Genomic DNA, 121,896 nt, shown 5'->3' with positions numbered 1-121,896 from the left:
TTCAGACGGGCCTGGACATGCACTGGCTTCAGCAGCGGAACACGTCTGGCACTGCGGGATTTGATTCCCTGCCGTTGTAGTGTGTTACTGATGGTGACCTTTGTTACTTTGGTCCCAGCTCTCTGCAGGTCATTCACCAGGTCCCCCCGTGTGGTTCTGGGATCTTTGCTCACCGTTCTCATTATCATTTTGACCCCACGGGATGAGATCTTGCGTGGAGCCCCAGATCGAGGGAGATTATCAGTGGTCTTGTATGTCTTCCATTTTCTGATGATTGCTCCCACAGTTGATTTTTTCACACCAAGCTGCTTGCCTATTTTAGATTCACTCTTCCCAGTCTGGTGCAGGTCTACAATACTTTTCCTGGTGTCCTTCGAAAGCTCTTTGGTCTTGGCCATGGCGGAGTTTGGAGTCTGACTGTTTGAGGCTGTGGACAGGTGTCTTTTATACAGATGATGAGTTCAAACAGGTGCCATTCATACAGGTAACGAGTGGGGGACAGAAAAGCTTCTTACAGAAGACGTTACAGGTCTGTGAGAGCCAGAGATTTTCCTTGTTTGAGGTGACCAAATACTTATTTTCCACCCTAATTTACGAATAAATTCTTTACAAATCCTACCATGTGGATTCATGGATTTTTTTTTCACATTCTGTCTCTCACAGTTGAAGTGTACCTCTGGTGCAAATTACTGACCTCTGTCATCATTTTAAGTGGGGGAACTTGCACAATCGGTGGCTGACTAAATACTTTTTTGCCCCACTGTACTTTTCTAGTTCTAGTTTTGATTAGCTGACAGCCTAAACACTTTTTACAGCATGCAACACTCACACGCACACTCTCTCTCACACATTCCTGAGCTCCACACCTATTTATAGTTTTGTGTTAACCTACCTTTGAATAAAGTACATTTGTTTTAGGGAAATCTCTTGCCAGATTCTTACAAGATTCATGGTAGAACATTATACTGCAGGATTGTATATTAATAAAATGCTTTTATTACTTAAAATTGTATTCAGAATATTATTCAGGCCGCATTGCTTTTACTTGTAATAGACGCTTAATTATTTTTAGGCTTATTGGGTTTGACTATGTGGTTCAACCAAAACTCCCAATGTGGTCCTAACACCAGCTGTGACACATCCAACCACAAGAGAGCAGCATTTCACAGCACTTCAACATACTTCTCATATTCATGGCTGATGTTAATGTATATCGTGTCTTCCTGAGTGATCGTTTAAACATGACTGCATTTAAACTGGTTTAACTCTACATAAAAAGGAGAAAATGTGAGTTTTGGTAGGTCAGAAAAATATGTGTTCATTTTCTTCTTTCTAATGGGAAGTATGTGGGAAATATTTCCTTAGCATCACATAAGCCTGTAACGGATACAGCCTACTAGCTTCCTTGGTGCTAAACTTCCACCCTGACAATAACCACTGAAGCAAAGCCGGTTGCTTATTTGTTTTTTGCCAAAGAAAATGGCTTCAGGATGAACTCCCTTGTATCTCTGATGCGTTTGTCACATAGATTTTATATCAGTGTGACTAAGTAAACAAATTTCCCTTGGGGTAAGCTGCCCAACACTGGATAGATCCTGTTATCTCCTCTTTGGATACGTGCGTAAAAGCGCGTCAGTGGACCTCTCCACCCGCCCCCTCGTGCGCTCACGTTTCTTTTAACATGGTCTTGCGGTCTCGAGATTCTCAACATCCCACTAAAGTGCACATCATTGAGGCATATCTGCATCAGCGCTGCCTGCAGTCACACAGTGTCGTCACGCACTCAGCTTTCTGCACAAGAACAAGTGCGGGGAAACTGAGGCAACAAAGTCAACTCCAGTTTCTTTGGTCGACGTGGTGAGAAGGACGACCGACAGTTGCAGCTTCTCTGCTTTTACTGACGAATACCTGAAGTGCACCAGCAGGAAACGCAGAGCATGAAGAAAGCTCAAAATTCGGGTACAGGTGAGTCACGAAAAAGCATCCTTTGAAATATCACGTGCACTAAACTCTTCAAAAAGTAATTACAAGAGTGATTTTTGTGTGTAATTAATGGCACAGACTGGGAAAAAAAAGATTTATTATATACTTTTAAAGTTTTGCATATTGTAATACTGCAGTCAAGTACTTAAACGTACATTTCTGATATATCTTAGATAATTGTAGCTTTTTTTGTAGGTCTTACATCTTAAATTCTATAAATCCAGGTTATCTTTTTTATAGTTCTTCAACTACTTAAACTCTGACTTGGGATTTACCACATCTGTTGTTCTGGTCCAATCTGTTTTGTGGCTGAGGTAGCAGCACTCACGGGAGCACCTCAGGGTCTCCTGGCCTTTACAGTCTGATGTGCATCATCTGTCCTTCCCAGTCTGACCTTCTGAATGGATGGAATGGACCCTTCAGGCTGAGCTGCCTTCCTGGACTCGCTGCTGTCTGTGTGTCTGCGTTAACAATCATTTCTGACGTTTGCTTGCGCATGATGTCAGACTAAATGGTTTTGTGTAGCCTATATGTGGGACCCTGCCTTGTAAGTGCATGGCACAACATAGTGTGTGCGTGTTATACAACATGTCTCTGGCCTTGCTCAAGCCCCATCTGTGTGTTCACTCTCCTTTAACATTGGGAACTCAGGATGGGCTCTGGGGGGGAAAATAACATGCTCTAGATTAAACACGAAAATATGTGGCACAAGCTGATGCTGTTGGGGCTTGTGTTGAAAACAGGAGACAAGGTCCACACTGTAAGTGCTTGGACACTTAACGCTTCAGGCTCTGAAAATAAGAAAACTGAAATAAAACAATAGCCAGAACTTTATTTCTGTCTATGTGTTTACATTGATAAGGAAAGAAATGCATTGAGGAGTCTTCCAACTTCACAGGGCTCAATAATAAATTAGTGCTTGACTGTTTAGGGAATAAAGTTGTGGGAAAAGTGCATATGGATCTATTCATGGCTACACCTGCACTGACACAGTATTACTATACAATCACATTCAGTGATTACTGTGACTGTGTTATATTTAACAGCTTGTGGTTCCACTAGCTTAGTATATGGTGAGACTACTGAAGAAATAAACAGTGTCCAGTGTTTTTTCAAACACTTACCAGAGAAAGCAGCCTAGGAGGATTATCACTGCTGAGTGAATAACGCAAACATTTTCTCTCAAAGGTCTCTGTACACTTTGATCATTAGAGTGTCTAGTCTGCTCTCCCTCCAGAAGAAAGAAAACCCATAAGACCTGGCAGCCGCACTCACCCCTTTTTAGCTCAAAGCTTGTAACTCCAGCGTTTTTTTTTCACGCAGCATCATGACCTTAAGGTGTCAGATTTTCTCCCAGGCTAGAGCATTCATGGCTGAACTGAGAGAGAACCCAATTAGTAGTATTGAAAATGCATTTCCCCTAATAAATATGCTTTAACGGGAAGTTTTTTGGTCTTTCTCATTTTGCATATCTTTTTTGCAAAGTTTTAGTTGAAGTGTAACATTACTGGGAGTGCAGATGTGTGAAGTTGTGCGGATGTATTCTGGAGTGTAGCTATGATCTGGTGCATTAGTTCAAACAGCCTAAGATAACAGACCATTGATGTGTAAAATCTTTCATTTTTCGTAATTACTTTAAACATACCTTCAAAGCTAAGGTTAAAAAGTCCCACTGAATATGCCTGAAAAATGTCAATGCTTTCAGAAAGAGCAACTTTTGGGAAGTGTCGGAAGGTTCTCTCATTTTCCTGGTACCTGATGCTGAATTTTATACTCTTAAGTGGGACCGTTGTGTTGTTCCTGGTCAGGTCACATATAAGATTATGTTATGTTGTTCTGATTTATTAAAGTCCGGTAAGACTAACAGTCTGTTGGGCTTGTTGAACTGGAGGTGCACATGTTGTTCTGTAGTTTCATGTAATGTAAACCTCAATGAACAGTGAGATCCAGCGGAGTCAAAGAAGCACTGTTGTCTTTTTTCTCTTGCTCTTCCTACGCATGAGAGATCCCAGTCAGCTGTGATATATATTGTCATGCTTTTTGAAAACAGCCTAAGCTTGAGTGGACTTTTTTTTTAATGGTGGATTTTTGCTGAGGGCTGGTTGTGTGTATTTGCTCGACTTGAATAGAAGATTTCACAGAAAAATGCAATGAAGCAGGAGATGTCGACTTGTGGACGAAATACAGGACACTGAAAAATGTGCAGCTGATAATTAATTTCACATTGCACACATGTTTTTATAGGAATTTTGTTTTGTCTCTCAAAATCTCTACTGCAGTGCTTTGAAGTTGATATATCAAAGGACACTGCAATGGGCACAGCTTTATTTTGAGTACACAGTCCTACCTTTTCTTATATTATAAGGAAATGGCAAATTATTAATGAGTCAACTTCTCTGCAGTGCACCAGCCCAATGATGGCCAGGATTTAGCCTGCTGGATTACATGTAGTGGGAGGCATGGCCCACTCACTACAATATACAGTAGAGTGAGCTGATTTTTGTTAGTACATGCTATACTTCTCATGTGAGTATTTGTATACCAGCAGTCAGACGTTTAGCAAATGTTTATTAAATGTAACTGTCATGTTAAAATGTTATTTTCCTTAAAAATTTTGTACATAATACAATTTAAGACAGAAGTACTGTCATTGATCAGAATACCTTTCTGTAAATATAATTGGCCTCTATTAAGTCAGTACAGACAAACAGTTATTAATATAACGTTTTGTTTTTTATTTGTCAGCAACCTAAAACTATTGATAAAGAATGGGGAACGTCAATCTATCCATGAGAACAGGTTGGATTTTGGACATTAAGACTGGATCTAAAGATTAATGAGCTTTAACAGCACAGTTAACATAAAAATAATAATGCGAAAGCATTTTAAACAGACATTATTAACACATTTACATTTAAATACACATTAACTGCACGGCCTAATCGTTTCTGGCGATGAAAGACCCTGGAATGTACTTCTTACCTTTTTTGTTCACTAGCGATCTCTTGGTGTTAAATATATTATCTCTCCCTGCTGGTAATGCAGCTTCTGCATGTGTGTCCATTTCATGCTTTGGAAAAGCAAAGCGTGAAATCTAAACATGTCACTTGCACATGGTAACAATAGATTTTCAACATCACGGTCTTTACCCACTGTTATGGTGATTGTACCACTAGCTAGCTGCTCGCTCCCTTTAGCTTATAGATATTGCTCAGAAGTTAGCACTATTGAGTCTAACTGATTTCTTTAAAAACCCATCACACTTTAAATTCCACATCATGCAGCCTCCCACTAAACCACACCAGTAGGTCCCCTAGAGAAAGAGCAGATGAGGGAAGTCAATGCAGCTCTTTATTTCTTCCTAACAATGGCTCTTTAGTGACAGCTAAGCTAGATTCCCTTCAGTCTGAGTCACATATTGGCCTGGACTGCATTCACTACTTCTCCCTGTGATAATAAGGCCGCCTTTGGAGACTTTGGTATTCATCGGTATGCGTCTGTTTAATTCACTACCTTAGAGTCAGGCTGCCAAGTTTTCCAGTTCATATAATCCTTATCACTTTAAATCCCCTGCTTTAGCGTTTGACTGCTTTTATCAGTCTTCTTTCATGACTGCCATGTACAAAAGCTCAGTTTTATCCCTTAGTGGCGCTCTGAGATAGAAGTTACTCAGCCAAGGTTTTACTCACTGAAAGGTCTGGACTTTTTCCTTCAGATATTAGCCTAAAGCGTTCCCACCTACTGCAGAAAATGTCATTTGATTTTGCTCCGTCTCTTGAGGTTTTACATCTCACTTCGTCCCTGTTAATATCTGTAAGTCACATCTGAATAAAGTTGCTGATGAATAACCTGATATACCCTTGCATATACCCTTGTGCTTAAGTGTACACGCATGGACACAGACGCACACATGCAAGTATGACATCATTTGCCACTGTGTCAGAGTTTGGCTATAAATAGAGAAGGCGGACGATGACGTTTCAGCTTAACAAACCCCCCCGTGAATAACATAAGGATGAAAACAGGCCATGTCACTGCTGCTTATCATGATGAGCAGCCAGCCAGTCATGAAAAATGTTGCTGCATGTTCATTAAAGAAACACCTGATGTTACAAGCAGATGTCATTAGTTAAAGCATGGGATGATCATAATGAGGGCATCCACTGTCCCGTTACATGGTTATTATTAGTGTCTTACAGGGACATTTTTTTTACAGTGAGAAAATGTTTCCTCTGAGGTATCAGACAAAATTCCAATGATATAAGGTATCCGTGTCAAAATATTAGCCTGACCCCTTTCACAAAGTAAAAAGACAGAAAGGCATGAATGATGAGTTGTGGAGGATGATCAGTGACCACTTACAATCATCCATTTTTGGCCAGTATCTTTATTTACATCAAACTGAGATGCAGTTTCCATGAACATAAAGTTGAAATCATGTCAGCTCACTTATTGAGCTGCAGAATAACAGAATGCAGTTGCAGTTGGCCAACAAGCAGCTGCTCACAGTCCAGTCCGGTGCTTAATGGTGCTTTTATTTATTGTGGTCCTGGTCTTTGGAACAAGCTGCCTACAGACCTGAGATCAATTATAACTGTGGATATATATTTAAAAACAGACTCAAAACCTTTTTATTCACCCAGGCTTACACAATAGGTCCCATTCTTTTGTTTTATTTTGTTGCGTTCACTGCTTTATGGCGTGGTAACCTACACATGTTTTTATGTTTTTAATCTTCTTGAGTTTATTTGATTTGAGGCTTTTCTGTGTGATGTTTGTATTTTCTTCGCTTCTCTGCATGGCTTCCATTGAGTTACTTCAGCTTCCTTCCATTGTCTAAATGCATCCATTGGATTAAACTAATTGGTGTGGCCGATTAATGGTATGCCACAGCTGTGAATGACTGTCTGTCTAATGTTGTATTGCCCTGCAACACACTGACAACCTGTCCAGAGTGTACCCCACTTCTTTCCCTATGACAGCTACAATAGGCTCCAGCTAGCCTTTGACCCTCAATTGGGTAAGCTGAGGAAAACGGATGGACAATAAATTCTACCTTTATTATGTGAAAATGATAACATAATAATTTGCTCAAGATCGTCATTCTCATGAAGATCTTGTATCACTTCTTGCTACTGTAGCTGCCATTACTACAATTATAGGTATTATTTGTGACTGTTGTGATTATGTACTTAAATAAAATGAAATTCCAGCACAGATTGTTAAATGTGTTTAAAAACAGCAACTCCATTACGTCTTTCTCCCACTGCAGACCACTTGTGAATTTTTTTTTGGCCCACTCATATCTGGGTCACAGTAATTTAATAATAACTGAAGTCACTCTTATCCAAAAGTCGCACTGTAACAGTATCTACCTCTAAAATCCAGCATGACTTGGGGTCTGTTAAAAATCTCACTAATCTTTTTTTTTTTCTCATCTCTTTAGAAAAGTCAGAAAAATGTTAATGAATTCTCTTTAACCTCGGATCTGTGCAACACACAGCTTATGTAATTGAAACTCTGTCTTCTTGCATTTATTTGGGACGTACTTCTTTGCCAATCTCCACATGAACACCGCAGAGCTCATGTGTCAGGCACTCGCTCTGTGTGCATCTGTGTGCATGTGCCTATGTGTATCTTTGCCTGTGTGTGATGAGTATGTGCGTGTGCTGTCTGGGTCCGAGTTGTGGATTTAGACATCAGGAGCTTGGCATGCTGATTACAGAGGTCTGAAGCCACAGGGAACCACAGGAACTCTCCTCTCTTTCTCCCTCCTTTTTCTTTCCAGCATTATCCCTCCATCAGTTCAGGCTAATTTGTAGAGATGGAGGTGAAAGCAGGAGGCCTGGGGCTTATGTGGCAGGATTCTGTGCCTTATGATAATCAGCCAAATCGCATAGCTTTGCTCCTCTCATCCGTGCTGTCTAAGCTTACCTTAGTCATTTACCTAATGCGCAGTTAACCACTGTGGACTGTAAGTTTATAATGCACAATGAGGTATATTACACACTGTAGCAAATGTAGCATTGCTGACAGACTGTTATTGTTAGAGCCTAACAAATCTCATATGGATTTGGGACGTCAGTATTTCAGGCTGTTTTTATTCTGGCTTCTGTGATAATCAGAACTCAAAATGAGCTTTTTAGAAAACAAGAAGTCCTGCACGGTTAATAACGATGCACAGCGGCTTCGGCTACTGTCTGCAGCATCTACTTAGTGTCCAAATATTTATCAGTTGCTGCAACAGACGCCTTATTTCCTGCAAGGGATCAAGAACTTTTAGGATATCCCATTTTATGCAGACTGCTGCCAGCCCACTATCACATCTAATGATTACCTTATGGTGAATAGGAAATAGCCAGCAGTGTTACCACAACCACGCTGGGATGGACAGACATGCAGACTGCACTACTAGCACTTTTACAGCCTCCGACAGTCCAAATGACCTGAGAATGGGATTTAAATTGTCAGAGAACTGGGAGAGAGGAGCCTGTGTGAGTTATAGCTTAAAGGAATGGGCTTTCCTGTGAACTGGATTTGGCTGGATGGACTGTGTGAGCGTGTTTCACTCTGCGTAAGTGTGTGTCATGGATTGGTTCACTTTCTGGTTCTCACAGAGGATTGCTTGAGTGCATCTCAACAAGGATGTACCAGCTGCTGAGTCAGCATCAGTAATTACTTCAGCTATGTGTTTTGTACTGCTAATATTATGAGCTGTGAAACATCTTCTCGGGCGGAGCCTTAACTGTCTTGAGATATTGGATGGCTTGCTTTGAAATTATTTACAGACCTCGGAGATACTCAAGGGATGAATCCCACTAAATCTTGGAACCCCCTTGAACTTGTATTTAGCGTCACCACAAGTTCTGTTCAGGTTCATAAACACGCTAACATGCTTCAGTAAGCTGGTGATCATGGTAGACATTATACCTGCAGCACTGCTATATTTAATCACAGCCTCACCGTGCCGCTGGTGTGACTGCAAGCTGCTCTTACTTCCAGGCGGTGAGTGGTTTATGCCACGGCTGTTCCACTTTGTTGCCTTCAGTGGCCTCTAATGCATCTACAAACACTTTTCAGGTCAATCTGTTGCCTTTTCCTTCCTATAATCTCACCAATACAGAGGGTTGCGGTTTAAATAACAGGAAATACTTAGCAATACGACATGATTAATAGCGACTTTGCTGACTTACGGCATCGTCATTAGATCGGGAACTGCGCCGTTTCTCTTCTGTTTGTTCTTGTGTTGTTTCTATAGTTTCCATTGCTGTTCATTCTGTGATTGTGTCGTTCGCACAATGAGCAGTGGGAGCTTGTTGAAAAAGCGGAACCATCTTAAACTCCCAATTTAACACACAGAGCTGTGCACACTCACAAGAGTGCAGGCCATGTGGCTAGCCATAGTGGTTCTCATATCAGTAACACATCTGAGATTTATTTGTTTTTATCACTTTAGGTCATATTTGTTGTGTTAAATTAATTTACATCCAAGTCAATTATGACCTGTTTATTCTTCTTGCGTTTTTTTAATATGATGAAAAGCATGCATAAAAACATGTAACGACTCCATCATGATTGGATTATTACCACAAAATAAACTCAAATTTTGTTCTTTACCCACAGGAGCTCTAAACATTGTGACTTGCATGTTTTAAAAAGGTGGTTTACAGTTTCTCGTGGCTGATTTCTTAACATGGAATAAGACTGAGAAATGGAGCCCGTAGGTGTTTGTATTGCAGATTCGGTCGTGGTTTGAGACCTCTAGTTGCTGCTATATTTTTTCTCATGTTTTCAGTCTTTCGCACTAACATTTTGTAAATCTTTCTTTTGAACAACCCCAAATGTCGAAGTGGCTACATGGAAATCTCAAAGGGGGTTTCCCCACAGAGATTTATATGGTTCATATAAATGAAATGTTTACAATACTTAGACAGTCGTTTATTCTTTTTACTGAATCCAGCCTGACTTGATTCACTTAAGCCAACAGATCAGCAGTTCAAAATCTGCATGATGATGAATGGGAAGCAGGCTGGGTTGTTCAGCTTCCATACATAGCTGACATGTATTATTTCAAACATATCTGATGCATTGAATAGAAAAAAAACTTCACCCAGTAGATTGTCTGCAGGGCCGTGCAGCTGGGCCGGGAGTCTACGATCTAAAAACCTGGGATAAGATCTTCTCTCGTTCTTTCTTTTTCTAATTCCCAGATTGCTGTAACGATGAGCTCTCACGGTCTAAAAGTGTCTGAATAGCTCCTGGGCTTTTTGTGATTTAGTGACTTAGAAGGTGGATTGTTATTTTTAGTTCAGTACTGTAGCGTCGGAGTTCTTTTCTGTTTACAAAAATGCATTTCCCGAGGTTTGTGTGAGCACATGGGCCCAGTTCTAAATTTGGCTTGTGTAGATGAGTGATGTGAAGTGTTGTGTCTTCCCTGTACATGCCCCAGGTTGTGTGTGTAGGCTGGAGCAGCAGAAGCAGCAGGGGACGTAAATGAGGAGGACAGTGCCTTTCTCTCTCTCTGTGTGTGTGTCTCACTGTGTATGTGTGTGGTGCACATGCAGCAGGGGGAAGATGAGTGCTGCGTAGCTCTGTGGTGAGGTCATCAGACTGTGGCTAACAGCACCACATCACTTTTTGTTATTACTGTTTTTTTTAGCTCTCCACCATCTCCTGAGTGCAGATGGGATTCTTGAATACTGAACATTTGGAGAAAAGAGAGGATTTGAGCGAGCTGTGCACGTGTGTGTGTATGTGTGTGCAGTTAGGCATGTCACTGTCTCTGTTATTACATATGAATATATGTGTTTGCACTGCAGCGTGAATGCGCAGCATAAATTGCAATGTGTTTCTGTATGTCTGCCTGTGTTTTGACAGGTGCTTGTCTGTTTACTTGAAGCCAGATTTATTCTTACGTGTAAATGAGGTGTAACAGCAGAGATTTATTTCTTTAACCTGGAATCCATACTTATAAAGTTTGCTCTGGCTAAAGTGCACTTTCTCTTAAATGTAGCAGAATTCATGGTCACATGAAGATCACAAACATGATGACTGGTTATTGTGGGCTGAGTTTGTTTTCTCCTACATGACTCTAAAGACACCAAACAAGTTCAAGACAGACTCAGTTAGCCAATCAGAAGCCAATCTCCCCTGGAAGGCTCGTCCGTGCGAACATCATCACTCTCACAAGTAAATTAACAATGTAAATAGGATAATTTGGCCTTTTAATAATCATCACATGTAAAGTAAATATGTGACATCTAAAGGTAATAATTCACTTTAGTTTGTAGCACAAGTGTCAGCAGGAACATTCATAATGGCTTTCTTGTTCTGTCCCTGTTAACCATGCCATTGTTACACTGACCAACCGCGCACAATGCCAAGACCCTGAAAGTCAAGCAGCCAAATGAAATCCAACCATCATTCATTTCATTTTAAACTGTTCTCCCCCATCTCCCAGTAAAAATATCTTCCCATGAAAGCACAATGTTTGTAGATTTTCTTTTTACAACTCTTGCATTGCAGCGGCTGTAAAACTAGCTGAAAATAAACACTCAACTACAAATCAGTTTTAATTTGCCAAGTTTAGTTTTGTCTGTAGAGTGTGCAGTCTGAGTGTAGATCCATCTAAAAGGTGTTTTTCACTCCTGAAGACACAAGAAGCTTTCAGCTCTCACCTTTTCTCCTCTCTTTCCCCTCAATTTGCCTCTTTCACCGCTTCCCATGCTCGCTCCTCCTCTTCTCATTTCATCTTTTATCTTCTACTCGCTGTTTCTTTCTCCTTCATTGTGCACCGCTGCCCTGCAGGCATCCCTTTAGTGTTGGCTTACATGCTGGTGAGCTTTTTTGCCCGACTGTTATATAACTAAATTTAGCATGTTTGAGTCACGTTTTGCCCATAGGTCGGGCTATGCAGTGACGGCTTACATTAATGTGCACCCCAAGGCTCTCCATCCACTCTTAGTCAATGTGTGATAACCTTGCGTTCATCTGGACAGGGTGGGTGGGGGTTGAGCTTGTCGCACATGAGTGAACGAGCGCACGTGCCTTTCTGTCTCATGACCATCTGCCTTATAGTGTTTGTGTATTTATGTCAATGAAATGACTTAAATTCATAACAGAGGCACATACAGATAATAGAGGCTGATTATGTCTGTGTGTGTGTGTGTGTGTGTGTGTGTGTGTGTGTGTGTGTGTGTGTGTGTGTGTGTGTGTGTGTGTGTGTGTGTGATAGGAGGTTATCTCTCCAGCAGGTGATGGAGAGGTGTTGAAAGGTATGAATGAGGGAGGCCTCTGTCTCCCAAACTGTCTGATTTATGTCTTTTACAAGCTCAAAGAAACAAATTTCCCATAAACTACGCACAAATTTTGTTTTGCAGCACCCAAAATAAAGTCTTTTGGTCTGTCACATACATCTAAAATGTTTGGGTTTTGCTATACAAAAGAGATTCTTTCTAGGACCAAGGCCAGTTTACTATGTATAGTTAAACAGAAGCCATATGCAAGAGAAACGAGGCCATAAATGTCATGTTTATTCACTGGGAACATGAATTCTCTCAAAACTAACACAGTTAAACCCCTTTTTATGAGCTGTTTGAAGCTAATAATGTCCCTCTTTAAACTTGTAATTTACATTCAAGCAGAAAAAGAACATTTAAATAAATAAAGCTGAAAGGTCAGTGTCACTTTAAATAAAGATCCAAAGCACTGCTGCGAGTAATCTTCCAGCAACACTTCCCCAAACTAGGTTATGTGAGATAATTAGGAAAAGAAATGGTAATTAAACTCATAAATAAAATGATAAAATATCTAAAATGTTATTTTGGGGTTTTTTTATCTTTGTTTTCACTTTCATATTAAATAAGTAAACTAAGTCATGGAATGTCTATTTATCCTTAAGTTATAATAATCTTTACTATCCCTAGCTCCTGCATCCACATCATCGGCGCCATTTAAAGGATGTTTCCATGTAAATGTGCACATTCCTGTGTACTAATAGATACCTGCACACACAAATCAGAGAAGAAGAGTGAGACATATATAACAGGGAGAGAGTGCAAGAAACATGATTCTGGAGCATAACTTGTCTCCATCCAAAAATAAAAGAAAACAAAAGTAGCTCTTAATGTCAAACGTGGCATTTTAACACATTTTGCAGCATCAAAAACTACATTTCTGTTGTGTTATATGTGAGTGAGTCAACAAATGCACAAGCACATGTTGTGTGTTTGGTGTGTGTGTGTGTGTGTGTGTGTGTGTGTGTGTGTGTGTGTGTGTGTGTGTGTGTGTGTGTGTGTGTGGGGCGGCGGGGGGGGTTCTGACCTTGTGATTAACTGCAGCTTTGTAAGTCTGGAAAATCATCGTGGGGCAGAAAGAGCCAGTGGCCAAAACAGACATATCTCTATTTTTAAACGCACACTTTTGTCACAACATCGACTTCCTGCTTGCCATATGGATTCAACGCCAGGACGCTCACTCACAATTTGTCTGTGTTTTTATTCCGATTTGGGGTTTAAAAGGTCTCCTCCATCAGAATTTTATCGTCATCTAAACTCACCAGACGGGTGGAATTCAGAGCTGCGGTAATTGTTCTCAGCCCTTGAAAAAATGGCTGATCTGAGGCAGACTTTCCAAGGTAAAAACATTGCAATTTATAAATGCATATGGATGTTTAGAAATATAAATGGAAATCTTAATTACAACCAACTTATGAGACATAAGATTTTACCAGAATCTTCGGTCAGGTGTTTGTATTTAAAGCCCTTTGTGCGCTATAATCCATGTGTTTTTATTTTTAAAATAGTTATTTTGTTTTATTAACCTTGTTAATGATATATAAAATGATTGTTTTTATTCTAGGTATTATTAAAACTCTAATTATTGCAATTAGCCACAGAGCCTCCCTGGAGCTAAAGCTACTTAAATCCTCACATCGCACCTACACTTGAATATCCCTAATCTGTTTCTTCTGCTCTGCTTCTCCTCACTTCCCTTTTGCAGATGTCAAATGATGGCCCCCGGGACTACAGAAGAGTGGAAGCTGTGTATTTTTTTGTATGTTAGTGGCGCTTCCTGTTTTAGTCAGGATGATCCACCCCTCTACCATTTGTGTTCATTTCATGTGGAAAAGCGTGTTGAAAAATGTGAAATAATGGGAATAATCTTTCCCTTACTAGCCCTGAAATTTGAAACACAGACAAAGCAAAACAAACATTTGGTTACAAAAGACTGAAGATGAAAGTGCTCTGGTAAAAGTGCACTCCAAATAGAGAAAATCTTCTCATCATTACAGGAAATACAGTACTGTGCAACGGCGCCAGACAAAAGGAGCCAGACCTGGCTGTAATTTTTTTTAAAGTTGTCTTCTGCAATAATTCTCAAGGTTTTATGAATGTTTTTCTTTGGACATTGGCTGCTTTTTCACTCACTTTCAGTCCATTCTTTGACCATTTTAATGTGTTTTGTTAGTTCAGCCACTTAACGCTCACCTAAAAATCATCTAAGCATAAAAAGGCATCTAACTCAAGAGATGAACCGGTGTTATATTTATGCATAACCCATTTTAATTACATCTTTAGGCACTTTCTTACTATACTGATTGTCACTGTACTTCTTTTGTTTCTTGCTATATTGTTATTTGTTATATTTGTTGTAATGACCTGGCAGGACCTGAGAAATATATCTGACTCATCAGAAATGAGGGTGACTGTCCAGAAGTAAACATGGTGAAGGCTCTGTCATGGTTTGGGTTCTGCGTTGAGATCTTGTCAAAATTGATGGACTGAAAACATTTGGATCTACCATGCAGTACCATCAGGAAAGCTTGGGACTGAAAGCAGCTTCATTTGTTAGCATTACAGTGATCCCAAACTCACTGCCAATGCAGTGAATACATACCTGAATAGAAAAACACACAATGGAACTCTTTCAGTCGTGAACTTGTGTTCCAAGACCCAAGAGCTCAACATCGTCGCGGCAGTGTACGATCATCTTGACAAAGTACAGAGCAAAAGGCAGCCAACATCCAAAGAAGAGCTCTGAATGCCCTTCAAGAAGCCCGAAGAACTATTCCTGAAGACTGTTTAAAGAAATTACAACAAATCCTGTCTAAGAGAGTTCAGGCTGTGTTTGAAGAATGGAGGTGGTCATACCAAATATTGAATTTCAAGCTCATTACAATTGTATAAACTCTCTCTTTGCCTTGCATACTTTCCATTATGTTTGCACATGTTTCAGTAAATCGCTGCACGTATTTCCCATTTTCCTAACAAAATATAAAGAGAAGAAGAGCGGCTCAAGACTTTTGGACAGTAATCCTTACAGGTTATTTGACCACTTTGTCCAAGGTCTGAATAAAGAGAGATGTTGTCTATCCGCTTGTTTTCATGTATTTTTTTGTGGGTGATACAAAGACTGTTTTAGGTTTATGCTTTCTGCTGACGTTAGCTTTGCAATTTAAAGAAGGGATGTTCCTTCTAAGAAAGAGGAAGTGAGTCGTTCCATGTTAGTCTATTACTCCTCATTCTTTCCCAGACACAAAAACAAAGATGGATGCGTATGAGTTTGTTTTGCCAAGAGAGCAGCTCCCTAAGTGGCCCTTGACCTTGTTGAGCAGCAAGCAGAGGGTCAGGCATGATGTGTGAAGTATGTGTGCATGCTGCTCTGGAGCACCAGTGATTTCTGCTGCTAAATCTGGTTTTGGTTTCACAGAACAATTATGCTTTCAGACTGTGAAAAATGTTGTCATTTCCTAAATGCTGAGCTGAAAGACACAGACACAGAGGTCAACAAGCTTGTTGGTGGAGATCTTGTAATGACGATTATTAGCAAGTTGCAAAGAAGCCTCATTGAGAGGCTCCTCATTCATGAGTGCCAGGACTGAAGTGTTTTTAGATTAGGTTGGATGAGAAATCTCTTTAATCCACTTAGAGACTCATCTGTGGTTTGAAATGTTGGCCTTGGTGAATGTAGGGTTTGTATATCCTGATAGCATAATTAGTATAGCAATGATGACATGGAAACATGTAGTGTGTGTTCTTGGAGTAGTTCAGGGAGTCCTTGTGGACTGTTAAGAGTATTTCTCTTGAAATAAGCGAGTTTATTTTCACATGAGGACCTATGGCCAAGTGGGCTGAAGTTCTATTTGAAAGAGATAATACAGCCTCAGTGTCACGGGAGCAGGCGAGATAAAGAGAAAGGAGGACTCGTTTCGGTATCATGGGGATAATATAAAACACTGGAAAAAGAAAAGTGGAGGGAGAAAAAAGGCGACAGTGAAAAAGTGTCCGCTTATGATAAAAGTCTGTGAAATATGTGTGTAGGAGAGAAAATCAAGAAAGAGAGAAAGAAAAGAAAGCAAGAAAGAGGGACTCCATATGACTCGCACATGGCTGTGGTTGTCTGTTCTGTTCACTTGTTATTCTGACAGACTGAAGACATTAAAACTTGGAGGAAGTAAGAGCAAGGGAGACGGAGGGAGGAAGAGGAGGGAGGAGAGAGGGAGGGTTGGAAGAGGGGGACAGGGTGACTAAGTCAGGAGAAAGGGGAAGTCTTCAAGCAGAAAAAAGAGAGGGAAGGAAAGAGAGGAGAGAAAAGCGAGAGGGTTGCATGTGGCTATCTGAGGTAGCCATTGAGTTATGGAGCGAGACAGAATAGCTGGTAAGTTCAACATTTTGTTCAGCGTAGCTTCTTTTCTTTTGGTTAGACTTCAGATGGAAGCAGCTTCTTAGCAGTACGGCAGCATTCAGCTATAGCCACCCCACTTGCGTTTGCATTGCTTGATCTGTTGCGGTGGGAGCCGCTGCCCTGTGTCTGTGTGTGTTTGTGTGTCTGTGTGTGTTTGTGTGTGCGCGTCCGTCTAGAGGTCAACTTTAACCTTCTGATCTACGTCTCATAGATGTTGCATGAGCTACAAACCTTCAACTTTTCTTCTTTGTTTATCATTGATTGAACGCACAGCCACAGGTACAGTAGGCTGTAAAGTGCTCAGACTATTTCTATCAGCTCTCGCACACAAAGAGCCAGTGAGTAAATCTCATGTGATGAGCTGTCAAATATGACTTCCCAGAAAGAGAAATCTTCCAGTTGCTGCTGAACTGAAGCTACCAGCTTTGGGTACAGTTGATCCACATACACAGCCCATCAGTAGATAGACAGAGCTGAGTCTCCTTGCTGTCATCACAGCATTTTAAGCTGCACAGCCTAGTTGTCAGATTAGTTCTAGCTGGCACATGCAGTTTATTTTAAATTGAGGGGGATAGGAAGCAGAGCTAATATTCCTGCTAATACGATTTAGCTCTGGAAAGAAAACTCTTTCAACTTTCTTGCATCTGCTGCTACTTAGTTCTCTTCTATTCTATACTCTTTTTAAATGTATAGATTTGCTAAATCTCTAATCTGACTTATTGAGCTTTTTTTAAATAATTAAATCCTGGCATCAAGATGAGCAACAGTCTCTTTAAATCAGGTGTTTGAGCTCAGTGAGTGGCATTATGCATAGACACACATGGCACACCTATCTTTGTTTCCACTTGATGGCACTGTTGCAGTGTCATTTTATCTCCTGCACTGTAGTCACCATTTCTCTCAGTTTGTGAAATTTCCCTTGTGGATGATTCATATTTTACAGCTGAAGTGATTCTTATGGAGGTTGATGAATTTAGTAAAGACTGTCACAATAACTGGGAGGCGGTCACGGGTGGTGTTTTCGAGATATGTGACAGAGCATTGTTTTGCCAACAAGAAAGCATTGTAGTTAGATATGACTTCACCCTGGTCCATGCAAGACTTCCTCTTATTTAAGGAAGTCTTGCATGGCTGTTTCCTGGTTTTCCGTCTGTGCTGTATGGTTTAGTTTGGACCTGTTGTCTTGACAGCTGCCCCAGCCCTTACACCACCCATCGCTGATCCTCTCAGCCTCTGTTTTGTAAATGGTAAGAGCTAAGACTGTGATTGCTTAAAAGTGCAAAAATAATTCTTGTGTGCATTTGTAACACAACCATCTTGTTCCTTTTCTTCATCTGTTTGGGATTGAAGTAATATGTTCAACATGAGATGTCATCTACCATGGCTGTCCTGTATGGTGAACACATTGACTTGTTAGAATTACTTTGAAAATACAACTAAAGGAAAATAAATCAAAGCCTACGACTTGACATAAGAGATGTGTCAAGTTGCTTTATGTGTTAGCATTTAAACTGGAAGGAAATAGCCATCATGACTGTTGCGATTACATTAATTGCAGTATTTTGTGGCCTGTTTAGAATCAAATGACAATAATTCAGTAGATGTAAAAAGGATATTAAATAGGACGGTTAAAGCCCTCTTTGATAGTTTTAAAAAGACAAGTTGATACACTTCCTTTGGGAAATAAGGCAAATAAACATCTCCTCACATTTGTTAAGATCAAGAAGTTTCATCAAGTTCTTGTCTCGACACGTCTTAGTATGATGCATTATATAAACTCTAAACACAAAGTTAGTCTGGTCAGGTTTTGTTAACACAGTGATGACCCAGCAAATTCATCCAAAGCTCAGACTGTGCAATGCTCAGTAGAGTCCAAGCTGCATCTTAGACTCTGCAGGCCTCAGTTAGCATGTTAAATGTTAAAGTTCATGACAGTACAGTTAGAAAAAGACCGAACAAGTATGACTTGTTTGGAAGGGTTCCCAGGAGAAAGCCTCTTTTCACTAAGAAGATCAGGAAAGCACAGCTTGGGGTTTGGAAAGTTGCTACTGAACAAACCACACTACTTGTGTTCTTCTGAGAAGTGGAGATGTCTGGCCACAGTGCACAGCCCCATGTTTGGTAAAAACCAAACATAGCATATCAGCACAAACACCTCATACCAATTGTCAAGCACAGTGGTGGAAGAGCGATGATTTGAGCTTGTTTTGCAGCCACGGGATCAGGGTGCCTTACAGTCAGTGAGTTGACCATAAGACCACATCGGTCCGACAGATAAAGCTTGGGTCATACAACAGGCCAATGATCCCAAGCACAAATCTACAACAGAATGGCTGAAAAAGTATTGAAAAATTGAGGTGTTGCTATGGCCCTGTCAAATTCCAGACATCAGCGTGATAGAAATGCTGTGGTGGGACCTGAAGAGAGCTGTGCATAAATAAATACTTGAAACTTCAATGAACTGAAGGAACACTGTAAAGAAGAGCGGGCCAGAGTTCTTCCACAATGATGTAAGAGATTGATAAAGTTGTACAGAAAAGGATTACTTCAACTTATATCTGCTAAACGAGCTTCTACAGGCTACTGAATCATAGGATGTGCTTTTTCCCTCTGTTTTCAAAAGACTGTATCTATCATTAAAAATGCAGTCCACTTTCTTTGCAACTTTTTGGTTTATGTGAATACGATGTTTGCTTTTCTCCTCGAAGTTATTATATTCTAAAAATGCATCTTAGATGTCTAATTATGTTTGTGGCTATTTATATTCGTAAACATCAGCATGCAATGTTTAGCATTATTTTTTAATTTTAGCCTTCAGATGAATCTGAGCACACAGTCTGCAACTTCTGTCTTTAATTAACTGTTCACTCTTTTAGCACATGCATATGGGGTTGTAGAAGTGCTGTTGTGGTGTATCCACTCTGAGAGCTGTATACCCTCACCCTAAAAGACACGTGCACATAACCTCACCCACATCCACAAATACACATGAACCCAGAGTTGAAGGAAATCAAGGAAATCACTCAGCTCACCATGTTCCATAAAAAAGGTGTACAGGACATCCTCTACGAGTGAACGCCTCGCAGTTCTCCTCCCGCTGCTCTCCCAGTATCTCACCTCATATTGTTTCTTTTATTATTACTTAGTAATGATAAATGAGGGAGCCATGAAAACAGTGCATAGAGTAAAGGAAACTGATAGGGAAGCCCCACCTTCACTCCTCCTGAGAGAGGATTTCTGACAGGTGATGTTACTCAACATGATGGAAACATGGGTTATTATAAGGGTGAGAAAACAGAGATAAACAAACTCCTCTGAAAAGTTCATTCGGGTGCGAACAACTGTACAATAGTGGTAAAGTGTCAAAATATGAACAAAGCGATAGCTGTGTATGGGGAACTTGTGGGAACATTTCATGGACAAAATACTCAGGCTTGCTTTTCATCCCTCATAATGTATGTCTCACCCAAAAACTTAGGAGGCCAATTACTTACACAGGGACTAGCATCCAAGTCTGCAGACCACGACAGCCTCCTGCCACTATAAATTGTCCACGCAAATTTTAAGCCAATTTATCTTACTACGATGGAGACAACATGAATCATTTTATATTCTCACTAGTTTTTCCAGTGAACAGTCATAGTTAAAGCAAGGCCTTATGTGCCAGTGCTACCCTAGGTGACTGCAAAATGTGCAACTTTGATCCAGGCCTAATGTCAAATCTATATAGAAAACAAAGTGATTAAATTATGTCTTTTTCCTAAGAGTATCTGTGATTTTGCTATGTTAGAAATGCTCTACATCTCCAACACTTCAAAGTAAAAATTGTATTTGTGTTCTTTGAGGCATTGATTATAATATAAATGTGCAATTAAATGCAATGTCTCTGGAAAATCCCATCAAGGTGATCTCAGCGTGAATCATTAAATCCCATTCAAACCCCGCTCGTGAAAACATTAAACTGCTCTGGGAATAACGCATTGCTTAAAGGGTTGAACACTCGCGCACAGGTAAAAGACACAAAGCAAACAGTTCTGGTGTCTTTCACTGCCAAAGAGACAGGACGCTGAATGATTCGGGCTCGGTTTATTACAGAGCTCTTTCAGGGACACGGACCCGCAGACACTCACAAACAAACCTGCGCCTGCAGTTACAGTCAGTTTACACAAAGGCACATTTTCATGTAATGTTACTCACAGATTTGTCACTCCAGATGTCACTCTGGATTTTTGAGCTCATGCTGTTGCCCTGCCTGGATTGTGTATCCATGTTTGGATAAATACACACAAGCTTAAATGAGGTGTGTGTTTCACAAGCCGTGTGTCCTTTAGTGCAACTGCTACAGAATCATGTTGCATATTGTCCACAGTGCAGCACAAAATCTACAGTCAGCATACAGAGAGAGCCCACACACACACACACACACACACACACACACTAATATACACTATAAAGACCTGAACACACAGCTTAATCATTACTTTGCTCTGTCCTTTATTAAGGTGGACTTAAAGCTCAACACGTGAAAATAAATGTTAATATTTTACTATTGGATTTGGAATACACTGCATGTGCTGTGCTCTGTTTTTTGTCCTGAGACACCTTCACAGCAGTTGTATGAAGTAATGACACTGCACCACAAACACACAGTGTTATTCTGTGTTACTGTTGACCTCTCGGGTGTTAGGGTTAGGGGCCACTGGGTGGGCTTGGCACCCAGTGCACCTTAAAATGAAGCTTTTCATTCAGATAGGATTCCGCGAATGCTTCTTAAAAGCTGTAAATGTGCCACGCAACACTTAAGCCTCTTTGTCCATTCTTGTGGTGAAAGACGCCATTTAATTTGTGATACCTAATGTGTGACACTGAAGTGGGAAATACCAGCTTCCTGTGGTTTATTCTTTAGTTTTGGGTTTCCCTTCAATGCCAGTCGGGAATCATCTGCTACATTAATGCTTATGACCGCTACCATTAGTGTGGAAACTGTAAAACTAACCCAGGATCAGAGTGTATTTGCCACAATTCTCATTTGCAGTCATTCCTGTCTCCAAACAGGAAGTTGTGATAAGCTGCTCACTCATGACCAATCATCAATTATCGTGATAGCATCACTGCTGCATTGACTCCGCAGTAGATTCCCGCATAAGAAATCCAGTAGGACGTCCCACAGGGAGACAGTGGAAGTGGTTAAGTAAACGCATGGCTAACTTTGATATTTCACCACTTTGGGTTGTTTTGTCAGCACCTTTTCAACACGATTTCTCTATCGCTACAAAGATCAGTCACCAAATTGGTTAGAGCAGCCTCAAGGACGAGCAATGTAACCATATCTACCACATCAAAAAGCAGGCTTTTCATCAGTGCCACTGCCAGCAGAAGTGCAGTAGTGCTATATTACCTGTGTCCACGGAGCTTGAATTCCCATGTTTCTCCTGATAACACAGTCACACAAGGCGGGCTGGTGCACAAATCACTTGCTGATTGCCCTGAGGCGCCATTGTATATCCCTAATGTCAACTTTCTCCAGGAAGTCTCTCAGGTTTTCGTGTCACAGGAAAGCAGCTACTCCTGAAGTGACTGCACTCTAATTAACATGTCAGCCAGTTTTAGAGGTTGTTTACCCAAAACTGAAACCTCAAAGGCTCACTTTAACTGTAGTCCCGCTCTAGCTGTGCCAGAATGAAGGTATTCTTTATGAAGGTGATCATAACAGCCACAGTTGTAACAAAGATGTCTGATCTGAGTTTAATTTGGTTTTTGACATGCTGTCCACTTCGGCTCTCAGAGCTGTTCAGAGGCTGACTGAGGAAATCACACCTCAGGTTGGTTGGTTGGTTGGAAAGGGTCTCAGAGTGACGTCTGTTGTCTACATGAGTGTGCATGTATGAGTGTGTGGGGGGCAGGGGAAACACACGTACACAGGACATTTGGGAGAAGGGTGGGTGTGTAACTACAGGGAGGAGGAGAAGGGAGGAGGCTTGCCTTTTCTCTCTCTCTCTGAAGTCTGAATGCAGCAACATAGAGAAGTTGGTGGGAAGTCAGAGAGAAACAGCTGATACTTTAAGAGAAACTTGTGGGCTCCGACTTGTTTCACACTGATTCTATTTTTGAGTTTGTTCAAAAGCAACAAACTTTCTTTAGAAGTTGAAAGAAAAGGTTTCTGCCTGAAAAAATGTCTGATTCTGGAGTCAACCCACACTTGGAGGGAATTATTTCAGATTTTGAAGGTTTGTTATGTATTTTTCTGCATTTCTTTCACTCCATCTGTAAGACATTTTCATTGGCTAAAGGCTAAAATTGATCAATAGGTGGTGTTAATGTACATTGTGCTTTTCTTAGTTTCAAATATGTTTCTGTGGGCGGGGGCACTTGTGCATGTATTTAAAAAAACAAAACAAAAAAACATAGCGCTGGATGGATGCTAGCTTCCTGTACCTTTTGTCTGTTATTGATTATACTGAGGTTACAGCAATAACAGAAAGAAACGCAGTATTGAGACGACACAATACCATCACCGGAAAGCCTTCAGCTGTAAACACTGAAAGGGAGACAGTGAAAACCTCAGCAGTAAGAACTAACATCTGTCTAACCCCTCATAAAAAAACTCACAACTCTGTCTCTGTTTGTCAAGCCAGTGTGGAACTAGCACTGATTGCCTTTGTCCTCCTTTTCCTCTGCTATTCTGTCTTTCTTCCTTCCTCCTCACTTGTTTCTTTCCTGTTCCTCCTCCTGTCAGTTCCTACAGCTGCTGTTTGGCCTGATGCTTACCGTCAGACGTCATGGGCTGATGCTGACTTCTGTATCCTTGAGATTGACCAGATTATTGAAATTACACTTTTGTTTGGATTGTTTAAGTAAAGCAACTTCTACCCAGTAATCTGGTTTACAGTGATTTGATACAGCTTTGATGCAGTTAAGCTGTAGACGGGGATAATATCCATAGATTCAAAAAATATAAGGCGGTATAACTGTTTCATGCCTATTGTGTGTTGTGTCCCGGCACTCTTTCAGAGGTATTTACATATGAGCTTGTTTTGGTCACATTCAGCTAAGGATTTTTTTTCTTTAAAACACTTTTTCAATTATATAAGAAAAGTCTCATCCACTGAATTGAATGCACCGATGCAGAAATTAGACAGACACTGGCAGCAGATGCTTTGCATTGGGGCCTCTGTGGATTAGGCTTGTTAGGACGCATCCCATGGATGCTTGATCAGATTGGGATCTGTGGAGTTTGGAGGATGGGTCAAGCCTGGGTGTTTCTCGTTTCCCTTCTTGAGCCTTTTTTGCTGTTTCACAAGCTGCATTCTCTTGCTGAGACCACTGCCTCTGGAGAGTGTCATTACCGTGGCGGGGTGTGCTAGGTCTGTAACAGCTTTTAGATTGATGAAACGCCTCAAAGTAACATCCAGATGAATGTGTACTTTGCATTGGTGGTTTTAATGTTGTGGCCATTCAATGTGTTATTACACTGACTACATTTTCCATTCAGGGTAGAGAAAGCTGCACAGCAAACACTTGACTGAGTAAATCCCCATTTTACCCCACATCATTATGCTTTACAGTGCATTGCACTCCACTATATTTCACACTGAGGAGGAAATGGGTACCGAAACAAAAAGGCAATTTAATTGGTGAACACACTGAAGATGTAATAATTCCTCTTCGGATAGACCCAATAATGGAATATGGGTGACTGAAACCTCCATAGAAACTACACACTGAAATAATATTATGAATTTCTGAAAGGAAGAGAACGTATCTGTCTAACCTTAGGAACAAGTCCATATTTATATATTCACAGAGACGTTTGAACAGTGGGCCTCTCATGTTTCTTCCAGCCTAAACAGAGCCAAGACATTTAGGCACATTATCTGCTTACAGGTGCAACATTTTTGTCCCGCGTGACATGCATAGACAGAGAGGAAATTAACATCGAAATGAACAGAGTGTCTGTGTGTGGCACATTTTCCAAACTTGGCAGAGAGGCAAGTGTGTTATTAAGTTGGTATGAGTGGATTATGTGCATATATGCAACACATTCTTTACGGTTCTCTGTGGTCCTGTTCATTCTGAGGCAGACATATTACAGTGCAGGTGGTAAGTTATTGCTAATATGCCAGTTAGATAGAGCAGAGATTTCTTTAAGTATTGTATGCTTGGATTCTCTGACCTGCAAGGAATTCGATTCCAGCCCCGTGTTAGTGAATCTGCGTTTGCTGCTTGTGACATCATCACACCCAGAGGCTAGAGATACAGCTGACAGCGCTGGATCGTCACATCCTTTATCTGTTAGTTTAGTGGCAGATTCAGTGCACCTGCTTCGTTTAAAGAATTCTTTTTTTGCTGAGGCATCTTCTAATGTGTGTTGTGTGATTCAGCTTGCAAAAAGTTCTTCATTTGAACATCATCGTTTCTACTTTGAGGTCACTAAGCTCCAGTGAATCACATGTTTAATCTGCATTTTGTCAACCACTTTCTCTCCCCCTCACTCCCTTTATATCAGGACTTTAAGCCCAATCAGTTTGTTATCTGTCGGTAAGTGGAATGCAACAACTTTCTTTATACCTTCACTGATCACTGATGTAAATCGGTTTATTCATGTGGAATACAGTTAGCCAGTGGATGATCAAAGTACAAGAATAAGGATTTATCTCTCAGGTTACAGCCTTGAGAACCTAAAGCCAAGAACTGGGGTAGCCTTTCAACATCAGACTCCAATCAGTTTGGAAAGTGTGCGCATTAAAAAATCTAACAGGTGAAACTACCTCTTGGTTCTGATTAGAGCTCAGATCTTGGTTTTAAGCATCTGCTTCATCAACATTATGGCAAAAAATAAAAACTAAAAATGCAAATTTTGGTCATTTCTCCACACTCGCTTCTCCTCTAATGTCTTTCCACTTCACCACAACACCTATAACATTCCCAGAATTTCATTTTCCTCGGCCAGACCAGTGCAGACCAGTGCAGTAAATCTGACACACTGAGATGTACTGCTCCCGGGCACCATTAGCTAACCCAACACCGTCAGTGGGCAGCTGAAGGAAGTGTGTGTTTGACAGTTTAGCATTAAGGTTTTGTCTTACCCAGCAGAATAGCATAGTGTGAAATTCTATCGTTTATTGTTTGGCCTTGTCCTGTCAATTAAAGCCTTGGTCATGTTTTTCCTTGCCTGACCACATCGATATATATTCAGTGGCTACTGACATCAGATAAACTGCACTGTGCATAAAATGGTCTTAAATAACCAGTGTGTGACAGACAGCAACTGTCTTAATCACTTGACGTATGACTCTGAGGCTAGAATTACTGGACCCAGTTGTGAGTTCAAGGCTATGTAAAATGAAGTACGCCCTCTTATTAATCAAAATACTGATGTACTGTTTTGTTTATGTTGTTGTTGTTGTTTGCACTGCAATATATGCAGTATATATGCAATATACTTTTATATACATTTACCATCTAAAAGGACGTTACCACAATACTCAAATGAATGAAATGTTTGCAGGTGTGCTGTAAAACTACGCCTTTTATCTGACAGTCCTTTATTTGTAATTCTCCCAGTTTTGTCATCTTAGTTTAAAAAAACATAATTTTCTAATCTGCTCCTGTTTATGGTGTTCATTTGCTGTTAAAGCAGTTTGCTGTTAATGCAAACTAAGCACTTTACCCATCTGTTCCACATTAAATGCCTTACAGCAGTTCAGATGCATAATCCCTTCCCTTTCCCAGCGGACCTTTATTGGGCTACATACATAACAAGTGGTGAAGTTCATTAACAGGAACTGAACATCAATCAATTTAAAAATAAAAAAATAAAAATCAGTGTTTTTAATCACTGAAATAAGAACCAGTCATCTCTAAAACTTGCCAGCACCATATGCAATATATTTCATGTTGTAAGATTTTTGTCAATTATATTATTATATTTCCAGTCTTACGACCTTTGCAATCTTATTGCAGCAATGTAATAATGTGTCAGCTCATCCCTTAACAAATGATGTGCGCCTTTGACATACCAAATCAGTGTGGAAAGCCCTCACTCCCAGCTCATGCCAGTAATAGAAGTGCTTACAGTTTTGTTTTGGCTTCTCCCACTTTCTAGTGTTCTGCCTTTCCCTCCTTTCTTTTGTGTTTGTTTTCCGCCCTCAAAGCCCTGACTATCTCTTATTAGTCCATCTGCACTGAGATGATACCGAATGTTTGCGTTCATTTGTTGGGATGTCCTTGAGAGTAAGTGATGACACTGATGATAAAGAGACAGTGTGGCTAGGCACCTGGGCTGCATATAGGATAAATGACTGTGAACAGCTGCTTCTGTTTTTGTGTGTGTTTTGTTTTGGGTTTTTTTTATAGTGGTAGTCCTGAGATACATTGTCTGAGCTGCATTATCTTCCCACAGGAGATAGTGTGAGATACTGGAACACTGGGCAGTGATAGGTAGTGGAGGGACGTGGGGAGATGAGGCCTCTGGCTCCTGTTAATGAGTTTCCTCTGGGGTAGACTGGACCTCTCATTTCTTGCTCATAGTCTGGGAATGCTCTTTCGCAGGGAACTATGCTCTTTCATCCATCTGTCAGTCCTGCAGAAATACAATTTCTATTGCTATATGATCCTGTACTTAGGATATTCTTTCTTCCTCTTTTTTCTTTGGCTAAACAAGAAAACAGAACGAGGTATGACAGACTTTATGAATAAGAATATAAGAGTTGACTGATGAGTGAATGAAAAATGCCCCCGAATGCCCTTTTCCACTCTCTTTATTCCTAGAAAAAAAAAAGCAGAGAAAGATTAAAATACACTTGTGCTCTTAAATTATGTACACTTGGCTGCACGGCCTCTAAATACAAACAACCTGAGAGCAAAGCACTCAAACCCTTTGCTCCAGTCACGTGCCTGAAGGCATATAATCACAAAGCAGCCAAGACCAGAAATACTAATCTGCAATCACTTAACAGGTCACTGGAAAACATTTTGGTTCAGCTCTCTGATTTTGGTCAGACTTGTGAATATATCCCCCAGGTTTCGCTTCTCACACTTGCAACTTCTCCAAAGTTAAACAGAAGTCTACAGCAAGTGTCAAGAAAAGTTAAGAGTGTGCACGGGTGTCTGCAGTCCTGACTGCAGAGGAGGTTAAAAAGAATGCCTCACTGATTAGACTCATGCATGTATCACAGCCTCTTTGCTTCCTGTGAAATGTGCAGACTGATTTTGGCACACCGACTCATTTTCTGGTCAGAGTTGAAAGTAGCCATAACCTTGGACTCCCTCTTAGGAATCATCAAAAACAAGACAGCAGGCGTAAGAAGGGCATAGTTCGGTTGCAGTGTGGGTTTGGACACCATTTACAGATTGCATATTCAAGTAATAGACTGTAAAGTTGGATATTGAACTTCAGGCAATAAGAAACAGAATTGTGAGAAAGAATATTGTTAAAGTGTTTATTAGTAGTTGTTAATGATCTTTTGTCAACGTTTCAACTTTTCTTAGTAAAACAGATGTTTTCCACACATAGCACAGGCGTTGCACAGCTACATTATATTCAGTGACTTCAGGTTTTATCTGCCTAATGGCTAAGACAACATTTATAAAACCAGTCTTCTACATAGTAATAGTGCCAAGGATGAAAGGTAACTGTACCTCAAGGTCCAGATGAGTGGTGTACAGGGAGGTGCGGGGAGTTAAAGGGATTTGCAAGACAAATCACCACGAACTCCAAGATGTGAGATCAGATTTATTTATTCCCGCGGTGCATGGGAATTTCCTTGGTGTGTCCAACTAACACAAAAAGGAGAACAAGACATCGGCTTTGGCCTGAATTTTTCTTAGACAGCAAATTGTATCAAATGTCCACCATGCTGCTAGGAGGCATCTCATGGCAGTAAATCAGATTAGGGATGCTGGCTGATGTGCAGCTTTGATGTGATTGTGTTGAGTTCCGCAGAGTTTTGAGAGCAGTGAAGCTGCAGCTCTGTGTCCTCCCTGTGTAGTTGCTTAAAAATAAACATGTATACATTCCCTCAACACATACTTACATGTCTTTACAAGCATTTTGAACAAAACTCCAAATAGTTGCATAAAGACATAGGCACACTTGGGAACACCGCAAGCCACAAACAGATCAAATAATCAGCACTGTGCTTTGGATTGTAAGAAACTAGAGATGCTCTTAAAGGGTGTGCGTGAGTGGACTAGTCTTACTAGTATATCATTATGATGCCAGCTCCTGGCCACTGGCTTGGCACAGCAACTCTGAGAGTCAAATTCAAGTTGACTCTCAGCCAGCACAGTCTTACCAGGGGGTGATTCCATCCTTCAGTGTCTTCTTGGACAGTGCTGTTATTTTCTCACATCACAACTAACCTTGGGGAACTATGTGCCTTTATCTGTGTGTTGACTTTGCTCAAAAACAGGGAGTCTTGGGACTTTTTTTTGCCCAGATGCTTGGCAGTCGATGTTTGACTGATTGCGTGCGCTATAACATGCCGTGAAACGCTTCGAGTGACTCTGTGTGAAAGCCTAGAATTTTATATTGTAGCGTACCACACACGTAGCAAGCAAGGTCATGACAAAGAAAGGCATGGACTGGCTTAAACATGTCAGTCCATACGGCAGCGAAAAACTTGCTGCTGGTGATTGAGAATGAAATTAGATACAGTACACGGCTTAATTACTAGCGCATGCTGTTTCTCTCGAGTGCCACCAAAACTGTTCCTACAGCTTCTCCACCCTCAAACCCCAGGCGCTTTACTACTTGGGTGCTGTTCATAATGCCTTTAGAAAAAACAGTTAACTTTTTATATTTCTCACTTAATTGGTTTGACCTTTTTGATGACTTTTTTATGACTTTGTTCCTGCTACTTGTAAATGTCACCGTTTATAAGCGAAGGATGTACTTGATTTATTTAAGAAATTGTACCAGTAAATTAACGAGCTTTCAACCAGTTGTGTTCTGTTTTATGTGAAAAGTAACCAAGTATGTTTAGTACAAGTTAGAGATACTGCTTGCATGCATTTGTCAAGCAGAAGAGTGTTTTTCCTCTTTTTTACTTCATTAACAATTCCACACTTGTTACAATGACCTGTGATATGAATATAAATATAATTTAAACTATTTTGATGCCAGACAGCAGTAAAAGAGCAAACTGCTACTTGTGAATTGAAGCATTTCTACAGGAACAACAATAGCTTAGTTATGTTGTTCATACATTTCTGAAGATTGTTTTTGTACTTATGTACTACTATTTGCTTACTTTAATTACATATGTAGTGGGTAACACTTTTACCAATATAGACCAATACTTTTGTGTTATTTAACCTGTGTTTTAACTAGATTTTGTGTTGTTATTAATCAGCGCTTTAATTTTCTATAATATTTTATTGTGAATCCACCAACTTTTTGCTTTTTTTCTAGATCACTTGTAAAGCACTTTGTAACTGCTTGCGTGCACTTGAATGACTGTATGAATAAAACGCTGTCTTGGTCTCCTTCATGCAGCCCTGAAGAGGTCCTTTGAGGTAGAGGATGTTGACACTTCATCTCACTCTTCACCCGGCTCCCGCCGGACAACCAACTCACCTCACCGTAACGCCATGTCTCCCACCAGCACCTATTATCGTGACCTCGGTTCTGCCACCCCGGCCACTAACAACAACAACCTCAACTATACCCAGCCCCGCTCTATCATGGGTGGAGGAGGTTCCAAGACTCCGGAGCCTGTGTCCCGCCGTTCTGAACTCTCCATCGACATCTCTTCCTCCAGCAAGCAGGTCGATAATGTCACCAGCCCTGCTTCCGCACGCTTTGTGAGCAACAGCGCCCTGAAACGCCCAGAAGTCCTGGGGCACTCCAAGACGCCCGAGACAAGCCACAAGAGGGAGGTGACTTTTGCCAAGACGTCAACTGACTCCCCGGTCACACGCCGCAATGAGAGCAGCATGAACAACAACGGGACCAGCCGAGCCCCTGAGCAAAATCACACCCGCAAGTTTGAGCCCCCTAGTCCAGGGGATATCCGTAAACCTGATATCAGCATCACTAAACCACCTCCCGAGAACAATGGCCACCATCCAGCAGTGCACCACCCGCACCACCCCAACCCTCACCACAACACCATCGTCACCACTTTCCGCTGCTCCTCGCCTAACCATGGACGCAAATCCCCAAACCCTGACAGTAAGTCTGCTTTCACCATATATCAGTCCAACCCACGCTTATTCCACTCATATTTTTCCTTCTAGTCGTGCCCTGAAATTATGTCTGCTGAACTCTTTTTGAAAAAACACGTCTGAAACACAGTAACTTTATGGTATCTCCATGAGATTTGTTAGGTTATTTGTTAGCCTCTCATCTGCTACTTGTATCACGCACCCTTAAGGCTGTTGTTTCAGATGGATGCTGTTGGTTGTTGATTTGGAAAATTCTCTTTGACAAACTGCTCAGATTTGTTAACATGCTGTCTACTCATGCATTCTAACGTCTTTAGTAAAGTGGTGCTTTGGTGCATTGATATAGTTCACCAGCTTGTGTAATTGCTTTAGCATTGACTTACCATATTGATGTGGGAATATCATCAGTGGAAAAGAGATTAAAAGGATTATAAAAGACTGTCTTAAAGTCAAATGAAACCAATTACATTTTCTCATGTGATGAGAAACAGCAACTTTAAACTCCTGGCTGCGAGTTTACATTTGAAAATCCCCCAGTGAGAAATGTTGTCACATTTTCCAGATTGCATTTTATTTGATCTCTGGTGTTATTGGACTTCCATTTGGACTTTATTTTTTCCTGCTCCCTTCTGTACTCACACTGCACACTGCTCCATTCTGCACAAAGTGACCCAAGTATCAGATCTCTAACCAAGGAAAAAGCAGCAGTAAGAGCAGCTGGTTTGATTAATCTGATGTCTGCGTATCTGTCAGTAATACAAGGAAACTTATCTTTAGAGGCCTGTTTCTGGGTAGAAACAGTAGACTGGGCTGTCTGTGTTTGTGGTTATCCATGTCTCTCCTGAACAGCGCATTAGAGCCGGGGCAGTTTTGTGATACGATGAAAGCCTGACCTTTATAGTAATTATGGCAGCTAAATAGTATTTGTCTTAAGTACAAGGTAAGAAAGATGAAGTAAGACCATGAAATGATTTTATCCCACAGGACTGTGTTGTATTTCGAGCCGCTCGAAGCTCAAATGACTGATCGTGATACAGAATATAATTTTTGGTTATGTTTATGTTCAGGTAAATGTGGTATTTGACAAACTTCTTTATGTATTGGGTCTCTCTATGGTAGAGCATCACTTCCTGTTCATGTTACAACTCGCAGTTGTGTTTTTTGCGAAGCCAATTTAATTAAAAACCTATAGATAGTGTCTCAAAACATTTATTCTGTTCATCTAGACATAGTGTTTTCTGAAAACTCTACATCCAGCTACATGCCTTGTGCTATGCTATGTGCCTTGCACCAACTCAGTGTAGAGCAGCTACCTGAACGCTGCTCCCACAGAGCTCGATTGTCTTTTTAATATTTTTACTTCTTCAATGAGTACAATTCTAGACACAGTAGTTCCTCTGAAAAAGAAAGCCTTAAGTCATACTTCCCTGGTATAACTCTCAAATGCACACCTTAAAGCAGGTAACTCGAAAACTGGAGAGGAAATGGTGCCTCGCTAATTTAAAAGATCATAATTTGGCCCGGAAAGCCCTCTGTAAAGCTAGAACATCTTCACTGATTGAATGAAATACAAACAACCCTAGCTTTCTCTTCAGCACTGTAGCTGGGCTGGCAAAGGTCAGCTGGCAGTAGTTAAACCGTTACTAAAAAAGTCATCATTTGAACTGTCTTAGGTAATTATAGGCCAATCTCCAACATTCCTTTTATCTCAAAAATTCTTAAAAGAGTAGATATAAAGAAGGTAAATGATCATCTGCGGAGGAATGGTTTTAATTGAATAGTTTCCTTCAGGTTTCAGAGCATACATTTTATTGATATACACATTTGATACCCAACTTTATCTTTCCATAAAGTAAGATAACACACACCAATTAGTAAAACTGGAGGAACGTCTTAAAGACATGAAGACCTGGATGACCTCTAACTTTCTGCTTCTAAATTCAGATAAAACTGAGGTTTTTGAACTCATCCTTAAAAATCTTAAAATGCAGTTTCCAACCAGATTCTTAGTCTGGATGGCATTACACTGGACTCCAGTAACACTGTGAGGAACCTTGGAGTCATTTTTAACCAGGATGTGTCCTTCAATACACATATTAAACAAATATGTAAGACTGTTTTCTTCCATTTGCGCAATATCTCTAAAATTAGGAACATCCTGTCTCAGAGTGACACTGCAAAACTAGTTCATGCATTTATTACTTCTAGGCTGGACTACAGTAATTCGTTATTATCACGATCTCCTAAAAACTTCCTGAAAAGCCTCAAGTTAATCCAAACTGCTGCAGCAAGAGTCCTGACAGGGACTAGAAAGAGAGAACATATTTCTCCTGTTTTGGCTTCCCTTCATTGGCTTCCTGTTAAATCCAGAATTGAATTCAAAATCCTGCTCCTCACATACAAGGTCTTAAATAATCAGGCCCCATCTTATCTTAATGACCTTGTAGTACCATATCACCCTATTAGAGCACTTCGCTCTCAGACTGCAGGCTTACTTGTTGTTCCTAAAGTATTTAAGAAGCAGAATAGTAGGCAGAGCCTTCAGCTTTCAGGCCCCTCTTCTTTTGGACCAACTTCTAGTTTGGATTTGGGAGACAGACACTATCTCTACTTTTAAGATTAGGCTTAGAACAGTTTCTTCCTGTTAAAAGGGAGTTTTTCCTTCCCACTGTCACCAAAGTTCTTGCTCATAGGAGGTCATAAGATTCTTGGGGTTTTCTCTTTTTTTCTTTGTATTATTGTAGGTTCATTTCCTTACTATATAAAGTGTTTTGAGGCAACTGTTGTTATGATTTGACTGAATTGAATTGAATTAAATACCTTTGAGCTCTTTCAGCATAAGTGGCAGAAGTAAACATAAAGAATAAACCTTGTCTTCTGTACTTATGAGTAACTGATGATACTAAATTGGGCATGAGTGTGAAGGTCTGCTTCTCTGTATTAACACTGGGAGAGCCCAGCAACCTGTTCAGTGATGGATACAAATATGGATAAGGAATGTATGAATTGGTAGCTTTGTGTAGTTTTTGGTATAAAACTTAAACGTGACATTTTCTTTTTATTTCCTTGGAGTGTCGATTATTTGGATCTGCAAATTAATTTGCAAATGGCTTTTAAAGATCATCATTAGGATTAATTAGCAAAATGACTATAAATCTCTTTCACAGATTCAGGTGATGATTAAGTATTTTAATCACTGGGAGTAACCACTGTCATGTCACACTGTTTTCACAGTGTCATTTATTAAATTGTTATTATAGAAAAATTGGATTATGGCCACAGACTCTACAGCCATCTGCTTTATTTGTTAAGTTTTTGGCTGCACCTTTAGCCGCGAATGCCAATTAAATGGCCATTAGCTTGCATCATTCCAAAGCTAGTATAAAAATGCAAAACTCTGCTGTACTGGATATAAGCTGGATATATCAGCTTTTATCAACAATGCCAAGTATTTTGCAATTATCACTTGATGAAACATAATGTGTGTGTTTTCCTGCTGATTTTAGACATTTAATTTTATATTTACCTGGTATGAAATATTACACTAGTTTTACCATGAAAACTGCACTTTATCATCTGGCAGATTTTTTGTTGTTCAAAAGTGTCCCAGTGCGCCCATGTGCCTGTGCTGTAAGTATGTCACGTTGTACTTATAGTCTTTTTTTATTGCATATTACTATAAATCTCTTGACGGTGTGCTGAGAGTTTTAAACGGTTCTCTTCGAGATTATGTGAGCTGTAGCCACTTATTTGTCCACAGGGAGAGGCCCAAATAGGGGTCTAAATGAGGGGTGACCTGAATGGGCCCGCCCTCTTCGGCAGAAACGCAAAAGAGAACTGTGGCAAAAACACATCTGCAAAGTTATGCTTATAAATGCACTACTGTCACAGATTTGAAATTTCTGAAGTGTATCTGCCTCATAGATAACAGGGAAAGTTATTTGCAACACTTCAACTAATGATTATGATTTGATTATTTTTTCCATATTACTTTTTTAAAGTGTTTTGCCCTGATTTCCGGCCTATTCAGTTTTTCCAGAAAAATGACATTACACATCATATGAGTGCATATGCACACACGCACATGTGCGCACACACACACACACACACACACACACACACACACACACACACACACACACACACACACACATTCACACATAGTGTACGCTGTGCTTGCTTCCTTCCGTGTTCTCTCAGTGTGATTGTTTCCCCTGCAGCTGACCTCACAGCAGAGCGCTTCCTCTCACAGGGGTCATGTGATCTAAGTTAGTCAGCTTCCTCAACAATATCCCTCCGTACTTTGATGTGAGCATTAAGGGGAATGAAATACGCCAGGATGTTTAGGTAAAAGGTCAGCATGAAAAGAAATGTGCACGCACATCCACTGCTGTGTGACTTACAATCACTGGTAGATCAATGAATAGCACATACGTCATCTGAAGAGGGTTAAGTCAACAGAGGCCGCACAATTCTGTCAAATTTTATTATACTGCACCAAATCATAGCAACAGATGTCATCTCAGGCAACTGTACATACTAAGTTCATTATGGTGTTTTAGCTAGGGACGTGGACGGCTGTTCTACTCCCAACAGATGCACAAAGACTCAAATGCACATTTGGACTTGACATTAACACTTGTTGGAGTTTTCTTATATTTATCTGTAAGCCACTGTCTTCAGTTTATTCACCCTTTTAGTCTATTAGGTTCCATAAAAAGTTTAGTGTTAAAAAACTGTTTCATTACAGAATTCTAGTCAAAATTTTGCTGATAATAACCAAGGGGTTGAGCTGAACAGGGAGAGACGTGTTTAAATCTCAAACAAATTCAGAATTTTCTATCTTGTATAATGTGGTGAAATATTAAAAGACCTCAATATTGTCTCGGTTCAGCTGTGATAGATGGCAGCTTAAGTACTTGAAGCAGAAAGAAGCAGCTTTTTTAAGTAACAGCTTTAAACTGATCCAGCACATCTAAGAAATGTAACAACAAAGCTTCACTTCAGGCCAGAGGCATTCTGATGGGTATCTGGTCCACTCGTTATCTTGACAGTTAGGCCTGCTATTCACCAGTTCATTGCAGAAGGAGCCGTAATATCTCTGGACAGAAATGCTTGAACCACCTGTAGTCAGAATTTTTTTAGCACTTTTTTTCTGACACATTTTTCAACTTTAATACAATTTCTTCTTGCCGGAAAAGCCTTTATTTTAAGATCAAGCATGGACTTTTATAGTAACTCATTAGAGTGGCTGACCATAAATAGTGTCTTTATCTGTGGGATGATGGGACTGGTATAGGTTATCATTGGGAAAGGGTAACATCCAGTAACCTCATTTGCTCACTTCTTCAGTATTTTGTTGTGATAAGGGTAGAGAGGAAATTCAGAACATCAGAAAGTGTAAACTGTAACACACTAAAAATACAATTGCAAAGGAAACCAAGGCTATGGCTTTGAGAGTAAATGTGTATTTAATGGGTGTTACTGAGGAGTCGCTTCATGTAGTGCCATTGTGTCCTGTCTTCCTGTTGTGATGGTACGGAACAAAAGTGATATCCTCATTTCAGCTGGACAGAATATGTCTGCCTATTGCCTTAATTGATTCCTATTATTATTGACATTTCTGTTCATAATTAAAATGTGGTCACTGTGAAAGAAAGACCAAGTGAGGCCATTTGTCTTTAGTTTGGACTGACCTTCTAAAAGTGAGGAGGAGGCGTCCACAGAGGGTGGAGGGCGATTTGTCTCTGCTTGTCCAAAGGTCAAAAAAGGCCACACACGCACACACACATGCACACACAAACAAGCATGCTTTCTTAATCTCTCTTTTTGTGTGTATGCGTGTTTTTGTTGTCTCTCATCGACACACACACATGCAAACACGCAGCCTCCGGCAGAGGCACATGTGGGGTCAATCCTCTCCCAGTGTAATTACTCTGGACTGATCCCAGACCATTACTCAGAGTGACCCTTCGGCTAATTGCCAAGGAAAAAAATGAGAGCGGGGGCAGGCTTTACCTATGCGCTTGTGAGGAGGAGCTGTTCCTTAATGGGAATAAAATCCTACTTTAGTTTGTTGTTCTTTCATTAACGCGAGAATCATTTTGTTTGAATTGTTTGAAAATCCTCTCTTCTGTTGGATTATAATAATATTTTTTTAGATAGAAGTACATTTTTGCCAAATAATTCAAGATCCTTGATCATGATGATGAGAAATTTGTGGCTTAAAATGACGCTCTTGCGCTGAAGGGGAGACTCTTCGTGTCTGTGTCTTTGGCTGTGCTGCAAATTAATGAGCACTTTTGCTCATGTGAAGTCAGCGAGCCTCGAGTTTACATCTATTTTTTCAGTTCAAAAAACGCCCTGCAGTGACAGCAGTGACAAGCGTCAGTTCCTATTATCTTGTGCATGACTTTCACTGTCACTGTGCTTCCCCAACAAGCCAGCAGGAGGCAGTGTGTGATTAGTAAATCTTGAGTAACCCTATGTAAATAAATTATCTTTGAATCTGACAAAAACGAAATTCATGATATTTGGCAATCGTGTAAAGGAGGAAGAAGTCATTATGTCCATTAATGGAGAATTGATTGAAAGAGTTACTGAATTTTGCTTTTTGGGTGTCATAGTAGATGAAAATTTGATGTGGAAATCACATATCGAGTATATTAGAAAGAAGATGGTTAAAAACATTTATATTTTGGGAAATGTAAGAGATTTATTAGACTACAAAACAATGCGCATTTTATATTTTTCATTGTTTTTCTCATACTTTAGTTACTGTGTCGAAGTTTGGGGGAATACATATGAGAATACTATAAAACCTCTAAACTTATTACAGAAGAAAGTGATATGAATGATTCATAATATTAAATAAAGGGAACATACAAATAAATTATTTATAAAATCGAAATTGTTAATTAATATAATTAATTATGTTTAATGCTAAAAGTAATATTTTGCCTTTTAAGTTACAAAGAGTGTTTTTAATGTGTTCGGGGGGAGAAGACAGCAGAAGGAAATTTTCTTTTAAGCATCAGCTAGCTAGGACTACACAAAGATTAATGAGTCCAACGGTTAGGGGTATACGACTGTGGAACTCTCTTCATTATAATTTAAAGAATTGTATAAATTTACATTGTTTTAAAAAGTGTGACATGCTTAAAACGATAACTCAATATGAAGAATGTGAATGAAATTGGAGTTCATTGAAAAAGGATCCATTGTTTTTTGTTTTATTTATTTTCTTTTCTTATCTTTTCTCCTTGTTACTATGTGGAGTGGTATATTCTGATTGTAAATTTGTTGTTTGGTTTGAGTCAGGACCGGAGATAAATGTTAATGTTAGTTTGTTCCTTTATTTGTGGTGCCCACTTGCAATATAAGTTGGATTGTAGATAGGGGGCAGGGTTTAATAAGAATATTTTCTTCTTCCTGCTCCTTTTCACACATTGTTGCAGTGCTTTACTGACAGAAAGTGTGGTTGGTTTGTCTGAAAGAACTAACTGTGGAAACTGTTGTACCAAGTGTGAAATAAATAAATAAATAAATAAATAAATAAATAAATAAATAAATAAATAAATGAAATGAAAAATGAAATGAAATGAAATGAGTCTGGGTGGCAGGTAAAATAAAGCTGTGTTTCATGCTTTTTCAGACAGTTTAATTTTCATACAACTGCGCTTTCTCTCATGGCTGGAGCTTAATGAAGAAAAAAGCTCCAGGGTCAGAAATTTGAACCATGCTGGTGCAGAAAAGAGATGTCAGGCTTTTCCATTCATATGTTATGAATGTTTTTAATACACCAATATATCAGTGGGATAGACATTTTTTCAATAAACTGCTTTGCAGTTCTTTGAAGTGTGCAGACACTAAAAAGACTTGACATGAAATGTTTTCCTTATTTACAATGAACATCTTACACTGGAAGGTGGAGCTGAATAATGGGAAAGGGACAGCCCTTCTGCCTCAGATAAATAGTCCCACATACACACGCACACACACAGACCACAGACACACACAGTTCCCCTCTCACCCAGAAAAGGCTTTCGGAAGTTAAAGTTTACACTGAGCATCTGGGGGAAGTCAAGGGTTAAAGAAGTTTCCCACCACTGCAGAAAGACCTCTGTCCTGTTAAGTCATTATGCCAAATCCCCAAACTGCTGTAAACACCCCCTTCTCCATTCAGTTACCCCTGCATGCTGTGAACCCAAACATGTTCATATAGTTCTCCTTCACTTATATTTTAAAGCATATGTATACCCAAGCATTTACTACTTTGAATATACTAAACTCATCTGACTAGGAAATTAACTTTTGGCAAAACGTAAACAGCTCAGCTTTAGACTTTCACACACGCACACACATCACAAAGAAGCAGCGACCTTGCCGTAAGAGAAAAAGACAGATAGTAGGATATGGGCCATCAGAGCCTAATGAAGGAAGGCAAGATAGCATTTAGTCTGTTGACATTATCTTCATTTATCTGGCCTTCCGGCGTATGATTCTTCCTTGTTATTTATCTAGATATGGGGCTAGTGATTCATTTGTCTTGGAAAAGCTGATGAGAAAATCATACCTCTTATCTTGGTCATGAAATTAAAGAGGAGGTTAAAATGGAATATGGCATGCTATTATCAGCCATTGTTTTGTTTTTTCAGTAAAACTTTGATAAATTTAAAGAACTGATCTTCAGATATGTTCAGGTGGTGAAACTGAGCATCAAATCCACTATTATCATATCAAAAACATTTACAAACAAACCTAAAACGTGACCAGAATGACGATGAATTGCATAATTATGATAGTAAGCAGCATTACACGTATATAACTCCAATTCTAAAGTTGACAAAAACAGTTTTTTCCCACTTTTAAATCTGGTGAGCTCGTTTGGTTAACGCCTCTTGCTCACTCAAGCGTGTTTCATGGATCTGTGTGAGTCGGGGTAAAATACATTTCAGATATTGATTGTTTAGAGTCGTTTCAGTGCAGGAGAAAAGTTCATGTGTTTGTCTCCACATTTTCTACTAATGATGTTTTATCCACTTGTTGGCTGATAGGGGGCTGTTTTGTGCATGGACAGACAGATGGCCTTTTGCATCACAGACTTACCATCTGCTGAAACGAGTAAAGCGGAGGGACTGGTGTGTTAGTATGTCTGAAGTGAATGTGCGTGGAAAAGAACCCAAAAATAAAGATGAGATTGTGCAGTCTCGTCCCTCATTGTGCACCAACAACAGGTGATTATCTTAAACCACTTAAAGACAGCGCAGTTATAAAAAATGTGATCTTGCTGATGCTGAACTGTGCAGACTCTGCACATGTGAAATTTAAAAGTATAAAATTTCAGTGTCAGTAAATGACATTTCATAACAGAGAATGAAGTTTAGAAAAAAAACTGAAGTGCTACATAACTTTTTATATTAATAATCTTCATCGCCTCTTTTGCGCTCTTACCTTCACCCTGCTGATTAATGTGTTAGATTAGCTTTGTAAGCCTGATTCAGACATGCTGCGCTGCTGACTGATTGGTTTCTCAGTTCAGAAAGGGCAAGCATCATTACTGATGCTCAAGTCTTTACTTTCCAATAATCAGCACAGACTCTAAAAGCAGTGATCTGGATCTTTTGCTATAAATGGGATTTACAATGATAGTTTAGGGATTTAGATAATATGCCTGCAGCTTTGTGGTTTTTAGTGCAATTACCTTGTTTGAAGAACCCCGTCATCTGTTGAGAAAAGAAATGTACCAATTGAGCTTGAAGGAACTTTGGGTGAACTTTCACGTCCAGCCTCGATGGTGTGAAGGATTTGCTAATGGTACACAGCCAACTGTAGTCATCAGCATCACTCAGCGGCAGAGCGGGCAGATGAGGGTGGAAAACACAACTGCACAGAGAAATGACAAGTTTCCTCAGATTCATTCGTCTCTCATGCACCATCAAACTGAGGTTCAATGTTCAGTGGAAGCCTTATGTGGTATTTTTGTCCTGTCGACAAACGAATGCTGACACCAGTTACAGAAGAAGGATATTTATAATGTCAGAAGCTGAACTTCATTTTCCATCTCTATCTGCTTCCATGTCTGTGCACATCCCAGGTTTCTGTTTAGATTTAATTAGCATCATAACATAGTTAGATGTTTCACGAAGACATGCCGTGACCGCACAAACAGTTTAATCACAGAGCTCCTTCCGTCCTGTTTTCATTTTTAGAATTGAGTCATCCCCAATCCTGGCCCCCGCAGACCTAGCAGGGGGCTAGAGATTCCCCAGAAGGCCAGTTCTCTGTAGTTTTTCTGCTTGGTGGTCAGCAGGGAAGACTAGAGGACATTGTGAGAGATCACACACTGGCTTGTATGGACTAGAAGTTTAACTCCTGGTCTTTCACTTGTGAAAGTAAGAAAGAGGTGCAGAAGGAAAGGCGCTTTGAGGAGATATGACTTCTACTTGCAGCGAGATGTACAACAACCACAAGACAGAACCCCTGTGTGAGTATCTGTTCAGGCATTGTCTTTTTTGTATCTGTGGGAGAGCTTGGCTGTTTTGGACTATCTCCTTACAGAGGCAGAATAACTGTCTGGTTTCCATTAAGGACAATCATGGAAAAGGATGAACAATGAATCCTCCTCAGATGGGGATGCAGGGAAATTGGTGCAGGAAAAGAGTTTTTTTTTCAACATTTTTTCAATTCACAATTTTGCAAAGATCAGTGTTTTAATGTCTTATGAGACACCATTCTGCATTTCCTCCTTTCATTCCTATGAATTGGAAAAACATGTTGTTCTTACCAGAATGGTGATGTGGTTACATTTGAAAGAAAACATCGTTATAGAAGAATGAGTGGGATTTTTTTTTAAATATGGTAATTGAAAGTGGAAGAGGCTTCTACTTCTCTTTGTCTTTTTAACTCATCTCTGTATTAAGCAGTCCAGCTGGGAATGCTTTAGTGGCTTTTTAAGAGAAACAGTAAACCACAAGCAGACACATCTCTTTAAACAACTGCTCGGACCACAAAATCACTTTATCTTCAATGGTTTCATCATTGTTAAAAACAAAAAGAAAGAAAGAACGAAGCACATTCTTTTCTAGTTTGGTACAGTGAAAAGCTAATAAAATACAAGCATGAGCATACGTCATAGTAGCCTTGAGATAAATTGTCCAAGCTGCAGGCTGAAGAAAAAAACCTGGAGCAGTGAAATATTTTACTGTCAACATGTGAAGTAGCTGGAGATATATTTGCAGACTAATCCAGCAGAACTGTTAATATATGTTTGGCGATTTTAACCAGAAGTTGAGTCTTGCGAGAACACTTTTGGGTGTCCTCGCTCATCACACATGCTGTCTCCATTTGCACCACAGGAGAGCAGAGCAACCACAGCAAAAAAAACACAACAGGAAGTCTCCAGCAGACCCAGCTATCTTCCCCATAGATATCTAGGCCAAGACAGATGTTCTTCTTCTTTCCCCTTCTCTGTCTTGTTCCTTACTTTCCCAACCACCCCCACCCGCTACTTTTCCTGCTGCTATCTCTCTTCTCTGCCTCCTCTTTCCCTCCCGGCCTTCCTTCCCTTTGCTTTCTGCTCTCTCCTCAGCTCCCCAACCTCTCCTGGGGAGGATGTGTCACTGAGTCCGCTGAGTCATGGAAGCGACTCTTTTAATCAGCTCAGTATGTGCTCTGCCCTGATTGGGTAGCCTTCAGAAATCAGCTTTGGCCTTAAGGCAAAGCTCGTATTCCCCTCAGCCATCCCTACATATTAGCATTCGGTTACCACAGGTTTTAATGGCTTGATGTATTTGAGCTGAAATTAAAGTGAAAGAGGAAACTCTTTATTTATTTAGATTTACAGTGAAGCAGCGACACGTGGATCAGGCCACAGATAGCACTGTGTGGCTGAAGTAGAGGTGATTGTTGGGTTATTTTGGCCGTCTGAATCACTTATTTGTTGTGCAGATATGAGTCATAGCATTTTAGCATGGGATGCATACTACACTCTAAATATACATTGATAAGTAAGGAAATGTATCTATAATACACAAACACACATATTGCACCCCCGCCTGCTTTTTCTGAAATCCGTCTTTTAGGCTCTTTGCAGCACTAATAAAATGTCTCCTCTCCTTTGATGTTTGTTTCCTCCAAGAGGAAATGGGAACTTCAGACACTGGTGTGTCGCAAGGTCCATACTGACAACATTGTTTATTGTCTGGTGACAACTGAAGGGAAAATATCTTCTTTGATAAAACAGAAATTTGTCAGAAAGCGTGTCACCCGAAAAGGCATGTGGGACAGTGAAAACATTTATCTTTTTGGGTTTTTTTTCCTTATGTAGCAAAAGTTCATTAGATTTATATTCATAATTGAATCTGATGACAGCTGTGATACAAGCCCAGGACATAGCCTAAACTGAACCTTGGAACTGCTGCATATAGCTTAAAGTTGTTAGATGCTTTAGTCATATAGATCACAGGAGAATTAACCATAAATGATGTCTCACAAAGTTATGCTGGTGTTCTAGATACAGACATCAGATAACATGGTTGATCCGGTCCTGTGGTAAAGCTAATCTTTTATCATGGTCCGAGTGAAGGAAGTGAATGTAAACTTTCTGAGCAGTTGCTCAGTATTAAATCGATTTGCTGTTTCTATGTTTGAGATTTCTTAATAGGTGTATCTTAAAAACTCGTAGCTTGTATATGCAAACTGATAACAGCAGTGAATATGTTTGGGTACCTGATACCCACAACACACCATATTGCATGTTTGCTTTGGTTTCATATTCACAACAAAACCGCTGCCAAGAGTCAGATTCAGCTCCATTTTTGACAGGAAGGAAGTATTTCTGCTGAATGTTATGAAAACCTCTGTCAGACCTTCAGCCTGCATGCTGATGGAAAAAAAAGCAGAGCCAAGTCAACAAAGGAACAAATTAATCACGCTCTTCTTCCAGTAAGTTAAGATTAAATCCACTTTGTAGCAGAAATCTTTCTTTGTCTTTATTCATAAAAATCTGTTCTCAGAAAACAGCTCCTCGCACGCTGACTGCACTATTAGTATTTCTCAGTCGGAGGGATGGATTTGATCAATGTGAACCTCTATGTTGTTGGAGAGGAGGGACAGAGGAAGCAGGAGCACAAGGCCTACACATTTCCAAGGAACATTTGGGATTTGGAAATACTTTCTGCTGTTTCGCAGCCAATGCTTACTTCAGTGCAGCTTCACACAAGTACAGTCTAGTTCTTACACGACTATTTCATACACTGAGCGGTGCTGGGTTACCACAGCAAAATAAAAACAGCATGTGTAACAGGGGGAACATCCAGGACATACGTTTTCTGTTGGAAAACAAGTAGTTTGGCATCACTGGAAATAACCGTATTGGGTTTTTGGTTGCAGGTTAAAACGGCAAAGACTTCTCTTACGTCTACCAATTAAGAGTGTACCTAAAGCCCACTGAGGCAAAGCTAAAGCCCAGCTGGCTAAGCATAACAACTGAAAGGAGAAGAAAACAACTAAAGTTAATCATTCCTTGAGTCTTTATATCAACCGCCTTGGACCACAGGAAGCCACTATACCTGGTCAACACATAACCCTCCAAAACAACACTCACTAATTGTTTGGTAAGCTTTACTGGGGGTGGGGGCGTTCTTACAAACTATGAGCTTATTTCCTTGTTGCCAGTTTTTAGAGGGAAATCGAAGCTGAAAAGGGAACGGTGCATAAAACAAGTAGATCCTTTTACAGCATTTTTCGCAAAATATTCCTTTATGTAGTTTTATTTTTATAAACTCTGAAATGTTCTGAATTAGTCATGGTTTTGGTCATGAGTCAGCTACAGCTGGAGGGAGAGGATGCATGTTGGTGTGTGTGTGTGCTGCCTATTATTTCAGAAAGAGGCGCAATGAGGACTGAAGGAAAGACCAAATGCTGTTAGTGTGCACACACAGATAATCTGTTACACTTCTTGCTGTGAAGCAAAGCAGTTGGGGGTGGTAGAGAGCATATGGGCACACATAAGGACAGGGAAGTAGGTATTGCCTGTTGTATTGTGCAAACACACACTCTTCTTTTGTAATTTCCTTTTCCCATAAAGACATAAAACTTTATCTATAATAAATGTGGTTTAGGATAGCTCGCTATATCCACAATATTCCTCATTCACTTTCTTTGAATGAGGGGTGTGACTGCCGAATGCCTTCTTAGCCACTTGGGATGGCAGTCACATGACCACGTGTGGGCGTGGCCGGGAGGAGAAGCGGCAGCCTGGCCTCTACAGCTGAATCTGTGATTGAGAGGAAGAAAGAGAGGAGAGGAAAGGGTTGGGTGAGTTGTGGATTTTTATGTTTACCGTGTACTTTTCTGTTTCGCAGTAACAGTGGGGAATGGTTTTAGAAAAAGTATAAAAGGGGGCAGGCTGTAAGAGGGAGGGAAAGGGAAACAAAAGGGCGGTGTGTCGGTGTGTGGGGAGGGGGTAAATGTGTCCTCTGGGGCTGTTTGGTGTCAGAGTTAGTTTGCTAGGTGCTTCATGTGTGCTCAGAAAGTAAAGTTTTGAAGCTGGGAGTAGATTAGATGGGGGTTTTTTTGCAGGAGATCTGTACAGCTAGCCAAATTTAGTGTAAATACCTTAATTTTTCTCCCTTTCCCACTCTTCTTCTTCTTTCCTATTGTTCAACTATCGGGAAGAGTTTGGGGGGTCAGCATTGCTACTCTCCCCCCTCCTTACTTTCCCCCTCCTCCCACCCTCTCCCTTTCTTTCTTGCTTTCCCTCCCCATTGTGTCCTCAACTCTGAAGCATGGATGGGTAGTCAGCCTCGCATAAAGAGGCAGAGTGATTGACCAATCAGGGTAGCCCGTATTCCTCTTTAAGTTGCATGCCTCCAGGGTTCTCTGTAGTAAGGATCCCTTCTTTTAGCCTCAGCTCTCCTCACATCACAGTTTCAAGGCTCTGTTTGATCCAGTGCAGTGGATTAGCCAAGGACCGATGGACCTAAGCTGTTGTGATGTGATTTAATTTTGTCAATCCCTTGTGTCTTCTCTCCAGAGAGTTTGTTGCCAAGTTCAGCTAAAGTTGAAGAGTCAAACAGGTCATGTTGTGAGTTTGAGATTTGCCTTGAGACTTTCTCAGGGAAGGACTTATCTCTTCCTCTAACTCCTGTCAGTTGCTTCAAGCAGGAAGAAAATTGTGCAAGGATGTGATTAGTCACTTTAGCTGTGATCTCATACTTTTGGTGTCTCCGATGATCTTCTCTTACCCATTTTTTTAGTACAGTAGCTGAACAGTTGCTTTGTTGGATACGATGCCCTTGAATCCCACTCATCTCATAGCTAATGTAGCAGATAGATCTTTCCGTTCCATTTGCTCTCTTGTTGTGTTATTGGAAATGTTCTCGTTAACCAACACGAACCAGCTGCATTTCATCTTAATGTCTGATAAGTAAAGAGATGCATTCATCCTTGCGTATTGCGTCTGCATGAATAAATGCATGCATTTTGTGTTGCTACCCTGAAGTCACTGTAGCGCCACAATACCACCAGAACATTATTGAATTAGGAAATTAATTTAAATGTGTTTTTCCCCACAGCAGTCGTGCTGCTGTCACTGTTACAGCTTATCACACAATACATTTGATATTACTTACTCCTAATGCCTCACGTCTGATTTACATGAAGCATTATTACAAAATCCTTTGGTTAAAGTCAGTCATCCATTGTTTACATGCTACTAATCAGATTACTGTAGCTGGATAATAATAAGTAATTCAATCACAACAGATAAACGCTTCATTAGGATTGTTTGGGGCTAGCAGCCCAAAATAAATGAAGGGGGTTACTTCCCCTTCTGTAATTAAGTCTTGCATTATCGTGAGCTTTGGCAGATGGATCATTTTCAGAGACTTATTGTTGTTTTGCGAGCGCATAAAGACTTCAAACCTGATCCTTTAAAGGTATAAATCCACCCCTGTGGACACATAACCCACTGCTGGTGTCATTTTTGACATTCAACACACTTTTGGTGTTCTTGACCAAAGAATTTTCCCCGAAGGAAGAAGAGCTGAGTGGAGAGGAATAGTGTGAACTTGTTTTACTATTAAGAAACAGGCTGACAATATGTTTTCACACATTAGCGTGCACACCTTTTACCCACATGTTAAAAGCTTGCTTGTCTTTCTTGTTCGCCATTGTGAAGTTTTTATTCATTCTTGTCTTTGTCAGGTGGTGGTAGGAAATAAAAATGCACGAGTCATAAATGTCACATTTTGTTTAAAAATGGCTTGTTTATCTGCCCACAGCTGACATTTTCTGTCTGTACGTATGTCAGTGCCTGGAGGAAGTCAGACATGTCACGTCCTGTCAGAGGTGACAGTTTGAGGACCTGCCGACACTGGGTGGGTGGAGGGGGTTAGAGTGGATTATTATTTGTGGTGGTCTGCTCTACAGAACTGCACCAGTCTATAATATTATGCTCTGCTGTGGCATCTTGACTCTAAACTGGTAATAGAAAATGATACAATTTGGTCTATGGCTTGCACACAGATACCTCATGGTTCTTTAAATTAGAATCAGTTTTTAGCTTTGGCTCACTCTGAAGTCTTGACTTGTAGCTTGTCTATATAATTGCATTGAAAAGGGTCCGTTAATAGACCCGATTAGCTGGATGTTTTTCTGAACAGATAAAGGGTACAACAAAACTGTGTGCAGAAGAAGTGCAGAAGCCATTTGTGCACAGCGAGTTGCTTCTCATTTCCCCCAATTAAGTGCTGCCCATTGATATATGCAAACAAGCCAGCCCCTTTCCCACTTGATGCTTAGTGGTTGCTTGATTTATTCCTTTATGGTCTTTGTTTGTCCTTTGCCCTATCCTACTTCCCTTATTGCAGCTGTGGATGGTTCTGTGGTGAGACCCTCCTAGTTCCCCTTCCATGTTTCTCAGAAACGCCCGGGCTTCTGAGTTACAGCTGTGGTCTCTCAGTCTGCTGAGTGCTGCCCAGAACAGCGGGCTCTCACAGTGGTACACAGCACCACAGTGTCTGCCCTGCTGCGCTGGGCTTTGTATTCTCCTATTGTTTTTCAGCTTGTCACTGATATTGTTTCATTTGGCTCATGTTTCTTTTCCTTTTTTCTTTTCTTGACTCGTCCTTCACCTAAAGGGTCCTCCATTTACAGCTTTCTCTGGTCATCCACTCTCACTCTTTCAATCTTTGTGAGGTATTTTGTTAAAGGTCCTTAACAGACGTTTACGAGTGACAAGCATATCAACACCATCTGCTTTTGCTCCACACCGGGACAGCGGCTGCGTTCTCAGTGGGCTGTCATGTTACAAGACTGAAAGATGAAGTGGGCCAGTAGCCTTTTCCAGACCTTTTCTTGAGTTCTTATTTCAGTTTGTGTCAGCTCTTTCCTTGACTGACCTCACAAAATCACGCCATTTTACGGAGAAAGGAGAACCTTTAAAAGTGGATCTGTTAGGGGTTTCCCCCCCCAATTTTTTTCTACTCCTGGATCATTATTATGCCACTGAGACATTATACAGCAGCCGCTCAGACTTGCTTTTGAAACCTTCAGTTAATTAGAAGAAAGTGCAACAAAGTGTAGGCAAAAGAGCTAAAACAGCTTGTTTCAGTGTGAACTGAGGGGCTGCAAAAAGGCCCAGCAGATAAATAAAGATTATTTTGAAATAAGAATCATGCAAAGCTAGTCTACTAGAATGCAAAGGATAATAGGTCCCTTTTTAATCATTGTGTTCCTGTGGTTTGAACTTACAGATTGGGGGGGATTATGTTTGAGGGATTTCCTCTGTCAGGGATACACATGAGAGCCCAGTGAGAGGCTCCACTACCCTTCCAACTTTGAGCTGTCAGCCTCGCTCTGTCACTGCCTTCTGTAAACATGTCATCATGTTATCTCCATCAAACAGAACACAGGGAAGGATTAAGCTAGGGGCCTGTGCTGCTGTCAGCTTCACCAGGCAAAACCTGTCATAGGCTTTCATGAGGATTTAAGAAGGACTTGTGGATTGAGCGTTTACAATATGGATAAGATGATACAAACACCACTTGGAAATAGACCTTGACGGAAAAAGGAAATGTGAGCTAGTGCTGTGGAGAAGAATTCGTAGCATTCTCACACGATACGCAGTCATGTTATTTAGACTAGTCGACTTTATAGCTTTTGTGTGTTTAAACTTCAGACCTGTGTTTGGCGTATGTGATCATTATGACTGGAGTCCTTCACAAGAATTCGTTCATGCTTGTGTGATTTAGGTGATTCAGTTTTATCTCATTTCTTTGAAGACAATGTTGTACGCCCTTGTAGCAGGAGTTGATGCTAATATAGGCATATATTTGAAGTGTAAGTGCAATATTGTATGCTCTATTTGTTTTGTTTTTTTAATTGCGTTATTTTGTCTGTGTCACAGTTTCTATAGGATACTTTTGTCTGATATTGCAACTATTGGTGAAAATGGTTAAAAAAACAGCAGCTTTGAGTAGAACTGGGTTTTAATGCAATTTTGCCTGAAGATGAAAATCTTTTTAAATTCTTTAACTGATATTTGGCATAGAAACATTCCATTAAATTATTAGAGGATGCTAAATTGTGCGTATATTAACCCCACACTTCTATTACTGTGTACTCTTGTGGCTTCCTTCTTCTCTCTGGTCTATCTATTGAACTCTAGACAGCAGCTGGCATAAAATTTAACGATCTCTTCCTCTCGAGAGCGAGACGCCACCTCTGGAAATGTAATTTCTGGTTTAAGAAGAGAGGAAGGGATGAGGACAGCAACAGAAAAACACAAACACACACACATGGGAAAGGAAAGGATCAGGGGATTTGACTCATGGGAACCATGACTTTTAAAAACATAACAGAGCATTCAGAAAGCAGATGATGTTAAAAAGCTGTGTGAGTGCGACAACAAACCTGATCTTCCTTTTACCCAGGGTTCACTTCCCCTCAGGAGGGACTGGAGAGGTTTTGAACACAGGAAGAAAAAGGAGAATCTCAAACTGTAATGCACATTTACCCTCATTATTAAGATTAATTGAATGAAAGTGGACTTATCAGTGATTTAAGTATAAGAGCTAATCAAGATTTCCCAGAGAATTTTTCTTTTTTTGTCAACAGACATTAAACGCTTCACTTAGAGTAAAGAATCTGACTCTTTAACAAGTAACTTTCAGGGAGGTAATCAAGATCTGAAAATGTAAAGTTCAGTAGATTTTTAAAAACTCAAGTGAGTCCAAGACATAAACCAAGTCTTGTGTTTGTATTTTATTATAACAGAGATGCTGCTTATTAACATTGCTGCATGTAAACAAAAATTCAACCAATGCAATATATGTAGGAATTCTAGCCACGAGTAATTTGCAGACCATGTCCTTGGTTATTTTGGCATTCTGATGAGCCTCAGTGCAACAAAGTTAAATACTCTCTGACTGCTTCGGAGGATACTAGCAAAAAGTTTTTCATAATTCTGTCCTTCCTTTCTATGAGGCTAGAAACTTTTGTAGCTTCATGCACTTTAAACCATTTATCTGATGAACTGTTTGAATCCAGAAAAAAAGAAAGTTATGTCCAGCTGTAAAATCCTCAAATACTGGGTTAAGCAGCATATTGCTTTTGCCAGGGCCCAGGTTTGAGTGCATCTTGACCATTTGCTGCTCTCTCCCCAACCCCCACTCTTTGTTTTCCTGTCTACTCTACTGTCGTCTCAAAAATAAAGGCTAAAAAGCCTCACAGTAAGTCTTTAGGGGGGTGCTGTAAAATCCTCAAAATGCACAAATTTCAAAGTGTCAGTCATCGACCACAGCGTTTAAACAGTTTGGCTCATTTGCGCTAATTAAATGCTGAACACGCACTGATTCATTTTACTCATTTCTTCTATCTCTCCTTCACCTCCTGCTTCCTTTTCCCTCTGCAGCATTGTCAGGGTCTTGGCTGTAGTCGAACAATAACAGAGAAAAACTTTCATGTAATTTAAAGCAGGGCTGAAAAGTGGTGATGTGGCGTCCGCGGATCGATGGAAACTGAATTTCTTTGGTTTGAGGAGGCTTTTCGAGAAGACAATAAAGGCTTTGTTTCTTGGGAAGGCATGTTCAAGTTTCACTTGGTGAATATTAAATGTAGAGTTGGATATGATATGCCTGATGGGATTTTAATGAAGGGCTTGGGAGGGAGTGTTGAGTTATGTGTGAATGTGGAATGGGAAGGGGATTCTCTGTTACAGCCAAACAGAGTATTATATCTGACGGAAGAGTAATACTGTGTGTTAGTTTTCCAGGAAGGTTATATTACAATGCAGTGGGTTTGGTGTCCAGGATTGCACTTTTTGATCTGTCAGCTGTATGCAAGTTTTGAAATCTCAAAGTGGTCTATCTTTCTACTCTTATGATATAAGAATTGCTGCCTGAAAGCCGTTCTGTGTTTTTGTCTACAAAAAACTGCTGGTGTTGAAGATAAACGGCAATCATTTCTGTTCTGTGAGTCGTGGATGTTGAGCTCTCCTCACTTTCACTCCCTCCGCAGTCCTCTGAGGACATTACCTGATGGAGATTAAAATGTCTTTAATCTGCCCCCTGACTGGTACAAAGTCTGAGTAATGCCCATATGGGGCCATGTAAGAATAGGGCAGATAACTTTCCAGTTAATTACCAGTGAGCGAGGGGTTGTCACGCGTCCTTGATAATGCACCTTCACCTAAACCACCCAGCTAGGGCAAACTATCAGCAGCCGTGTGCTACATGTGTCAAAGGGCAACTGCGTGAAATTCAACAACTTGGTTCTCCCAGAATAGTTCATATTTTTGTATGACATAAATTTAAGTCAGAGACAGTTTATTGCAGGCTTTGTGAAAGCTTTTTCATATAGTAGATGCAGATAATTATCTATTTTAAACTGAGATGTTCTGTAGCACTGTCACCTAAATCTAAGAGGTTTTCAGATTTCACTGTCCTGATCGTAGCGATCAAAGTTTGCAAGCTGTCTCTGTAATTGCATGGGCTTCCTCCATGTCCTGCACCAGCTCATAGACATGCACGTTAAGTCAGTCATTGACTCTAACTTGGTTGTCGATTTAAGGCAAAAGAAGTCTATGGACCAAAGCACTTTAGGAATGTATGGTTAAATAGGACTTGTCGTTTCAGGCTGGAAAAGCACGATCTACATGTCAGTCCATTTCTATTACATTAGGTATCAAATGGGATCGCTATGGAAAATGATAAGAAATAATAGTTCATTAAACAATAGTCGGTTTATTCAGTGGTACATTTCTATAAGATAAGGCCTAAATATCCTTTGCAGTATCTGCATGTACAAAACTCTGTAAGGCTAAAATATCCCCGATGACGTGTCTAACAACCTCGGGATTACTTTCACAGACTTGACAAGGTTAAATTCAGAGAAATGGAGGATACTGTACAAGTGCTAAGTGATATTTCTTGTGGCAAATTAATTGATCCTCATGAGTACAGTTTGCTGGTGTATGCCTTTAAGCTGTACAAACCGTTTCAGTGCGGATGTAAATGCTGTGGTTTGTCTGCTGTGAGGCCCTCTGTGACAAACAGGAAATCTTTTAGAAAACGTGCACAACTGAAACTCATTTTAATAGAGCAATTATTTTGTAGCATGCAACTCCTATTAAATAAAGACACATTTCGCCATTAAGACAACATAAAATATGTTTGTGTGGAAAACTGTGTTGACTTCTAAAGAGCAAGAACAAAACAGCAAGATGCCATCTTGAGTGCAAATGAACGTCAGCTTCCCATAAAGTGCCCTCATTTGAAAATAACTAACAAGAGATTGGAGTAATCTCTTTGATGGGATCTATCCATTCATGCAGGGAAAAGGCTTGAACTCCTCTCCATTCATTAAACAGAGCTCTGAAATCAGTTAATCCCAAAGTGCTGCTTTTTCATATTACGAGGCAAAACATCCTCTGTCTAGTGGGGTTTTTTCTTCTTCTTTTGTCCTCTTCAAAGTGATCTTAAGACAGAATATTTTTGCAGATTAATAAAGCTGTTTTCATTTGAAGTAAGATTCAAGGGCGGTAAAATAAATGTAGTGTGCTTTATCGGTATAGGTGCTCGCTGAGGCTCCTTGATGCATCGTTGTAGTCCACTGCACTTTGCCATCAATTGCTTGCATCTCACAGTTTGATATGTTGTTCCATTATGATGACTCTGCTGAGTCTCTCTCATGTAGAAGCAGTCTTTATTCAACGGCTGTGGCAGCCAAATCATGATCTGAGTCACAGCCTTTGTTTCTGTTCATTTATGAATGAGGTTTGGCGATTAATATGTTCTGCCACTAGCAAGCGTTATTGGTGCTTTTCTTGTGGAACTTTACAACATTATAATCAAGATCTGATGAAAAAATGGTTTTAGCAGAATTGGCTCTTATGTACGTGAAGACCACAAATAATTCTTAGTAAAGTAGATGCCCGCTAGTGGTCAGTTAATGTATAGCTCAGCGATTAATTATATTAATCAATTAGCTGTGGGTTAGCTCAGAGATTAAAAATGAAAGTTCTTGGTTCTCCTTGGAAAAGGAGAAGTGACTTTAAAAACAGTTTCAGTATGCTTGACAGCAGAGAGCTTTCAGGCACTTTCCTGGTATTGATACTTGTTCTCCTTTTTCCCTACGTGTATCACACATTTGTCTGTTTTTGCAGGATTTCAGTAGCCTGGCTTGTTTGCCCCACCTAGCTGGTGGCTGTCCATTATTAGAAAGCAGACTTATAACGTAGTAGGTGGTCTGGGGCTGGCATGGTCAGGGTGACCAGAAGGCAGTTTGGCAAATGCTCTGGATATCGTCATTAAAGCGATCTTTCATTCTGTCATTCAAGAAGCTACTGTTGCATTCACGTTTGATGTCATTGTGCATAGTTAGCCAAACAACAATTTGTAAACCTGTACAAATATTCTGAAACACAGGCTAAAGAAATACCAATCCAAAAACCTTATTGTATCATGTCCAACAGACAGCAGTTATGTGTTGGGTTTCCTGAGGACAGCTGTGCTGCTCGAAATGATCACACTGTGCAGTATTGCCAGGAGGTTTACATCACAGCATGGGTTAAACTCCTGAATTGTTGTGGTGGATGGATTTTCCCCCCATCGAATTGAAAAAGAAATAGCATTTTAATTTCAGTTGAGTGATTTCTCAAGAGAAATGCATTGTTTAGTGATCACTTATTGCCTGATGATTGATTTGTTGAATTTTATCAAGCCACATGAGTAGTTCGTCCACTAAACATTTGGCCATCAGAGTCTGAAAGTCAGAGGTCTGATGGATACCACAGAGACTGCTGAAGGTGCAATAACCTTACTCGTGGTCCAAAATTGTGGCTCTTTGTCTCGCTCAGAGAAGAAGCGGTCATTGATTTCAGACGTACTCAGTATTATGCAAGTGTGTAGAAGGTTGAAATTATGTTATGTTAGTAGACATTCAGTTCAGTTCAGGTTTATGTATATCGCACAAGCTCACACAAGCTTCTCAGGGTGCTTTGTATTATAAATTGAAGCACCCATCTTTGAGACAGAACCAGTGATGGTCAAATGCTCCCCAATGAGCAAGAACTTGGAGACGGTGGGGTGGAAGAACTCAGTTTTAACAGGAAGAAACCTGCAGCAGGCTCAGGAAGGGGCAGCCGTCTGCTACACCGGTTAGTTGGTTGCTAAGTGGAGGAACGTAGAAAAAAAGATGACACAGAGACACCATGAACAGGAAACAACACAAACTATGGGACAATGTAGACAGATGGTAATGACATGCATTAGTGACGCATGAATGCGCAGGGAGTCGACAAAAGTGAGTGGAGAATGGGACGTCCCCCAGCAGCCTGAGCCTATAGCAGCATAACTAAAGTTATGGTGGTTAAGGGCCAACCCTAACTGTAAGGTTTAACCAAAAGGAAAGTTGTCAAGGTAGTCTGATAGCACTGCAGCCATTCCTGTTTGAAAACTCTTATTTAACTTCCTACCTTCTCGTCATGCATGTAGTTTACCTACTTTTTGTGTTATATCTATTAAAATAACTGGGTATCGGTGAACATGTGTGCACTGTTTTTCTAATCTTGGCTAAGGGAAGCATGCATGACTTGTAAAGTAGAAAAGTCTGTGGTTTTCAGGCTTGTGCTGACTAATGGTGTCCACTTGAGAGTGGACACCCACAATCTTGTGAGTCTTTGACTTTCAGCCTCTGTGGGTAAATCTCTCTTTTCTATGCCTGTAAACAACCAGCATGGTATCAATATAAAAACAAAACGCTCACAAAAAATGTTTTTGTCTTACCCATACCCAGGAAGAGAGAAACTCTGAGCAGGGAGCAGTATCAGAAAGTTCATTGTCATAACTGCTTCATTTATATTTATAGCGTTAAAAGGCATGATGCTGCAGAAAGCACTTTATGGACAAGCTGTTGTTTTAGCGTGCCTCATATAAAGATAAATCCAGGATGGCTGTAACAGATTCAGTTTCAGGTACACGTCTGTGGTTTGTAGTGTCTTTGACTGCAGACCTCACGCAGGCATCGGCACACGCTGTCACAGTACAGGAAATGATATCTCCTCCTACCATAGGAGTGAGTCTTGCTGTTGATGCAAGCACATACTAGTACAGTTAGTAGGGTTGAACTGTTTTTTTTATTTTGCCTGTTGCAGCAGTGCTTTGGCACACAGCCTTCGCCTTCAATTGATCCGCCTTAAAGTGAGGTAAGCTGTGATTTATATTTGGTCGCTTCTTCCACCGAGGTCTGTTTCTTTTGTCTTCCTTATTAGTTTATCTTTACTGCAAAACACAGCTGCATTGTTTGACTGTGGCTCCAACTTCCACATCATTATTTTTTGAAAAAGTCAACAGCTTTTGTGCAATGGGTTGCTAGCGTGAGGTGGTTGCTGGAAAGTTTCTTGTTCTTCTATAATGTCTCATTTACACAGTAACTTGTAAAAGGGGGTTGGTGCTATGAATTTTGAGTCTGGTATCCTGTTTCACACAGGAAGTCAGCCTCTCAGATGAGTATCGTGTATGATTTGCACTCCTAACTTGGTGTTCACTGCAGTTAATAAGGTTTCACTTGAATTTATGTTGCTTGTTCAAATGTACTAAATTTAAACGTTAACTTCATAAACTAATGTGCTCAAACATCAAGCTTTGGGGATAAACACCAACAAAATACACTAATTTGTCCCCCTCTTTGTGTCCCTTAGGGTCAGAGGTCAATCTGAGCCATAGCAACATGTCTGAAGCCACCAAGCCCCAACCTCAAGCTAAGGGGGAGAAGACCCCGATCAGCGACACCAGCTATGTGGGCATCGATGCCATCCTGGAGCAAATGAGGAGGAAGGCCATGAAACAAGGCTTTGAGTTCAATGTCATGGTTGTGGGTGAGTAAGACACACAACATTACCCAGTGAAAACCTGTGCTGTTGACTCTAACCCTGTCTTGTCAAATTAAATGGCCAGAGGGGCCGATGGCGCGATATGGCAGCCTCGCTTCTGTCAGTCTGCCCCAGGGCAGCTGTGGCTACAACTGTAGCTGCCTCCACCAGTGTATGAATGTGAGAGTGAATGAATAGTGGTATTGTAAAGCGCTTTGGGTGCCTTGAAAAGCGCTATATAAATCCAATCCATTATTATTATTATTATTATTATTATTATTATTAAATGGAGAAGCGGGGGATGCTAAAGATGCTAAATTATGGCATATAAAAAAGATAATTACAGTGAGTAAAGGTGGTCGCTTTCGTACAAATCTGTGGAATGATGTAAAGGCCTAATTCTAAATGTTTTCCTCCCATCTAGTCTGACCTCACATTTTAATGTTTATTATGCCTTCATGTTAGATTTGAATATAACTATGTAACCAGTTTAAACTAGCACAGATGTGTCCAAGAAGGCTTGAAGCTGTAATTGCTCCCAAATGTGGTGTGTTTGCAACAGATATTGTCCCAGTCCTGATTTCAGCAGAGCAAAAAAAAGGGGGGGGAATCACATGGGAGTCATTTAAAACTTTTCAGTTTGTGCAGCAACAACTCAAAATGCAGAACAAAGCAACGAAAGAAGAGTTGTGGTTCAAGTAACACATGAGTCAGCATTTAACTGAGACGCAACACACATCAGGAGCACACATATCGCCAGTTAAAAGAGGACATGCTTGGTTTGCTTGCTGTCGATTCAGAAAATCGCTTTTTATATCTATTACGAGGCTGCCGTAAAGAGCAAAGGCAGGACGAACCGTGCGTGTTTGATAGTGTGGTTCTACTTCCCTTGTTCTGGTAACAGTCAGCTAACGTGGCGACTTCCTCAACAAGCTCTCTTTTTGAGTGTCCACAGTTTATCAGACAAACACTCTCACTTGAGAGGATAAACTTAGGCTGTCAGGCTGAGTAATTGCTATAATGATGGCGATTACTCTGACAAGCTGAAGCACACACTCTGTGTGAGACTTCACGTCCTCAGAAAGCAGCTACGCACCTCCAGTTAAGCCTCACCATCAAAGTGTCAGTACATCTATCCAATCCTGCACCTGTGTGCATACATGCATACAAGAGACACAGACCTATGCTAATGTTGCTTATAAACAAAGGAATGTTATCAAGCTACATAACAATCAGAGATTTTATCTGTTTTGTTTGTTGGTACTGGCCTGTTGGAAGTAACTGTAAAACTCTGATTTGAGGCTCTTCGGGGCTATGTTTAGTACGGTGGCATGTCAGTGCCGCTTCATGGAAATGGATCATAGCATGGCAAATGAGGGCTGCTGCATAGTTACTGTTTATTGCATTGAGTGTGAAGTGAGAGTGTCAGATTTATATTGAGAGCATGATGGTGGAACATGACTCACCGAACGTTTATTTTCTGAGTAAACACAAAAAGCTCCCGAGTGAAACAGCAGCGTGTTTCAATCTCTGTGAGATTTGCATCCCTGCTTACACATTTGTGTTGTTGCAGGAAAACTGCAGATTTCTACCCAACATTGACATGTTTGCTTGCAGTGCCCCAAATGCATCAAGGATAACTGAAAATTAACTGATAAAGTCTATCGCTGTTAAATAACGCTCACTAGGAAAAGAAAAGGCAAGTTTCAACCGGCACGAGGCGTCTTGATTGCCAAAGGGAGCTTTAAAGTACATCACTATAGCAACGTGTCAAGTTCCTCGGGCAATGTGTTAGCAAACACCTAGCACATGATTGGCATCTACTTCTTACTTTCCGTTCAGTGCTGGCCTGCCGTTGGGTTCTGACTGTTTTGACAGCAGGGTGTGCATCATTTTGGTGATAATTGTGAGACTGTCTTCAGCTCTTGCTCAAGGCCATGAAACACAGTAGGAATCTGGCTACCGTGTGTAGTCAGATTACTACTGTTTTGTTGTTGTTTTTTTCTGTAGTTAGATTTGTTAGATTTCTTTTAGTTAACGTTAAGAGATAATCTATTCCCATTCTAATAAAGTTCCTGCTGGCTAACAGATTTGCTATTTGAGTGGTTAGTTGAAATGTAAAAGGTTAACTGGTGTTGGTCTTGTCCCTTGTGGTCTTGTGGTATTCAGAGAATGCATTTGACCCTAATTTCTCCCCTCAGCTACCTAGTCCTGGCCAATGTGTCTAAGTGTGTATGTCAGTAGAAGAAGGAAAGAAAATGTGACCATGTGCTTGTGGGTTAATGCATACAGCAGAGCAGACTGCATGTGAAGTGTGTGCTAAAGAGGCAGTGTGTTTATGTAAGGTGAGAGAGAGGTGGTAAAGGCCACCAAGAGGGGTCACAAAGGGACTGGCAGCTTGGCGACTCTCCATATGCCCTATCAGATACCCACAGAGTCTACATTTAGGATAGGAAATGTGGGACATGGCACACAGAGTGGGTCTGTGTGCAGTGACCCGTTAATCCGGTTACTCCTAATGTTTCAAAATGATGCTAGTATCAAATCAAGATTTTCGCTTCCACCTTGTATTATTTTCGTCCAGTCAAAGGAAACCAACTCGTTGTTGTTTCAGCACAAGCACGCATTTGTTTAGTCGATGTTTCCATTGGCTAAACAAGCAATGAATAGCATCACAGTATCGCTGTAAGTCACCTTTAACTTCATAGACTCGCCATGTTGGCATCCTCTGTCCACAAGTTCGACATATTTAATATCTGACAATCGTGCGTGTCATGGTTTTAAATAATGATGTTGTCAGGCATACAGCTAATGCTTAAGCCAGTCAGAGTAAAGTTGAGCTACAGGAAAGGGAGCTACAGCAACTGTGAATTATGCAAATCTACCTCAGTCTTTAGAGTAAAAATGTAGAAGTGGAAATGAGCAGATTGACTAAATTTTAAATTCATTTGGAAGTCAAAAAAAGAAACGTAGCCGAACGACTCTGGATACCATACTATGCAGGTGCACATTTTTTGAGGCTTTTAGATGTCGGAGTATAACTCTTGTACTGATTAATAAATACTAAATGTAATGTATTGACAAGTATGATAAGTATACACTGTGGAAGGGGAAATTGCATTTTTATTCATGGTATCAACAGCAGTGGACCTTTTTTAATTAAGTAAGAGAAATGACACTATAATATTGTATAATAAGTATATATGCACTTTCTACTTAGTTTCCACCCACCCCATCTCACTAAGACCATATTCAGTAGAATTATATAATACTGTGGAGACACAACGTAAGAGGATTCAGCCCCTAGTGGGTGATGTCTGCATCTCTGTGTGTGGTCTGTACAATACTGTGGCGTCCAAAGGTGGCTCTTCTGGGGGCTATAACGAGGCTCCCAATGCAACTACACACCCACCACACAACCCATGCAGAAGAGCGTAAGGTCCTGTTATAAGATGTAGTTTTCCCCACTCTGAGGTTTTAAAAAAGAGAAGCTGAATTGTGCTTTTGTCTTCAGAGGGATTTCCCTTCTGACCGCCTAAGATGGTTGTTTTCCTACTTTTACTAAATGTTGCATGTTCGTCTGTTCGTTTTTCGGATCAGGGCAAAGCGGCCTGGGAAAGTCCACTCTGATGAACACGCTGTTCAAATCCAAGGTGAGCCGTAAGTCTGTGCAGCCCAACGTGGAGGAGAGGATCCCCAAGACAGTCGAGATCAAGTCCGTCAGTCACGGTATGCCGTGTTTTGTAGCCTACCACCTGATGCAGCACATATTGCATTAATAATATGAAATATGGGCTTTCTGTCTAATCTGTCATTATAAATATATAAACGGTACATCGTTCTGGCAAAAGTGAAGTGTCCTAAATTACACGAATCACTTTTTCTTTCTGTAGATGTTGAAGAGAAAGGTGTTAGGATGAAGCTAACAGTTATTGACACTCCTGGCTTTGGGGATCAAATCAACAATGAAAACTGGTGAGCCCAGACTTGATCTACCTGCCTACAATCACTTCCTGTACTTATTCAATTTGTCTCAAAGCTGAAACTCAATTTCTTTCTGTTTTTGTTTTTTTTAAACACTTTTTCCATTTTATTTTGTTTAATCAAGACGGTGGATTTCATGTTATTATTTTATAATTTAAGTGTTGAGGAAATGTGATTCAGTTTTTGTGTAAGTAAAATATGCATGATTTAATTAGAAGTTATAATGTCTTAAGTGTCTTTAGCATTACAGGAACATTTGCCTCCCTGGAGGCAATGCTGCATGTTATAATATCGCTATATCACCGAAAAGGAAAAAAAAATCCGTAGTTTTTTCTTTACAAATTTCTTTGGAGCTTATAAGTTAATGTTGCAGAACAAAAGGAGTCACTGTAGCAGAGTAACTGTTTACAAGAGGTTTTGAGGTAATAGTTTCTTTCCTTAATTTTCTTTGTTACAGCTGGCAACCCATCATGAAGTTCATCAATGACCAGTATGAATCCTACCTGCAAGAGGAAATCAACATTAACAGGAAGAAAAGGATCCCAGACTCCAGGGTGCACTGCTGCATATACTTCATACCTCCCACTGGCCACTGGTAAGAGCCTGTATTAAAATGATACAAGCTCCTACTCCTTTTTTCTCACCACAACTACAGAGGGTCTTCAGGGGACCTCCCCCGACCTATTGTCTCTTTCTAGCTCTTTAACCACATCGCTTTCCTGGTCTTTTTCATCTCACTCTCTAATGACCACATGTGGAACTCGTTCTCTCCTCAAAGACACGTAAGAGTCACTCGAAGGGTCACATTTCACAAAGAAACTGAACTCTGCAACTTCCGCTGTATTCCTTTCATTCTGAGCCGTCTCTCTCTTAAATATCTCTCGGCTTTATCATCTGTGACTGAATAGAGAGATGTGATATCGAGCAGTTGACGGAAACTTGATGATGAAATCCAGTGCGACAGTGGTCGGAGACGAGCGTGTTTCACTGAGCCGCCAAATGTGCAAAAGACGTGGTTGGAGGCTAAAGCAGAAACAAAATGGTGTGAATGATTCTAACATACCAAAGTGTGGACCAAAAGAGTGCAGGTGTCTCATTTAGCAACTAATGCTAGTGTCCTTGTGTTACCTGAGGAGCAAGAAAGATACTGTCTCTTGAGTGTGTGTGATTGATAAAGCCACCTTGGCTTTAAAATATTGTACATATGTGAATTAAAACACTCAAAGCTTTAATGCGCACCAACTGTAAACACCCATTAACTGGCTTTCTTACCGCAGATCCAACCCAGTCGCATATTTCTGTGCACCAATAACTCAACAGTTGTCCACTTAAATGTTTTTCAAGGATCGAGGGATGACATGTGCGAGCCCCACAGTTTGACAGACCCCCTCATCATCTGCTCATGTCACCACAGCTGTTGCTTCAGCGAGTGTGTGTTCGTGTGTACCCTTGTTCTTGTAAAGCAGGGCGCAGGGAGTGGACTCAAGTGGGCAGTGGGCATGCTGAAACTTGCACGGGTGCGCATATGTGGATACCCTGAATGTGTTTGTGGATAATTGTGCTTACAGCTGCAGAGTTCAGTCCACCCTCTTCTATTGTGACTGTGCATTGCTTCTCTTAGTGCCTAAATCCTCCAGCGTCATCTTTGTAATCATAGTATTGCTGCAGGTCAGATACTGCTCATAAGCAGAGGTGCCCGCTTTGCAAAAATTCACACCTTTTTTCTTAATCAAAAGTTATAAACATCTGTCAGGAAGTGATCTTCCTTACAGCTATCCAGAGAGTTGTATGCAAGAATAAAGGAGACATCTGCTGGGGCTACCGTTGGGGTATGGCACGTGGTAGAGAGTTCCTGTTTGGTAGTTTCATACGTACATATAAGGATACTTACAAACCTACGGCAGATCTTTGCAGTTGTTTTTTTTTTTTTTTTAACTTAGTAGAAGTGATTCACAAATAAAATAAGAACATAAGTCCCTGAAAGAATCACAAAACTCTTACCCTATTATGCTCTGCTTGCTTATTTTCTCATTTTAAATTCTCACAGTAATGTTAGCTGAAGGTTTTTTAAATGAGGCCTGTTACCAATTACCCAGACACAATGCCAAAGGCTTCTGGATGCCTGCGCCATGTGACCAAGAATGACAGGAAGCAAAATGACGACAGATTGAGCTTTCATAAGCCTCTATCGTTGGAGATGTGCATTTCGGTTGCTACTGTGGTTTCGGATCGAAGAGCAGCGCTCAGTGAAGCAAGACACAGCCTTGGCATCAAAGAAGCCATTTCCGATAATGGCAGCATCAGGCACATTATTTTCATGTTGTCACGAGAAAACAAAGACTCCACTTTGGCTCTCGTCAACTCCGAGCTGGTTTTCTGACCCGTTGCTGAAATGGTGGGAGGGGAGTGCTGCTCGCAGTGTGGTTGGTTGTTTTCTCCTCATTTCATTTGACCACCGAGCTAACCATTCTCAGTTCATTTAAACGTCACTGCTATGTTCTTCGACTTGCTAGACAGAAGGATTTATTCATGCATGCACAGACATACAGTTGTACGTCTGTGCATGCATCCATGTTTAATTTATAAAGACTGTCCATGCTGCATATGTTGCGGTAAGAGTGCATGTGTACATCTGAAAGTGTGCATGTATGCTCTGTCATGCATGTGATGCTGCACACATGTACATATAGCCCCAGTTTATTTATGCACTGACACACATGGATCGTGAGCCACAGTTTTTCTTTTTTTGGAGGGGGGGATATCCTTCCTGTCTGCGTATTTATTTCACGTGACATTTTGCCCCCTGAGCATTTGATGCCTCGCTTATTCTGCATCGCTCCTCTCTCTTTACCTCTGCTGCTCTGTTTCTCTTGTCCTGTCTCTGTGCTCTGTGTAGCACAAGCTCATCCCATTTTGATGGTGACATGTCTGTCAGTTGCTCTGGAGAACTTGCCTGGCATCCTTCCTCCCTCCAGCTGCCTCTGGGTCTTTGAACCAGGCTGGCTGAGGTTAATTGGAGGGCAGAGCAGACAGCATGAAAGGAAACTGTGTGCAGGAGCAACTGGAGGCAACATGGAACAACAGTGTGCACACTGACGGTCCTAATCATTGCTACGCTAGGCACGATTACAGGCTGCTAAAGGAGAAACGTAAACAACTTTAATCAAACACACTGTTAAGATGTGAAAGATTCACAAAGCCAGTGAGGAGGAATGCTTTTATCTAAACTGGCTTTGAGTTAGGCGAAAGCAGGATATTAAGGACAAATGGGGAAAATGGTGAACCTGTCAAAATGAGAAAGCCCCTCTGTGTGTTACAGCGACATGGTTTCAGGGCGAACAGAAAGACTGCAGTGGACCATGACTGCTCTCTAGTGGTTGTTCTCTTTCCTTACAGTCATGTCAGTTCTTAAATATAACTTCCAGTTGCCTGTTTGGAGCAGTGAAGTACATGTAATTAACCACGTTTGCTATTTTTGGTGCAGTCAACTACTGAAAAGAAACAGTTTGAGTCTTCCCCCCCGTTCTTCTCTTTTACTGCAAGCCAGGCATTGGTCAGTGCTCACACTGGAGAACATCATCAGGCGCAAGCTCCTGGAATTATTGATTATTTCATATTATTAGCAAACATTTGGAATATTTTATTTAGGTACCTGCCTAACTGATTGATCCTGTATGTGGCGATTCCTGTATACAATATCTAAAACCTAAACTGACGTTCCTGCACTTTTAATTAAATTATTATTACTATTCACTTAAAAATGAAACAAGGTGTTTACATCTTGGTGTCTTTTTATCTGTAGTATAAATTGCTTTGTCCTTCCATAGTGTAAGACCTCTTAATTTAGAACCTCCTTGCGCATTTATGTGTAAAATATGAATTATTTTACTTAAAGTAAAATTGAATTTTGTTGTCTTTTTCATCTTCCAGTCTTAGGCCTCTGGATGTGGAGTTTATGAGGCATCTCAGTAAGGTGGTCAACATCGTTCCTGTCATTGCCAAGGCCGACACTCTCACCCTGGAGGAGAGGGACTCCTTTAAAAAGACGGTGAGAGAAGTGTGTTTGCATGCATTGCTGGGTCTTGGTAACTGCATCGTGTTAGCTGTGTGCGAGACCTGGCTTGCAGTAGCCTGTAGGAGCGCTTCAGAGTGTGCTTAAGATAAATAAATGCAGTGCGTTGGTAGATCGGACGACAGAGTGTGTTCATGAACACAGGTGTGTTCATGAACACAGGTGTGTTCAGTAACCAGTAATAATCATTAATCACTGGTGTATAGAAGCTGCCAGGCTTAACCACAAACTGAAGCCATCTGTGCAAACTCACACTCCATCCATCCTGGGAAATACTCTATTATCTCTGTGAACTGTGAACATTTTAAGCTCTTATTAATTACAGATATTTAAGAACTGTTTATCTAAGCAACAATCCAAGAGATTTAAGCCCACTTTCCAGCTAAGCAGACAGGCTCTTCGTTTGGCTACCACTGAATTATGGGGTGAGCATACAATACAGCCAAGCTCAAAGAGGTCTCCACTGTGCAATAAAACATGACTAGAATTAAATGAGTTCAAAATTAGCATTTTAGTAAACCCTGAATATTCATCAGTTTCTCTAAATAATCTGAGATAATTTGCCCGTTTTTGATACGTGAGTTTATTTTTTCATTGTTAAGTCCCATACTGTTTTTTTTTAACGCCGCAGAGCTTTTATACATGCAGTTACGGTTCCCAAACTAAACAACATAATGAATTTTATGATCTCCTGGCTTTTCCTCTATTTCAGCAACATGATGGGCATTTTTTATTTTTGGCAAATGGCAAGAAATCTTTATTGTCACTGAAGTTTTTTAAGCACATTTTAGCAAATGCATCCAGGCTAACCACTGTAAATCTGTGCAGGCTTTCATCCACAGAGTGTAATTTGGGGGTATATTTGGCTTTACAGTCAACACTTTGACTTGTAAACCTGACAATCTGTAGCCTCACACCGCTCACCTTCTTATCATGGCTTTCCCTGCTAAACAGATTCCTGCTTCACCTGGGTTGAGTCCCTACGTGATGCTGAATCTCTTCCTCGCTGCGTTTCTCTGCTGGATTATTTTCACTCCACAGGAGGCAGACAGCCACCTGCCTTCCTCCATCTTTTTCTCTGTGTCACATCCCTTGTTTTAAGAATGCAGACTTCCCAAAAGCTTTATTCATTTTAGAGAGGTGGAAGCACAATGGGTGTCTCGGCTACCAGTCTCCCCTCTATCCCAGTAACACAGTCCAATAAGTACAAAGCAGAGTCTGCTTTCTGGTTTCTGTGCCAGGCCCTGGCAGAGAGTCGAAGCCTCGGGGCTTGTAGCTGGATTGTTTTGGTTGGCTGCACATGCTCTGTTTGACCCTGAAGATTATTGACTAAAAGCTTCTCGTGCCAGTTTTTTTTTTTCCCTCCCATTATCCCCGCAGCAACTTAACATGCAACCAGAACAAGCTGAATTTTTTTTGTTTTGTTTTTTATTAAATGTTGGGTCTCGGTGTGTTCAACTATGAATGTGTGTTCACATAACCACCGCTGATGTGGCTTTTTTGTAGGATTTCACTTGGTTCGCATCCTTTAATGTAACCCTGAGAAAGCTTCTAAGGATGCACAATAAAAATGTTTGATCAAGGACCAAGTGGAAATTGTCAGAGTAGTAATTGTGGGAGTGAACAGTCATTCATTAAAAGGACATTTCTCTCAGAAACTTTCCTGCGCCCGTGCCCGAGTTTTAGTCGTTTTAAAAGCATGCTGAAATTGAGGGGTGGAGATTTTATGAGCTGTACCTCTGTCTGGATGTCAGACTTCTCAAGAAAGTCTGTTGTTAACCAGCGTGTCCCTGCCCCTTTCTGTCACGGGTATCAACAGCTAGCTTATATTCTGTTATACTGGTTTGACAAAATGCTCCAGGACACAGTCAAGTGAGTTTGTGCACAACTGCCACAGTCTCACTCTCCGTTTGTACATTTTTATCTGCGTAGACTGAAGCATCTTCATTTATATATTATGTGCCGGTGTGACTTTTTTGCATTTTTTGTCATCTTAACTTTATTGTTTTTGTGTGTCATTCTTTACTTGTGTATAGATTAGGGAAGAGCTGCGAGCCAATGGGATCGATGTTTATCCTCAGAAAGAGTTTGATGAGGATGCAGAGGACAGGATGATCAATGACAAAATCAGGGTAAGTTGATACTGCTTTGTTCATTCACTTCGAATTTTAACAGCAAACCTAAAGAATAGCATCCTGTGGCTACAGCATGGATGTAATGTAAGCCTTTGTTAGATGCAACTTTTTTGATCTCCGGTATGTGTTTCTTTGGAAAATCCATGATAACTGGGGAAATTGCAACAAGTCAAACATGACCTGAAAATGAATCGGTGCAAACACTTCAGCGTTTTCTCTTCATGTTTGCATGTGTGCACTCAACAGGAGATGACCCCTTTTGCTGTGGTGGGCAGCGACCAGGAGTACCAGGTGAACGGAAAGAGGATTCTGGGAAGGAAAACAAAGTGGGGCACCATAGAGGGTAATACACACTTGCAAATAAAACACCACAGCTGGTTAGTTTCCCTGCCAGATAATAGAAAATGAATAACAAGGTAGAACAATGTGATCATTTATTTACTGTCTCGATGTAGATCGGCCATGTCGACATGTAGCTGTCACTGCCAGTGCCACTAATTGCTCCAGCAAAGCAGTTAAAAAAATACTTGGCTTGGCCTAATAATGTTATAATGTCCATCTGGTCAAACGTTAAAACGGCCCATTTCCTGTACTCATGACTGGGTCGCACCTGTCCAGACGACAGTGCCAAAGCCATCTGACTTCACCCAATAAATAATACAGCAGCATGCATGCTACAGTTACTAACTACAGTTGAGTTGTCTCACCTTGCTCATGCTGGTATTTGTGGTGGCAAAATGACCAGCAAAACCAGCAGACTGATTTTGGTGAACTTTCAGCATGTGGAAAGTTAGAGACTGCTGCTTGAAAACGTGGCCAGCTAGTTTAACCATCTGCTGTTTGAATCCTTGTTTATATAAGTTTCTCTGAGTCTGTAACTTGGGAGACGTAGGAGACAGGAGGAAAAGATTTGCAGACACTTTCTATGTCCTTTGAGATTACAGGAAGAAACATAAAACACACGCACACTGTCTCACAGACACACTTGCATGCAATAACTTCTGTGATGTGCTTTACATTTGTTGGCCGGTGCTGCACGCTCACAGTGCCAAAGAGGTTCTTAGCAAGTAACTGTACTTGCATTACTCACAATTGTGCAAGTGTGTGTGTAGAGATGGAGAAAGAGCGAGGACATCTCTCTGGACACGTAGCAAAAAGACAAAAAGCCAACGGAAGGATAGCTCAGCAGGGACCTATCACTGTTTAATAGTGTCTCCTGCTAAGGACACCCTTCAGCACAGTCCTTGCAGAGCATCTAGTTCATTTGCTGTCCTATAAATGCATTGTAATGTATAAATCATTCACCAAAAAAAACCCTCAAGCTATTTAATATCATGTAAATGATAAATGTAAATGACTCAGACTATGTTTGTTTTGTGATTCAGTGTAGCTGGGGAAACGCCCAGTGTTCACTATGAAATATGACCTTGAAATACTGTGTCTGAAACACAACAAATGTTCAGATAAACAAGAGCATTTCAATCACACAAGTATCTAAACAGTATGGTAGCATGCAAGACTTGGCGTGACGCTTCGAGCAGAAAACACTGGGATAAAAATAAAAAAATGATTTCAAAGATAAGGATTCAAATGCAAATAAACAAAATGCAGTGATTTGTAAACCTGTATTTTATTCAATAGCACATAGAAAACATATCAAATGTTTAAACTGAGAGACTCATGCTCATTTTGAATGTGATGGTAGCAACTGAAGAAAAAAGTATGGACGGAGCAACAAAAGGCTGGAAAAGTAAGTTGTACTAAGAGGAAACAGCTGGAGGAACATTTTAGATTAACTGAGATCAACTGGCATCGGGTCAGTAACATGACTGGGTATAAAAAATGGATGGATGGGTTCAACCTGCAAAAAGCTGTCTATACATTGTAGAATCATTTCAGAACAGTGGATATAAATTATTAATGAATAATAATTGCAATGACTTTGAATATTTAAAATCACTTAAAATGGACTGAGGCAAAGTGGGAAACCGTTCGGTGGTCAGACGGATCAAAAGTTGAAATTATTTTTTGAAAACACCATGTGCTCCAGACTAAAACAGAGGGCCCATCTGGCTTGTTCATCAGCTCTCAGTTCAAAAGCCTGCATCTCTGATGGTGTCGGGGTGCATTAGTGGCTGTGGAATTGGCAGCTTGCACATCATGAATGGCATCATCAGTGCTGCAAAGTAAATACAGGGTCTAGAGCAACATACGCTTCACTGAGATGACCTCTTTTTCAGGGAAGACCTTGGATATTTCAGCAAGACGATGCTAAATCACATACTGGATCTATTGTAAGCACTGGTTCTGTAGTAGAAGAGTCTGGGTGCTGAACTAGCCTGCCTGTAATCCAGACCTTTCACCAAAACATCATAAAGCAAAAATATGACAAAGACAACCCAAGACTGTTGAGCAGCTATAATCATTTATCAGACTAAAATGGGACAACATTCCTCCCCCAAAAGTCCAGCAGCTGCTCTTCTCAGCTCCCAGATGTTTACAGCTGTAAACACAGCACTTCCTCATCTTTTATGAAACATTTTGCCATCAAATTCAAACTGACCTGAGTTTGGACCTTGGTGGTACATTTTCTTAGTTTAAACATTAAATGTTTTATGATAAATACAATATAGGTTTATGAAATTGCAATCATTGCATTCTGTTTTTAATGTACATGTCGCACGGTATCCCAATACTTTCAGGTTTGACTTTGTACTTCTAGTGTATAAACCTGCTTTATATTCAGAGGTGCATGCAGACTTTTCTTCCTCCTCAAAACATGGTACTTTGGACTTTTAACCTTTCAATTTTACATTCTGAAGATGTCCAGTCTACTCATACGAAAGCTTACAAATGAATTCTGTAGAACCGCAAGGTGAGGGAGATAGAGTACAAGAATTTCAGGACAAATGCAGTCTTGTCTGGCTAAGAGAACAGTGGCTCAGTTCTGGTTAAGCCAAGTAGTAAGAGAGCGGGAACAGGGAAAAGAAAGGGAGAGAAAGCTCCCGGACATGCCGGCACCATCATCATAAATTAAGCCTCAGAGGAGGACTAAGTCTCTATACTATCACAAGCACTGAAAATACTGTTTATTTTCAGGGGCTGTGTTGGTAACGGGTATATTAGACATACATATCGATTGATATAACAGCTCCTCACTGCTAGTTGAGGAGTAGAGCGTCTAGACACCAGCAGTTCAGCTCGTTACAAGTTGGTATCTTGTTCCCTTGATGCCGTTAATCAGCGCTCACAGGCCCAGCAGTTATTCCACTCTCCCACTTTCAAAGAGAATTAAATTTCCTGCCCTGGATTTCAAAGCTTTACTTAAGTAGTAGCCTCCTTTACTTCATTTTCACTAGACATAATCTATAATTCAAACATGTTAGGCCTACTAAAGGCACCACAAGCTTGTCATAGGGAATTTGTTAAAACGTCTTACTTAAAGTTCTCCAATACAGTGAAAAGCTCTGATGTGTTAAATTGCTGGAAAGTGGAGGAGGGAGTTATCATGGCTTAAGAAAATTGCTGTAGATGTCATGTTAGAGGACGCCCTTCAACTGGATTGTGAACGGCACTGCCATCTTGTGACCTTTTTAAGGAATTGCAAGAAAGCAGGATTGGAAAGGATTTGGGATTGTTTTGTGAATTTAGTCTCAGCGATTTGCTCTTTCTCTCTTTGCAGTTGAGAACATTGCACACTGTGAGTTTGCTTATCTCCGAGATCTCCTAATCAGGTGAGCATCCATCACACTTCTACATTTATTTTAATGTTTTTGTTTTTTAGGGGTATAGTGTGATTTGAATAAAAACCCAGCTACAGGTTCACCATTTTGCTAAATCAGAGCTCACTCTGTCTTTTAGATGTGCTGAAATGAATTGGAGACAGGAGTGATTCTATAAAGCTTCAATTTCCGACTGAAATCAATACCAATGAAATTCCTTTTGATGTTTTGAGTGCTTCCCTAGACAGTGGTAGAGCAGGCATTTCTACTCAGGTTCTTCCAATGAATCTGTGCATTTAAGCTTGTTAGTGTAGGACTGACTCCTCGCACACAGTATGCAAATACATGCGATTGTTTCCACAACACATGGCCATAAATATAGAGTGATACCTGTTGTAGGCATTTCCTGTTAAGCTTGCTTTGCGGTATTTTCTCATTAGATGTAATACTCTCTTCTTCGTCTTGTTTTCAGGACACATATGCAGAACATCAAAGACATCACATGCAGCATCCACTATGAGACATATCGTGTTCGCCGGTTAAATGAATCCAACATCCTTTTCACCTCTAACCCGCCTGACCATCCTGCTGTTCAGCCAAAGGAGCAGCCCGCCACCCCGCAGCCAAACGGAGTCGCTGCTCAGCACGAAGCCTTGTCCCACGAGATGTAGAGGGTCTAATGTGGAGCCAAATTGCCAATTTATGATATCAGGACACAGCTTGGCACAAAGCGTACACTCTCTTGCATATATTCTGTTTACAAAAACAAGCCCAGATGTACACAAACACACACACACACGCATTCATGCTGTGAAGATCATTTTTATTACCAAGAAGGACTACCTAACTACATCTTTTAATTTATCAGGAAGTTACAAGAAACAGAGCGGAGAGTAAATTCCTACATTTTTCCATCCATGGAGCTGTTTTCTCATCTTTTTACATCATTACAGTTGAAAGCAAAATCACATCCTCGCTGTGGGCCACAATATCATACAGTGATCTATTTCTTTCTTACTTTCTTTTAGTTCGTTTTCCCGTCATGATAACTGTCAAGTCCAATCTACATTCAGGATTGTTTACAGAAATCCACAGAAGTCATCCACACACACAGATAATCGAAATTATGGGTCGACAGAAGTGTTGGCGAGCCAAGGCTGCACGGATGAGGAGAAATGTCATGTTGCAGAGTACAGTAGAGCTTTTGAGATGCCAGTAGATTAGCTCTAAACTACACCTAACTTAGTGCCACTGACCCAGTAAGACTTGTGTTGTGGTGTATAGTATTGTATAGTCGCTAGGGTTAAGTAGGGATATGTAGGTTAGGCTTATAGTGTTACAGAGAAAGTAAAGATATTGTTGACACCTCCGCATTGTAGAATTAAACAGACAAGCGGTAGCAGTGTGGAGTAGCTTTTGGAAACAACGAGTCTTGTAATTTTCCAGTGTTTTTAGGATGTTTTTTAAAACCCTCCCCCCTTTTTTTGCCAAACAATATTGTCTCTTTCCATATAATGCCAATGTTGTGTAATACAGTCATTTTGCATTGCTCTTTTACTGTTGTATTTTAATTGCTAATGTTCTAATTTTATTGTGTAAGATGGGGGTGCAACTGTTATCCCATGCAGCCGTTTTGTCCTTTTTTTTTCTGACCAAATAAAAGTCCATTTTCTTTTCTAAAGAGAAGCACATACAGTATACAGTATAGATCTGATTTTATCAATAGGTATTTATGTGTGTGTTTAATGTAATCACTTTAATTCATCGTTGATTCCAGCTGTTGGCTTCCGGTTTGTTGCAGGTCTTAACCAGTGATGATAATTTAGATTTAGAATATGTTTGGGTTTTTTGTATCATGCAGTATTTTGTACGCTGTTTGTGAGACTTTACCGTACCTGGCAACCAGTAACTTTCCAAGAATTGATCATTTTGTACATTGAATTTTATTATTTACAATCAGTCATGCCAACAAATAATGGGAAGACGGTGACTTTTACATTGCAAGCTTACATCATTTCATCAGAGGCAGATGTCCCTCGCAGTTGTGGCAGAACAATTTGTACCTAAAAGCCTGAAATGATACCTCTAAATGTTGCCTGTCATATCATATGATATACATCACGTGATTATATTCTTTGGGGGGGAAAAGTATTTTTAAAAGCTCGTGGGATATTTTATAGAGACTACATCTAAATATACCATTCTAATTTCCAAAAGAGAGTCAACAGTATAATTGAAGTCAAAGATATTTTCATTACTTAAGAGTAAAGAAAAGAAAAACAAAACTATTGTTTATCAAGAGAAAGTTATTGGGTTACACTGTTTACCGTTGTATAGTTCTTGTGTAATTTGTCATGGTATTATAGATCAAGGTTTATCTTTGATATGCTATCTCAAAGAATAAAGATTGATATTTTTATTGTTTAATAGTTGTTTATTTTTTTTCTCCAAAATGTACAAATGAAGAAGGGTAGAGGTCATTTTTTACTTTGCTTTTCAAAAATGAAATGAATGGCCCAGTCCTCACAGTGTTTACACTCCTCACAGCATGCTAGTATCTCATCACTTACCGCCTACGGTTAAAAGGATAATCATTTCAAAAATTCTAATTTCAGTTTACCGTATTTCCCGGACTACAAAGCGCACCTGAATATTAGCCGCACAAGCTAAAATCAGGGGAAAATCCTGTTTTGTACATACATTAGCCGCACCTGACTAAAAGCCGCAGGGTTCAAAGCTTGTGCAAAAAGTAGCGGCTTATAGCCCGACAATTACGGTACTCCTTTTTTCATATTTAAGACTACACCTCATATACCTGGTTTTTGAAGGCAGATCTTTTTCCCCCCAATCAGTTAAATGAAAGTCAAACGTTAATTGAGCAAAACTTATTTTGGGTACAGCCGTTTAATTCAGTTCAGTTTTATTTATTTATATGGTGCATAATCCCCATTCATAATTATAGAAAGAAATCCCAACAATCAGGTGATCCCGTAAGAGCAAGAACTTGGCGACAGTGGGAAGGAAAAACTCCCATTTAGGAAGGCAGGAACAGACCTCCAGAGTCAGGGTGGGGCAGCAATCTGAAGCGATCGTTGAGTGAAGATGAAACACTCAGGGCATCATGAGAAGCCCCCAGCAGCCAAGGCCTAATGGTGTGTAACAAAGTGAGGACTCGGGGTAATCCGATCGAGCCATAACTTTAAGCTTTATCAGAATTGAAAGTTTTGAGCCTAATCTTAAAAGTAGAGAGGGTGTCTGTCTCCTGAATCCAAACTGGGAACTGGTTCCACAGAAGAGGAGCCTGAAAGCTGCTTCTCATTTTACTTTTAAATCCCCTCAGGAAGCACAAGTAAGCCAGCAGTCTGAGAGCGAAGTGCTCTATTGGGGTGATATGGTACGATGAGATTTTTAGGATAAGATGGAGCCTCATAAGTCAAGTCCTAATATGTGAGCAGAAGGATTTTGAATTCAATTCTGAATTTAACAGGGAGCCAAGAGAAGAAGAGGGGAGACGCCAGTATAGGAGAAATATGCACTTTCTTTGTAATCCCTATCAATAACACGTTGTTAACTCAAGATCAACCAGGCTACTTTGAGCTGATAGAACCAAGGCAAGCAGTAGAGCATCTCTAAACCTTTGAAGCAGATGGGCTTCGGTAGCAGACCACCCTGGGTAACATTTCTGTCAGCTAAGAACTGGAAACTAAAGCTGCATTTCACATGGGCCCATCAAAATTGGACATAAGGAGATGGAAAAAGTTTGCTTGGTCTCATGAGTCTTGATTTCTGCTACGACACTGATGGTAGGGTCAGAATTTGACATAAGCAACATGAAAGCATGAATCCAGCCTATCTTGTATCAGTGGTTCGGGGTTGTGGTGGTGTAATGGTGTGGGAGGTATTTTCTTAGTACACTTTAGACCTTTAGGGCAAAATGATGAGCATTGTCTAAAGCCACAGCCTGAGTTTTGTTGCTAATCATCCCTTTGCAACCACAGTGTATCCATCTTTTGATGGCTGCTTCCAGCAGGATAAGACACCACATCACAAAGCTCAAGCCATCTTAAACTGGTTTTGAACATGATAACGAGTTCACTGTACTCAAATGGCCTCCACAGTCACCAGACCTCAATCCAGCTTTGGGATGTGTTGGGACAAGAGATTTATATTATGGATGTGCAGCCAAATCTGCAGTAACCACGAGGTGATGTCACATGACTATGAATCAAAATCTCTGAAGAATATTTCTGGCACCTTGTTGACCCTGCGGCAGTTCTGAAGTCAGAGTTAAATATATCACTAACTATATTGTTATATTGTTGTACTGTTGTTACTGTTTTTCACTTATCAAACTGTGCAAAGCAAGAATAAAAAAATCAAAAAACTCTATTTAAATTGAAGAAATGACACTGAGTGTTGTTAATGAAGTAATCTCTAAATGACTAACTTTTTTCTGGTGGATATAAAGCACACCAGGTCGCACATATGCTTTCTGAGCCGAGTCAGTCATTGCGATGTTATGATAAAGGTACTGACAAAAAGAAATAATTTCCTTTTCTGAGTGCAGTTCCTAATAGCCTTCAATCATGTAATATACTGACCATCAAGCACCGCATTCACAAAACAAATCCAACTGAGAGGAAATATGTCTTTGCAGCGGCATCACACCATGCCCACATAGCACCGGTTTAATAGGGCTTTTCATTTACACCTCCTTTCACACTTTCTCAACTATTCTGTCGATTGTAACGTGTTGACACCGTTGCTTGTCGAAGGTCATTGTCATCCTTTCACACGTTGCAGCTCCTGCTGGTGCTTTTGCAGCCGTCTCTTGTGTTAGATTCAGTCCTCGGTTTGAAAGTCCTCTTTGCCGAGGACGACGCCGCTCTGGTGACAAATGACAAATGTGAAGGTGAGAGACAATGAAATTTGCAGAAAGATCAGTATCTACTGAAAACTCGCGTAACTTTGACACCTCTGTCTAAACAGTTTCCCTGGCAGCCACCCAGAGCCATGAAGGTGAGTGATAATGACATCTCTGACACTGCTATGACAGTGCCAGATTCACTGGCTAGCAGAGGCAGACCAATTTATTGGTGCATGTAAACTGACATCTGTACTTTCTCACTGCTGCCGTTCGTCTCCTACAGTTAGCCGTTCCAATGGAAATCGTACATCAGAGCAATAAAGTGGGCAAGAGGTGGCCTTTCACAGACTGCCTAAAACTAAACTTTCAGAATCACTAAGCAGCAGTTACTAAGCAAGTGTAAAGCAGAGTGTTTACATTTAATGACACCAGAGCAGATTTGCTGTGAAGCCAAGCTGGTTATTTTATGTCACAGAAATAGACTGTCTAAGCCAAAGATATAAACAACTTGGCAATGCCAAGTGCCTTGCTAGAAGCATCTGCACTTTAACAAGCTGATATGTTTCACCACATGGCCTTCATCAGGATTAAGAAACCAGCATGAAAACATAACACACAGAGCAATATATGTTAATGGAAAGGAACCAATCATTTCACTGTGCTGATGATACTTTAGGATATATACATTCAATTTTGGGATATTTTTATGAGATATATCTTACATGTTCTGTGTGCCTATAATAAATATTATGAAATCAAAGTAGGTTTTTATCACTGTTTTGTGTTTTGATCTCAAATTCACCAGCATAAACAAGCAAAAAAAGGCCTGTCTCTGCTCTTTTGGGAGTGGAAATTATCAATATCCAATGAGGTCCATGATACATATTTTATATTGTATAGTGCAAACACATTACCAAAGTGCTGCTGCTGCACACAGCTGTTTTTCTCCTTTGTGGCTATTGATAGGTGCAGTTCTCCAGCAATGTTTGTATGACAGCCTTGGAGACAGGAGGACAGCTGCCCTCCTCTCCCACTGCATTACTGCAGGAGTGCCGCTAGCAGGCAAACCCAACGTTAGCACGGTTAGCTGTTGGCACTAATGACAAGAGAAACTGAATGTTGCTAATGCAGTTTGGTGCAGGTGGATTAAAACTTTTGCCAACTTCTTTTCAAAATATGAGTAAGATGACGAAAACATGGTGTTAATAATGACCGAAACACTGTTGTGGCCTGGTTGGTTCGGAGGTTGAGAGGAAGAGTGGCAGGATGTGGGAGGAGAGGGAGGAATTTCATCTGAAGTCTTGTCACTGAAAAAAAGAAAAAAGGGAGTTTCTGCATCAGGTATGTTTTTATTTATTTCTCTTTTCCATCTTAAGTTTTGCCAACCATCTAATTTATACATTTGCGCCATTGTATGTGCAACAGACATAAATAAAAGTAGACTTCTGCTGTACTGTTTGTGATTAGACTATTTCATACACTGATATAAGGATCATTTGAACCAAAATACATAAGCTTTGTACAAAACAGAAATATATATATTTATCTGTGTCATTTCAATTATGCTAACTGGCTGCACGAGGGTTATCCAGCGACCTAGCTTTGTGAAATGCTGTGCCTGCCTAGGGTCTGAAATTAGGTAGTAGCAAATGTTGTTGTTATGAGAGTCACTTTTCTTATGCATGGTCCTGGTAAAAATAAAGAATAAAACTAAACTGAGAGATTAGTGAATGGATAGGTAAGTCAACTCACTTTTACACATCCAGCTTACAAGGTTGTTTTGTTTTTGTTTCTGTATCCATGGGGAATTTATAAAACCTGACTTTGCTCTACTTATTTGTATTGTATTATACTATTATATAAAATGCTTAGCTGAGGATATCCTTATTGCTCCCTGTTACTTGCCGGTCTGCATTTCTCATTTAATGTATAAATGTATATTATGATTTTGAATAAGTATTGGTAAATGGACTGATTCTTATATAGCACTTTTCTACTCTCCTGGAGTATTCAAAGTGCTCTATACAACATGCCACATTCATCCAATCACACAAGTACTGTTTCTACCTAACATGTAGACTGGAGCCAGGGATCGAACCACTAACCTTACGATCAGTAGATGACCTGCTCTACCTTCTGAGCTACAGCCACCCCATAACTGCAATATACTAACCATATTTACTGAATCTATACTGAAATGTATAGATTCTGGACTGCCCTCGTGCCTTCATCTGTTCGTTTGTTATCTGGTGTCAGGAGCTTACCACAGTCTTTACTGAATGGCAGCTCAGGATGTTTCTGATCATCTGAACAAACAAAGCTCATTGCTGGCACTGATTGCTGGAAACGTCCTGCTCAGCACTTCAGAAAGACTTCTGACTCATCATCATCATCATCATCATCACCGCCATCGCTCATCACAGGCTTTGTTTCCTAACAAATAAGTCACAAGAACAGCAGAGACAGCCCCTGGGGCTGCTTTATGTTTCTGAGTATTTTCCGCGGATAGCTGATGCAACACATATTGAGTTACATTGTGTTTTTGCAGACAACCAATGCTCAGTTCAGGCAACGAGCCAACGTGTAGTGTCACATTGTAAAGCTGTGGGAGGCCTGAATTAATTAGGCTTTCGACAACACTAGCTACACGGCATCGTTTGAAGCCGTTTGATCAACCAAAGCAGATCTGATGTGTGTTTAAATTTGACAGCAAGTGATGGTGAAATATGTTTTCCTGCTTTCTCTCAGTCAGCGAGCGGCCCATCTGCAGGTGGCCGGCTGGGCTTGTGCCTCACTGATGAAGTGTCGGCTGGATTGACGGCGGTGATGGGGCAGCTGGAGTTTGACAAGGTATGAATGTGTGCCTTTTTTTTCAGTGAGGCTGGATAATAATTGAGAGCTCTTTCAGAGGGATGAAAAAAAAAAAAGGCTTCACTGTAACTCTGAACTGATTAATTCTGATAAAGCAAATGGCAGCCAGACTCCCCTCCATCACAGTGCTTTAGAAATATAGAAACTCCCACCAACTCTAAGAGCAGGTACATAATGTGTCTCAGCTGGATCATATCACCTAATATATCACTGCACTTCATCCACAGCCATACTGCTCTAATGCGGCACATCACTAGTGCCCGTTGGTAGGAACACAGACAGGTGGGTTACGTTGCATGTTGATCATTTAACAACAAAGATAAGACACCGTTCCGCCTTTTCCACACGACAGGATATACTTTTGTGTGTAAACAAATACTAAATAACAAAGAAGAGTCAAAGCCAGATTTAGAGAAGGAACAGAGAGAAGAAAAGCAGGGTTCAAAAACACAGGCTTCCTTGTTCCTTCACTGGCTCCGTCGTTACCAGGCAGAGTTCTTCCAGCCAGACAGCCAATGAGCCACCGGTCTAGCCAGACAACCAGCACGCCAACCACATAGACTTCCACTCAGCCAGTTTACCATCTGCCTGGTAAGTTTGTCATTGAGCGAGCCAACGCCCGTCTGCACTGGTGAGGCACTAGTGGCTACTTTGCTTGCTTGTCTCAGTCCCAAAATCTCACACACACACACACACACACACACACACACACACACACACACACACACACACTCTTTCCTCAGCCAGTCTCCTTCACAGCTACTTATACACACACACACATGCACACACACAACAGGAGAGAACTCTCTTATTTCTGCCTGTTCCTCAGTCCTCAGCCGCAAAACACCCAAAACAAAAGGCTGCTACCCGTTGCCCAGCTCCCACATCCCCTGCTTCGCTCCGCAGCGCCTTCAGAGTAATCGATGCAAGGTAATTTGCCGGTAATTAATTCGCTGTTCGTTTGCATTTATTAAAGCTGTGCATGCTGACAGTTGTTTTGCGTGGCATCCAGCTCACCCCGGGCTAATCAGCACCTTTAGATTCGGCAAACTTATTTACACCAAAACAAATACGTGTACACAGACCAGCGCTCTCTGTAATCCTCTGCCCGGTTTACCCTTGAGCCCTGCTGGACATGAAGCATAGTACCCCTGTTTATTGTTGATGTATGCAAATGTGCCACATCCATCTGTTTGTTTAATTTAGATTTTTCTTGTTTCCAGCCATGTTCCCGCCCCTCCTACTCCACCTCTCCCTCCCCTCACCCCCCATCCACACCTTCTATGTCTCCTGCTCCTCCTCCTCCAACCCCTCCTCGCTGTCTCCTTCATACTGCTCAGACATCAGAGTGCTCATCTGCTTAGATCGCAGCCAGCTCTGACGTGGTCAGGACGGAGGGGAGTGTCCACTGTCCCGTCCCGGTCCGTATGCAAATTGGTCGTGTTTTGATTTAAAGACAGCTGCACATTTCATTAAAGTCACCAGTGTAGATGAGACAAGAAAAAGTATACCTCTCCAGGGATGCAAAGGTTGTTTAGCTGGAGTCAGTGTTGTGGGAGCTGCTGTTTAGTGCTGCAGTGGGGAACAAATAGAGGAGACGAAAGGGCTGCCCAGGGACTGCTTTGGGGTTTAATGGGGCTGACTGACTGGCACATAATTTAAAGCTCACACTGATGCAGAATGTGAATGAATGCACACTGCATGATAACCAAAGCAATTGACAATGAAATATAGACCAGCCTTCAAGGTACTTTGGCATGCCAAGTCAGTTGTATTTCCACCAACCGCTGCCAGGCTGCTGCGAGAAAACAGTAAACCCGGTGTCTGTGTAATAAAATGGCTTGTCGTGTGGCCATCCCTCCACTCTGTGGCAGATAGACTGTTCCCTGTGGACTGGGTGACAGACAAAACGTTGCTTCCCCAGAACATTTTCAGCTTTTCAGAGAAATAAGTTGTTGCTGTGACAGAAGTCACCTAGACCTACAGTTATAGTTCTTCAGTTTGGTCTTACAATGATTGCAACAAACCTACAGTTGCATGAATAATTACCTGAATCCTTGTTACTGTTAGTCTGAATGGATAAATTCCTAAACGGCATCTTTCCCCTGCTTTATTCTCCTTTTGCTATTACTAGTTGAGGGTGATAGTTGTCCAAGAGATGAAAGAGGGGTGATGTATAGGCAGGTGGGCATGCTGTAGGGTTAAACAGTGCAAGCAGGAACGCTGGGGGAGGATCTGCTGGCATCGAGCCAACTCTGGTTGAATTCAAAGACATGGGGAGGAATTGAGAGGAGAAAGCGTTGGTTGCTCTGCATAAACCATCAGAAACAATAGAGGAAGAGAGCAAGTGGTTCTGGTTTTCTTGACAGGGCTGATTATATTTATGCAGGAATGGAAGTGCGGTTGCGGGGGAAAGGCATTAAAAGGGGTAGTAAGATGTGGGCAGGTGCATGGAGCGCTATTATAGGTGGCCCCACTGCAAAGCCAAGGACATATACCCAAGAGGAGCTGATTGAATGCCATGCCAATAAAAGGAGGCAGTTTCATGCACCATTGACCGAGTTGGCATCCTCGCAGTCTCACTGTAATGAAACCCCCTTCGAGGTCAAGATAATATGAATCACATTGTGTTGGTCTGTAGCTCGTACTGCTCAGAGAGAAAATGAAAGCCCAAACCTGTTTTGTTTTTTTTCTTCTTCTTGTGTTGCTCTTAGAGTATGTTGCATACGTCTAATGTTTTCATTGTATGTCAAAATAAGAAGAAAATTAGATTGTTTGTTTGACAGAAATGAAAAGATCAAATTCTGAGTCACAATAGGTGGGGAACATAATCAGATTTGAGCCCACGGTGCGCCTACAGCCAGAGAGATTGTCCTTTCATTTTCTCTGTAGGCAGAGCAGCGTGTCCCCGAGCAGACTAATAGAATGCTTGTCTTGTGTCTTCTCAGCCATGAACTTTTCTCTGTCACAATTACATTCAGTCTGGAAGCATTTGTGCCTTGCAGCCAAATACAGTATATTAACTAAAATGAAGCAGTCAGATGCTTTTGTTGATCTCAATGAGAAGTCATTGGAGAAGTCTAGTTCTCAGCAAAAAAACCTCTATTTGTTTAGATATAGTTTAAGGACAAGAAAGACAAAACTTTAAAAGATAAAAAAAAATATTTATATGTAGTTTTACATAAATATAGTGAGCTGATAAAACAGTGAAGTGATTTAGCCTTGGTTAAGAGAATACTTAACTGGAGCCAGCTACCATAGGGCGAGAGGCTGCTTGCACCCTGGGCAGGTCGCACCCGGACAACCATTCATGCTCACATTTACATCTACAGGCATTTTAGAATCACCAATTAAGCTAATCCCTCTAGCTGCATGTCTTTGGGAGGTTCATACCCAGGACCTTCTTGCTATAAGGTATCAGTGCTAACCACTGTGGCACTGTGTTTTCCCTTTTTCTAGTATATTGAAAGCATATTGGTTTCAGTAGCTACAGTAATCTACATCAATAGGTCAATTTACAGCATGGACACCTGGAGTTGTAGATGCACAGGAAAAGACAGAGAGAGGAAAACATGGAGGAGCCAACATACTGTCCAGAAGACATTGTAGGTAAGGGGCTGTTGCACTGTGCAGCACCAAAAAAACCCAAACCCAAACTAAACAAAAACTGAATTAGTAATGTTTAAAGCAAAGATTGTATATAAAAGATGGATATAACCAAGAGGATGTCATCCTGGTTTATGAAGCCTGGTGTTAAAGCTAGCACTTTGGCAGTGTGCCATTGCCCAGAAGGTGGAGTTGGTGACACACACACACACACACACACCCCACCGGTCCCTAGCAAAAAGTGGTTAGTGAGTGGTTGTTTGAGGTTGTTACTTGTCTGCCTGTGAAATTAACTGCTTTAGTCATTTGTATGCAACATAAACGCTACGACAAAGGAGGATGTCAAGGCGAACCCTGGTCAAGTATGTGCTAAAAAAATACCTGGTACTAGGTACTACCACCTATTGGAAAACCCTAAAGGTTCACTTCAGTGACTCAAATTAGTTGTGTTGTAGCCTAGCAGAAAGCTAACTGCTACAGCCTCCCTTGTCACCATCTATCTGCCAGTCATTGTAGTTTATGGTTGATTGTTTTCAGTTTTAGTGACCGATGCTTTTTACTCAGTTGGTTATAGACAATATTTGACCTCACTGTAAGTTTCAATTAGAAGTTATGCAAAGAAACAAAGCTTTGTGATTTAACACAAGCCAAGAACCATTTTGAATGCAATGATGTATATTAGTTATTTATTTGCTGCACAGTGTAGGGTTATATAGTATTTAGTGTTATTTGTAACAGTACATTTAATGTTTCAGAATAAGTACTCGACCGATTAAAGAACAAATGATAATGCAACATTAAAAAACTGCCTATCAGAGTAAAACATTCAGAAGGCACATGGTTGTGCTCCTGATGTTGCACCATTGCCTCGTGCTGTTTGTCCACAGCTGTAGCATTTGAGGCCAAAAACCCCTCCAAAAACAAACTAATTCCCTACTGTTGGTCCCCAGTATTAATATATATACTGATCCACAGGCACCTTGGAACCTTCTCCACTCCATCCACCGCTCCTTTGCCTGCTGCTCACTCATGTTATCAATTCACAGTTTTTCTCAAGGAAAATATAAGTTAAGCTCACCTTATTTACATTTATATGATCAGATTTTCTTCCTTATGGAGGGTATGCAAATTTGCCCTTTTCTTGAGTCTTCGAGCCACATGGTGTGTAGATTTGTTGCAAGGAATGAGGTAAAAAATAATAACATTGCCCTCCAGGAGGAAAGAGGCCCAAGTTAGGATTTCTGGACCTCATGAATTTTGTAATGATCAATTTTGTTTACCGTACCTCCTCCAAGACTTATCGGGATATATGAGAGCTTGATTTACACCCGAAATGTCGATCTGTTTTAGTCTATATACTGTTGGCTGCTGCCGCTGCAGTGTTCTGTGTATTATTTTTCATTTTCTCCATGTGATGACCTCTAAATTCCACTATCAGTTAGTGTTTGTGCAACATGGGGAGATGCCAGAGTGCACCGAGTTACTGGTCATGTCTGAAATCCTCTGTAAAGGCAAATTTGAGGGCTGGATGGATGACACTTATTTTACTGAAAAAAATGAAAATAAAAAAAAAACGTATTTGTAGTTGTGTATGTGTACAAGTGAGGGCCAGAAAATGTGTATGATGGTGAGTGCTTTACCCGACTGAAACTCGGCTAGGCTTTGCACTTAGTGTGCACATGCAGGGGTGTGTGTGTCCGGTGGAGGGAATAGCTTTCGAGCAAATTGCTTTCTGCCAGCATATTGCCACCGCCAGTCTTTATTCCCCAGGACGAGAAGGCATGTCTCAGACGATTACAGCCCCAAACTCAGGCTCGTGCTGCTGGCCTGCCCCGCTCGGCCCATAGCCCTTCTTTACAATACAGTCCTCTATACCATGCTATACCCAGCATGAATGCTGATATAGAATATTTAACAGACACTCCAAGCGAAACCCAATAATATAATCAGGTAATAAGAAATTAATTTTCCCCCTGGCTGCGCTTTGACTGGGCTGTTGATACAGGGAAGAGAAATCAGGAGGCAAACGTCGGAGTAGGTAGCTTGGCCTCTCTCTCGCCCTCCCTCGCTCTCGTTTTCTCTCTGTGTGTGCATCAACATTTCTCATGACACACTTCGGTGATTTGATAGCCAACCCCACGCATCCATTCACACGCCCCATGCTCCCGTGCACATACAAATTTGAAGGAACCCTCAAAATAACAAGGAAGCCTCGGTCTCTACTCCGCTGAACTGATGACCAAAGTAAGAAAGCCACTCGTGATAGCCACACAACAATACATGCATATGCATATTAACACACAGCGACGACAGTCTCTTACACGTGGTGAGTGGCAGTGGCGTGCTGGCCTGCACCACATACAGATGTTGGTGTGGCAGATGCTTCATGCTAGTAAGAAAGTAGCATCTTCCTGGTTTGATTTGTCCTTTCTTTTCTCACTTTTCATTCCAACCCTCTGCATGCATTTTTCTTCTTTCTCTCTTTGAATATCTGAGCGTGTCCTTTATGTGGTTAATTAGGAGGCAGGAGTCCATTGGTGTCATTTCTCTGGTGTTTTATTGTCTTCCCCTTCTTGGCTCCCCCCCCCCCAGTCCCCAACTGGGAGACATCAATAACCCTCTCCCCCAACACACATTTCATGCCAGAGTATCCACGGCCCTGGCTGCTCTCGCCTGGCATAGCCATCCATCTCTGTGCACTCCCTCTTCTTATATCACCCACCACCCACCCGCTTCTCTCTACTTCTCTCTTCCAACACCCCCCTCCTCATGCTGCTTCTCCATCCCGTGCCATCGCCTCTCTACCTGGAAGCATTTGTCATCCTCGCTTACTGCGAGCTGCGGCCGACACAGTGAAAGAAAAAAAAAAAAAACAGGAAAAAACCCTCAGTGGCAATATGCAAAAATGCGAAAAGGTAGATGCGGGTTGCCCTGGCAACGGCTCTGAGGTTATTTCCAAGCACTGATGGAAATCAATGTCATGTGCCAGGCAGGCAGGCACCTCCGTCCTCAGGAAAATTAGAAAAAAGGGGGGAGGAGGGAAGGAGGAGAAGGGAGGGCTAGAAGGACAAAGAAAAATGCAGAGGAACAGAAATCAGGTTTTTCTCCTTTCTGAACCTTAAGGGTTCCTGACTTTTCTTCAAAGAAACTCCAGGCATGCTGGCATGTTATTCAGTTCTGCTGCGGGTCACTTTTGTCTTTGTTTTTGCCTTTGCATTCACCATAAATTGTGTCCTTTTTCTGTAAGTTACTGCATGCAATTACTGCCACGAGCCCCGTTTCATCGTTTAATGTGCAAAGCGGAAAAAACAATTTTTCTGGTTGAAAGTGCACCAAATCAACAAGATAAATAAATACATGCAGGAACATGTAGGAAACATGCAGGAGCATAAAAACATACAAGAAGAAGAGGATTTTGAAAAAGGCATATCAGTATAATTATGTTTTTGGTGGCTTTTTGTGTTATTTATTTCTGATTTTACTTTGAAACTTGACAACTGAATTTGATTTTGGAGCAGTTTCCCTCAAGCATATTGAGTGAATATCTTTTTGGATGTAAGTGGGCCAAAGCTCCACTGCTAAACTCCTCCAACGCTAAAAGAATGACTAGCTTGGTCTTGAACTTGTCATATATTAGATAATGTTAAATACCTGCTTATAAATTATCCAGTCCGTTTGTAAAAAGCAGCATGTGCTCAAAAGATTTTCTTAAAAGAAAATCAATTCATGCAGCGCAGTATATCCAGAGGATAGTGTAGAAGCGGTGTCAGTGCCATACGCTGTCTATAACAGATGGATACGTGTTTGAAAAGAGAAGCCACTGAGGACGTGCCTAAAAACCTCATTCTTTCTATTGGTCATCAGCGAGGCGACGGTTGACTGCAAAAAGAAGTCGCTTTGTATACAAGTCGATAGGAAAGTGATCCTCAGTGCTTTCTAGTTGTGTTTATGGCGTCAGTTAGTTTTAAGTATACAGCACAATGTTTATTTTATTAATTATGATTCTTAATAATTAAAAAAAAAAGACCATAAAGACAGCATGCTTTTGAGCAGGGCTGCTAAGGTTAAAAGCTGATTGTTCAAAAGTGTCAGGGGATGACAGTAAAGTCACCACACATAGACAGAAGTGCAAGAAAAGCAGCATTAAAGGCACAGACAGTGGCTGCACTCGACACTTTGTACAGTGTTTCACTTCAGCGCTTCGTGTGTTACCACTTAGCTCTTCTCCCACAAACTGGTTGTTCTAAAAAAATTTGACACTGCCCCCTGGTGACAATAAACAGCTACAACATATAGAAAACTGTCTGCAAAGCTGTGCAGCAATGCCGGTCCCTTCAGATCCCTCTGTACTCATCCATGTTTGTTTCTATTTTTGTTTTCATCAGTAGTTGTAGTTTATTGAGATACAGCCACATCTGAACTGAGATGCAGTATTATGCAGTCGGCTAATGAGCACCCTAAGCTTTGTTTATCTTTGCCCTGTATGGTGCCTGCGTTAATAAAAATTCCCTTTGGAGGTGGAGGAACAGTAAAGTATATATTGGAAAAGAAGGGCATTTTTATTATCATTTAGTTTACAGCAAGTGATATATTGAATTGATTTTCCTAGGGTGGAATCAATAACCCATAAACTCGAATTTATAGTGTAAACTGCTGGAACCACCACAGGCCATCTCTGACAAGTCTTGTATCAGTGTGGCTGGCGGCTGCGGAATAGATGGGCCATGCATTCCAAGCCAATAGGTTTTCCTCCTCATTTGCATACCTAACATGGCGTTCACACTCCAGTTGACACATTTGCAACCCGCCACTTATCCCATTACCGGCTGTCCCTGGTCACAGCATTGTTTGCTGTGTCGGCACTCTTTCTTGTTGCCTCGCTGCCTGGCTCTGTTTTGTGTCAATGCACTCGCGTGTTTGCTTGGATGCTGGTGAACTTGATGCAACTGGGCACACGATCAGACACGCATGCCATCACACATCCTCGCATACATACATAATACTACTCTCAATAGTGCATTCCAGTTATAGCATGAGATATATGTAGGATTACCAAAACAAATGGTAAATGGTAAATGGCCTTACTAGTCCCTAAGGACCCCAAAGCGCTTTACATATCCAGTCATCCACCCATTCACACACACATTCACACACTGGTGATGGCAAGCTACATTGTAGCCACAGCCACCCTGGGGCGCACTGACAGAGGCGAGGCTGCCGGACACTGGCGCCACCGGGCCCTCTGACCACCACCAGTAGGCAACGGGTGAAGTGTCTTGCCCAAGGACACAACGACCGAGACTGTCCAAGCCAGGGCTCGAACCGGCAACCTTCCGATTACAAGACGAACTCCCAACTCTTGAGCCACGATCGCCCCAAAACAAAGCAAATGAAAAGAAGACTAAAACTAAATATTTCTGCATCAAATCCCAGCTACAGTGTTTTAAACTGACATTTTCATGTTTTTCATTTGGCTCCATTTGGTTTTGAGACTCATTTAAGACAAGCTGCATAAGCAAAGTAATACAAACTGTATTTTTTCTGTAACGTTTTCATATGGTCATAACGGTCTTTGACATCATCTCAGCACCAACACAAAAGACCACAAGTAAATATCCTCCTTACACACACGCACGCACACTGAACCTCTGAACCCCCCTCTCCTTCTGTTTTGTGAGTTGCTAATATAGGGGTAATAATTTGTCATTAAGGTTTAATTTTTGTTGGCGCCTTTGCTCTGGATGTTTAATTTGAGTCTTAAATAAACTCCCCATAACCTGCAGCCATTTTTGCCTCCTCTCCTCCTCCCTCTCTTGCTCCCTCACTGCCTGGCCGCTGCCTCCCTCCCTCACTCCCTCCCTCCAACATTCTCCTTCTCATTCCCTCTTTTCAGAGGGCGGCATTACAACCTAAGTAAAACCGATTCCCACTGGCAACAAAAAGAAACAAGGATGAGCTACCTTGTTCACCTTCAGTTTCGCTGCAGGATATAGTCCGTTACTGTCTCACAGAGCCACAGTGGCATTTGCTTCTTCCCTAAATAGGCGAGTTAGAGTATGCTGCTCTGCAGTGAGTCTTTTGGAGTTTCATGTTTTACAGCAGGGGGTCTTGATATCTCTCACACAAGACTTACGTGACATTTCTGTTGAGCTCTGTTATCAAATGGCTGTGTAAACCGGCTTACACCAACACTCTGAACTCAATGAACTTAAAATCACTGAGCAGATTCTCCATGGTGAAGGACCGCAGCCGAACGTTGTATGTCACCCGTGGATTTTCTGATAAGATCGTTTTTCCACCCTGCACATCTATTTTTGATGTGCTGTGTTGGTGGCGTACGGAATAAATGAATATTCATGACTGTTCGGAAAGCCTATATGTATCATAGTGATTTCCACCCATGTCATCAAGCTATGCAAATTACATCCTCACATCTCCATACGACCGTACAGCCCCCGCTTTCTCTTTAATTAATGGTGCTGAGAAAATGTTTTTTCTTCCAAGGAAAAATTAGCTCCTTCAAAATGGAATTGGTGCAGATATTAATGAGAAGTGATAATTCAGGACTTGTTTTTGCTTTGATGACTGAAGAAACCGCACGTTCCCTAAATGGCCACACATCTTTATGTTGCTGTCCTGAAACTGAAGTTCTTGAACCCTATACAGGATGAATATTCATGGTGACGTCTGATTGGACGGTCTTTTAAATATTTGTAGTCTTTATCTATAATCCAGTTCTTCATCTTGTATTAATTAACTGACAAATCAAATATGCACATTGATATGATGTAGAGCTCATTTGCAGTAGCAAATCCATTTTCTAACAATACATGAAAGTACCTGCCAGGTTGCAAAATGTTCATATAGAACATACCATATAGAAATTTGTCAGCATCTTTTGTTCCCTTCACTTTACAATACTTAATGTTTTAAATTAAATAAAGTAAGATAACAGCAGAGAAATGTTATGGTCAGCATTTACTATAAATGATCTCACAAAGATACAAACTTTAAAGGTACTTTTTGTAATTACCCTCTACAGAATTTGAAACAAACACCTCCAGGGGGCAGCATTTTACCAGTGGGCATGCTGAAATATGTTTGAACACTGTGAATAAGAATGTGCTCAGAATGCCTTTCTTCATGACTATTTATGATTATTTGGTGCTTTAACTTTGCATTTTTGTCTCGATAACACCGTGTGGGTTTTTTTCTATTTACACAATAATGCAGTTATTATGACAAAACAAAAATTCAAGTTATTTACACGCGTTCATTACCAACAAAATGAAAGAATGTAGAGTATTTTAAGTCCTATCTATGTTTGTTGCTCCAAAAATAAAACATAAAGCAGCCTAACTGTGAAAGAAATTGTTTAACTTCAGTTGATATCTTCTTAACACAGCATGACATTGTTGTTTCTTTACAATCTGTTGGTAGTTTTAAATAATTATGGAATGTTTTAAATGACAATTTCCCCCAAATTTCCCGTGATGTGTAAATGTAAACAAAAACAGAATTCACCAATTTCCAAATTTCATAAACTCATTTTTTAATCACAATAAAACAAATGTGAGACATTTTAACATTTCATGAAAAATGTTAGTTGATTTTTTTAATTTCATGGCAGCAACACATCAAAACAAAAAAACTGGGAAAGGGAGAACAGAAGGCTCTAGTGGTACTATTACCACTAAAAAAAAGTGGTACTAAAAAGAAACAGCTGTTTTGCAGCTCAGGAGAAATCTCTGTGTACAAGGTGTAAGGCCAAATATAAGGCCAAATATAAAATGTATCGCCAAGTAATATCGATATTGAATGATCTTTAGTCTTTCGAGTGGTACTGCTTTAAAAACAGACGTGATTCTGTCACGGAGTTCGCTGCATGAGCTCAAAAACACTAATAGAAATTGTGATCTGCAAACACAGGTCACCATGCCATCCACACAAAGAAGAAGCCATATATCTACATTATCCAGAAAAGCCGTTTTCTTTTGACCAAAGCTCATTTAACATGTAGTAAAACAAAGTAAAAACCTGTTCTGTGGTCAAATGAATCAAAATTTGAAGTTCTTTTTTGGAAAACATGGATGTTGCGTCTTCTGGACTAAAGAGGAGATAGGCCATCCAGCTTTTTATCAGCTCTCAGTTCAAAAGTCTGCTTCTCTGATGGTATGTGGGTGCATTAGTGTCGATGCAATTGGCAGCTTAAATATCCAGAATATCCAGATGACACTGATTGGCTGTCGTTCAAACCTCAAATACCTGTATTTTACCTTGCTGTGTGTTCGATGTCCTTCAGGAACATCAGCCATGCTGCGCTTTCTACAAACTTCTCAAAACTTCTCATAACATATTATCAGTCATTCTGTTTTATCCTACTGAACTAACAGGCAATGCATTTCATAAATACCTTGCAAACTTATGTTTTGCTTACACTGGAAGGGCAGAGGGTTGACTGTTGCTACCATTACGGCTCAGAGGCCTTTATACGTATGTTCAATAAGTTGCAACACAAAATAAGACAGGAATTTAATTTATATGTAGATGTACATTTTAATAGAATAAAAGTGTTTAATGCATTTTAAAAGATGTAATTCTTTGTATATTCAATGGATGTCTTGTGGCTGGCTGAGCACAACTTAATAAAATTGTTGTATTAAAAAATACAAAACATACCATTTGCGTTTTTGGCAATAATATAATGAATAGTTCCTGCTTTGTATGAGAGGATCTGGCTGAACTGCTATTGGACCTCTGGCTATCCTGATCATAACCACATTCTGGTTTTTTGGCATTGAACCACAAAGATTTTGGATGAAGGCTAAGACGTCTGATTTCAAGCTGGGTATGTTTCCTGTTTACTCTAAATGCATTTTTATCATTTTTAGGAGACACACTTGAACTTAAATGCTCCCCTGCTGTTAATCCAAATGCTAGCTCAGTTCGCACATGAAGCTTTGGTGTAATTTGGTTTTAAAAGGAAGAATGGAAATGTTCTTTATATGCTGCCAGTACTCTTAATTTAGCTGATAAATAATATTGTTGGTGTAATATTCATATAGATTTAAAAATATATATTTTCTGCTTCATTCCATTATAAAACTACAGACTTACGCCTAAATGTGACAAGCATTTTAAATGATGAAGGTTTTTTTCTTACACATACCTGCACACCTATAGCTACTGTTCTTGTATGATATTGCTTAAGTGGCATTTTACGGTCTCCCACAACACATCTAAAGCCCACAAAGACCCCCCAACCTCCTCTATTATAAGATAAAACACCTGAGGGTGGGCAGATTTGCTGAATTACAAGTCGTGCATACATATCATCATCAATGGCAAATGTGGGCGACACAAATCTGGTCTTCATCCTGAAAGATGAAAAAGATGATTGTTTGAGGAATGGAGGTGGACTCATGAAGAAGAGAAGGGCAGAAGTGAGGATAAGCGGTAAAGCTGACATTAGGGTCAAGTGCTGATCTCGTGTTCACATTTCCCTTTTAAATCCATCTAAATGCATATTCTCACATACACACATAGGAGCCTTTAGCTAGCAGTGTGTGGCTGCACGCCCACATGCTCTGCTGGGAACAACCAGCCAGACACACGTGGAGTCACTGAGACAAAAAGCAGATGGATGAAATCAAATGAGTAAAGGAGAATATTGCATTTTATTTAACTGTGCTTGTGTGTGCACGTGCCACAGTGAGAATATATAGGAGAGGAGAGAAAGGGAGAATCTATTCAGGATAGAGGTAGTAGATCACTGACAGCCTGCACTGCCATGCTCAGCCAGTTCATTGCTGTCATTCCTTACTTCTTTTGACATTTTCAATTATGTCTTTCACACATGGCTGGGCACTTGTTTTTTTTTTTTTCTATGCTCCTCTTATCGTCCTCGTCTGCTTTCCTCTCTCGCTCTCCCTCGCTAACACCTTCCTATTCTATTCCCCCACCTTATTCATTCCATTTCCTCTTTAAGTGGCCGCTCCCTCTTTGCTTTGTATGTCAGCGCCTTTCATATATAGGGGTCAGTTAGCCCACAGATCCCATTACTTCCCAGCTCTCCGGTGGATGGAGCGAGTGGGGGACAGTGGAGTGAGCTAGGATAGGGCAACCAAGGAGTGAAAGGGACCCTGTCAAATATGTCAGGGAGCCCTGTTAAATCTATCAGGTTATCCTGAGGGGGACCTGACAGGGCGAGAGGTAGAATACAGGAATACCTATTTTAATACATGATTATCCCTTTTTTCCCCTTTTTTTTAACCAAGCATTCACCTGATACCAGTGGAAAACAGATTAACACTTGTCAGTAGTGTAGACTGAGAAGGTCTCTAGACTGTAACGTGTATAAAGTTTTCTGGTATGTTATGGTCACCTCTGTGTAAAACCTTAACTTCAGCTGTGAGAGTTTAAGTTACTGTAATCAGCATTCTCCAATCCATGTCACGCATTAAGGAAAATAGCCCCTGATACAGGGGTTGCCTGCTTAACCAGGACACCTATAGGGGTTTGCACTGTAATCAGTATAGTCTTATGCATGGATTTTCAGGATTTAGGTTTTTCACCCAGGAAACTGTGGTTCTTTTTCCATTTTACTTCATTATTTCAAATTATTTTTTAGATTTTCTTTAGTTATTAGTTACTGTTGTTTCATTCATTACTTGTTTTATGTTTTTAAGTTTAGACCAAATAAAATATGTAGCTAGCAAAAGTTTGCCAGTTTTTACTTGTGACTCAGAAGAGCTATTTTTAAGGAATTTTTGACCAAAGAAATCTGTGTGAAGTTGTAAATAACAACATTACTAGTAGGTTAAAATGATTCAAATCTTTACCACATGTGACTACTCTACAGGCTATGATTATCTGAAACTCCTCCTTTGTACTTTTATTGCAATTTTTTGTTATATTTTTCAAATTACAGAACTAAAATATTAACATGTTTTTACACCTTTTTAAGTAGAAAAATGGTGACTTCTTTGGGGAAATACCCATGCTTGTGAAAATGACTCAAAAATAAAATTAACAGAAAAATAGCTAGCGACAGTTTCTGTTGTAAAATCTGCAAACAAACAGTGCACTTTTTTGGCCCGAATCCTTGTCCAGGAACTCTCAGTTATTAGGGGAAACCCCTCGCTCAGTGTAGCTACACACACCCAGAGGTACGACCTGGCCAGCCATTCAGCAAAATTTGCCCTCTTTGTGATGCTGGTGACTTTTCTGTGTTGCTGCAGAAGTTTAATCATAGTAATCCAAAGAACAGACACAGTTTGACATCTTCATGTCAAACATTCATAGAAAAAAAGATAAATAAGTAAAAAAATATATTTTTCATGTTCATTTCAGGAAACAAGTTTAGCGCTTCAGCTTGGTTTTCACATTCTGCACCATAATTAGTCCAAATCCAATGTCAACGTGACTAAAATGGTAATTTATCCAAAAAAACAATAAATCACTAATGTAATGCACTTTCAGTAAACTTTTTGCGGGACTCTTACAAGTCATGATTGTGATTGTGATGATTATGACAAAGCTTTATTATTACAACAGTGATGTCCATTACACACAAACAAAAAAAGGTAACAAAACCCGAGACTGAAAATGAGCATCACCATCCCAATAACAGTAAACACAAAGGCTGTCTTTCATATAGGAAACATTTAAATACTGATTGATGGATTGGCTCTCTGAATGATTATCTGACTAACTAATTGATTGAACCATAATGAGGACATGATGTTTTTCTCCACTAAGAACATCAGAGGAGACACAACATCCATAATGCATGTTTCATATTAGGGAAGGAAGGGATCATTCAAGACTAACTGATGGATTTACTGATTGATTGGCTGACTGAATGACTAATTGATTGGTTTTGCAATGAGGGTAAAACACATTTTTCTCCATTAAGGTGAACCAGAGGGGATTCCCCTTGCTGGCAGCCATGATGTAATGTGTAGGTTCTAATGACCTCAGCATAATCACCACCATTATGAAACAGGCACTCTGCTCTCTAAACCACTTCATCATCAATGTTGCCTACTCATCCCGACAGCCATCGCTCATTCACTTTTTGCTCCTCTTTAACTAAGTGAGCCAAACAGTTTACCAGCAGTGCTGCCAGAATCGCAGCCAAATCGAAGCAGAAATTTAGCTGGCTGCCAGCAAAGCTTTGTTTGTCTGAGTTTGGATGAAAAAGAGAGAAAGTGAGTGGCTGTGTGTAAATGTGAGGTGGTAGACTGCTGGCATTGCAAAAAACGATGGCCCTGGATGTACTCACTTTCACCAGGAGGCAGACAAGTAGGCAGAAGACCAGATTGCTATTTTTTCAGACTAATCATGAAAAGAGGCTTGCCAGGTATTCTCCCCTCTAATCCCCTCCCTCCCCTCTCCTGCTGACTCTTAACCCTGACCCTTCAGCGGGAGATCCCTCTCTTGGCAAGAGGGATGTAGAAACGCAAGACAAAAAATGGGGGAAGTCAGTGGCACGGGCTGAACAAGAGGAATGGGGAGTCATGGTCAAGGGCTGATTAATGAGCCTTTAATTTAATCAGCAATTCCCATCTCGCCAGGGCCTCTCCACGTGGCTCTGTAGCAGCTTATTAGTTTTAACAAGTCTGTGATCTCCCCCTTTTCCCTGTCTTATCCAGTTCCTCTTTCATGCAAAACCCTTATCTGTGTGAGAGTCAGGCATATGAATAGGGGGAAATGATTAATGGATATTTAAGAACTATGAAGGACGCCTAACTGACTTGTCATTCCACACAGTCACATATGTGTCACAAAAAAATTGGCTAAAATGATTGCGCTTGGTCTAATAATGTGAAACATGTTATCTTATCATCTTATCCACCAAATAGTCTTTTATTTGGTTAGTATTTATTATTTAACAACAGTATTTCAGTACTGGGGTTAGTTTCTCTTCTGTGATTTTTGTTTTGGATCTGTTGCCTTAACACAAGACACACATTATGTGACATAAAAAAGAATTCAGGAAACACTGAAGCCGTTCAGATTTTTTAACATCTCGCTAGGGCGTTGCTGTCAAATTTTACATAGTCTTCTGTTGCTGTCAGCTGTCATTTTAATCTCTGATCAAGCTTCATTAAAAACAAACATGTACCAGAGATATCTTAGGTCATGTGTCGGCTCTTTGCTGGACTTTTTAACTGTTTCGACTCTCATGTGCTGCAGTTTTTTTAAGGCCTGACGCTTCTTCTTCTGTCCTCCCATTTTTTGGGGACGCTCTGCACACCTGGAAATGCCAAATTTGTTGGTTCCGAAATACCACTTTTTGCCATTTGCACTGTTTTTTGGCATATTTTGTAGATTCAAACAAAGAAATGTGAGCAAATTGTGTTTTTTAATTTGCACTGATTTCTTTGCTAAAGATAGATCAACAAGGTGGTTCATAGGTCAGTGTTAAATGGCCTGAAAAAATGGAAAAAATTTAAAAATTCCTCTGAAAATCATAGTTACAAGGAGTGGACTGCAAGTGTCCGAAGAAAAACTTTGAAAGACCTTATGAAAGTCTGGAGAAGTAATCCTCAAGGCCACTTTAAAAATTATAAGCTGGCTCTTTTGGAAGCAAAACGTAAAGAAATCAGGGGTGGCTTGAAGACTTTAGCACATTACAGTAAACACTGAAGTTTCAGTGATTTCTTTTAGTTCATAATTGCAGATATTAAGAAATACATGGCTAAAATGGTCTAAATATGAGATGTCACACAGTCACCAAACAACAAGAATGGTGGAATTAGCAACTTATTTTCTTTAAAGGTTAATATTAATCATGTTTGTACACATTCTGTCCTCTGAAAACAACTTCACCAGACTCTCCAGACCTCTGTTCCCTCTTCACACACAGCCGCTCTGCCTACTCTGCCTTCACTCTCATTTCGACTGGATAAAAACAGCACACACAGCATCTTTTTTCCTAATGCAGAAGCAATGCATTTATTTCTAGATAATTAGAAATGATGGCAGGTTAAAAAAAAAGAGAGAGAGAGAGCGTAAGAAGTGATGGAATAAGAAAAGCTTTGTAGTGAGTCAGAATGGAGATGAGAGAAGCTCTTTAATCCTTCCTCTGATTACTAAGTGGCTCCGTCCATTATCTTTACACAGTGAATAGCAGAACACCATAAAAGTAAAATGTGACTCATCCATCCCCACTGGTTATCGCACTCAGTTGCTTATGGAAGTCAACCCCCCACCCCCACCACCCCCATCCATCCGCACACAGATTGACAGTGCCCACTTAATATAGACCTTCAAAAAGTGCTTTTAGATGGTGTGTACTTGTGTGTTTGTACATCGAGGTCCAGACATTGTTCATGTATGAATGTTTGTGTTTGCATGAAAATGTGCATACGTGCCCTAGTGAGTGTGTTTTCGTCTCATGTTATTTCTTCTCATATTCTGAATCAAGAGTAGAGTACGTAGGTCCTCTCTTCTCTTCTGCTGAACTTTTCTGAGAGGTATTGCCTCTCTTATGGCTGTTGAAAAGTCCCATCAGTGCCAGGCATGCTGATTTATGTCCCTGATCCCCTCCACCTCTAGCTCCTTTCCATTAGGCTTTACAATATTCCCCCATTGTTCAGCTCCCTGCGTTATCGGTCCTGCCCAGGCCTGTCAGCAAGACCTGCCTCATACACAATCGCACCGAGAGTAGTAAAAGAAGGGGGGCGGGGGCTGATGGGATGGAGCGAGAGATCGACGAGGTGGGGTAGACACAGAAACAGAAAGACGACGAAGGGGAGGGAAAGCACGGGCGCTGGGATGAAGAGGGACATGGAAAAGTGGCAGGCAGGGATGGGTGGGGGGAGGAGAGGGGAAGGACAGAGAGGATTGGATGAAGAGGAAGACGAGGTGGAGGGCAGCGTGTAGAGGGAAGAAAAGAAATGGGAGATGTCCATCTAAGCCTCGGTTTTATTGTTTCTAAAAAGGGTGGGGGTGGTGATTTGAGGGGGAGTGGTGGGGTTGCTGAGCATAAGTTAGACAAAATGTGAGAGGTTGACTGTAATGATGGGGGTGGCAGTGCCATTTGGATGCATTACTGTGGGACATTCTCTTGGAGTACGTCCATTAAGATATAGATTTTATTGTCTCAGAATGGGCTGGGGTTGCTGTGCATTAGATGTTGACAAAATAGGGTGTTGGAGATTGAGCTGGCTGGTAAAGCTTCTGATATGGACCCCACTCGGCCAATTTCAGCCAGTTTTACTGCCTTGAGGAAAGGTACGATGAACCAGGAGCGATGCACTTGGTTAAATGTAGGTGCCTTTCAGGCTGAGGTTTACAGATGCACCGGAGTTAAGTGCAGTACAATGACTGCTTGAAAGGCAGCCTTGAGAAAGGTCGAGAGGGCCACGTGTGCAGAATGTGAATGAGGGGACGACTATTAAAGAGATTCAGGATCAATGCTTGCCTTGACGATGTGAAAGCAAAGACGCAGCACATAAAGGTTGCTTGTGAGGGTAAAACACTGAAAAAATGTGCTGGTTTACAAGCACTTCAAGGCGACTTTACTTTGCTTCACTATTTAAAGCGTTATCTCTTCAACTGCCAGTAATTTGATGACAATTAAGCCCCATGTCATCACAAATCTAAAATGTATTCTATCCCCCACCTTTTGAATTATTGCCAAAGTCTAAAAAATGTGTGTGTGTGTGTGTGTGTGGAGGGGGTGGAGGGGAATCCTATTTGTTTCAGTTCTGCAATTGCCTGCCCAGATAATGGGATGGTAATTTTAAAAGGGAACTCAAATCGCCCCCATTTTTATATGCAGGGGGCTTCTCATCCTTTGAAGAGCTGGATCCTTCCTCTGAAAGATATTTCTGACATATACCTTTAAGAGGAGGAAGATGAGAAAAGGGGAATGAAAAGAAGAAGAGGCAAGGGAGGAAGGGGATGAGGAGGGGTGGCTGATAAGCTTGCTTGCTTTCAACTCTGTGGAGGATAAGGGAGAAGAAGTTTTAATATCTCTAAATCAGCTGCTCGATATTGAAAGTGTCATCTAATTGAAAATGATTTAGGACACCGGGCTCGCCTGGCAATCATATATAAATTCACTCCTGACACCAGCTCCAAAGTCTCTCGATTTCTACTTTATGAGTCATTTGCATGGTGGGGGCCTTGGAGAGTATAAACCATGCAAATGATATGGAGCGCTGCACAAGGTGATGTATCCCCGCTCCCTCCCCTCCCCTCCTCCATCTCTCCATCTCTCTCTCTCATTGCCCCTCTTAGCCTCAGGAGAAATGCTTTCTGCTTTGCCGCTGCCTTTGTCCAGAAAGTCATTTATTTCTCTTGTTGTTTGCTCGCTTGCTATTTTACTGCTTGCCACATAGGTTAGGGGGAAAAAAACAGCTGCCTCCCCATTCAGCTGAATGACTGTCATCTTCTATTTGCAAGCCCGTGTTGTGAGTGGAAGTTATTTCCTTATTTTGTGAAAAGACAGATAGAGAAACCCACAATAGAAGCTGTGGTGTATATCCACACTGGTAGAGATTGCAATAAACATACCTGTGCTTTAATGAGGCCCCGAAGTGCATCTGTGTACTTCAATCTCTAATGCGGACTAATAGTGTCTGCGGCTTGAAGCTGAATGAAAAGTTTTCATTTTTCTCTGAGCTTTTTTTTCTGCCTTTCCTCAGCGATGTGGTCATTAGTGTGAACACAGACTCAGACCACTAAACACGCACACATCGGTGAGTAGAATTAACCTGAATCACATGGCAAAATCAGAAGAGGTGAAATAAAACAGGACAATACGCGAAACTCAAAATAAGTTAATGTTAGACTTGGTTCTTTAGCTGACTGAACACCTCTCCTCTCAGGTGGATATAAAGAGCGCCAGTGAGAGTTCAGAAGGGCCGACTGTACATGTTCACCCTTTACGACTCCCATAAAACTTTTATGACTTGAAAATCCTCTATTTCGCTCTCTGGAGAGAAAAGCAGAGATTAAGGGATGAGAGGATGAGGGAGTAATGGAGACAGATGGAAAGCAAGCAGAGAGGGGAGCCCGCTCCCTTTCGCCTCTGTTCTCCCGTAAGTGGGCTGAAATTTGAAAGCAAAATCCTTGTGGTCTTTATGGCTACTTGCACCGCCAAAGCTGCTGTTAATTAAGTTTAAGTAAACTGGCATAAGGGCATATCCATGTTCACATTATCATCTAACACTGTGGCTTTCTGTTGTAGAAACAAGACTAAGTGATTCCACAGGGTGTAATTTGCAGAGGTGTGGACTCGAGTCACATGACTTGGACTCGAGTCAGACTCGAGTCATTAATTTTATGACTTTAGACTTGACTTGAAAAAATGTTCTAAGACTTGTGACTTGACTTGGACTTTTACACCAATGACTTGGGACTTGAATTGGACTTGAACTGGTTTACTTGAAAAGACTTGATATTTTACCCCAAATATAAAATTTAACATGCATATTATATAGAGATTGAAAATGTGACGTCATTCACGGGTAGAACCGCAAAGGATTCTGGGAACTCGTGGCAAGCGGTACTAGCGCACGCAGGCTTTCAATTAAAATCAGTCACACAGCGATAAAAAGAAACACAAAAATGTCAAGAAGCTGTTGTATTATTAACTGCAATAGCCGGTCGCATGACAGCCACGGGAAGCCGACGGGTAAAGAGATCGGTTGTTATCGGATTACGTCGTTGAAGAGAAATTGTTCGAGCCATGTTTCCGAAGTAACAAAGAGGTGACGGATGGCCTGGATTGCAGCCATTCAAAGATCAAATATAACGTCCCAGAACACTCCAGCTCACAGGTTAGTCTGCTCCAAGCATTTACACGAAGGTCAGTCTGCTGTTGTAGTTAATGCGTCATTTTCTTAACATAATTAGTGATATAGGTTACAAGCAAGTCTGGCGCTGAACAGAAATTGTCGCGCTATGCTCCTTTATTTATTGTGCATAAATAGTGAATTGTCCTGACACAATATTGCGTTTCGCTTCTGTTATTATGGTACATTGACAAAAACATGTACTTTTATTCACAGGATAAAACAGTTTTTTGTATCACTAATTGCCCAGTACGATTACAGCATACAGTATTATTGTCACTGCTACATTTCTGTAACGCGTACCAGAAATTATTTCCACTGCTAATTAATTACCATTGAGCTCAAAGGTCCTATTAATAAACGGTTAAGGAATGTGTATTTATGACGACGATTTGTGAGACTGGTAAACTTATGATACGTACGATGGTCTTTCGTTCTACACGGTGCATTTCAAGGTCCTGCACCCATCCGTCGGTAAACTGCAGAGGTGGGACCAAGTCATTGTTTTGCAAGTCTCAAGTAAGTCTCAAGTCTTTATCCTCAAGTCTCAAGTCAAGTCTCAAGTAATGTCAGGCAAGTCAGAGTCGAGTCTCAAGTCACTGGTGTAAAAGTCCGAGTCAAGTCACAAGTCTGAAACTTTGAATTTCAAGTCCTTTCGAGTCTTTAAAAAAAACACGAAAAAATAATGTTGCAGTTATGCTAAATGTAAATATTAGACCATGTAATTTTTTAATCTGTGTTTTTCTCAACACATGACAAAATAGTGAACTTAGAAAATATACACAAATTGTGAAATTGCACCTCTTTAAAATGCAGCTCAATTAAACCTAGCTCCAAGAATAATTTTCACCGACGGTTCTGAGATAAGCTGCATGTTATTCTTGGATGCGGTTGTAGGACCGGCTTTAAAATCGCATGACAAAAATATCATACACATTAAAAAAAACTGCATCACCAACGTAGCCTGGACAACATTTGCTAGTTAGATGAAGTCAGCTATCTCATCGTAGCATATTTATATGCATATTTATAATCATACGGTTCTTGGAGTGAGTGCATACACTCATGAAGTTTAGTAACTTCAGGTCACTGCAACAAGCCCAGGTACAGTTTACCGACGGATGGGTGCAGGACCTTGAAATGCACCGTGTAGAACGAAAGACCATCGTACGTATCATAAGTTTACCAGTCTCACAAATCGTCGTCATAAATACACATTCCTTAACCGTTTATTAATAGGACCTTTGAGCTCAATGGTAATTAATTAGCAGTGGAAATAATTTCTGGTACGCGTTACAGAAATGTAGCAGTGACAATAATACTGTATGCTGTAATCGTACTGGGCAATTAGTGATACAAAAAACTGTTTTATCCTGTGAATAAAAGTACATGTTTTTGTCAATGTACCATAATAACAGAAGCGAAACGCAATATTGTGTCAGGACAATTCACTATTTATGCACAATAAATAAAGGAGCATAGCGCGACAATTTCTGTTCAGCGCCAGACTTGCTTGTAACCTATATCACTAATTATGTTAAGAAAATGACGCATTAACTACAACAGCAGACTGACCTTCGTGTAAATGCTTGGAGCAGACTAACCTGTGAGCTGGAGTGTTCTGGGACGTTATATTTGATCTTTGAATGGCTGCAATCCAGGCCATCCGTCACCTCTTTGTTACTTCGGAAACATGGCTCGAACAATTTCTCTTCAACGACGTAATCCGATAACAACCGATCTCTTTACCCGTCGGCTTCCCGTGGCTGTCATGCGACCGGCTATTGCAGTTAATAATACAACAGCTTCTTGACATTTTTGTGTTTCTTTTTATCGCTGTGTGACTGATTTTAATTGAAAGCCTGCGTGCGCTAGTACCGCTTGCCACGAGTTCCCAGAATCCTTTGCGGTTCTACCCGTGAATGACGTCACATTTTCAATCTCTATATAATATGCATGTTCAATTTTATATTTGGGGTAAAATATCAAGTCTTTTCAAGTAAACCAGTTCAAGTCCAATTCAAGTCCCAAGTCATTGGTGTAAAAGTCCAAGTCAAGTCACAAGTCTTAGAACATTTTTTCAAGTCAAGTCTAAAGTCATAAAATTAATGACTCGAGTCTGACTCGAGTCCAAGTCATGTGACTCGAGTCCACACCTCTGGTAAACTGTACCTGGGCTTGTTGCAGTGACCTGAAGTTACTAAACTTCATGAGTGTATGCACTCACTCCAAGAACCGTATAATTATAAATATGCATATAAATATGCTACGATGAGATAGCTGACTTCATCTAACTAGCAAATGTTGTCCAGGCTACGTTGGTGATGCAGTTTTTTTTAATGTGTATGATATTTTTGTCATGCGATTTTAAAGCCGGTCCTACAACCGCATCCAAGAATAACATGCAGCTTATCTCAGAACCGTCGGTGAAAATTATTCTTGGAGCTAGGTTTAATTGAGCTGCATTTTAAAGAGGTGCAATTTCACAATTTGTGTATATTTTCTAAGTTCACTATTTTGTCATGTGTTGAGAAAAACACAGATTAAAAAATTACATGGTCTAATATTTACATTTAGCATAACTGCAACATTATTTTTTCGTGTTTTTTTTAAAGACTCGAAAGGACTTGAAATTCAAAGTTTCAGACTTGTGACTTGACTCGGACTTTTACACCAGTGACTTGAGACTCGACTCTGACTTGCCTGACATTACTTGAGACTTGACTTGAGACTTGAGGATAAAGACTTGAGACTTACTTGAGACTTGCAAAACAATGACTTGGTCCCACCTCTGGTAATTTGTGCGTAAACATGTGTGGCCTCCCCCCCCCCCCCCCGGATCTGTGGTTTTGGTCCATTTACCAAGAAGCACAGTGGTATAAACCTCTTTATGTGTGTATGCGTACATGTGGTTTATGATTTGTGTGTCAGATTTTGCTATTTGCGTGTGTGTTTCTAGGTTTATTTCTATTTTTTTATTCTCTTTTTTTATGCTTTTTTTGATTTGTGCCTATATGCACTGATAAATATATGCAAATATAGTGTTAGCATATATGCGTGCATGTTCAGGAGACGGTGAGTGAATGACTGCGGCGGTTTCGAGTGTTGCCCAGGGAGCTCCTGTGTGCTGTGGCGGTCTTGTTTGTCTTCCAGCTGCTCAAACAATGGCTCCCCATGGGCCCGCTCGCTGCCTAATTGAGAGACTACAGAGAGAAGAAAGAAGTGATAGGGCCACACTTACACTGGCTCGCTTACACACACACATATATCCACAAACGCACCCAAACACCTCCACGCGTTCACAAGTAAACACAAACACAGACATGTAGCAGCATAAAGCATTAAAAATGGAGCAAATAGTGCTCATAGAGCCACTCTTCATCCCTTTTATGTGTAACAACAACACACACACACACGCCGTTCACCTCAGCTGCACTTAATCAACAGCACCGAGGAGCCTCACAGAGCAAAACCACATTGTCGATACAATATTTTGTTGTATCTGGTTCTCTTTTTCACCAAGTCCTCCCTCACACAACTGTAATGCGAGCCATGGCTGGTTACAAGCTCTTAATTGTACGAATTATAACTGTATGTCGTATGTAAGTGTATGTAGACTGTACAAAATGGCATATGTGGAGATGCCTCTTGTTTGATGAATGTACAAAATTAAAATGTGATGTGTTATATGACCTCAGATTTGCCATGGGCTACAAGCAAAAGCTTATTAGTTCAATAATCTTCACCATATGGTTGCCCCAATACATTTTTTTTTCAAAGCTGTATATTGAAGAAACCCTGCAGAGGACAGCATCATGTATGGGAGTCATTATATGGGAGTGTATATGGCTGCTCTTTGGACTTGTCTGACAAAAGTAATGGTTAGGAAAACTTGAGTGGCTGTATGACTTTTAGCTAGTCTTATTCAGTATTTTTAGTCTCCATATTAAACTGAACCGTTTGAGTAAACACAATATAGCTTTTAGCATGCATGCCACCTATGACTGTGAAAAAACAATATTTGGCTATTAAGGGGCATAACAGCTCTCCAAAAGCACAGTTATGTTACCTTGATACTTCTTTAAAGGAATGCTACCAAAGAATCAAAAGGGAAAAAAAAAACAGGGAAACAATCTTTTTATCATAGACTTGATTGCCTGATTACTTGGCTGCATCATGAACAAAAATAAACTCCATTATTCTGATGTATTTCCAGTCTGCAAAGATTACTCATTAACAGCTCCAAGTGGGTGCTTCACAGAACAGGAAGATGAAACTGTGACACAATACTGCAGACGTTTCAGAATTGTTACAAGCCAACAGCATATGCAGCTGACAACTGTTACCACAAAATGTTTTTAATCTTCAAAGGCAGAGGGAACTTGAATGCCAAATATGTAACAAATAATTTGATCTGATTTGGTTTTCTGAAGCAGATGAAACTCATTATGAGTTTTAGGAGAATTATATTCAATGCTGTACAATGCTGTGTAACACATACATAAGCATTTTTAAACTATGGCAATAGGAAGTAAATATTAATGTGCTTTCATAGAGCTGTGGTTGGTACACCTAACATGTGAAGGGTCCTGAATTTGAAACCCACTATTTACTCAACAAATACTTCTGTTTTTTGTGGGGGGGTTTTATATAGAAATGCATGCCACTGAAGCAAGACTTTTATTGTGAAAATTCAAGCTGTCAGAATTTTTTTGACTTCCTTTGCCCACACTCCACCTTTCCACCATGTTTCCTGCAGCATTTGTGTAATACTGCTGGCAGACAGACAGGTATCCTGATCAACAACAATGAAAATGGTTTACAAGGAATACATCTTTTTATGTAGTTATGTAGTTGAGATGGTGTTCCCACCCTTGTCAGAGGCCACAAGCTGTGGGTAGCAACTGAAAGAATGAGGTCGTGGATACAAGCGATGGAAATGATTTTCTGCCAAATAATGTCAGTGGTTTGTCTTGGCAATATGGTAAGGAGCTTGGTTATTCAGGAAGAAGAGTAAAGCCAGAGTAAAGACACTAGTCCTTCACATTGAATGGAGCTGTTAGAGTGGTTTGGGAGTCTGAGCAGGAAGCTTCCGAGGTGAGATGTGTAGGGCATATCCTACTAGGAGGAGCCCCCTTGTAGTCCAAGGACACCCTGGAGAGAATGTGTCAGTGGAGCTGGGGGAGGTGGCGAGGGAGGAGGACACTGCTGCCCCCGTGACCTATAGACCTGGATAAGTGGCAGAAAATGTAAAAACTATACTGGATTTGTTCTTCGAAAAAGAACAAAAAAACATTAGGTGCTCTCCCGCCCTATAATTCTCTCTCTCTCTCTCTCTCTCTCTCTCTCTCTCTCTCTCTCTCTCTCTCTCTCTCTCTCTCTCTCTCTCTCTCTGACACACACACACACACACACACACACACACACACACACTCATAGTTTGACAGCAATGGCCCAACATTTCTCTTCTTTCACTCTCAGCACTCCAAGACCATTATAGGAGGAGAAGGACGGAGAATGTGTTTGTGTGTATGTGTGTGTGTGCGCGTGCTAAGCTCTCTGGGCCCATTAAAGTGGTAGCACAGGGCGACTACCAAGAGAATAGACTGCAGAAACAAGTGGATTAGGAGTTTCTAATAAGGACAGGCAATACCTCTTGATGGATGACAGCCTTCATACTGTACTGCCGCGCTTCTAGGTTGCATGTGCTGAAGGGGTTTACTGTATGTGCACATGTTAGTGTGTGTGTGTGATTAAGTCTGTGTATGTGTGTGTGCTGTGTGTTCTGGTTTGAATGTGGATGTCTGCATGTCATTACCTTCTGTATCAGTGTTTGTGTAGCCCTCCCTTTCAGAAGAAAACAGCTAAAATTATATCACAAACTTCACATCCCCATAATACGTTTTCTCCTTTTTTTTCTTTCTTTTTTTTGGTGTCGTTTTTCCCCAAGTATCATAGAAGACCATCTCACGGATATCAATATAAATATGCACTGTGCACTAATGCTACAAACCTATTGAAGAAAAAACCCACAAGATATTGTTAAACAGTGCGCTGTGTTCAGCCAGTATCATTGACACATTCAGTTGGAAGTACAATAGAGGCCAGAACGAAGAGGCATGGAAGTGTTGGCTGCTTGTGTAGTCAATGAGACCCTTTTGCAAGCTATTTAAGGGGATATAAAGCATGTCCTTTTCAGCATGACACTGGTGTCAGTGTGTTTCAAAGGTGCTCCAGGGCCAGTGACAGCACCACCTGCTTTGATTAAAGCGCCACAGTGCAGAAAAGAGAGAGGCAACACTCTGTTAAGTGAATATGTAAATGACCTTCGCCATCCTCTTTTGCTCCCACGCCAACCTTTCTTAATGCACAGAGCAGTGTGATACAAATGAGTATGTCCTGTTTCTCTGTAAGCGACAAGGCATTAAAAGAGGCCCCCTGTACATTTCTAGTTAGGTTATAGCACTCGAGAAGTGTGTGTGATTTTGTGGAGGAAAGAAAAGAATCAGGAAAGAAAGAGAAAGAACATGGGGACATTTGGTTGATATCTGAAAACAGACTCCCCATGGTTTTAACAAAAAGGCTAGCTTTATTTGAATGAGAGAATAAGAAGTTCAGTAACTTGTGGAATCACCTTGATCAGCAGTAACTTGAAGTATAAAATGATCACATCATGGAGTTTTGACCCACTCTTCTCTACAATTACGTTCATTGAGGTTTGTGGCCATTTGTTGATGCACAGCTCTCTTTAGTTCATGCATCGAAGGAGAAACACCTTGATGCTTTTTTAGCCATTCGGTCGTAGATTTGTTGTTGTGTTTGGAGTATTCATAGTGTTCACAGCTCATAGTGGAGTGACTGCAAAGTGCCCAAGTCCCAGGCAAAGCTGGCCCAAATCAGGAGCCCTCTACTACCATGAGGCATTGTGCTGATGTGATAAATTATTCTTCTCCTGATGTGGTTCTGTTCATTATGATCTAACATCTTCAGTTTGTCCTTTAGACAGATCCGTACCGACATGTTTTTGTTTTTTGTTTTTTAGAGAGAAGAGGTTTTCTAGTGGTAACCCTTCCAACCAAGCCATACTTGTGCAGTGCACTTTTTCTAATTGTACTGGCATCATCTTTAACATGTAACATGCCAACACGATTTCAAACCCTGTGTTTTGTTTATTGTTATCAAAGTAGACTGTTTTAATTCGATTCATTTGCACAGGCACAGGTGGGACTCTGCATAGCTTTAAAGCAGCTTTATTTCAAATAGATACTATTAGAGGTTTTTTTCTTCAACTTCCCAACTGTTTGGTTTCGTTGGTAATAAAACATAAGAAAATAGTAAGAAAAAACTTGTAATTATTTTAGTTCTGCTAACAAAACATGCTATTATTGTGTTGAAAATGCAAAGTTAAAGTAACAGTCATAAGTAGCCGACCACAGAGCTGTTACATGTTAAAGGGGATAATTAGGGCGATCGTGGCTCAAGAGTTGGGACTTCGCCTTGCAATCGGAAGGTTGCCGGTTCCAGCCCCGGCTTGGACAGTCTCGGTCGTTGTGTCCTTGGGCAAGACACTTCACCCGTTGCCTACTGGTGGTGGTCAGAGGGCCCGGTGGCGCCAGTGTCCGGCAGCCTCGCCTCTGTCAGTGCGCCCCAGGGTGGCTGTGGCTACACAGCAAATCCAGCATGTCCAAATTAACACTGTCGGATTTGATTTCAACACTATTAAAGTGTCTATATGGGTCCACACCAGAGAGTGTTAATTTAACTCTTTTTGGAGAGTTGGTACGTTAACTCTGATTTAGTGTTAAACACCAAATCTGTCTGGAGTTGATAATTTAACACTTGGTGTTAAGAGTTTATATATTAACTCTCAAAGAGTATTTTAGTTTAACTACGTAAGAGTTATCTTCTAATTCATTCTAAAAAGCGGGAATTTTACTGTTCTGAACTTCTAGAAATTTCTTTTGGAAATAAACATTTACTAAAAAGATGCAATGGTTTTTGAAAAACATTTATTCTGAACTGTGCACCACAATTTCAAAACATTTTCTGAAAGATGTAACAGTGTACATGTTCTCACTTTTTATTAGAATTTTGTTTATCAAAAGGTCTGACATGGTAAATGCAAATAACAGCATTCTCATCACTTATTTCTTCAATACAATATGCATGTCCTTCATTCATCCCTTTGTGGAACTTCAACGCACTTCTGCTCTCCCCCATATTCCATCTTCACAAGCATATCCTGTGTGGAGATTGAATAAAAATTAGTTGACACTAATTAATGGCACAAATAATCCAGTAATCAATTGCAGCACAGTAAAAAAAAAAAGGAATCCTCTTTGAGCCATTACTTGTCTTTTGGGAAAATACTTTACACAAGGACACAGGCAACAGGTAATACTGAACTAAATGTAAAACCTCAACCTTTTTCATTTTTACCTAAACCGTGTGCACAAAACTCTGGAGGGATCTAAATGCTAACGTAGAATCCAGTCAGGACGCTGTTTGCTCGTTGTTGTTTTTTTATGGGCGATCGTTTTCAGGCTTCAAGTAGCACCATTACACCAACATTTCACATTCTAGACATTGTTTTAGGTGTATTTGACCAAAAGTTTGACTGAAAATTCACATGCAAGCTTTTTTTCAAGGCTGTGGTATTTGCCCGCAAACAATACCTTTCAGCTAGCTAAAACAGAATATTATGCTATCAGCGAGCAACATGGCTAATGCCTTTCACACAGCTTTGTCTCAACTTCAAAGAGCCACAGAAGTAAAAGCTAATAACAATTGAAACAATCTTTGAAAAAATGACTTACCAAGCATGGCAAACAACTCAAATATGTAGAGCAAACTGTTCCGAAACGGCTTCACTTCAGCTTCGATTGGAGCCTATGGTGCTGAGGGCGGAGTCTGTGAATTTACTCTATTGGTGTCATAGCCCCTCTAGGAGTTCAGAGTTAAGAGGTCAAGAGTTAATGTTTCCATTTTAACACCTCCAGATTTGACAGAGAAACACTCATTTTTAACACTCGATTTTAACTACTATCATTTTACACCTCAGAGTTACATTAAAAGAATGTGACTCTGCTTAGAGTAAAATTAACTCTACTTTTGCAAGGAGACTATTAACACCAAAAAATTTAACACTTTTGAATTTGCTGTGTACAATGTAGCTTGCCATCACCAGTGTGTGAATGACTGGATGTGTAAAGCGCTTTTGGGTCCTTAGGGACTAGTAAAGCGCTATACAAATACAGGCCATTTACCATTTAAAGATTTTTTTTGTTTTGTTTTACACCTCTTAATAATATTAATAATAACTTAATAGTAATTGATGGGCCTCCTCTCATGTCTTTCTAATCAAACTAACAGCACGCCAAAGATTCATAACTTTTATATATATAATGTACACACACACACATATATAGTCTCTGTGCCTCTCTTTTCCTCTCTATAAATATTTAGTTCGGGGTAATCTATTCACATTTAGGCAGGTTGGGCGAGATATACAAATTCCACCCAAGCCTAAACAGCTATGAAATACTGATAAATTACAATGAAACAAATAATTCCTTCATCTATCTCTGGAAAGATGCAAAAGAAAATGCATATACAGCTCAATACGGATCCTTATTCATAACAGATCACATGGTCGGGCATAGCTGTGTCCTGTAGGTGAGCTCATTTGCATGTGCACTCTGTTACATGCCATTGGCCCTCAAATGGATGTGTCTCACCATGGAAGATTCAAGTAATTAACCCAGCGCAACATAGTTGTCATCCCGTAATTGACCTAATTGTTTGGCTTGTCAGCTCCCGTTCTACGTATTAGGCATTAAATATGTTGGGCGTCATTAATCAAAGGATTATCATGTATTCAGGGGAAGGGAATGCACTGCATCTTGCTCTTATTTAGCAGTGTGAGGTGTTTTGGTATCAACAAGGTGTTGTATAACTCTGTGCTTCTTTATGTATTTTAATCACCATAACATATTTACAGGCTCTAAGCCTTTAATAGCTATTGAAAGTACTTATTTTACAACCCAACAACACTCCATCAAATTATGCACAGGGTTTACTGTGTGTCGTCTCTTCCAGCCAAAGTGGGGGGCTCTTTGAAAAGTGGGTAAAATTGAATTTTGTTTAGCCTGGGTAAATCGCAAATCAAAATCTGTTTTTCCAAACACCATCATCCCATTACTGTAAAGCTCCTCCACTCTAGCCTTAATGTACTGACTGTGAGTGCCGACATCAGCTTACCAGCCCTGATACTTTTCTGTAGGCCCTCATGGAGGTACTTGTGTGCATGTTTGTGTATCTGACTGCGTGCACACCTGTGTGTGCGTATATGTGTGAGCAGGAAGATGGCTCAGGTCCAATTCACAGCTGATTCACGGCTGAGGCTTATGTATTTAGAAGCAGATTGCCTCCAGGTTGCAATAAAAGGTGTTGAGCTGCCACTTTTATTGGATTTTTAAAGTGAGGCGATTACATTCCGAATATGTCTAATAGTTCCCTACATACTGCTTATTCAGTTTCAGCTCTCTCCTCTGGTCAGGTTTTTGTACTGGCTACACCAAACGAGGACGTGTAGCCAGTACAAAAACCCAATGCACACACCCAGTGCATTAATAACAATAACAATAAAAAAGTAATCAAATCTGTAAAAACAATATGTACTTAATGTTGGCCCAGGATCCGCTGCTAAAAGCCCACCTCATCAAACTGCAAATTAGTCTCGGCCGTAACTTTATTACAGCCTGGCCCGGAGACGGGCAGCCATAAATAATTCAGCTGCACTATCTCTGGAAGTGGTGAGATTTAATTCTGCAGACTGGAAAGTGTGTGCACTTGCTTAGATGCATGCATGCCTGCGAGGTTTTGTTTGAGCTAGTATGTGAATGTGGTTCTGAAATTAGACAATACCTCCCTCCACACATGAATAGTCATATAAACGCACACACCGCTAACACCGCCCTCCTCTTTCTCTCCGAGTTGTCATTGGCAGACTGCTAGCCTCCTGTTGCAGGAACATTCCCCGCCAGGTAGCACCATGGCAACACGCTCCGCCGCATCCGTCAGTCAGCTACTACCTCAGCCCTCCCAGCTTTAACCACCTAGTGAGAGACACACATAGGGAGAGTGGAAAGAATAAGGGCTGGGGTGCATCAGTGGAGAGGGTAGAGGATGAAACTCCTCAAAGAAAGACAATAACGATTTCCATAACAAACACATTTTGTCGCAGTTGGCTTCCCATTCATGTTGTAATAATATAACCCGTTCCCATTCCCAGGGCATTAACCACTGTTGTTTTGTTAAAGCCGCTGGCGTCTCACAGATGCAAGCTTTCCTTTGGCGTCTGTGGCATGGTGCAGCGGGTCATGGCAATAGTGAGATGGGTCTCTCGCTATTGGTCTGTCACATTCGGATGCTTCAAAAGGACCTCTCTGCATTTAAAAGCACTGAGTATGCATAGTTTTTCAATGTGAAGGGTTAATATGGTTCAATGGCATTCTTTGACACAAACAAACATTAGTATTTTCCTAAACTTCATCTGGTACTTTTTGGCGCTTAAACCCAACTACAGAATTAAAATATAAAGGGAGTGCAAATTAAACTAATCATAAAGGGAACACAAGCCAAACAAAATCCAAGCAGATCACAGATCACGGTCTTCTGGTTGGCAAATACTCAGAAAATCAAGTCTTGTATACTTTATCTGAAAAACATTATATTTACCGGCCTTTGTTGACAGTCATCTAATGGCTAATGGGTTTTATCAAAATAGTAAGTTTACGTAACAGTCTTGGTACTTGTATACACCTGGGAATGGTTTCCCTCTATCATTAATTTTTACTCTTAACCATCCCATAATATATAACTATATATAACTTTTCATTTATGCAAAAAAGCTAGAAAAGTCTTGCCTAAGTTTTACTAAAGCTGTCCATTTTAGCTATCATACAGATGTGCTCAGCAGCTACATTTCCTGCAGCATTATTAATATATCTTTTTCAAAGGTGATTTGACTTTGTATTAAAGTGACTTAAAAAAACCCTTAACTTCAGTGTATCGATGTAGTGTTTCTAGTTCTAAGCGATTATTGTGGTGAAGACTGTGCTTACGAAAACAAGCTAACGTATTTTCATCCCATGGTGTCAGATACGCAGATACTGCTGTTCCTTTTCTATTGAGAATGGTGTTATTGCACACTGAGGTAAAAGGCATCTTTTAAGGACTAACGACACAAATTTAGAGGTTGGCATTGAAGAAAGTCTTCATACCTCAAAACATTAATACAGAAAAATGATGTTTAAAGGTGGTGCAAAGGGGTTTTCTGTGGATAAACTTTAGCCAACTTTTGCATAACAACCGATCTGTAATTTTTCAATGTCAATGAAAACAATAGCTTAAATCAGCATGGCAGAATCTGGATTGAGTTTTCTATCTGACAGGACAGAGAGCTCATTTTCCTAAACTCTTCACTGTATTTTTTTTTTCCTCATTGTGTGTGAAACGATGGACTTTCCAAATCACGGAGCAGACAGCCATCGTATGAAATGATGCCTCGGGACAGATGGAGGATGTCTGCTGCCTATGAAATTGTCATCACTGTACCTGTGCCATATATCTTCATTAACACAGCACAGATAGGCATCATGGGAATATGTCCCCAGTTTGCCTGGGAATGCTTAAGTGCAGCACGTTAAGCTTGGTGTGGTGTACAGCAGGCAATTTGAATTCATTGTGTGTGTAGAATCAGCCTATTAGTGGCATTTAGTGTTCAGCACTGCAAAGTTTCCCCAGTATGTTTGTGTTAACCTGTCTGCATGTGTAAGGGTGACAGCAAGAGTGTGATGTATGGCGTGGTGTAGCATCGGAGCATATTACCAGTCTACTGTAAACTCTGACAGGTGTCACTTAGAGAGAGGCACCTTTTATCCACAGGGTGACGGTGGGTGGGTTAGGAGAGGGGGGCGGCACGAGTGGAGCTCCAAGTCTTATAATTTAGCAGTGGAATGAGAAAATATGTAAAAGTGAAAATGGTCAAAGAGGGACAGCTGTGGGCGAAATGTGAAATGGTTTTTTGCCTTGTGGCTAGAGCAGAGGTTGTGGCTTCCTTGAGATTACTGGATGGTGTGTGATAGCAGTGGGGAATGCAATGTGTGCGTGCGTGGGTGTGTCTTGAATGATGTAACACCGAGGCAATATCAGCGGGAATATTGGTGGTCTACGAAGGGCTCGAGTGAGCAGGACCTGGGGGAGTTTGTTTCTCTCTTACTCTCTCTTTGTGTGTGCAGCCATATTTCTGGAGTTTTGAGGACATAAATCAGTTTGTGGTTAGAACAGATTTCGGGTAAGGAAAGACTAGACGGGAGTTCATTACATTGCATTTAGTTATTTAGATGAGTCTCCACGAAATAAATATATGTACTGTGAGTCACTGCCGTCCACTGCAGTCATGGAAGCAAGGCTGTTTGTGTGTATTTTTGAGTGTGTGCGTTTATACCTAATAGAGCAACAGCTCTGTGACTGCAAAGCACAATCAGTTCCACCAAGCTGACATTCCACCAGAACCTGCCTCGCCTCTCCTCTCCTCACCCCCACACCATCCGCACCCCCATGGCTCGCCGAGTCTCGGCATAGATGCAGTGGCGCGAGCGATAAGGCCAATATTACTTGGGGATAAAAGCAGAATTAGCTACCTGCTGTGAAAAACGGGCACTGTGAGCCGTGATGGGAAGCCAGGGGGTTTCAGGAGGGAGGGTTCCACAGCTTTACACTGTGTGTGTGTGTGTGTGTGTGTGTGTGTGTGTGTGTGTGTGTGTGTGTGTGTGTGTGTGTATTGATGTGGTGGTTGTTCTGATAATATTGGATTCCTGTGAGAAAAATGGCCTTAAAACACCCCTTAGGTTGTGCTTCAGTAGGCTCGCAGATACTGACCCTCACTGCTGCACACTGATTCAATTTCATATCCCCTTATTTTTATGTTTTGACTTCTTTATCTGTTGCTGTAGATGCCTAAGCTCCTCTTATTATATTTTAGTTCCATTTCAATAAATGGCCCAAAACGAGCAAGTCAAGTGGTGTCTTCACAAAGAGTAGCAGCACACGATGTAACTGTTAGCTAAATAGTTTTCCAGAAAATACTCCGTGTCAGCTTCTTTCAATCACGAATGTTCCCCCCCTAAAATCTTTACTGTTAAAAATGATAGTGAAGTTCCCAAAACCTTTTCAGTAATCATTTTAAGCCTAACCATAATGCTTTCTGAGACTTCTTTTGGCCATTTTAGCACTTCTCCTGAATTTCATCATTTCAATCTTAGGTCCTGAAACCTAAAACCTTCATGAAAGCATATTTCTGCCTCCACTGATTTTGGAGGGCGCAGACTGACAGTGTCTTCCTGCACGCTGGAACAACATAAAAAACACTTCAGTGTGCAGGAATAAAGGGGAATTCCATTTTTGGGATAATCTGCTACTTGTTGTAGCAGATCATCTCACCCATCATCTCTGGCATCCTCATCTGTCAACAGCGCTGAAGGCAGTCATTGTTAACCAAGTCCGCAAGTGATCCGGTAAGGAAATTTCATTCTTTGTGATCTGAGTGTTTGATTTAGGCAAAAGTTTTATGTCAGACGCAATTCCTTTACATGGAAGTGACCTGAACTCAACCCAAAGTTGTCATGCAATTGAATTCTGTGACTTGGAAGAAGAACAATAAGAGGAGACGAGAAAAAGACTAATAAGAAGAAAAAGCAGATTTGTAAAACAAGCCAAGCTGATAAAAATCCAAAAACAACAGCCTGTGGGGGTCTTTTTGTGTCTTACCAGCAAAATCCCCAGAGATAGACGCTTACTGGAAATACTGAAACCTGCCACTGAATTCATACTCTGTATGAAACACCTACCTCTGCCAAAACAAATAAGACACATACTTCAATGAAACCTCATTTGTGTCCATTTGCTCTTGTTTTAATTCAGGCTTAAATGCTCATTTCCCAACACAACCCTGCCTGAGGGTAGGAAAAGTTGAGGTGTGATGTGGGCTATCGTCGTCCAGATAAAGGGAAATACAGTATAAAGAAAGAGTCCTGAAATATTGATGAGGGCCCGACATGGAGCTTACAGCTCTGTAGCTCAGCTACCACCAAGTGCTTTATCATTCTCAGCTGTAATTGAGCAGTAGGTGAGAAGCCCTCAGGGCAGCTTGCAAGACCCAACAGCTATTGGGCTGCTCCAGCCAAGGACCTCCCATGATGCCTCCCAGACTGAAACAGAGAATTGTGGGGAAAAGACTTTTGTATCTCATATTAATTGGACATCATTTATCTTCCAAATGCTGCTAAGTCCATCTCTGCAGGGACTGACTGGAGCCTGTGCCTGGGCTCTACATAAAGACTTTCTTTATATACATAAATAGATCCTTTCCTGGCAAAACCTCGCTAGTCAGTGGGGTAGAGAAAAAACTCTGCTTCATGTTGTCTAAATACTTGGCAACCAAAATAAATTCATTCAGAACAATGAAGAAATTGCCTGCTTTAAAACTGCTGGAAGCGGGACTATCTCTGAAACAAAAATGGTTGCTCAGATTTAGTCACATTTCATTTTATGGAAATGAGATTTCATTTCTGCTGTTACGCATTATCCTGTGGCTCTTGGCTCAGTTTGATACTGAGATGCACCACAGTCTCTTCAAATTGTAATTTTTGCACTCTGAAAAAACTTAGAGACACCGCCAGCAGCTCTTTTTGTGAGTCTCCCTGTTCATCCTTGGTGTATGGCACTTTCAACATTGCTCTCATTTACATATTTTGAGGAACTCCTCCCCGCGGAGCTGCCCATGATAATGACCATGTTTTGCCCTTTCCAGCAAGCCATGTGGGCACAGGGGCACAGTGACTTGCCAGTTGGCAGGATGAAAAGGCTGCCTGGGGTTGATAACTGTAATCAAACAAGTGAGCGGGTCTGTTGGAGGACAGACAAGAAAAAAGCAAAGAGGGATGGAGCGAGGAAAGAGTAGAGGAAAAAAGAGATGGTGACAAAAATACGCCCCAATAAGGGAGCTGGTGGAGGGTTTTCATGAAAGGCAGGCAGTTGAGGGACTACAACCTCCACCCTGTGTCACTTCGATACTCCCATTTAAATCAGTTAATTAGTGTGAGGCTACATAGAGGGAGATTGACGAGTGTGTTGCCATGAGACGACTTGCTTGCTAATTAAGACGAGCTCTGGGAGGGCATGGGATGACTGCGTGCGAGGGAGCGAGCACACTCGCATGAATAACCTTTTGCATAAATCTGCGTGCGTGGTTTTTTTTGTTTTTTTTGTGCTTGTGTATCTGCGTGTATACTCGCATGTTGTGCAAGCATACGTGTGAGTGTGTGTGTTTATGGAGTGCGGGTGGGGTGGGGTGGCACAGGAAGGGAGGGGATGATAGGGGCTGTTGTAATCTGTGGGGGTACCCGTGTGAAACAAGCGTGGAAGGTAGAGAGGGAGAATCTGTTATTTTCTGTAATTACCTCATAATTGTGTCTCTTACTATCAGTGATTGCTTTGTTTATTAGAGGGAGAAGGGTAAATGAACTCCGGGTGGTTTCACTCATACAGTCTCCGCTATTTCTACTGTCTATATTTGTCATTAAGAAAGTGTGCCATGGGGTCTTGTTTGTTAAGGTACAGTAGGCAATTGGTGTATTAATAAAGTGGTTAAAAAATGTAACCCCAACCAGCATGATAGTGGCGGAAGAGGTAGACGTGTCATTGTGCCGTATCACGTCCGTACAGCTGTGTTGAACTGAGAAGATTCATAAGACTATAGTGGCTCAAATAACATCCAGCAGGTCTTCAGTCGGACTTAAAATTTAGAAATCTTGCTGGTTCACTACAAATTATTTAAGCAGCACATACTTTATTCAGATCTCATGGAAAAACATAAAGTAATCACAAAATTACCTATTTGTTAGCATGCATGGATGCATTTTATGTTTATTTTTAGTTCAGCCTGAAGTCTAATTAGTTCATTCACTTAAATTCTACTCTTTTGTATTTATAAAGCACCAAATCACAACAATATTTGTCTTAAGGACAATTTATATTAAAAAGTAAAGACCCGCCAATAGTACAGATAAAACCTCCACAATCAAATGATCCCTTATGAGCAAGCGCTTGGCGACAGCGGGAAGGAAAAACTCCCTATTAAGAGGATAAACCCTCAGGCACAACAAAGCGCACAGTGATGGGCGAAGAGTGCCTGAGATTCAGAATACTGCAAAGTAGAAGGTGAAAAATAGTGAGTGATGGTGAAAAACTCAGTGCATCATGGGAAGTGCTCAGTAGCCTCTGCCTGTTACTGCACAATTAAGGGAGGATTCAGCCCTAACTATATGTTTTATCAAAACGGAAAGTTTTAAGTCTAATTCTAAGTAGAGACGGTGGCTGTTTCCCTCATCCAACTTGGAGCTGGTTCCACAGAAGAGGGGCCTGAGAGCTGAATGCTTACTTTTAAATATCCTAGTGACCACAAGTAAGGCCGCAGTCTGAAAGTGAAGTGCTCTATTGGGGTGATGCGGTGCTCTGGGGTCTTTAAGATAAGATGAGATCAATAAAAAAGGCCTTGCATGTAAGGAGAAAGAGCTTAATTTCATTCAATTGTGATTTCACAGAGAGCCAGTGAAGAAAAGACAGTATGGGAGAAATATTTAGTGCCATCATCAAATATGTATATCAGCTGGGGAATCAAAAAAGTTGAAAAACCTTGAATCAGTTAGTAAATTTTAACCCAAATCATGATCCAAACCGAGCATGTTTGATCCCTAATGTAACCAACTACCAACTGAAAATCAGATTGTACAGTAAAAATGATTGAAGGCCAATGAAAACAGAATCTGAAACACTGATTCTGTATGTAAATCCAAAGAGTTCTGGGAGGCTAAGCCAAGGTGAATATTTCCATGTAACTGATTCTTGGCTGAGGACATTCGCAAGAGTTTCTTAATTTCTAGAGTTTCACCATCTGGTAATTCCTCTGACATTTTCTGGGCTGTGAAAACAGAGAGTAGAAGTTTCTGGCACAAATGCACCACGAAGAGCATGAAGTCTCCAGAAACACGTGAAGCATATAGATAAACGTTATTGTTTGACGAATGCGTTTTGGCTCGTGGGCTTCTGGACTATCCTGACGGAGGCTATGAGCTGAAATTCTTGAGAAACTCGTAGGGCCAACGGATTCTTTCGGCCAGAATTCAGTTAGATGGAAGTACTTAGCTTGCCCGCAGTCTGCATGGCGAGCTTTTTTCTTGTGCTGTTGCACACAGAAAAGAGGGGAAACTTTGTGCCAGTGAAAACGAAAGAATAGATTCGGTTTTTGTGAAGGTAATCCCGTTAATTTGCACATGTGGCTGTTGTCTACATCAAAACAATGTACTGTTCTCCTTCCTACCATGGCTAAAGGGGGGAAAACACATTGCAGCACTTGCTGTGATATATGGTGCAGCATTTGCATATGCTTTTATCGTCCCACATATTTAGATTTGTAATTTTCTCTGCCCACAGTTTGTTATAGGTTTGGGGAATTTCGAGGGATTATTCATTCTATCCCTACGGCAATGAGTTGTGAGAGATTACGAGGTTGCATAGAAAGAAATCTTTATATATGGTGCAGCTCTGTTGTCTATTGCTACAACAATGGCGTTATAATGTGCTGCTCGGGCAATTTAACAAAGTATATCACAAGAAGATGTGCGTTTTTAGTATGAATGGCAAATGACGGCGGGACTTAGGCTATAGTATGCATACAGAGCTCTTAAAGGGCTTGGCTCATTAGAGAGATGAGTTTATGATTGCACACAGTGGGCTGGAACTTCAGCATGTGCATCTACTTTTGAGGTGTACAAAAACAGTTAGTTTCAAAAGGGAAAGGAAAATCACAGGCTTTTCATGTAGTTCCTCTAAAAGAAATGGTCTAAAAGAACAGCATAAGCAGAGTTTTGCCTTAAATTATCCAATCCACGCGGAAGATGTTTGCTTCATTCGTCATCCTCCTTTTTTATTTTTCTGCCTTTTCCTTTCCTCACATTCAGATACAGAGGCTCAAAATGAAAGTACCAAATGACCTTCAGCTGTCTCTCTTCTTCATTGTGCTTCTCCACTTTCTGTTGTCTTCTAAAAATAGAGCTCCCCAATCATCAGCGGAGTTCTGCAACCGGCCCTGTGGGCACAGGCTTCAGCAAGAGGGTGCCAGAGATGAGCCTAATTAACTCATTGAGAGGGAGAGAGCGAGAGATGTTGTGGGGGGTGAGGAAAAGAAAGAGAGAGCGTAACAGAGGTAGGGGGTGGGTGAATAATGACAGAGATGGAGAGGGTAAAGGATGGAGTGGTGCAAAGAGGAAACGATGAGGAAGAAGGGAGAGAGGAGTAGATAATGAGAATGAAGGGTCAGAGACAGAGAAAGAAGAGGCGAGGCAAGGTCTCTGGGGCAAGGATGTAGTCGTGAACAAGGCAGAAGAAGAGTGATGGAGAGGAGCACTAATTAGACATAGGACCAAAGCCCCTTCTCACTTTACATGGGGGGAGAGAAGGAATGGAAGAGAGAAGGAATGGAGATAGATGGGTCGGGCGGCTGCAGCACCAAGATATGAAAAAAGGAAATATGTAATCTCCAATATGGAGAGAGCAAACCGAGCGACGGCAATCTAGCCAACTCAATTAGCCCACGTCTATAAAACAAACTGCTCTTAATCGCCTCTGTCAGGCACTCATAGGCAAATGAACTGGCTGCTTCCTGCAGGAGCGGGAAAGAGCCAGAGATAACGGCAAAGATGACGACACCCCGGCACCGCTCCACCCCTCCTAGCGCTTATCTGACGTCCACTCAGTGTGCTTTAAAATTGTGTGGTTTTTTTTAACTTTTCATTTACCTTCTCCTGCACCCTGCTCATTTTTTACCACACAAATTATCTCTATCTTTTTCCCCTTTGTCACCTCATTTATTGCCCTTTCTGTCTGCTTCACAATAAAAAAAAGCTGTTTGTTTTCGTTATGGCTCTATGTATAATGATTTTTTTTCTATTTTAGTTTGCTAAATATTTCCCAGAGTGGTTATTGTAAGTGTAGAGACACAGTTACATCCAGAGTTTTGAAGAACTTTTTAAAGTATGTTAAAGTCAGAGTTAAATTTAAGGTAATTTCTGATAAACTTTCTGACTTTTAACAGCAATGACTCAAATATGAGCCTAATGATGGTTTCTAAGTATATGCCACGAATTTGCTTTAAATAACTACACTCATGCGTAACAGATGTGTATAATCACAGGTGTTCGCCAACGAGACTTAATTAGCAACTGCTCTCCTTCTCTGCCATTCTGCTGACTGAGGTCTAACAAGCATCGGAGCCGGGAGGTTTGATCTGCAAACAGGTGATGTACATCCATTTGTGGCTTTCTCCTGGATAACTTTGTAAATCTGACAAAAGAACACTTTTGCATATTTCATTTTTTTTTTTTTTTGCATATATCGAGTTGTGGCTATGAATCTATGCAAAGTTTCATGAATTTGACCTCAGATGTCCTGGTTTCCATTCATTTCCATAAGAAATATAAAAACCATCACGTTGGCAATCAAATCTGCATACATTATTGTCATAGTTGTTCTTGTGGTGTAATGCAGACATGCAGACGTTTAAAATGAGTCTATGCTAAAACTGCATTACCACTCCGTGATATTGTATCGCTTACGTGAATTTATGCAGACTTTATGGAGGCCAATATGTTTTGTTTTTCTCAATTTGTAGGGAATATACAGATAAGTACCCTAACTTATATGACTTCTACAGGTGGTTCTACAGATTTGGAGCCTTTCTAAAAAAAGATGGCACTACTTTCAGTGAAGTCTCTCTTAAATAAGAGGAAATAAAGGAACAAGAACTGATTATTTGCATCTGATATCAACCAACATTTAAAAATGTCCCTGTGATCCTTTAAGTTAGACTAACAAACTATTTTTGTAAGATCTATATTTTATGATCTTTAGTGTTGGCCATTTGTAACACTCTTCACTCTTTGGTGAATCAATGCAGCAGATACCATCTCAGTCATATGTCTCCTTACTCGGCCTTGTCTGCCCGACTGTCTTGCATTCAGTGGCCCCTGATGAGTGGCCTGGCCCAGACTGACTGTAATTACCTAACAGGAGGAGCAAGTAGTCTAATTAACACATTAACAAGCAGCAGCCAGCCGACAAGGGTCTACAGCACCACCGAGCAAGGGTCTGACAACTTCATCCCCCATCTGTCACCATGCGTGTGCAAAGACATGCACAGTGTGCGCATTTGGTGCATTTGTGTGTATGCTGCTTGGCATAAGAGAGGGTCCACCCCCTTTTGCACAGAGGAGGTTAACAGAGATGGAGAGGCACGATGTTAAGCGCCTGTTCTTCATGAGACCCTCCTGATGCTCTTGTGTCACTGTGCAGGGGGTCCCTGCCAAGGTAGAACTATACATCACAGTTGGCATCAGCCAGGTGGTCTGGCTCTCTGTGCCAGGCCCAGCCACACTGTGCCATGCTGTGCCATGCCACATTGAGGAAAGGCGGAGCAGAAGTCTTCAAGCTGTTTGTATGTAGTTGTGATTTCACCATGTTTTATAAAATTATAATTTAGAATGAATATCATTCAGATCAAAATAAGCTACAGAGTCTAGATAATCCAACCTTTAAAGGTAACAGCTTAAAAAAAAAATTAGCTTTATGAAGCTATTGTTGTACTGTACCATTTGTAGATGACCTAACTTATTTGTGAATATTACACTGGTTTGTTATAATAAGGATTCATATTATTTTTACTGCTCCATTGGCCAGCTATCTTATTTTGAAAAGGAGGCATACCATGAAGTCTATTAGTGAAAATTAGATATTTAAACTCTAAAAGTGAAGTTGTCTTTGAATGGATCGTTCGCTTGGTTGCTCATGTCTGATTGCGTTATCAGATGCTCAGTCACCACTTTGCAAATGAATAATTAGTTAGGAGATTAGTAGCAAGGCGCTACTTTGCTCTTTTTTGGGGACTCTTTTTGGAAATCCCTCCCGATAGCCTGGATACAACTGTACACAACTGTGGTACCATACAACAAACCCTGCTCTGAGACCCTCCTGGGTGATCGAGTTTGTCATCCTATCTCTCAGACTGAGCCCAGACACAATTTGAGAAAACTCATTTCCAAAGCTTGTATGTGGGATTTTATTCTTTTGGTTACTGTCATCACCTTGTGATCATAGATAGGAACACAAATTGACCAGTAAATCGACAGTTTCGCTTTGCTTTAATGCTCAGCTCACGCTTCACCACCGGTGTACTGGACACCATCTGCATCACTAAAAACACTCCATCGATCAATCTCACGCTCGCTTCTTCCCTAACTCGTGAACAAGACCCTGAGATACTTGAGCCCCTCCACTCGAGAAGATACAGACAGCTTAAGTGTTATTTCTGGTGTAGTATTATGCAAAGATGAATGCATCTAGACATGTTCAATAGCACACACGTACATCGGTGTGCTGCACAGTAACACTCAGAGCAGAAACATAATAGTTACTCATTTTGAAGCTCACATTTGGATT

The 121,896-nt window shown here is 40.7% G+C and overlaps 1 protein-coding gene across 3 annotated transcripts; it reads left to right on the top strand.

The window, feature by feature from the left end:
* Positions 1 to 1,717: 1,717 nt before the first annotated feature.
* On the top strand, positions 1,718 to 72,552 carry septin9b (septin 9b). Of its 3 annotated transcripts, none has more exons than XM_086296152.1 (11): positions 1,718 to 1,965; positions 30,167 to 30,844; positions 56,042 to 56,218; positions 59,813 to 59,941; positions 60,106 to 60,187; positions 60,654 to 60,791; positions 64,127 to 64,244; positions 66,305 to 66,400; positions 66,650 to 66,746; positions 70,086 to 70,137; positions 70,598 to 72,552. In XM_086296152.1, the coding sequence occupies exons 1-11, from the start codon at positions 1,938 to 1,940 to the stop codon at positions 70,794 to 70,796; spliced, it is 1,794 nt and encodes a 597-aa protein (XP_086152278.1). In that variant the 5' UTR covers positions 1,718 to 1,937; the 3' UTR covers positions 70,797 to 72,552. The 3 variants fall into 3 exon arrangements, with proteins under 3 accessions (XP_086152278.1, XP_086152279.1, XP_086152277.1); XM_086296153.1 differs by lacking the exon at positions 1,718 to 1,965 and adding an exon at positions 16,534 to 16,641; XM_086296151.1 differs by lacking the exon at positions 1,718 to 1,965 and adding an exon at positions 22,705 to 22,895.
* The last annotated feature ends 49,344 nt before the right edge of the window (positions 72,553 to 121,896 follow it).

This window comes from Aulonocara sp. 'chitande type north' Nkhata Bay, linkage group LG6, assembly GCF_057382095.1.
Source record: "Aulonocara sp. 'chitande type north' Nkhata Bay isolate Kocher_YH1m ecotype deep benthic linkage group LG6, A_spYH_male_GT1.1, whole genome shotgun sequence".
NCBI lineage: Eukaryota > Metazoa > Chordata > Actinopteri > Cichliformes > Cichlidae > Aulonocara > Aulonocara sp. 'chitande type north' Nkhata Bay.
This window is presented reverse-complemented; position numbering and strand designations above follow the sequence as displayed.

Coding starts and splice junctions, on each gene's coding strand:
- septin9b (XM_086296151.1), top strand. CDS start 22,841: ATGTCTGATTCTGGAGTCAACCCACACTTGGAGGGAATTATTTCAGAT. Junction 66,401..66,649: donor TGATCAATGACAAAATCAGG/GTAAGTTGATAC, acceptor TGCACTCAACAG/GAGATGACCCCTTTTGCTGT. Junction 70,138..70,597: donor CTCCGAGATCTCCTAATCAG/GTGAGCATCCAT, acceptor TCTTGTTTTCAG/GACACATATGCAGAACATCA.